The 143,072-nt window shown below is 51.2% G+C and overlaps 2 protein-coding genes, 1 long non-coding RNA gene and 1 other non-coding gene across 4 annotated transcripts; 2 read left to right on the top strand and 2 right to left on the bottom strand.

Annotated features, from left to right (window-relative positions):
* The first annotated feature begins 66,734 nt into the window (after window positions 1-66,734).
* LOC109502244 lies at window positions 66,735-70,509 on the top strand. The gene is made up of 4 exons (XR_006584178.1): window positions 66,735-67,165; window positions 68,683-68,816; window positions 69,647-69,863; window positions 70,257-70,509. It is a non-coding gene; the product is annotated as an uncharacterized LOC109502244 (long non-coding RNA).
* A 4-nt stretch (window positions 70,510-70,513) lies between these two features.
* Window positions 70,514-139,203, bottom strand: LOC109502243 (translation initiation factor IF-2-like). Its single transcript, XM_045033593.1, has 3 exons — window positions 139,111-139,203; window positions 138,320-138,989; window positions 70,514-71,039 (listed from the first exon to the last, which is right to left on the bottom strand). Exons 1-3 carry the CDS (start codon window positions 139,201-139,203, stop codon window positions 70,597-70,599), a joined length of 1,206 nt encoding a protein of 401 aa, XP_044889528.1. The 3' UTR covers window positions 70,514-70,596.
* Window positions 76,777-93,245, bottom strand: LOC111561628. Its single transcript, XR_006584179.1, has 4 exons — window positions 92,013-93,245; window positions 90,717-90,862; window positions 86,398-86,509; window positions 76,777-76,828 (listed from the first exon to the last, which is right to left on the bottom strand). It is a non-coding gene; the product is annotated as an uncharacterized LOC111561628 (transcript).
* Window positions 139,165-142,105, top strand: POU3F1 (POU class 3 homeobox 1). Its single transcript, XM_011279681.3, has one exon. The coding sequence runs from the start codon at window positions 139,202-139,204 to the stop codon at window positions 140,558-140,560; it is 1,359 nt and encodes a 452-aa protein (XP_011277983.2). The 5' UTR covers window positions 139,165-139,201; the 3' UTR covers window positions 140,561-142,105.
* The last annotated feature ends 967 nt before the right edge of the window (window positions 142,106-143,072 follow it).

Here is a 143,072-nt window from a genome sequence, read left to right as displayed (position 1 = left end):
TGTTGACACCCACCAACCCATAATGCTCTTCCTCCTTGCTCTTGCTCTACTCCCCCAGTCAGCCCCTAGACTCTGCCTGGTGCTGACAGTCCAGACAACTTTCTCTAGGCTGGTGCCTGAAAGGTAACCAGACTGTCTCCTGAGGACACCACTTCCTTTGCAGCTCCCTCAAGAGGTTGCTGTTTGTACTCTCACACCCTAAGGATGGGAGAGGGGCTAGTGTGTCCATCCTACTCTCCATTGCTGCCCGAGGCCACTTCTCCTTTTCTCTTGTTTCCAAAAACATGCCCCTTGGAGGGCCGTGTCGTGCAGCGCTACACCCTCTCCCCTTGCCTTATATTGACTGACTTATTGCTGCGGACATCCTGCCCAGCCCCCGCGGTCACCAAAGACTTCCCCACCTGGCTCGAGTCTTTCCACCCTGAGCTGTGCCTTAATCTTGGGTGAATTCATCACCCACATGGAATACCCACGCACAACACCCGGGCTTGCTCAGGTCCTTGACCTTCTCATCTCCAATGACGTTTCCTCCCACCTCCCCAAGCCACTCATTCCCACGCCTCACCACGACACGAGCCTTATCGTTTCCCCAACTGGGCCCCCGCCAGCACCACTAACTCAGGCAACCCATTCTCTCACTAGACCCTCCTCTCTTTCTTTGCCAGCTTTCATTATGGCCCTGCTCTAGCTTCATCAAGACCTCCAGTCCACCGACCTCTTTAACTTTCTCCCAATCCATCAGTCCCTCTCTTTCTTCACTTCCCCCGTTATCCAGCAGGGATGCCATCGAATCCCATCATTTTACGGCCTCTCACCAACACCCCAAACTCTCTTCCCTACTGTCTTTTCTCTACCCGCTAATCAAAATGCCAGTTTCAGACGACCCCAAACCTGTGCTCTCTCTGCGATGCACACAAACCTACAAATGCACGATCACCAGCCTTCCATGACTCTTCAGCTTCTCTCCAGCAGCTTGCTCTTCTGTTTGTGACTATTGCAAACTTTCCCCAGTCTCCTCAAACCTCCGAGAGGCTTTGCTCCTCCCCGCTCTCCTCCCCCTTTACAAAGAAAACGGAGACCCTCCCAAAGGAATTCCGCCGGCAAACCTACCTACATGGGTCCCTAATCTCTCCGATCCTGCACTAGAGGGGTCCTTCCTCCTAGCTCCCCCTGTGTTCCAGAGCCCATTCTCTCCCACCTTCTCAGGAGCCCGCCTTACCCACTATTCCTTCTCTTTCTTCTGTATCCATCACTTCCTCTTAAGAAGATGTTCCCCCATGACATTTGAAGTTTAAGTGCACCCATCTTAAGAGAAGCCCTCCATTGGCTACACGCCCCCCTCTAGTTACAGGTCTGTCTCTCCCCAGTGCTGCACAGAAACTGCTTAAAAGAATTAATTCCTCAGTATAAGTTAATGGCGAGGACTATGGGCACAGCTGTATGACCTCAAGCAAATTACCTAACCTCTCTGACCTCCGTTTCCTCATCTATAACATGGAAGTTCATGTACATACCTCAAAGAGTGGCTGTGAGGATTAAATGTGTTAACACACGTAAAGCGCTGAGAAGAGAGCCTGCCCATGTAAGTATTTACTTCCTATTCACCACCATTTGCTGTTATTATTTGCTGTTTCCTCACTTCCTACTCACTCCTCCACCTGCGAATCTGACCTCCACTCCTTTACTCCGCCCAAACAGCTCTGTCCAAGGATACTAACGATGTCCTCATCCCCCAATCCAAAGCCATCCCCTTCCTTGACCTCTCAATAAGCTAGTCTTCTTTCCTCCTGGAAACAAGCCTTTTCTTCTACCTCTCAGGGGATTCTTTTCCCGTTTCCTTTGAAGTTTCCTCCTCCTGTCCACACATGGGTTTGGGTGACATTGCCATGGGTCACTCATTACCCTCCATGAGCCGGTGCCTCCCCAGTTTGTATCTCTAATCCAAGGCTCTCCCCGACCTTCCTCACTCCACATTTCCACTTAGATTTCTCAACCACCCTCGAAATCCCACATGTAACCAAAATGAACTCTTCTCACCCCATTCCACCAAAACAAACCTGGTCCTCTTTCAAACATCGCCACCATCCATGCATCTTTGCAAGTCAGAAACCTGGGAGCCATCCTTTCTCCTTCCCTCTTCTTCATACCCACCAATGACTCTCCAAGTGCATATCACCTCCTAAATAGCCCTCATCCCTCCACTGCCTTCCCTCTATTCCAAGCAACCCTCACTTTTTTCAATACTTGCTTGCCAACTGGCCTCCATGCTGGACCCCTCTACCAATTCCGATTTCCATACACACATAGCACAGGGAGTGATCTTTTCAAAAGACAGACCTTATTTCTGTCCATCTCTTGGCCCTGATACCTTCCACGTTGACTTCCTCTTAGGCTTCAGGTGGTGACAAAATGGCCCCAAGCCTCACATCCTCTATCTGTTAGTCCAGTTGTGTCTTACCCAGACTTCCCTGCAAAGTCCCATAGCATCTCAATAGCCCCAATCTGACCATGTCCCTATCCTGTAACCCAATTATGCCAACCAGCGGGGAGTGCAACGTCCTGAGTGGCTTAGTGTGGGTTATGTGCCCACTGCTGGGGTTGATAAATAGACCCCCCAAATAAACCACATGTTCCAAAAAAAAAAAAAAAAAACAATTGGGGAAGGATGGATCTCCAAATGGCTGTTGCTGCAGGCAGAACCAAAAAACAGATGGTGTCCACTGAAGTCACCAGTACAAACATCAATCGTGGTATATCAGTATTTCCCAGAGTATGTTCCATTGAATATTAACTTCTCAAAATCCTCTGGGATGAGGGCTAGGGGAGAAAAGATATTCATGGGTAAATAAGTTTGGGAAAAATTGAATTCTACCCCTGCTGCCTTTTCAGTTGCACTGTGCATGTTAGCATACTAAGGGCACTGAAATCCCTTGCAGCCAAGAAACCACTCTGGCTTTCTTTACCCAGCATTTCCTAAATATATTTGGGGACACACCTCTTTCCCCCACATTCTACTATAAAATTAACTCTGAAAAACCTCACCACATCGAGTTCTTTTGTCTGCTTTTAGAGTTTTTCTGTCTTCCCTCGCTTTCAGCTGTGATTTCCTGCTGCTTTGAGTACTTTTGCTTCTAGAAGCCACTCTCCACCTGCTCACTCTGCTTCTAAATCCTCTGTGGGCTGAACAAACAATAATAGACAGCGTCAAAACTATTTGTAAAGCAGAGAAAGGAGCTCGAAGTGAGGTTCTGGCGCATCCTCCTGTGGGTAAAGTGTGTAGATCCTGTGGTGTTTTCTCTTTGCGTTTCTGATCACTTCAGCTTTTAATCCTTGACGATGTTCGGGGAAGGTGGACTGTCTCAGAGCTGAGTTCTAGATATGAGACTGCTGTTCTGCGCTGACCCCTCTTTGTAAAGCCGGAGACAGGAGAGTGTTGCCCGGCAGGTTGACAGCAGGGCGAGCTGGGCACCCCCAGGTACCTCCTATCCTGGAACCCCCAGGCGGCAGCCAGAATAACCCCAGGATACCCAGGCAGGCTGAACTGCACATGCTGAATATGCGTTTCAATAGGAAGACTCCGTGGGGTTCTGGAGAGATTTATCCGGAAAAGGGACAGAGCAGCCAACATGAGGAACAATTGTAAAGCTGAGTCCAAGCACGTGCACACATACAACTACACATGCATGTACGTGTGTATGTGAAAGGTGCCTTTGGGTTTTTTTTTTAATGTTTTTATTTATTTTTGAGAGAGAGAGAGAGAGAGACAGAGCATGAGCAGGGGAGGGGCAGAGAGAGAGGGAGACAGACACAGGATCCGAAGCAGGCTCTAGGCTCTGAGCTGTCAGCACAGAGCCTGACGCGGGGCTCGAACTCATAAATCATGAGATCGTGACCTGAGCTGAAGTCGGACGCTTCATTGACTGAGCCACTCAGGCACCCCGAAAGGTGCCTTTGGAGGAGCATATGGACACATATGGGGAGGTCTGTGTGTGTGTGTGTGTTAAGAGAAAGGCAGAAGGAGACTTGGTCCAATCAGAGGAAGAGCACTCAGATAAAGCCAAGGCGTGGAGCTGCGGTGATGAGACTTCCCGAATCCTAAATCAGGCATCCCGGACTTCTCTGTGGTCTGATATGTGGGCTTCTCCCCGATGTGTCTTGTGATCCTATTCACAGTCTGATATAATCTGACCCACGGACTGGCCTGTGGTCTGACTTGTGGTCTGCCAGCGCGGTCTGTCGCAGCTCCACCACGAGATCGAGTGTCCAAAACTGGGCCAGGCCAGGTGCCTGGGCTGGGATGCATAGCCCTTCCGCGGTCTGTCCAGGCCCCCTTTCCGGAGAGAGGCATCGACGGCCCCCGTGAGTTATGACTTTTATTATGCAGAAAACAGGCACATTAACTTCAGGCCTTTGAAAAATGTGGTCCTGTAATCAGAGGCTGTGTCTGTCCTGATGCACGGTGGCACCGGGCCAGAGAAGTGCAGGCATGAAATAAACATTTGGAAAGACAACTGCATTTGCAGATCTAAGAATTGAGTTATATTCATTTCTGACAGCTTCCTGAATCACAGCCCACGTCTCCGCCCGGCAAAACTGGGACCTGGCCCTTTAACTAGACTCCATTTCACATAATTAAAGACTCACAAAATTAAATGGCCTGCATGGAAAGTGGCTTTCAGTGGACTAAATGCCGGGAGCAATCTCCTCGCCAGAGTGGAAAAGTGACACTAGCTTGCAGATCAATATCATCTCTGTTATTAATATCAAAAGCACATTACTTTGTTTTTGCCTGGCTCCCCTCCAAGCCTCCGGCCCTGCCGCAGAGCAGCCATTTGCTCGGGCCATAATTTACTTTGGTGAGTTTTTAAGGTATTGTTTTGTCAGGACCAATCACCGTGACGTTATAAATGGCTGGGAGGACTTGCACTCCCCCTCGGTGGCATATGCAGCGAAATTAATTTTTAAAAGTTTCACGTCAATTACTCCTGTCCTTGAGTTATGCAAGGGGACAAAGGAGCAGAGACGTAAGGACGTGAGTGATCTCAAACAGATGAGGTAACGACACACAGAAGCTGGGGCTGTAGACCAGAGCAGACATTACACTATCTTTAATTGATGCATTGAATTAAACAATGCTAAAGCCAAATACATATTGACCACTTAGCAAAAGAACCATTGATTTTTATGATGGATGCCAATCCCATGCTCCCCTTTGCCGGTGGTGGGTCTCGAACAGCCGCTTGGCCGGACTGCGCCGCGGGATGCGACGGCGCTGTGGTGGGACTTGGGGTATAAATGTTGTCGCCGTTGCTTGTTTGGTGGGGCTTGTGTTCCCTCACTCCGCTCTAACCATGTCCTCCTTCGGTGGCTTGCTTGAAGGAGCCCCCAGGCTGCGCCCTGCCCCCTCTGCTTCAGGGACGGCGCCAGGACAGGTTTTCCCTGAGAGCGCCACACGTCTCCCGTCTTCCTCTCGTTCACTGCCCGGCAGGCTGTCCCTGAACCCAAAGAAGTGGCTCACCTACAGGGGATTTTTAGGGCAGTAAACAGGTCCTATATGATACTATAACGATGGGTGTGTGTCATTACACAATTGTCCAAACCCACAGAGCGTGCAACACCAAGAGTAAATCCTAAGGTAAAGTATGGACCTTCGGTGATAATGATGTGTCGGTGCAGGGTCATCAGTTGTAACAAATGTACCATCTGGTGGGGAATATCCACAATGGGGGCGGCTGTGCATGTATGGGGAGGGGGCTATATGGGAACTCTCTGTGCCTTCCTCTTAATTGTGCTGTGAACTTAAAACAGCTCCCCACCGCCCCACGAAATTCGGTTTTTTCAAAAAGAAGAAATGTCTCACCTTCAGCCCTGAGCACAAAAAGCCTCTCTCCTCTCTGGCTTTCTGTGAAAATCAGGGCAGGGAGGGAGACACAGGAAGGGGGACACAAGAAGATCTGTGTCTGGAGAAAGAGAGGGGATCTCCAACTTATGGGGCGCCCAGCATGCGCCTGGCACTCTACCGGCCACCATGCAGGTGCTATGTTCACGGACCCTCCCAGAGACTTGAAAGGTGGACACTGCAGGGTCAGACTTGAAGGTGGACATTCGCTTTCAGGAGTGGGCATCCCAAGCCGATGGGCCTTAGGATCGCGCTCCTGCAACCTCACCGACCTCAGCTGCCTGTGTGTCTCCACCCAAAAAGTTCCACCCTCTCCCCGCTGCGATGCAGGCTCCATGAGCGTGGGGACTTCTCTGTCCTATTCTGCTGTATCCCCAGTGCCGGCACAGTGCTTGCTCATGGGAGGATCCTCGTGACTATTTGTGGACTGAACGAACGTTACAAGAGAAGCAGTAAGAGGTAAAGTTCAATGTCATCACTGGAGAGGGACGGGTCACCATTTGGCACGCAGTCACACGGAGCCGCCTGCCAGGATGCCTTCAACTTGGAGAAGTAAAGTGAAGAACAAGTCAGGTAGCAGCGGTGACCAAGCCAGGTCTAGACTTCGGCTCTCGGCGCTGGGGTTAAGAACTACAGAGTCTGGTCTGACTGGAAACCTCCCACCGCGTTGGGCTCTGAGATGTCTGAGCGAAGCAGTCACAGGATTTAACCAGAGTTGGGACAGTTCCTTTTTCTTGTTTCTCTACATTCAGATGTCAGAGACCAAGTTGGGATGAAGGCCGGCAGCAGTCAGGTAGGGCCCCTGGGCTTTGGAGAGCACCTTACGTGTATTATGATCCCCATTTCGCCCAGGAGGAAACTGAGGCTCCAAAAAGCTACATAATTTGTCCAGGGACTTGGCGTCTTCGCCCAATAGTCAAGTGACAGTTGCACATTTCAGTTTTCAAGTTAGTTCCCCGTATCTCAAAGCTGGGCATTGTAGGATCGAGGACGCAGATCTGGGAACACAGTTTTTAGCATTCCCCCGGAGGTTGCCAAGTCTTGCACGCACAGCCTGGCCTGTGCCATGTTTACAGGGCTGCCCTCTGTGGGCGCTTCCTGGAGACTGCTTGTGCACAGGCAGCTCGGCGCCCAGAGTGGGCTGGGGGTGAGCTAGGTGCCCCTTCCAGGGAAATCCACGGACCCCAGTGCAGGCCAGTGGGGGCCATGCTCGGATACTTCAGCAGATGAGGCTCCTGTGTCCTTGTCCTCACCCAGCTCACAGTTGGTGGAGAATGAGACACTGCATTGTCTCAAAAGTCTTTAGTTTTTATTTGCATAAATCTCAAACAAGGGAGACAGCTTTTAAATACATTCCCAGCTTAATAAGAAAATGCACAGTCCCTCTATAGCGGTAGGTTAATTAGAACCACATGCAGTATTCAGTGACAAAACACAGGTTTACAACCAAGTATTTACGGGAAGTGTTCTAACAAATGCATTCTTTCAAACACAAGTGTTTACAAGAAGTATTTTAACAAATGTATTCTTTAACCAACATTCATAGTCTTGAAGTAACAAGGGAACAGTCCTTGAGAGAGAGAGAGCTATTCACATTTGACTAGCACAGACTATTGCTGCTTTTAGTAAATACTCAGAAACTTAACCTCCGGTTGCCAAAAATCCTAGTGAGTATAGACTTAATGTAAATGTTATGGTAAACAGTATACAAGCACACTTCTAATCTTATTATCTATTTAAACAAAGGGTGTTTGCTCATTTAGTGTTTTTGTCAATGACTGGGGTGTCAACCAGAAAGCATTTGTCAGGCACCCACCCTCGGCCGGGCTGTGTATGGGGCCCTGGCTCTCAGAGCTAAGACAGCCACCGTCCTGGTGCTTGAGGAGCTGCTAGTCAAGTGGAGACAGGGACATGGAAAGGGTGAGTTCTCACAGCAGGAATTGGGGAATGGCAGTGAGGGGGAGGCAGAAGGAGTCACAGGGAGGGTGTGAGGCCTGAAGAGTGAACCAGGGTGCTCTAGGAAGTACAGGGAGAGGCATTCTTGGAAGAAGGGTTTGTAGCTGCAAAGACCTAGAGGTAGACAGTATACAGTCTATCTGGAGAAGAGTTTGGTTTGGGTTAGGATTTGTGGCTGTCTTGAAAATTCACTTTGTGCTCTCAGCACAGAAGGGAGAGAACGCCCCTGCAAATGTAAATTGGATCATGTTTCTCCCCTGATCCAACCCTCCAAGAGCTTCCTATTGCCTTTAGGATAAAATCTGAAGTCTGACCATGGCCTACAAGCTTCTGCCCGATCTGACCCCTGCCCATCTCTTTCCCTGGTTGCCTACTACCACTCTGCCCCTCACTCTCTAAGCCCCAGCCCTATTTCCGTTCCTTGAGTTGGTATGGTTCATCCCTACCCCTGGGCCTTTGCTTATCTTGCTCCCTTGGTATGGGATGTTCTTTGTCCAGATCTTCCTTTATTTGGCTTCTTCTCATTCAGATCTTGGTTCAAGAGTCCCTGCATGCTACCAAAAGCAGCACACACACACACACACACACACACACACACACACACACTGACCCCATGCCTTTGGTCACTTCCTATCACATCAACTTGCCTTACTGATATCAAGGCACACGTCACTATCTAATATCGTGTTATTTATCCATTTGTTTATGGTAACCCCACCAAGGACAGTATCCTGGTCTCTGTTCACTGCTTGGTTTCCAACCCCTAGAACATATTAGGCACTCAAAACACACTTGTTGAATGAATGAATGAATGAATGAGTAGAGAGCCTGGAGAAATCTTACGCTCCAAATCTTGGAACATTTGAGAGAGAAGGAAAGCAGAAGAGGAGGCTCCTTTACCCCCATGTCCACCCTGTGGGCAAGAAGGGAAATGCCCCAAAAGATGGAGGGAGGGACAGAGGCAATTTCGAGAGCACCGGATCAAATCTCAGTGGGCCTGATTCATCCATCACAGACCCGCAGGCAGCTCCCACTTCCCTGGTGCTCGTAGGAAGTAAGTGAGCGAGAGAGAGAATGTGGGTGCAGGTGATGGAGACCTTGGAGAGGAGCCAGTTCGCAGTCCACCTGTTCCTCCTGGACCTTGAACATCTCTGCAACCCAGGGAGGTGGAGTCAGGACTGCACTTCGTCTGATGCCAAAGAGAGTGCAGAACTGCCTCTGGCCAGGATGAAACGTTCACATCCTTCATCCAGCCTTGCCTTTTCTCGCGTCTGTGCTGTTCCCTCTTCCTGGCACATGCTTCCCTGTTGTTTATCTGGCAAATCCCTGCCCATCCTCCCAATGTCAGCTTGGAAATCACCTCCTCCAAGAAGCCCTCCCTGACACTCCTCTGCCCCCTATCAGGCTGGATTCGGAGATCTTCCTCACTAGAGCACTTGTCACCCTGTATTGTAATTGCCCACCTCCAAGGTCACATGCACCCGGGCTTCAGTTTCAGTTCAGCCAATTGCTGCATGATATCTCCATGCCTCCGTATCCACGTTTATAAAATGAGAGAAATAATATGTATTTTGCAAGTCTGTTGGGAGGCTCACTTGGCGTGATAACTGTAGCTGGGGAATGCCAGGTATTTAATAAATATTAGATCTGATAATAATGAAGGAGGAAAATTTCCAAATCTATCCAAAATACCTAATGGGTTGTGTTAAACAAAACAAAACAAAACAAAAAACACAAAAGAAAAAAAAAACCCACAGGACTTGGGACCGAAAACCCAGTGTCAAACTCCCTCTCAACTTCCAGTTTCTCCTCTGCAAGACAGAATTTCTAATACCTTCCTCATGGGACTGTTGGAAGGATTAAACGTATTCGATCATTTTTCAAATATATAAAGAGCGCCCGTGATGTGCCTGACACTGGGCTCAGTAGTGGGGTTAGAAGGTGAACAGAGACTGACCCTTGAATTCATGGGGCACAGGGACCGTTAGACTGGCAAAGATGACCGTATCGCTCATGCATATGCTTGTGTTCAGCGGCGTTTATTGAACACCTACTGTGTGCACACTGGAAGCAAAACAGATAAAGCTCCCATCCTAAGAGTATTAAAAAGGATAGCTATTATTCATCGAGCATTGCAGCACATGACCTGAGGCTTACGTTCTTTAAGCTTTCTAAAGCACAGGAATAACTCACAGCTACCTCAGAGGGTGGCACAGAGGATTATATGAATTAATACGTGTGAAGCTCAGAGCAGAGGTCCCGGCACCTCATAAGCGGTCAGTAAGTGGGAGCCATGATTCCAGTTATTGGCTTGCTAGGTAGCAGCCTTAGGTTTAGAGCTTTCCATGTTTTATCTCATTTAATCATTTAATCTGGGGTGATAATCCCTAAAATACTATACATGTAATCGCCTATAAACGTAAAAGGCTTTAACGCACTTGAGTATCTGTTACTACTTCAGGCAGGGGCCAGCGGAGGACTGTGGGGTGGGACAGGGTGGCCAGCGAGGGGCGAGACCAGCTAGAAATGCTGCTGCTGGAAGGTGAGCCTGGGGTGGGTAGGGGGGAGCAGGACGAGTGAGGTCTGAGCATCAGAGAGGGGGGCCCGGATGGGGGGGGAGGGGCAGCCTCTCTCCGGCAAGCGGGCCGCCACGGCATTTCTGCCGCTGCAGAAGGCCGGATTCAAACAGGGCAATTTAAAAACATGTAAAAGGCATAAAGCGCGTGCAGCTGTGCACAGCTGCCGCCCAACGCTCCATGGCTGCCTCGCCGCGGACTCTAAATGACAATAAACCTTCCACCCCTTATAAATTAAGCAGACTTTCAAAAAAACCATATCTCCTCCTGCAACTTTTTATGGCTGTTTGGCAACTTTAATCATTTTGCAAAATGCAATTCCTGGCCATAAATTCTCTCCCAAGTACAGATTTAGGGAGATCTAGAGGCCTGCGGCGGGTTGATAGGTAAGTTTTAATCTGACAAGGCCAAAAAGTCTATTCGATTTATAGGGAGGCAGCAGATACCCTGTAATTACACCAGGCCCGACCTCCGGGGAATCTTGAATGCGAGGGGAGGGGGGGAAGAGAGAGGGGAGGAAGCTGCCCGGGCAGCAGCAAGGGCAGCTGGATCCCCCTCCGTGTGCCAGCCCCTGGCCCGGGCCTTTGGGTCACAGGCCATGACAATTTCCTGCAAAGGTGCCAAGACCTTGGGTTCCAAGTCTCTGAAACCCCTGATTGATGCATATACACCACGCACACATACAGACACATGCACTCATGTACGCACTGTGCCTGTGGCCATGGCTGGTGGTGCCTGTAGAGAGAAACTGAGCTCTTTGGAAGGGGGTCATGTATCCCTGAACAGGATAGAAAGTGAGCAAGAAGGCACTGAATTTCATTCATTTATGCATTAACAAATACCCACCTAGTCCACATTTGTGCTGTGGGGCATGCACTGTAAGAGGCTCTGGGGACAGCACCATGGACAGAGCGCTGGCTGAACCCTGCCCAGGGACCTGACCAGAGAGCCCAAGTAGGACTGTCCTATACCCCAGCACAGGCAGCTTCGGCCCAGAGGAAGGACAGCCTCTCCTGACCGGGCTGCCCAGGGACCGGGCTGCCCAGGGACATGTCTCTCACTGAGGTGCTGGCCTCCATGCAGCCCTGCTCTGATCAGGGGATGCTCATAGCCCAACAGGACCCCAAGGAGCACACTGGCCGTCTGCCAGCTGAACGTACCACAGAACATGCTCTGTGGCCAGCACAAGGTTTTCAATTGTTTGAATTTGAAATGAGTTTTCTTTGGCCACAGAGCCACGACTCCCCATTATCTTATACCCAGAAAATTCATTTACATTTGCTCTTGGACCCTTAGGTCATATGAGTTTGAGAACCCTAGAAGTGAGCCAAGGGGTGGTGATAGAAAAGTAAAGGATGCCACAGGAGCACCCGTCCCACAGCCACGACCCAGGCCACCTATAGAAGCGTGGTGGCAGGAGAACAGCCCCAAAGATATAACCACATCTGTCTTTGCCTGTTTGGGCTGCTGTGACAAAATATCCTAGACTGAGTGGCTTAAACAACAGTAATTTATTTCTCAGGTCTGGAGGCTAGGAAGTTCAAGATCAAGGTGCCAGCAGATTTGGTGACTGGTAAGAATCCATTTTCTAGTTCATAGATGGCCATCTTCTTGCTGTGTCTTCACATGGTGGATGGGATGAGGAAGCTCTCTGGCGTCCCTTTTATAAGGTCACTAATCCCATTCGTGAGAGCTCCACCCTCATGACCTCATCTAATCCTAATTACCTCCCAAAGGTCCTGCCTCCTCATACCATCACACTGGGGAGTAGGGTCTCAAAAGGTGACTCTAGGAGGTACATCAACATTCCATGCATAACAATGTCCTAATATCTGAAACTCTGAATGGGAAATTAAGGTCACAGATAGAAATAAGTTTGCTAATCAGCTGACTCTAAAGTAGGGACATTATTCTGGATTGTCTGGGTGGGTCCAGTATAACCAAGAGGCAGAAGAAGGGTCCAATCAGAGGGATGCAACGTGAGAAAGATTCTGCTGGCCATTCCTGGCTTTGACGATGGAGGAAAGGGCCACAAGCCAAGGAGGGCAGGTGGGCTGTAGAAGCTGGGACAGGCAAGACAAAACTTATTCTCTCCTAGACCCTTTAGAAGGAGCACAGCCATGCCAGCACCTTGATTTGAGCCCAGTGAGACCCAGCTGGGACTTCTAACCCCCAGGACTGTGAAATAATAAATCTGTATTTTTTAAGCCACATAGTTTATGGTCATTTGTTATAGCAGCCATAGGAAACAAGTGACTTTTAAGCTGGGGCCTAGGAGACCAACAGATTTGGGCTCAGAGTGGTTCAGGTGAAGGAAACACACCCACCATATCATCCTTTCATCTCCCTGTCTTGCTCTGGGGTTGGGCCTGCTTATCCTGGGCATGTGAGGCATTTGTGGCTGTGGCCTCCTCCACATGGGGGAAGGGGCGAGCAGAGGCTGGCAAAGGAGGACAAGCCAGAGACAAGTAAAGCCTTGTATTAGGACCTGTGCTGAGCATCTTACGTGGATTATCTTCACAAGCAGCCCCATGAGGAGGGGTCTCATAGCGGAAAAGAGGCTGGAGCCTGGAACCACTGTACATGGTTGACATGCAAACTCTACCTGCTGCTAACTGTGTAGTTGTTACTTAACCTGCCATTTCTTAATCAGTACAGCGGTGATAATGACAGTCCATCATGGGGTTGTTCTGAAAAGTAAATGTGATAGTCCAAGCAAAGGACGCAGAACAGCGTCTGGCTCAGAGTGGATTCAGGCTGCCGTTGTCGGTCATGGCAAAGACTGCAGTGACCCGCACCTCCTGATGTTCATGCCTCATGTGATCCCCTCCCATGAGTGTGGGCAGCACCTGTGCCTTGCTTCTAATCAATACAATATGGCATAGGTGGCACAATCTCACCCCCAAGATCTGCACTACATTATAGACCCAGCTGTGCTCAGACCCCCGACCCACAGAAACTATGAGAAATGCATGTCGGGGCACCTGGGTGGCTTAGTCGGTTAAGGGTCCAACTCTTGATTTTGGCTGAGATCCTGATCTCACGGTTTGTGAGTTTGAGCCCCTCACTGGGCTCTGTGCCGACACCATGGAGCCTGCTTGGGCTTCTCTCTCTCCCTCGCTGTCTGCCCCTCCCCAACTTGTGCTCACTCTCTCTCTCTTTCAAAATAAATAAATAACCTTTAAAAAAGAAATGCATGTTGTTTAAAGCCGCTAAGTTTGTGGCAATTTGTTAGGATTTGTGAAATAGACAGTTAAGTACTTTGGAAAAGGTGAAGACCTTGCTCAAGGTCACAAATCAGTTGAGGCACAGCCAGAACTCAAGTCGAGGACTGTCCATTCCCAGAGCCCTTACCCTCAATCGCCACATCAGGCTGCCTCCCTCCTTCTCGGGCAGCAGTTCACCTGACACAGGCTCCTTCATCTGTTTCCCACCTTTCCTGTTCTCCCTTCTCTCCTCCATCCTCCTCCAATCTCATCCTTCTCCCTCACCTTCTCCTCTTTCTCCTCACCCGCACCGGGGGATAGTTGTGCCTTGAAACAGTCCCTGCCTTCCCAAGCCTCTCCCTGTGGAGAGCCCTCCGGCACATCCTAACAGAAACGGGTAGGCAATCTACAGTAGCCTCAGCACGCCTGGCCAGGACCTAGGTGCCCATACCACTCTCCCCTGACCCCGGCAGAGAGCCTAAGCTCTTCTTCCAAAGAGCCAGAAGCAGAGCTCCCCCAGGTAGGGCTCTGAGGCTCAGGGACAGCCCAACATGCATGCCCCCCCCAGCCCATGCCTGCAGCTCTGGGCACAGGGCAGGTCGGAACCCCTCTCTGCTCCAGACCATCCGCAGGTCTCCAGCCCCACCTCCCTTCGCAGAAAAGAGAGACTCCTTTAAAGATGGAACAGAATAAAATATAGATAAGCATTAGTCAAATGAAATTAATGCTTTCAATATTGTTTTAGGCTTGCTCATATGCATCAAGCGTTTATGAAATTGCAGTTTATCACGTGGGGATATTGCAGTTATATATTAGCTGACTGTCTGGTGGCCACTCCAACAGCTCTCTCTGGACCCTGGGTCGCCCTTCACAGGCAAAGTCAGCCTTGCTGACATCCATCTCTTTCCTCTGCCGACACATCCCCAGATGCTGATAAAAGGCCTTGCCCCCAACAACATATGAATATTTAAATGACAGTTAATTATTCAGCATATAATGATATTATTAGCATCCACTTCACTGCTGGCTGTGGACCCAGCTAAGCCGTGTCCCACACTAACGGGTGTCAGGGACAAAGCCAAAACCTAGGTGAGCTTCACATCTGAGGTATCTGCAGGGGCCCGTTATCATTTGGGGGAGATGTCAACTCACAAAAATGATCACCAGGATCTTCTCCACCTGCTCTATGTCAAGTCATGTGCTGGGTCTAAGGAGGGGATTTAACCAACATAGTCTCTGTTTACAAGGTGCTTACAGTCTGCGGGAACTCACGTTCACCCTGCCATGCACTTCACATGAGCATCAGTGGATTCGTAGAACAACCTTATGGGGCCAGGACCACTATTATCTCCCTTTCCTTACAAATGGGAAAACCAAAGCTAAGAGAGCTGAGGCAACATGCACGAGGTCCCACAGCCAGTGATGGAACCAGGGTGCAAAGCTGGACAGCCCTCTCCAGGGCCCCCAGTCTTCCAGCCAGGAGCCAAGCTCTACCCCCAGACAACAGGAAAGACATCTGACAGAGGGGCGGGCAAAAGGCTCTGAGATCTGGAAGTGAGGATGAATTTGGGTGGAGATAAATTGGAAAAGGCTTCGAAAAAGCAACACTGGAGCTGGACCTTGAAGAATGAACAGGCTTGAGGCTGGGGGTGAAGGGGTGGTTGTGGAGAAGGCATTGCAGAGAGATCAGCACATGCAAAGGCTTGGAGCAAAAGAGGTGCTTTGAAAATACTGAGATTCTGGAATTACTGCAATGCAACATTTGCATGGTGTACATAATGGGAAGGCAATGTGGGAGCAGATGACAGAAGGCATGGAACACAAGGTAAAGAGTCTGGGTTTTATTCTGAAAGCACTGGGGGTCACATAAGTTTATGGAAATCTATGAAAACGGTGATAAATTGTCTCTTCCCATAAAGAGGTGGAATCTGTTTCTCCACCCTACCTCCCAGTTACATCTGGGCTCGGCTACATGACTTGCTTTGGTGAGGACATCAGCAAAGGTGATGCAAGCTGAGCTTTGTTAAGATGCTCATGCACTGGGGCTCACTCTCCCCCTGTTCTTGGAACCCAGAGACCACCATGGAAACAAACCTGAGAGGTCACGTGGAGAAGAAATGAGGTATCCCAGCAGGGCGCAGCCCAGATTACTGACAGCCTGCCAACAAGTTAACATGTGAGACCATCCTGAATCGTACAGCCACCAGCAGCCACCAGGCAACTGCCAGCAGACCCGTGATAGAGCCCAGGTCAGCTGAACCAGCTCAGACCAGGACAACCACCCAGCTTACCAAAAGAATCATAAGCTGAATAAAATGGTGGTTGTTTTAAGCCACTATGTTTTGGAGGAGTTTGTGAGGCAGCAACAGCTAACTGATACAAGGGTTTCAATGGGGTTAACCTGACCAGAAGTTGTTTTACAAAGAACACTGTAGCCATGATATGGAGAACAGGTTAGAAGAGGTAAAACAGGAAGCTGGAGACCTTCAAGGACGCTGATGTCAGAGTCCCAAGTGGTCTTATCAAGGCAACAGAGATGGATTGCATGAGAGTTGCCCCTGCATCTCCCGGGGAGATACGATGATGTCAAGGAAACATTCTTTGAGACTACTCCCTAAAGACACACACACACCCAACACCCTTGATTGCCTTGGGGGTCCCACACCCAGAGAGAACTCCCACACCCAATCTCCTACCTGTGTTATTTTCTCTCTGCCTACCTCCTCCTCCATCATCTCACCCCCTCACCCCTTCACTTACTGTCCTCCTCCAGATCCCTAACCACTCCAAGAAGGAATTCCATAGATAATAGAGGCAACAGAGTGGAAGCTGCAAAGAGCACTGTACAAGGATTCCAGACTCTCAGCTGCACTCCACTCTTAGCTGTCCAACTAGCTGTCTGACCTGAGGCAAGCCTTTTCTCCTCTTTGGGCCTTCATTTCCCCAAATGCCTTCTGCTTAGACTCTAGGTTTGAGATCTCGTACTTTGGATTCCCAGGATTAGGAGGCCTCCTCAGGCCTCACAGCGTCACCTTATTCTATCTGTACCTGAATTCTTAGGAGAGGCAGAAGACATGCCCACTTACCCAGCCCACTCCACTAACCAAAAGCATCTTCCTCAAAGTCCCATCCCAGCATCCAGCCTCTCAGAGTTACTGCTCAGGGCCTTCTTGGGACATGAGCTCACAGGGAAGGTACAGCCAGTACAATTGAATCTGGGCAGCAGACTAGTTCATCCATCCATTGGATGAGCAGAATCCTGAAGGTGAGGGATCCACGGAGAGGCAGCAGCATGGTTGGGCAGAAAGAGCTCAGGATGTCCTAGGGATAAGATCTAAGTGTGAAGTTAACTCTGCCATTCAATTGAATTTGTGACTGTAGACAAGCCACTTAACTGGCCAGATCTGCCTCCTGCATGACGTGGGCATCATAGCATGGACAGCAATACCCAGCTTGGTGCCCTGCACCCAATCGTTACTTAGCAAATGTATGTTTCTTTCCCCACCACAGCCACCTCTGAACCCTGGTTCTTCAACAATAAAATAGGGATGTCAGTCTCCTCTCCTCAAAATTGTTTTGTGAGTCCAGATAACATAGCTCTGCAAAGTACCTGTCATATAACATGCAGCCATTAAGTCTTATTTCATTCTTTTAAGGTGAACTTCAAGAAAAGCTCAAAGAAACTAGGATTCATTTCTTATGTGTATCAATATGAAGTGTACCTGGGACACATTCTTATGAATAATGTTTAATTTGAATCTAATTAAACATTTAGGACTAACTTCCAGTTTACAGGGATAAACTCAGAAAGGAGGAACAAGTTAAATGACACCAGGAAGAAACAATCAGATAAATTTAGCATGTAGAATCTTCTGCAAGAAAACTGGCCTCCATTCTTCAAAAAGTTAATGTGATAAGAAAAAAATAATAATAAAGCTAAGAGGACTATCGTAGATTTTAAAAGACCAAGTATAAAATATTTTTTAAAAAAATTTTAACATCTAGAAAAAGCATTTTAGGACAATGGGGAAATATGAATATGAACTAGAAATTGCCTGATGTTATGGAATTACTGTTAATTTTCTCATGTGCAATAATGGCACTGTGGATATGAAGCAGAATATCCTTATTTTTAGAAAAAGGGTGAGAAGTATTTAAGGGTAAGGTGTCATGATGTCTACAACTTCCTATGAAACACTATACCAAAAAAGAGAGAGCTGTAGCAAATATGGCAAAATGTTAACAGATGCTGAATTGAGATGGAGCGTATACGGGTAATAATTGGACTATTCTTTAAACTTGTCTGTAAGTTTGGAAACTTCCAAAATAAAATGTTGGAGGTGGGGGCAGAAAATCAGACAGTGGATCCAGAGCTGGGCAAGCAAACTCAGCCAGCTGCAGAGGTCCTCCTGTCACTGTGTAGCCAGGCCATCAGAGGACAAGGTCTGAGTCACTGTTGGAAACCGTCCTTCCGGCTCTGGCTCAAGCTGGGGAGGGCAGGAGGGCAAAGGGCTGGGGGCCCAGCTGCAGCCCTACATTCCCCTCCACCCCCCCCCCCCTGGAAAGGTCAGCTTCCCAGGCATCAAGGAGGGCCCTGTCCCTGAGGAGGCTGGAGCAAGGAGCATTCTGTGAAGTTCACTGCTCCCTGGCTGGGAGGTGACCATGGTCACCAGCCCCTTGGGACAAACATGCTTTTGTTTTCATCACTCTGAGCTTCTGGTCCCTGATGCAAGAGCTGCCATTGGTTCCCATTTCCAAATGTTCCTGTAGCAACTTCTCCCCACCTCCTTGTTTCTGCAGAATGATGAGGGAACAGCTATCTGGGCTAAGGGATATTTGTGGGATTCAAGGGGATATTTAGGGATCACAGTGTTTCCAGACTGAATGGGCTGGGCCTGGCAGAACAGAACTAACAACTTGGGGATGCTTTAGAGAGGGCCTCCAGGAGACAGGACCAAAGAGTAGTTTAGGCCCCCAGAGAGAGGGCAGGTGGGGCCTGGATCAGTTCTGAGGAGGGCAGGAATTGTCATGGGCTGTCACCCATTCAAGAGGTTGCTGGAGGCTCCTATGCACTGGGTCCCTGAGGCATTAGCCAGACCTCAGAATCCAGGAGAGGGAGCTGTGGGACCCACAGAGTCTGGGGTAGGTTCTAGCACCCTCATCAACCTGAGTGCGGACACAATGAAGAGACAAGACCAGTGCAGCTGAGAGCACATGGCAACTGAGTATTTACTGAGCCCTTCCCAAGTGCCAAGCACTGTACGAAGATGTGCTAAGTGCAGTTCATGCATTATCCCATTCAGTCCTACTAGAAGTCCTACTTAAGTTCTTTAACTATCAGAGAGTGTGGACCATCCTTCTCCTGTGGCTGGGTATGGATAAATAAACATGAAGGAAATACTAAGTAAATCAGAAATGATATCTAGCTCATGAAGTATAGTGAACCAGGACTTGACCCAAATGGATGGTCACTCTTGTTTCTCTGAAAACAACACCAGCTCCAACATGGGTAAATGAGCCATCAAAAACTCAAGTGTGGGCCATAGGGAAGGCTTTCCATGATGGGTCTGATTGGACATGTTTCCCTGAAAAGGGGATTCTGGGGTTAAATGGGCTAAGGAAACTCCATAGACTATGTCCCCCTCTTGGAGAGTCACGAAGGACCTTAGCACCTTGTAGGCTCTGCAAAGTCCTAGAGTAAACAAGCCTCCCAATCCTGTTCAAGGCAATGCTTCCCAAAACTATTTGCCCTCCAAACCCTTCTTCTTACCTAATGTTTATTAAAGCTCTAGCCATAATGTACTGGAACACCTTTGGGCAATTCAGCTAGCCTGTAGGACAAATCTAGCTTGCAAAGCACCTTACTCACTGAAAGTCCTCCCAATACGTGGGACAAACTAAAATTCAATAAGATGCAGACATGAACTCACCTCAAGCCCTGGAAAAGGAAAATACAGGGAAAAGAGCCCTTCTGAGATCAGATCCTGAGTTGGGGAGAGGGGAGAGGATGAAGGATGGTCTGGGGAATTACTCAGTCTTGCAACCATTTGTAGTCCCCTTTTAAAATCAGATCCCAACTCAACTGGAACAACAAAAATGATTGTACAAGCCAGAGTCTAACCAGGAAAACAGAAACCACCTTAAGAATTTTTAGGAATTTAATGCAGGGAATCAGTTTACATGAGTGATAGAGAAGCTGAACCCCAACCAGTTTGCAGGGAGGTGACAAGAGGTTAGCAGGCAGCCACTGTCACCTCTGGATTGGAGAGACAAAGGGAGGAAGAATGGTGTCACTGGATCCCAGGAGTCAGGGCCACCAGCAGAGCTGGAATTACAGAATGTGGAGGAGTTGGAGCTGTAGAAGACAAGGGGCTCTGCCAGAGGAGACACCAAGGCAGAAAGAGAAGGAGACAGGTATCCTGGATTTCCCACCAACCAATCTTCTGTCAGTGTCTCTTACTGGCCCAATCCAGAGGCACTTGGACATGCAGTCTGCACTCCCCAGCACAGAGTGCAATCTTGGGATCCCACGACACCCACAATCAATATGGCACATGAATTCTTGAGCTTCATTTCTTCCTCCACAAGGGAGGAAAGGGAAGGAAGTGTTGGGGATTTTTCAGCCCTAACCTGACTGCCCCAGGTACAGACAGATCACTCCTCTGAGCAGAGGCCAAGACACCAAAGTCATGGCAAGCTTTACCTATCTGCCTGTGATCCAGAGCTTTGAGCTCAACAGAAATTGTGGGTTGGATTTAAAACCCAGCAAGGTCCTGGCAGGGGGCACCTGAAATCTGACCACACTTGGCCCCTACATCTCAGCTAGCCAGCACCAGCCAAGGCCATGGCAAATCTCAACAGTATGCAATATAGTCCCAAATGTTCACCAAAATAATCTGAGCAGCAAAATGCTGAAAAGGGCCAAAGTGGCTGATGTAAGTTGATTCCCCAGGAAACAGACTCTGGGACGTGGAGTCTATGAGGAATTGCACATTTGTTGGGAGTGAGGGAAGCAGAACTGAGCGGAGGCAGAACTTGAACAAAGGCTTTGGCTGATCCTCCCACATCCCACAGAAATGGACAGGAGAGAGTGAGGGACCACACTTGAGGATCTGAGTCAAGGATTTTCCCACTCACCCATGACACTGGTAATACCCAAAAATTCATCTTATTATGTGAAAAAATGAGGTGTCCCAATACTGGCATTTACAAGCCAGTTATATATTGGAAGGATTCTGCCCCAAAAGGAGGATGTGGGTTTTATGGCTTTTTAAACCCTGCTTTTAAGCAGTAATTCGCCTTCAAAACGAGCTATCAAAGACACTCCTTGTTTGTTAAAATAGTCATGTCAGTGACATCCAGGAAACTGTTGTTCTTTTCCTTTGGAGGTGAGAGGGCAGGCACCCAGCCACCTAGAAGCTGGAGCAAGCATTTTGATGGAAATTAGCATGAGGATAGGTCAGAATTTATCATTGTTCTAGCCCTGATCCATCAAGAGATTGATCCTGCCAACCTCCCCCTGCTTGACTTATAACAAAACTGGTCAGACTTGACCCAGTGCAGTGGTTCTATATGAAGACTTCAGACTGTGGCCTTAAGAACACGCAATTTTGGGGCACCTGGGTGGCTGGCTCAGTTGGTTAAACATCTGACTTCGGCTCAGGTCATAATCTCATGGTTAGTGAGTTTAAACCTCACATAGGGCTCTGTGCTGACAGCCCCTCCCCCCCAAATAAATAAACAAAAACTTAAAAAAAAAAAAGAACATGTAATTCTTTCTACACAGGTATTGTTCAGACCAGACCATACTTGGAAATGACGTTGTCCTATGAAAATCTGAACTGGTTATGATTCTGTATGCCATGCCCTCTGCCCTGGTGGCTCAGTCAGGCCAGCCACAAACCAACCATGAGAGAGGCATTTGTATATAGACCATATTCCCAAGTAAATAGAGACGCCATTTCCCCAAGTAAATAGGCCACTGGCCACATGGAGGAGGAAAATCACCTCATTAGAAATACAGTTTATGTCAGTGCTATATTTGAAATTTGAACTTTTCAGACCAAGCGTGGGAATTCTCTGCTGTTAGCATTTAAAACAAGTGACCCTCCTGGGGCACCTGGGTAGCTCAGTCGGTTAAACGTTGACTCTCGGTTACCGCTCAGGTCATGATCCTGCAGTTTAGTGAGTTCAAGCTCCACATCGGGCTCCATGCTGACAGTGTGGAGCCTGCTTGTGATTCTCTCTCTCTCCCTCTCTCTCTGCCCCTCCCCTGTTTGTGCTGTCTCTTCCTCTTTCAAAATAAATAAACTTTTTTTTAATGTTTGTTTTTGAGAGAGAGAGAGAGAGAGAGAGAGAGAGAGAGAGAGAGAGAAACAGAGTACAAGCAGGTGAGGGGCAGAGAAAGAAGACACAGAATTCGAAGCAGGCTCCAGGCTCTGAGCTATCAGCACAGGGCCCAATGTGGGACTCGAACTCATGAATCTGAAGATCATGACCTGAGCAGAAATTGGATGCTCAACCGGCTGAGCCATCCAGGCATGCCAATAAACTTTAAAAATAATAATAAAAATAAAAGGAGTGACCCTTCTAGTGCCAAAGTATGAGGCTGGATTGTCAAGCCATCCAGAAAAGAGACACAACAGAAGGAAAGGACTGTGCCTTAATTCAACCATCTAGTTACTGAGACCCTGCTGACGTGCCAAGCACTCAGAATGCAACAGTGAGCGAAGAGACATGGCCCTTCTCTCCTGGAGCTCACAATCAGGGTAACATAGACTGGAAAACTAACATCACAAAGAGAGGTAAAACAATAATCATAGTAAGTGTTACAGAAAGGCACACCAGTGACTGTGGGAGCCAGTGACAGCAGACCTGACCCAGCCTGGGGAGTCAGAGATCAGGACAGACATACTACCATTAGATTAGATAAGGACTCCCCTATACATTTTTCTGTTTATATGCAACATATATGTTTCTATATGTGTTTATATAAATATACTATAATACATGCACTATGCATAATACTTGAGTTACCCATATAGTAACTCTCATTCCAGAACAGATTGTACTGGTCTCAGTTAATTCTACTGTTGACTATGCATTGCAACTGTCTTCAGATATTATTTCTGATCATTGGTGTCCAGAGCAAGCAGAACAAGTAAGGGCCCTCATCCAGAACAGGACGTTAGCCAGGGAGGACCCTGTCCAGACACATCATATGTTATGCCTGCTTTGGGGAGTGTGTATGAATTTGGACAAGGATGTGCCAGGCCTGTAAGGGAGGCCATGAAGGTGTGCAAGGGTCTCTGCATGCCTCACTGAGTGCGTGCGTGTCTGTGTGTGTGTGTGTGTGTGTGTGCCTGAGCATACATGTGTCATGTGGGCTCATGTGTGTGTGTGAATGCTCCGTGTTCTGCCAAGGAGGGGGTGGAGGGAGGCACCTCATTTTCCTGGGTCGGCAGTTTCATGGCTCAGTGCCTCTGGGGGTCGGGCGCTCTCTGCACGTCCTGGTGTTCCTTACAGCCGTTTTGCCTGCAGCAGTCACACAGTTGAAAAATCTGGGTCCGTGTGACTGCTCAGAGACTCTGCAAAAGGCAAACAAGTAGAATTCGTGGCCATTTTGCAATTCCTGCTCATTAGACATGTCTGGGGCCTTGCGAGTGAGCTCTGAGGATAAATAAGTATAAATATTATATTTGCCTCCAGGTTATCTTTAAAAATGTATTTCCCTCTCCCTCTACCTGCCCCCCAGCCCCCACCAACAACTGTCAGTGCCTCCTGAAAACTCGTGGGTACCACAAGTGCCATAGTGAGAGTCTAGGGTCTTCATAAGTTGTTTGCTTCCCCTTGACTGCCCCCCACCCCGTCACCCAGTCCATAGGGTGGCCAGAGGCAGCAGGATGCCCTGTGGGCTTCTTAATGCTCCCCTAGGTGGGGAGGAGGGGGATGAATGTCTCCTATGTGGTGAGAGTCTGAGCCACCAAGTGACATCACACACACAGCTTGTCAAGGGCTTCTTCCTCACCAGCCACTCCTGGCCAACATGGCCAGGGCCCCAAAGGAATTAGGATCAGAATGAAGGCCTATGTGTGCAACCCTCAGCTGGCATGAGGAGCCACCCCCGAGGAGGGACTGAGGTTCCCAAGTCAGAGCAGAGGAAGTCCAGGCACCTCCAGTTTGCAGGTCATTAGGTTTTAAGAAAGCAAAACCTATTCTTTCCTATTCAAGGAAAAGGGGATTTGAGGGAAGCATATGGGGATTCTGCGCTCACCCCCTGAGATCTCCTGAATCAGGAGTATTTTCGTGGGTGGGATTTTGGAAGTGGTATTTTTAGAAAGCTGTCATGTGATTCTGGTTCTCAGCCAGAGTTGAGAGCCACTGGTGTGAAGTGAGAAGGAAACAGAGGGCAGAGCCCCAGCTCGTCAAGCTTCAGATGGCTGTGAGCATCAGAATTGGCACTGGAGCAGAGTGCCTTCTGTGGCTCCCTCCCTCCCCTCTGGCATGACAGCAAAGTGTCCACTCTCTGCCCACGACAGCCTTTCGATGGTCTAAAGAAAAAAAAAGAGTCCCCAGCATGGGTCCTCTCCCAGCTGAGCTGCCTTAGCCCTGCCTCATGGGACAGCTTTTCCAGTTGTCTCAGTGACCCCAACTCCCAGTGTCCACCAAGTGAGTCCATGTGTCACTGTCACCTAAAATATGAGACACGGTGAGATCTGCTCAGTGTCCAGCCAGAAAAGCAGGTCATGGGCTGTTCCAGCCATCTTGGAAGACTGTCTTCCCTCCCTGCTTCCTGCCTGGACTCAGGAGATCTTCTGGGACTCTGTATCCAGGAAGGGATGTCACGACCCTAACAACAGGCAAAACCGAACCCCCTCCCCATTGCATAACAATAACAGCTACTGTTGGATTCATACTTCCTATGTACAAGGTATTCAGCTGATTGCTTTACATGCATGACCTTATTTAATCTTTACTATGATAAAGGTAGCATTATTATCACTTTGCATATGAAGAAACCGAGGCCCCAATTGGTTGGATAACCATCCTAAGGTCACACTGGCCACACAGCTGGGAAGAAGTAAAGACAAGCTTCGAATCCAGATCTTTCTCTTGACTACAATTCTATACAGCCCACAGAATCTTCTTAAAGCAACAATCAGCTGCCTATGCGGACCCCTCTCAGTGACACAATGGGGATAGGAGCTTCAAATCTCCACATGGAGATCAGGGCTTCTCCAGAATCCTGGGAAAAGATGAAGCATCTCTACTTACAGGAACAGGACGGATCTACACCTACTGCCTAAACCCATGGTCTTGTCATTTGACCATCTAAATATTTGCTGGGCTCCCTAGGGTGTGACCAGAGACCATGGGCTACACTCAGCCTAAAAACGGAATTTGGGTAGTAAGATGAGAAGAAGGCCAATGGAGGAATATGCCTGCAATTACCTGATCCAACCTCCCTCATGATACACAGGGAAACTTAGAGAAGAGAAGAGGCTTTTCAAGACCACCAAGCCACTTAGAGCAGCAGTAGTGATAGTGATGGGTTTCATCTCATATACCAGATTTCAGCTGGTGGCTGGCTTTGAGCATTGTGCTATGAAGAATTCTGAAGCCATATATGGATTCAGTGGGAAGGAACATTGTAGTTAACTGGTAGTGACTGCCATGGTTTCAAAAAGAGGTTATGGCAGTGAGCATGTCAAGTAACACCAGCCCTGTGTTAGAGTCGTGAAGTCTCAGGTCTCCTGACTGCAAATGCAGCATCAGGTGCAAGCATCCTAGTCAATTAAGAAACATTCTAGAAAATTGCTAAACAAGTATCTCAAAATGTCTCAGTGGTTGTCTTAGGCATAATACATTTGGTCGCCAAAACTAGTAACCCTCTCAAATTAGCTTTAGTGAAAGAGGATTGGTTGTCAGACAATGACAGGTAATCTCATAGACCCTCAGGGACAGGAGACAGTGCATTCAGCCCACAAGAGCCCCATAGGTTGAACTGTAACCTCAGGACAGAGGCCATTCTCTTTGCTTCTTAAAGACACATATGGCAGAGACTATTGGCTGCCCTGTATAATAGCTATACTGCCACCTTCTTCCTTGCCAGCAGAACATAGACTTTGTCCAAAAATCAGGTAGTATTGAGTCCAACCAGGAATGTATCATGACTGGTCTAAATCAGTCTTTTTTTTAATTTATTTTTATTATTGAAATATAGCTAACATACAATGTTATATTAGCTTCAGGTTTACAACATAGTGATTCAGGAATGCCTGGGTGTCTCAGTCAGTTAAGCGCTCAACTCTTGATTTTGGCTCAGGTCATGATCTCGTGGTTCGTGGGTTCAATCCCCACTTTGGGTTCTCCGCTGACAGTGCAGAACCTTCTTGTGATTCTCTGTCTCTTCCTCTCTCTCTCTGTCCCTGCCATCTCACACACACGCTCTCTCTCCCAAAAATAAATAAATAATAAACATTTTTTTTAGAAAACATAGTGATTCAGTGTTTCTATACATTACACAGTGTTCACCATGATCTATCAGCATACAAAATATTACAATATTATTAACTATATTTCCTATGCTGTATTTTCATCTCCATTACTTATTTTATTTATTTTTAATTTTTTAATTTTAATTGAATTATACTTGACATACAATATTCAATTAGTTTCAGATATACAACATAATGATTCAATAATTCTATACATTGCAAAATTCTCACCACAATAAGTATATTACATTTTTTTTTAATTTTTTTTAACGTTTATTTATTTTTGAGACAGAGAGAGACAGAGCATGAGTGGGGAGGGTCAGAGGGAGGGAGACACAGAATCCGAAACAGGCTCGAGGCTCTGAGCTGTCAGCACAGAGCCCGCACAGAGCACAGAGCCCGACGCGGGGCTCGAACTCAGGGACCGCGAGATCATGACCTGAGCTGAAGTCGGCCGCTTAACTGACTGAGCCACCCAGGCGCCTCTACATTTTTTTTTTTTTTTTTTTGAGAAAGAGAGTGGGAGTGGGAGAGGGGCAGAGTGAGACAGAGAGAGAATACTGAGCAGGCTTCACGCCCAGTGAGGAACCCAACTCGGGGTTCAGTCTCACAACGGTGAGATCATGACCTGAGCTGAAATCGAGTCAGACGCTTAACCGACTGAGCCACCCAGGCGTCCCAGTATATTACATTATTGACTAAATTCTGTATGCTGTGCTTTTCATTCCTGTGACTTATTTATTTTATAACCAGAAGTTTGTACCTCTTCATTCCCTTCACCCATCTCACCTATCCACCCACTCACCTCCCCTTCAGCAAACACCAGTATGTTCTCTGTGTTTATGAGTTTGCTTCTCTCTTTCCTGTTGTTGTTTAAGCCAGTCATGATAATCCTATTTCCCTTTGCCAATGGTTGGTTTATCCCAGTTCTGGGGAATGACACAGAAGGAAAAGTCTACAGGGAGCTCAATGAAAGAAAAAAGATACAAGGATAAGCTTATCCTTTCCTTCCCACCTTAGATGTGGCCATGTGAGGTTGTTGCCGTATGATTGGTCCAGATTGGTCAGATGCTTACCCCTGGTCCAATCATCTGTAAGCAGGTGTGAATTAGTTGTTCCAGCCACCTTGTCAACACTAGAGGAGACATCAACTACCAGCCAATGTGTGCACCATCTTGGGCATCCAGCCCAGCTGAGTTTTGAAATAATACCAGCCCTAGCAACACTTTGATTAGAACATCTGGAGAGATCCCTCCGCAGTGAAACTCACCTAGCTAAGTCCAGTCAACCCACAGAACCTGATAGATAATAATAAATTGTTTTAAGGCACTAAGTTTTGGGCTGCTCTGTTACTTAGCAATAGGTAACTAAGACATTATTAATATAATTATTATTCTCTGTTTCTATCTACTTCCCTGTAACTCCAACTTGCATGTGAAGGGAATGTGTCCCAAGAGCAAATGGGCAAGCTGGGGCATCCATCTTTGCCCCCAACTCCAGATGATTTTTTTAGTGCCCAAGTAGTACCATCTTACTGATTAGTCCCTGTGTCTGTGTCTCAGTTCCAAATGCTTAAGATAAAGAATCTGATTGGTGAGATTAAGTTAGGTGTTCACCCTTGATAAGAACCATTTCTGATCAAGAATGATCGCATGCTAATACTGTTGGGGTTGAGTGCAGAATTCCCTAAGAAATGTTACAGATATGGAAGAAATATGGGCATGTCTCACAGGGTATCTCTCAGCTCACTTCTTCTATGTTCCTTCTTTTCTTCAACCTCCACATAATACCAAGATGGCTGCAGCATCTCCAGCCACCACATCCTCTTGAGTTCAAGTACAGTAAAAGAGAACTAGACTCTTCTGATAGCTCCTCCATTAACTCCTGAGCCGGGCACCTGGGTGGTTCAGTCATTGGAGAGTGCATCCAACTCTGCACTTCAGCTCAGGTCATGATCTCAGGGTTGTGAGATTGAGCCCCACATGGAGTTCTATCCTGAGCATGGAACCTACTTAAGATTCTCTCTCTCTCCTTCTCTTTCTGCTCCTCCCCTCCCTCGAAAAAAAAAAAAAAAGTCCTAAACCAATTTGCAACCAAGGTCAAGACATGCTCTGGGTAAGCCTGGATCATAGACTCTACCTGTGGACTAAAGCTGTTTCCAAAAGAAGGGTGAATGAATGTGTGTGTGTGTGTGTGTGTGTGTGTGTGTGTGTTTGGGGGTTGGAGAGGACAAGTAATAAATCTCCACTATGCTGACCAAATACCAGATTTGGTGATTCTAAGGAGCCTAATGAGGCAGAGGGGGGTGTTCTGAGCAATAGCTGGTGTGTGCTTGTCACTGGAAGGCACAGCCTTTCTGTAAACAAGAGTTTATCACCTTCACCTTTTAGTCTTAGGCAGTTTTCACCAGTCTCCGTCTTCTCTTCTCCAGGCTATAAGTTCTGGCTACTTATACCCTTCCTCATGGATCACTGTCACACTGTTCCATGATTGCCAGGCCAACATCCTGCTCCTACAAGGGGCAGCCACCAGCTGTACTGCCTAGACATTTCTTCAACACTAATTACAGCAACAATAATACCATCTCTAGAAATCCTCACTGTCCTATCAGAGTCACTGGGATGGTCCGGGAGCGAGGATGGGAGCAAGTCACTACTTTCCCAGTACCTGCATTATCCTGTGTACTTCTGGCTATCCCTCTTCCCCTCAAGGTCCCCTTTCTGTTTGCATTTCCACTGAGAACTGGTTGTAACTGCCCCCCAATGAAGTTATTTGAAATACCTGTCTTCTTAAGACTAACAGTTATGTTACATGAAACAGATGTCCTCAGCCCTAGGATGGCTCTGGCTGGTGGGAAGTAGCCAGTCTGGAGGGAGTGAAGAGAAGTGGGCATCAGAAACCCAAAACCCTGTATTTGCCTCAGAGCCATTCATCAGAGGTTGATATTTCTTTCCTTCATTGCTGGCCCAGGGCCAGGGGAGTGAGTGGTTTGATTCTGTTGCATTATGGTGAGTCCACATGCAAACCAGAGGGCTGTGTCTATAAATAAGATATTATAGTTAAATCAATATTGATTATTAGGAGTTAGTGTTATATTTAAGGCTATAAAACTAAATAAATATTATGGTAAGAGTGTCCTAAATCTCATGGGCAAAACCATTGAGGCACAGGCCTTGGACTGATGAAGCCATGACCCCATTTCCCTACTCCCTAAAAAGGATTGTCAAGCAGATGGTTGTCTCTGATGGGGGCAAGGGAAAGTCAACATATGGGACAATGGCGATGTCCTCCAACCCATTTTTCAGCTACATTCTTGACTTTATACAGACCTTGTTACATGTCACACAGTATATGCTCAGCTGATTCTCATGACTGGTAGTAAAAGGGTGGCTTATTCACACAATGACAATGGTACTCACCAACTTTATTTTTCTAAGAAAATCTTTTTTCTGATTTATTTTTTTAATATTTATTTATTTTTGAGAGACAGAGAGACAGTGTGAGAGTGGGGGAGGGGCAGAGAGAGAGACACACACAAAATTTGAAGCAGGCTCCAGGCTCTGGGCTGTCAGCACAGAGCCTGACATGGGGCTCGAACCCACGAACTGTGAGATCATGACCTGAGCCAAAGTTGGATGCTTCACCAACTGAGCAACCCAGGCGTCCCCCTGCCTTTTTTCTGATTTAAAAAGGATTTCATGTTTATTATAGAAACCATAGAACAGGCAAGATAAGCAAAAAATAGATATTAAAATCTACCCAGAATCTTACTCCCCAGAGATAATCACTGTTAGCATTTTGGTATATATCCTTCCAGTCATTTCTCTCTCTCTCTCTCTCTCACTCTGTGTGTGTCTGTGTGTGTGTGTGTGTAAATTTTTTTTTTTTATAGGGTAGGAATAGCTAGGCTATTTTGCAGTCTGGACAGATTATATTTATTGTGTGTACTAACATTTATTTAATCAACCCCTTATTGCTATATATTTAGGTTCTTTCCAATACTAATTAAATTACATTTCAGTTTTTTCATTCATTTACAAGTAGAACTAAAAAGTCCTTAACTTGAAAAAATTAGCCTTTTATTTTTCCAGTTGACTAGGAGGGATGAAGCCTGAGATGGGACAAAGTGCTGTGTCTGGTAGAACACAGGAAGTCACCGTGCTCCTGCTTGTGGCCTGGAGTACAGGCAGAAGCACTCAGAGACTGGCTCCAGCAGACACTGGCGTCAGTAAGGCCTTCCCCAACAGTCTCGGCCACACGTCTCCTCTCCTGGCAGAACCCAGAGTCCCCAGGAGGCCCTGCACTGCCCATCACAGAACTGCTCAGTCTGAAGAAGTTGGGACGTCCTCCTCCCAGTGAGCATGGGTTAGAAATACTCGTTATCGCATTCAGCCATGACAGGAGGTAAATGCCCATGTCCACTGCTCACTGCTCTTCACCAACTATGCACATAAAGACTGTCATACCCTTCATCTGTTTGAGGGTCTGGGGGGAGACATGACCCAAAGTCTACCAGTAGTCACTGACTTCCAGGAGGCTTGATCTTGAGTGAGTGCCACAAGGATCACAGGGCCATTTGGAGGTGAATTTCCACAGTGTCAGAGAAAACCATGTCACCAGCAGCCATTTCCTGTCCCATCTGCTCTTGCTGAGGACCAGTGTCTCAGCTCCCTGCTTCCAGAACCCCAGGCTTCCAGAGCCTCCTCACCTCCTGCCTTTCCCAGGTCTGTCCTCCAGCTCCCTGTTGGTTAGTTATGCTGAGTTAATTTGGTTGCTTGCACACAAGAATCCTAATTGAAACCTACTTCATCCCCACTCATTCATCCTTCAAGGGTCAGGTCAAATGTCACTGAAACCTTCCCAGGTGCCCTAAACGTAATCAATATCATCTTTCTGCTTTACTGTTATGGCATTTATTTTATCCTGCTTGGTATGGTTGGTGATTTTTTTAAGTTTGTCTATTTGACAGAGAAACAGAGTATATGAGCAGAGGAGGGGCAGAGAGAGAGAGGGAGAGAGAGAATCCCAAGAAGACTCCATGCTTTCAACACAGAGCCTGACATGGGGTGTGAACCCATGAACCAGGAGATCATGACCTGAGCCAAAGTCAAGAGCCAGACACTTAACAAATTAGCCACCAAGGAACCCTTGGTAGGTGATTTTTAACACAACACAGAGCTAGGGTTGTGTCTCACACCACAATCATGGGAGTTTGTTGAATGAATAAACAAACATGCATATCTGTGAGACTAGGAATAACATATTTTGTGTTCAACCATTGACTGACTAACCACCATTAACAGAGACACTGGATATTGTTCAGTATTTGGTCCAAATGAAAAGTCACAAGTGTCTCCATCTTCTGCATCTGTGAACAGTGAGGTAGTCCTGGTTGGTTGGGAACACATGGACATTAAATTGTAAGTATTTCCTAGTGCTTTTTCACTTGCATTCAGCATTAGTTGGTGCACCTGGCTATTATTAGACCTGAGTATGCCTCAGGTCCCTCTGTGATTCTATATCCGGCATCATGAACTGATCACCTGCGGGCCAAATGCCTCCCAAAAGCCTTCAAAAACTGCCCAAAGCTTTGTTTGGTCCACACTGGTATTTTTTTAATTGATTAGTTGCCAACATTTAGAATTCAAGAGATTACACAGAAAAAATTCCAGATTTCTGACTTTTCTTGAAAACTCAGAGGTTCTGGCAACACCAGCTTCCATTTCCTACATGCCAAGCATCTGCTAGAGCTAAGCTTTGCTACCCACCCCAAACCCTGACTCATGCCTTTTATGGAACATAAACTCTCTGCAGTCCCCACAAAAGCCCACTTTGCTCATCACCTGCCTGGCCCCTGAAGACATTATCACTCTTAATCTCTGTTCACTGTGGTCGGTCATTACAGGTGGAAAGATGGCTGGATGGGGATATTACAGAAGGGCAATGTCCTCGTATTGAGTAGAAGTTTTGAGAGTATCATAGTCATATTCAGGAAAAAGCATATGTAAAAGATTTTCTCCTTTCCATCCCCACCTTCCCCCATGGAAGACTCACTTGCTTCTGTGAAACTAAAACCAAGCTCCTCTTTTCTCTGTTAGCATCCATAGGCACAAGTCTGTCCTTCCCAACAGACCAGGGAGGGAAATTCTGACACCCAGAGTCTCCAAAGTCCAAATAGAACCAGTTCAGGCCTGGCCTTCCTATTCTGCCACATTATGCTGTAAACCACAGTTCAGTGGGCACAGCTGGATTCCTCCACCTTCAAGGCCACGTAAGGAACACCTCCCACCATTTGCCTGGATAAGACAGGACAACAGGGGTGAGGACTTATGGGTTTCTAGCCTGGTTGCTCTCAGTACAAAGCCAGGTTGGTGGGGGGGGGGGGGGGTTGGTGATGGGAGGATGGGATAAGCCCAGCTGGGTCCAACCCCTCCACTGGCTCAGTCATGATCAGGGTTCACCCAGTTGTCTCAACTCTAGGCCAGGCTGCTTCCACACAAGACAAGTTTGACCCTCATCCCCTCTCTGAGACAGCATTGCCAGAGCAGGGGGATTAGGAGAAAAGTAGGTAGTCGGAACTCTAGCCTGATCTTGAGTGCAATAGAAGGACCTAGGATGCAACCCCAGCAACTCAGACTCTAAAGAGCAGACAAAGCAGAAGCAGTAAAGGATCCTGAGAAGGAGTGTCTAGAGAAGTAAGAGAGAGCTGGGAGAGTGTTGTTAGGAAGAAACATGTCAAGGAGAAGGGAGTGGTCAATAGTTTCAAAGACAAGAGAGATCCTCAAGATACAGATCAGGAATACTGCCCTTGCAGTTTGAGGATCAGTGGGGGCCTCAGAGTAGTGGTGGGCTCTGGATCACACCAGACTGGAAGTGGGCTGAGCAGTGAATGAGAGGGAAATATGCAGAGACGATGATGGAGTAGAAATTCCTCCAACCAACCTGGCTTCAAAAAGAAGATCAAAGATACAGTAGTAGCCAGGGAGGACAAAGGGTCAAAGAATGACTTCTAATTGGAAAAGACCAGCATATATGTGGCCCAACCTTTGACTGTTTGTGACTTTATAACATGGCTTAAGTTCTTCCCAAATTCCAGATACCAAGTTCCGCCAACCAACACAGGTGAGTAAAAGGAGCAGATGACTATGAGAAAGAAGTACTGAGTGATGTTGTAGATAATATAATCTCAACATCTTGAGGGGTGGGGAGTGGGTGCTTCAAGGCTCTGTTCTAATGGTCTTTGAATTTCCCTCCCTCTCCCTCTGGATCACACCAGACTAGAGTGGGCTGAGGAGTGAATGAGAGGGAAATATGCAGAGACAATGATGGAGTAGAAATTCCTCCAATCAATCTGGCTTCAAATAGAAGATCAAAGGTGCAGTAATAGCCAGCTTAACTTCTGATAAACAGAAGCTGAGCATAACAATGTAATAATAAAAAAGACACTGGAACTGTTATCTGGATTCTACTTCCAGCTTTATCACCAACTATGTGACCCCTCTTCAGGCCTCAGTTTCCCCATCTGTACTTTAGGGACATTGACTTAAACCTTTTCTGAGAACCTACCACATTTGAAACTCTCTCTGAAGCCAGTCTGCCTGGATTTAAACCCCAGCTCTGCTATGTTCTACCCGTGTGACTTAGGTGAGTTACTTAACTTTTCTGTGCCTTACTTCTTTGTTATTAAAACAGGGCTAATTGTCCTACCTCCTGAGTTTGTGAGGATGAAATGAAGGTTAACATATATACTGTCTTTAGGATAGTGCCCAGGACTTAGAAGAACACTATATAGGCATTGGCTAATGGTAGCCATTTGGCCCAGGAGAGACCCCCCCCCCACCCGCCCATGAGTGAGTGAAGAATTCTGGTCTCACTGAGAAGGGCAGGAGAATTTGCAATGATGTGAGTGGAGCTAGAGAGTACAACCTAAGTGAAGTAAGTCAGTCAGAGAAAGACAAATACCGTATGATTTCACTCATGTGTGGAAAACAAGAAACAAAACAAACGAGCAAAGGAAACAATGAGAGAGAGACAAACCAAGTAACAGACTCTCAGCTATAGAGAACAAATTAATGATGCCAGAGGGGAAATGGGTAGGGGGATGGGTAAAATAGGGGCTAGGGATTAAGGAGTGCACTTGTGGTGATGAGCACTGGGTGATTAAAATAAAAACTTAAAAAAAAAAAAGGAAAGGCAGGAGAAAGCAGAATTCTAGAACAAGGGTGGACAAACTTTTTCTGTAAAGGACCAGATGGTAAATGTTTCAGGTTCTGTGGGATATCTGGTCTCTGTTGCTACAACTCAACTCTACTGTTGTGGTGGAAAACAGCCACGGATAACATGTAAACAAATGGGTATGACTGCTTTCCAATAAAACTTTATTTACAAAGATAGGCGGTAGACCCAATTTGCAGATCCCTGTTCTCAAACGAGGGGCCCTGCTGGAAAGAGGGATGGTGAGTTTAACTCTCTGGTGGGTAGAACTGAGAAATTCCATGCCTCCAGACCCAGACCAGAAGAGGTCTGACCATTCCTGGCTGCAAACTCACCAAGAAAGTGGAGCTCCCAACTCACAGAACAAGCAAATAATAAACGAGTTTTGAAAATAATTAAAATTGAAAATTGATTGTCTGGGCCAGAGCAGATTTATGCAAAGGGCCCTTGCTCCATGGGGAGTAGAAGGAGGGTTTCTAAGCTCTGTGTTGAACAAGCTAAGCATTTTTTCAGATTATTCCCAGCATAATATGCCAAAGGGAATAGGCTCCATTTATTATTTCCTTAAAAAAATCAATGGGCTGAAACATTCCCTCTAGACCTATAATATTTATTTCAATGTTCTGTCAATAAATATAACAAGGTTAGCTTTCTATCAGTTTAGTTGGAAGAATCATTTGAGGGAAGTTCTATTTGTTAAGCTCGATTACAGAAAGCAATCAATAGGGGAAAATTCCCTGGTCACTATAGGCAAGAAATATAGAGCTCAGAGGAGCCATCCCAGGAAGGAGATTGATGCCTCTGCCTCATAATCCCTCCCTCCATCCCCCAGAAGTAAGAGATGTGGGTGCAACCTTGAGTTATGGAGTGTCAGGCTGAAGAAGTCTCCATTTGGTGCTAATAGGGAAACTGAGGTCCAGACAGAGAAAAGGAATTACTCAGCAAGTAATACAATCTGAACTAAAATCTAGATAGTCTGATCTCAGATTTCTCCCAGATCTTGTGTTGTTCAGTTGACTCAGGTTGAACAGTGGTATATGGATACAGAAACCCATGGAGAAAGAATGTTTTTCTCTTTCATTTGAATTCAGCTTCATTGAATAGAGCTTTCCAAAAGACAGTAAAGGTAGGAGGTCTCAGGAGGTTATTAAAAGGACAGAGCAGAAATATGCCCTCTATGAGCTGGGGATTCCTGGAGACTTGGGGATTTAAGGACGATGTTTCACCATTTTACCTTCACCCTCCAATGCACACACACCCACACATGGGCACACACACATATGCATCCCTAGCTGAGTTGGCCGGTATGTCCTCTCTCCTAGAACTGAAGTCTCACCTTTAGGCGTTGCTGCAGGAATGGGCTGGATAAACTCACTCAACCACACTTAACCCTTCTATGAAATGAGTCATAGGGGACATGGGATTTGGAATCAGAAGACTTGACAAGTTGGCTCATCTGTACCATATTCTTGGCTGAGTGAAGTCATTTCACCTCTCCAAGATTCTCTGTCAAGGTAAAAGGAGTTTAAGGAATACATGATATTACTGGACAGATTAAAATAATTATGAGTATTATTGACTAATTATTATTAATAGTATTTACTGATAGCTTTCTGTGTGCTACACATCGAGCTGATACATGTCTTATCCATTTAATTATCACAACAATGCTATAAAGATGAAGACATGAATATCCCCATGTTACAAGTATGGGAAATCATATCCAAATAAGGCTTCAGTGAGTCCATTGCTTTGTGGACATTGTCCAAAGCCATACTTTGGTAGGAGACCCTGCACTTTAACTAACCAGTCCCTCACCTAGAGGCTAAATTGTCCCAAACAGAAAGTAACAACCATCCTGATTATCACTGAGGTTGGGTATTGCTGGAGAGAATTTGGGGAGACGAATATAACTAATGTGGTTTAACAAATATTTATTGAGTTCCTGACATGTCAGGCATTATTTTAGACAATACAAGTACAAATACACCCAACAGACTGCTAATATTACTACTTTGGTGTTCCTCGGCATATCTAAAACTGAATTCAATACCTTACCAACGAGTCACTCAAGCCAGGAACCTGGGAATATCAGACTCTGCCCCACCTCTTGCCTGGTCCAGCACATATTTCCTTCCCCTCACACAAATACACTCACATTACTTTGCTAACTTGAAGCACTCAACTGACTTAGGGCAAGAAATCCGATCTTTGCTTCTACTTCCTTGTACCTCCCCTACCAGGTATTCCTGGGAATCTTAAGGGCTGCCACCATCTTCCCACAAATCCATCCTGACTCCTCATTGCAGTGATAATCAGCTACATACCACAGCCTTGGTACTCAAGAGTTAGGCAGAGCTACCCTGAGTGGCTCCAATAGAACTGGAACTCAGAGCTTTTGCCCTACAGCAGTCTCTTTGTGTCATTCTGAGCTAGAAAGATCCCACCACAGAGTTCTTAAGCATCGCATTGCTTCAGTATTCAATGATAAATGTCTTTGACTCATACATACAGCCCTTTTCTCCCAAAAGACAGCTGCCAACAAGAGATCTCAGCAGGGCTTGTCCTAGAGCCACTGACCAGCTTTAAAGAGAACAATGAGTACACCGACAAGCATGTGCATGCGCTGAGACTAACAAAATGATCTGAAACAGACAAAGAGAACACTTATTGTCCTATTGATTCTGTTCCCTAAATATCTCAAATCCATCTATTCATCTCTCCATCTCCACCACCACTGTCATGTGAGTTCAAACCACCACTATCTCTTGTTGGGACTCTTATAATTGCCTCCTAACTAGATTCCACTCTGGCCCCTCCAATCCATTCTCCATGCAGCCACCAGAGTCATCTTTCTAAAATGCAAATCTGATCATGTACTACTCTTGCTTAAAACCCTTCAGTGGATTCCATTACACTTAGGACAAAATTTAAAATCCTACCATCTTACTCTGTTCTCCCAAAAGCAAACTCTGAGACACAGGCTTGGGTGCAGGAGATAGTCCCAAGGAACACAAGTAAAGTAAGGAATGGGGATAGTTCATAGGAAGTAGAAGTTTTAGACTTATTCCCTGTTGTCCCCATTATGTAGCAGCAACCCTAGCTTCTTTTGTATGTTTGTCTACCACAGCATGAGAAATCCAAAACTAGCTGGAAATCTCTGTGCTAGGTTCAGTGGAATCTTTACCATTTTCCCTGGTGGAAGTACCTCACCCCTAGGGACTAGGACCTCTAGTCCCACAGAGCTTGAAGATTCTGGACAAGAAGCACACATTTCCCCAAGTTGGTCCCTAGAAAGGATGGTGAGTGCACCCAATCCCATTTTCACCCCTCAATTTTCAAATCCATATATTCTAGCTATTGCAACACAACACCACTTAATGGCCATTAGTATAATGTATATACTGCATCCTGGAAAACAGAATCCCAAATTTGCAAGGTGCCACTTTTCAAGCTGTCACCTTACTGAGTTTTTAAGAGGCTGTTACAGCATTCTATCAGGCTGGCAGCTTCCTGGTGATATGATATATAATAGAGCCAATGAATCCCAATGTCATGTGTCCATTGTCATACCTCCTTTGCTGTAAAGTGTGTCCCTTAATCTGAGATGGTGTGGAATCCCATGTCAGTAAATCAAACGTTCTGCAAGCCTTTGTATAGTGGTGCTGGAATAGATACTTCAGGCAGGGAAGACAAACCCATATCTAGAGTGTCATTCTCAGTAAGAACAAATTGCTGCCCCTTGTAAGGGTGCTTGCCACCAAGTGGGCAGTCATTCTCCACAAGGATCAGTATTATACCGAGGGTTCAGTGTTGGTCTCTGCTTCTGACAGGTCATACATTTAACAGCTACATTAGCTAGGTCGGCCCTGGTGAGAGGGAGCCCATGCTGTTGGGCCTACGTATAGCCTCCATCCCCACCACAACGCTACTCTTCATGTGGGCCCACAGTGTATGCATGGAATGGCTGAGGACAGAGACTGGCTGACACCCAATGAACAAGTCTTCCTGTCTTCCAGTTGTTCAATGCCATTTCTACACTGGATACTGTCTGGTGAGCATTAATGTGACATACAAAAATCTGAAAATCTTGTGTCCATTCCCACAGGGCCATCCACACCTCTTATTTCCAGACTTCTAACCTCTTTATATTCAATTTTGCTTCTTCCAGGCCCTTGACCATTAGCCAAGCAATTCACCTCTGCCCAATAGTCTATGTGTATGATCACTTTAGACCACATCTCCCTCCATAAAAAGCTAACAACCAAATATACTACTTGTAGCTCTACCTAGTTGAAGATTTTCTCTCAGCGCTGTCCTTTAAGGCCACCAACTTATTGAGCTGACTCACCTATGAACCAACCCAGGATTTTTCCTTCTCCATCAGTTGGTCGTGGGAATCTCCTCACAAGGTAATAGATATGAGATGAGAGGACAGTGTTGGTTCAACAAAGACAGGAGGCTGGCTCAAAGTTGGTTCAAAGACATAGGAGGCTAAGCCACCTGACCTGTACTGACATGTGCCCTCTTGACCTGTTCAGATCGGACAAATGAACCATTTCTATCATACAATGGATTAGTGATGCATCGACCCACCTTTATGATTCAGATCTGATAATACCTAGCTCAGGACAGGCAGCTCTGGCCAGTCACTTGATAGTCCATGATCAGGTGCTGACCCGTTGACACTCTAAGAGTTGGTTTTCAGGCACTGAGTAGTTTTGGCGACAGAAGGCATAGCTTTGCTCCATAACTTCAACCCAATGCTTCTTGTAACAGGGCTTTCCAGAATCCACCGCAGATATCTCTAACACTATTGTAGTTACCAGGTCACATGACTCAAGCAGCAGGGCAGTTTACAGTGAAGCCTATACTTGGACTTGTTGAACGCTCTTTTGATCTAGGACCCATTCAAAACTGGCAACCTTCTGAGCCCCTGAACGAATGGGTTACAACACTAGATCCAAGTGTGGCATACACTTCCTCAAAACTCCAGAGTGCCACCAAGCACTGTGCCTCTTTCTTAGTGGTAGGAGATTCAAGGAGCAATACCTCTAAAAGGTTTACCAATGTGTCCAGCTATAAATCTTTTTAGGACTTATCTCCCACTTCCTGACATGCTTGTCCCTTACTAGGGCATCCTGAGCACTTGCCACTTCCTATTCATTGTGTTCAGTGAGAATGATGCCACCAACATAGTGGATCAGCATGGTTGTTTTGGAATAGCAAGACAATCAAGGTCCCTTCAGACTATATTATGACAGAAAGCAAGAAAATGAACATAGCCTTGGGGCAAGACAGTGAATATATATTGCTGTCCTTCCCATGTGAATACAAACTGCTTCTAATCCTTCTTCCTGGTGTGAATTGAAAAGATAAAATGCTGCATATTAAATGCTGGAGGCTATGTTGATCTGTTCTAGTAAAGATACCGTATTCAGCACAGCAGCTACAACTGGGGCTTCCATTTGTTTTGGTAACCCACTGTCACCATCCATGACCAATCTGAATTTTTCAGAGGCTATACTAATGAACTGAATGGGAATCTGATGGGGAAAATCAACCCTGAACCTTTTAAGTCTTTGCTGGTAACCCTAATTTCTACTATGCCATCTAAGGTTTCACATCTTGGACAAGAAGTTGAGAGGATTTTTTAAAGCCTCCTCTTGGGCTTCTTACCATAATGGTCAGGGAACCAATGTGAAAGGTTTGGCAGCTACTAAGTATATCTATTCTAATTACACTCAGAAACCAGGAAGTGGACAGAGTCTGGGTTTAAGAGTCTAAGCTAGGGCTCTCAATATGCCTTAACTCTAACATGGGAGGCATTGCAACATTTGGGCTCCCAGCTCAGACCCTAAATCCAATGGTCCTCAAAAAAGTTTCACGTTCTTCCTTTCCCCTAATGTTATTCTAAAGAATAGCCATAGGTCCCTTTGGAGGAAGACTGGGGAAATGTTTATTGTATATACTTGAAGCAATATTGCAGTGTCCTTCCTCAAGGGGACTTGGCCTCCTCTTCAATCAATGGACTCGGTCAGATCAGTGGTTCTGATCTAAAAAATGGGTAAGGATTCATTATTTTCTATTGCAGAGGCTGCCATAAGTGCCATAAGCTTTTTACTCATCTGCTCTTAATCTTTTCTTGGCTACACAAGCCAAAAAATATCCTTGTTGGCTGACCATATAGCAAGCCCCTAGGAGCATGGTCTATTAGCTATCAGCAAGACCCCTTTGGGGCAACGCCCTTAGCTACCACTCCAGCCTTTGCTGCTTATTGTGATATTGACCCATTCCTCTGTCAGTTACCTGCTGGCACCTAACTTCTGCAATTCCGAAATTCTATCCCCCTTCTTGAAATCAGGGAGCTCAGTTCCATGGAAGCATTTCTTGCCTTCAACCCTCACCTTCAGAAGATAGCCACCATTGAGCCCCTTCAATGATACTGTATATTCTTGACTAGCACATTCTTTATTGTTTTCATGAAAGAACGATCCTCTGAATCTTTCCAGAAAACACAGTCAGTTGGTCTCATAGTCTCATACCAGCTTCTGACCATTTCCTCAATACTCTACCAGGACATTCCAGCATCTTCACCTAATTTACCTAATTTACTGCTGGCAACTATCATGTCCAAGCTTCACGAAGACATTTCATCAGTATATTAGCACTGGCTCTAATATCCTTGCCAGACAATAAATTCTGATTGCCAGGAAATCATCCCTATATTAATAATCTCAACTTCTATTCCCACCCTCCCCCTTCCTATTCCAAAACCTTCAGGATCTACCTCTATGTGTATTCTCCTGGCCCCTACTGGTACATATTGACAGTTTATGCACCTTTTTTGGTGAATAAGCTATTTCCTTCTGGAGCAGGATCTGTACTCCTTTGCTCAAGCTACGCTGAAAGCTGACCCCAATTAGTTTTTCTACTTCCATGGTGACCTTGGAACTCATATGTTGATGAGTTCATATGAAGATAGGGAGCCACAAGTTGGAAGGAGCCTAGGTCCCTAACTGCCACTTGGTAGAAAGTCACCAGTGATCATGAACATCTATTTTGGAAGCAAGAAATACTCTTTTATTGTGTTAAGATATTGAGATGTTAAGGTTTATCTGTTACAGCAGCTGGCTATAACTGATATTAGTTACCTTAACTTATTTAACCTTAAAAATATAATGCTCTAGTTACCCCCATGCCTTAAAACCCAGAACAAACTGACTCAAGGCTCCAGAAAGAGAAGGAAAATCCCCTCAAAGCTAAATTCTACTTCATACCTCGTCATTTTCTGCTCCAGGATTAACTTTCTCCCAGGATGATTGTAATTGGTAATCTTAGTCCTTAAAAAAAAAAAACTCAACCCCCCCCCCCGAGAGATATGATCAGTCCTAAAGCCCCAGCGATATAATTAAATAATAATCTAACAATACGTTTCCCGGAGTCTGAGCTTTCAGCCTTACTATGGGTCCTCACTGGTCCACAAGTTGGGCCAGGCTGTGTTCACCCAGTTCCTTTTTATCCTCCCATCATTTCAAAGAGTCTCACTCATGCTCTTTATTCCAAAAAAATAAAAAAGAGCAGGGGTGGGGGGGAGATCGTTGAATCAAAGAGAAAGGAAGGAGAAAGAAAAAGATGAAGAGGAGAAAGAGGAGGAGAGCCAAGAGGACTATTTGTAAAGGATGCTACCCCACTCTCTCTATCCCACATATTACCCACAATGGACACTTTAGAAGGTACCTCCTGTTTCGTTTTAGTAAGGCCCAAGGGGTAGTATCATGGTTGAGACAGAACTCGATATCTGGAGTCTGGAGGACGAATCCTAGATCTGACTCAGCTGCTCACTGGCCCTTTGTCTTGTCTACTTGCTGGGTTTTGGTTTTTGCATCTGGAGGTAATTCTTATTTCCCAGACCACACAAGCCAGAGGTAAAATTTAGATCAGATAATAACCCAAAAGAGACAGAAATGGATGTGCCATCATGTATGTCAATGTCACTGCCACTATTGCTGTCATTGAACCGTTATCAGCACTATTCAATCATTCATGCAGCAATATATTGCATGTACAGGGATACAAGAATAACCAGGAAGTCACAGCCCCTGCTCCAGTGGAAGAAACAAGTTCTCGTCAGATAATCAAATAAATTAGTGTATAATTACAAACTTATGTAAATATTCTGGAGGAAAGCAAACCATTCTATGAGAGCAAATAATGAATAAGTTGGTTTAAATGCTTCTCTGAGGACGTAACACTTGAACTGACATCTGAAGCATGAGTAGGAGTTAACCAGGCAAAGGAGAGAGAGTGGAGGAAGAACATACCAAGCAGATGGTATAACAGGTGCCCAGGCTCTGCAATGGGGAGACAGGGACATGAAAGGATTGGTGGAAGTAAAAGGCCAGCATGGAGGGATCATAGAGGCCAAGGGGAAGACAACCATGAAATGAGCCTGGGAGGCAGGCAACAGCCAGGCCCTTTGGGCCTTAAAACCCATTAAAGAGTTCAGTCTCTCTGGTAAAACCAACGAGAGGCCAGTGAAGGATTTAGATGTGGGAAATAACATGACCAGACTGGTGTTTGGAAAGGATCACTTTGGCTGTGGTGTAGACAATGAATTGGAAGCAAAAGGAATAGAAAGAGAGGCAAGTGATGAGCCCTTCATAGTAATCCAGGAGATGATGAAGGCTTAGACCATGGGTGTAAAATCAACAGGACCTGGGCAGTGGGTGGATAATGGGCAAAGAGCAGCTGCTGCTGACATCTTGTGCTCTCAGCATCTCATAAAATTTTCAAGGTTCTTTTGGTTTTGAACAATGGAATCTCATTTTAATAGGGGTGAGGGTTTTAAGCCTGTGCATAAGACAAGAATTGCGTATAGTCAAAAGTATCCTTGAAAAACTCTTAAACTACTCATAAAGTCCAATATCCATGGGTTCATTTACACAGCCATGAAGAAGAATTTTTAGGCACACTAAAGGTAGGGAAGCACTGAACTAGAATAAAGAAAGTCACAGAAGGAAAGCCCATATGCAAATGTCTGCACATTCATATCTCTCTGTGCTTAAGACAACTATTCAAATCCCTAGCAGTGAATGGTGGGGGCGGGGTGGGGGGAGTTGGTTGGGGGTGTGGGGAATAATGAATACATACAGGTAAAGGGTAGGAATCTTTAAAATGCTCCTACTTCCCTGAATATTTATTTCATTCTGTTTTAATAGCGAGCCTTTATAATTCTAACACATACTAACATATTAGTTTCTTACATTAGGTGGCCTGTATGTAGGACTCCCACCTCAACATCTATTCCAGCCTATACTCCCCCTTCCCTGAAGGTGAGTTCTTTCCCAAGAGCCCTGCCCCCATCCCACTCCAGACCTACATGAATGCTAAGATGAGCTCAGCTTGAGTCAAGCCAGAACCCTGGTATCCTCCAGGGTACAAGGTCATGCCACTGTGACAAACAACCCCTGAATCTTAGCAGCTTCAAACAACAAAGATTATTTATTAGTCAAGTCATTTGCATGGCTTGGGTTGGTTGGGGCTCTGCTCCATGTCTCCTCACCCAACTAATGAAGCAGACATCATTTCCAACATTCCCAGTCACCAAGGCAGAGGGAAGGAGCTCTGGAGAGGGCTTAACACAGCAACTAAATGCCCAGACATGGCACAAGTCACTTCCACTTACAACTCATTGGCCAGAATTAATCACCAGGCTTCACCCAACCACAAGAGGGCCAAGAAGTACAATCCTTCCATGTGTTCAGCAGGTGCATAGCCAGAAATATTTGACAAACAACACTAATGACTTCCACATGCTCTAAATGTACAATAACAAGAGAGAGGAAATACGAGCTTTAATTATTAAGTCTGTGTTTGGATCCCAGGCCCTGTGCAACCATGTGGCTGAATAAAATGTGCCCCACTCATGCCCCAGGGGGTGGAGTCTATGCCCAGAAATAGACTCCCAAACAGCATTTGAATCATCTATCTTGGAAATTAAAGAGATGTTCCAATAGAGGCAGCTGACAGCCTGGGGCTTGGCTCCACTACCTCTCTACCCCCTCCCCAGGCTCTATGGGGACCAACACAGCATGAGATTTATTGGGGCTGGAGCTCACCCTGTCACCAAAAATCTCTGACATTTCTTAGAAGTGCCTGAACTTAGGGGCAATGGATATACAGTTGAATACCTGCCCTCAAGGAGCTCCCAACAAAATGACTTATGTGCTGCGGTAGACAGTTTCCAAATATGGCCATCAACCACTTTCATTCATTCCCAGACACAAATGATGCTCTTCCCATCAACAGGTGGAACGTATTTCCCCTCCCCTTGAATCTGGCAGACCTTGTGACTTGCTTTGACCAATGGAACACAACCCAAGTGAAGTTCTAAACTTTATAATCCCAAGTCTTAAGAGGAATGACTACTTCTACTTCTTCCCCCTTGAAATCCAGCCACCATACTGTAAGGAGGCCAAAGCTAAACTACTGAATGATTGGAGGCCAAGAGGAGAGAGGCCATTTGGACAGTCTAGTCACAGCAGGGCTCCAAGCTGAGTGCGGCCACACAGGTGACCTAACTACACCAGACAGAGCAGCACTGCCCAGTTGAGGCTGACCAACCCATAAAATCATGAGCAAAAGTCAATCATCACTTGTAACCAGTAAAGTTTTGCAGTGGTTTGTTTCACAGCAACAGATGAAGGAAACACACACAATAGCAGATATATTTGCACAGTTCTGGGGGAGTCCAGAGAAAAAGGATCTTTAGAGGTATTTTAGATTGGGTTCTCTGGAAGCAGATGTTGAAATAGAGTTGCACAAGGTTTATTGGGTCATGTGGATCGCCCTGGAGAAATACACCTACAGAAGCGAGGAAGCTAGGATTGGACCAACAATGTGGTCGCATCTGAGGCCTCAGCCAATCCTATAAGATGTTCTAGAGGTGAGGGGCGCCTAGGTGGCTCAGTCGGTTAAGCGGTTGACTTCGGCTCAGGTCATGATCTCGCAGTCCGTGAGTTTGAGCCCCGCATCGGGCTCTGTGCTGACAGCTCAGAGCCTGGAGCCTGTTTCGGATTCTGTGTCTCCCTCTCTCTGCCCCTCCCCCGTTCATGCTCTGTCTCTCTCTGTCTCAAAAATAAATAAACGTTAAAAAAATTTTAAAAAAAGACGCTCTAGAGGTGAAAAGAAATTCAGGGTTTTCCCAAATTGAGGCAAAGGGGGCTGGGTCTTGTATCCCCTCCTCAGGCAGCAGCATCAACTGTGGGCTGGCCCCAGCAAGAGGCATAACCTTAGTCAAGACATCTCTCCGCAGCTGAGGATAGTCCCCATGGAGCGATGCAGCTGTGAGCCCTCAGAGCCAGTATTCTCAGTAGCTGAGGATAGAGGCACTAGCCCAAAAGAGGAGAGCTGTGAGAACACAGTATCTTCCACAGGAAGTGAGTCAGTGGCACTTGAATGGGGACAGGGAAGTGCCTGTTGAAGCGAGGGAAAGGAGCAGGTTTGCAGGCAAAGAAAACACCAAAAACAAAGGCTCAGATGTGGAAACATACGTGGCAAGTACAAAAAGAAGGATGAAGAGGAAAGGGAGCAAGAGGTGAAGCAACACCAAACACAAAAATGTGGACTTTGTCCAGGGGCAGGTGATGTTGGGTTGCCAGGAGGCTAGGGGAAGTAGACCCTGGAGAGGTGGTTGGAGGTGGAGGGGGCATCAAGTGATACAGGACACCTTGCTGGGTAGAAGCCTCTGCATTACCTTCAAGCATGGGGAAGGCATGGGACACTCTACTGCCTGAGAGGGCTCAGCGTGACCGGGATTTCAAGAAAGTGCATCGACCCAGAGGACCCTGTCCCAGCTGTTGGGACCCCACTCCTTCCAATCAAGGCCCTGACCAATCAAGGCATAGCCAACTTGCTACTCTGAGAATTCAATTTTCTCTGGAAATCTGCTACCCTGATAATTAATTCCTGAGCCAAACCTTAGTGTTTTTTCCTGCCCTCCAGCTACAGAAGAACATCTCTGTATCTAATGGCAAGGAGGCCCTCTGGCTTTCACACTTCACCTTAAATTGGTGATTAATCACCCTCAGTTTAGTTGTCTTTTTCCAATAGACCCATAGCCCCCAGAAACAATCGTTTAATTCCATAGACTTTATAATTACTACTTCCTTTGAGCCTTTCAGATGCTGGTGATAATACTCCAACGCCTAGGTTCCCTTCCACCAGCATCCCATCCCAATTCACCACCGGTAAAAGTTTCAACAATTGCACTGCTAGAGCATGTCGGGGGCTATTAGTACTTCCGCCCACCTCCAGGGAGAAGGTTCCCATTACCAACTGGACAGTGGGTGATACAACTCTAAAATCCCACTTGAGAGTCTGTTTCCTAGGAACCACTCCTAGCTCCAACTGTAGTAAGTCAGGTTCTCTAGAAACAGATGGAAGATGGAGATTGGCACGCAGAGGGCTTATTGGGATCTTGGTAACAACACCTGTGAAAGAGGGAGGACAGCAGGACTGGGCAGAGGGAGAAGTTGAACTCTGGTGCATTTGCAACAGAAGTCCATCAGTCCCATGGAAATCTCTAGAGCAGATATGGCCTTTTAGAGATGTCTCAAAATGGAAAGAGAATGATTCATTCAGTCACTGAATCTGAACTGTCTCCAGAGAGGGGCGTAACCTTGGGAGGGGCCATTCCCTTTGGTCAAAGACAATTCTTAAGGAGAGATGCAACTGAATACTCTTGGCCCCCAGTGCTCCCATTGGCTGGGAGAATGAGTATGTCAGTCCCGAGGGAGGAACCTGAGGGCATACCAGAGCATCCTCTCTACCCAGAGAGTGATCTTAAGCAATGCAAGATGGAGAGCCATGGTCTGTGACTGTTGTTGCTGAGGTCAAGTAGGTGTCTGCTGGATTTGACCACAAGGAGGTCCCTGGAGACTAGGAAGCCATCTCATTCAGGGGAACAGTGAGGGAGAAGCCCCTGCAGGAAGCAAAGAGTGAACAGAAGGTGGGGAAAGGGAGATGACTCTTGACCTCTTCAGACCCCGCTAATGGCTAGCTTCTTCTGTGGGCCCAATGCCTAGAACAAGTTATCACCTAGGATGTATGGCTCCGAGCATAGCCTACATTATCTCCATACAAACATGTATATAGACACATGTCCACACTCAGGTACACGTTGAGACTTCCTGAAGTGCAGATTTCAGCCATCAGCTTGCAGGCAAGTGTCTGTCTTCATTAACCAAAAACTGAGTTCTGCAGGTCACATTTGGCAGAAGCAGACACCTGGAAGGTCAAGGTACCCCAGCTAGAATCTCAGCTTTGTCTTTAAGCCTGATCAGAAGCCTGGCAGCAACCCAAAGCAAGGAGATCCCAAGACAGGAACAGCACCAACAACAGTTAATGTTTACCAATTACCAGCTTTGTTGGGGTACCTGGTAAGTATTGTAGAAGCATTAGCTCGTTGCATCCTCTCCACACCCTGTGAGATGGGTATTTCTATTATCCCGTTTTACAGATGAAGACGCAGAGGCTCCCAGAAGTTAGACAGACGTGCCCACAGTTGCGTAGCTGGTTAGCAGCAGAACAGGGGATTGGGATTCCAAAAAGGTTGATTAGCATTGAGAACTGGGCCGGCTCCTCCACTCATTCAGCAAATATTTAGGGCCAAAACTGTTGTAGCCACTTTAGGAAATATCAGGGAACTATGCCCAAGGAGAGCCCTGCCCTCCTGGGGCTCATTTTCTAGCAAGAGAGACAGACATAAACAATAATACAGTAACGTTTACTTATTTACATATGTTAAAAGGTTCCGCACAAGCTGCATGTAAGGCTCCCAATTTCCCCGCCAAGGCACTCGCACCCCAGCTCGGGAGTGCTGGGAGCCCCTGGCAGGCATTTGGGCACCTAGCTCCTCCAGAACTGTCCTCAGAGAAGATAGCTGCCCCAAGATCCTTCCCCTCCCTGCGCAGCCCACAGCCAACGTCTGGTCCATAGCAGGGTCACAAAGGCACCAGGGCCCCCTCCTCCACAGGTCTTGGTCTGAGAGCTTTCCCCAGTAAACTTGTTGCAAGCAAGGCTCTATGGGCATCTGTTCCCCCGTGCACAGAACCCTATGTTCTATAGGAGAAAAAACAAACAAACAAACCAGCACCGAGCAAGAGGCATTGGGAGGGTAGGGACTGAAGGCACATCAGATGATAGAATTCAATAAAAGTTAAGATGATGGCGTGAAGAAGTAATAATCGGGCAAAGACTTGAAGAAGGAAAGGGAGTGAGGTCCTCAACTCTTTCTCTGAAAGGAGCAGAGAGCTGACATGACCTGACTTGAAACTTCCTCGGGCTGCTGCATAGAGAAGGGCAGAAGCTGGCAGGCCTGTTGGAAGGTCCTTTCAGTAAAATAGGTAGAGGGCTTGATGCAGTCAGAGAGGGTGGTGGCCAGGGAGGCGGTGAAAAGCGGTCAGAGTAGGGACGCACCTCTAAAATCCAGCCAGCTTAATCAGCCAATGGACTGGATGTAGGAAGTGAGACACAGAGAGGAATCAAGAACGATGCCAAGAACGATGCTTGTGATATTGTGATTTATAATAAAAAATATATATATTTGGTCTTGGTACGCATTCCTGGCACAGGAGCTCCTAAAAGCCTTGGAATTTCCTAAGTGTTGACAGCGATTAAGGTGTCTTTTGTTATGTCAATGAGATGACTTTTGGAAAGCCCCTAGGTTACCCCAGGATGGGGGCTGGTTGCCAGGGGAACCAACCACGGGATTAAAAATTTGGAATTTTCAAACCCACTCCCCCACCCCCATCCCCAAGGAGGGTGGAGAGGCTAGAGATTGAATTCAGTCCTCAAAGGCCAATGGTTTAATCAATCGTGACTAACTAATGAAGACCCCATTAAAAAAAAAAAAAAGGACGAGGTTCAGAGAGCTTCTGAGTTGGTGAACACGTGGGATGCGGGGAGAGAGGGCATGGAAGCGCCCTGCCCTTCCCCCATACCTTGCTCTATGCATCTCTTCCGGTCTGGCTGTTGCTGAGTTATATCCTTTTGTAGGAAACCGGTGATCTCGTAAGTAAATTGGTTGCCTGAGTTCTGTGAGCCGTTCTCGCAAATTAATCAAACCCAAGGAGGGCTGGTGGGCACGTCTGATTTGTAGCTGATCGCTCAGAAGCACAGGTGACCACCAGGACTAGTGACAAGCATCTGAAGTGGGGGACAGGGTTGTGGGACGGAGCCCTTAACCTGTAGGATCCAACGCTATCTCCAGGGAGACGGTGTCAGAAATGGGTTGAACTATAGGACACCGGCTAGACAATGCTTGGTGATGCGAGGAAAACATCCACGGGTTGTAACTGGTATGAGAACCAGAGTTACGTCCTGAGCAATAAAAGGAAAGACTTGCCAAGAGCTGAAGCGAGAAAGACTGTGGGGAGGCAGGTTTAGGGAGACCAGGAGTTCCACTCTGAACATGGTGACTTTGAGATTTACAGAGTAACAACCCCGGACCGACTAGCCAGCTGAGCTCCATGACAGGGCCCAAACCAACTACTTATAACAGACGGGGCTCAAGGACATAGTGGGTGTGGGTGGCACAAGGGCCTGGCTGTAATCCTGTCACCTGATATTCCAAGATCCATTCCAAGCTCCTGTGGCAGCCTGATTCTGGGAATGATAGACAGAAATACTGAAAGACAAGCCTCCGTGTGACAATAAAGGAGAGTCAAACTATGTGCACGTGTGGGACAGAGTTGAGAGTGTATTTGGAGGTAAGAATAGGGGGTCTGTGCAAATAGTGTGTCCCTGTGTAAGGAGGTGATGATTTTGAGTATGTGTGAGTGCCCGTGTGCATGCTACTGCAAGTATGTATGCGTGCTTCTTTGGCATATGTGTTCGTGCGTGCATCTGAGGGTATGCGTGCATGCGTGCTTCTGAGCATACGTGCGCGTGTGTGCATCTGAGCGTATGTGCGCGTGCGTGCTTCTGAGTACGTGTGTGTGCGTGTTTCTGAGCATACGTGTGTGCGTGCATCTGAGCATACGTGCGCGTGCATGTTTCTGAGGGTATGTGTGCATGCGTGCTTCTGAGCATACGTGTGCATGTGTGCATCAGAGCATGTGTGCACACGTGTGCTTTTGAGTGTATGTGCATATGTGTATGCATGCTTCTTACAGTGTGTATGTGCACGTGCACATATGCTTCTATGAGTGTGTGTATTTGTGTGTATGTGCAAGTTTCTATGAGTGTGTGTACAAGTGGCAGTGCAGATCCAGGGGCTGGACACACCTTGGAGTGTGCAAATGTGTATGTGAATGTCACAGTGGCTCCGGCAGTCAGACGCACACTGCTATGTGTGAGCAAATGATGCCAGCTCAGGGCCTGACCCACCGTAGATGCCTATAGTTGTGGAATGTGTAGAGTATACAAACAGCTGCTACCAGCATTAGGAACAGAGCACTTGGGTCTCCCCGGGGGTGGGGGTGGGGTGGGATGCCCCCTTAGCCACCCTGTGCCACATGGGTCTCCTCAAAGTCCCTGCAGCTCCCCCATTCCGTGCCCTCCTGCTCCCCTGGGCTGCTCTCAGGCTGGGCCTGGGAAGCTACCGACACAGCTCAGGGGAGGGAGGGTGGTTAACTCTCCATTTGCCATTAAACATAATCAGGAAGAAATCTGCGTGGAGCCCGCTGCTCTGGCCGATAAGTGATTCCACAGAACAACAGATAAAAGCCTGGCACTAAAGTGCAGCCAGAAACGATGTGTAATTGGGATGAAAGAATCCTTAAATCTGCATGCCGCTTTTAACTTAGGAGGCTTAAATTACAATTAATAGTTCCCTTGAAGAAAGCAGGAGGGGAAACAGAGGGATTCCAAGGCTGTGAGCTCAGAGCCCGGGGCTCCGTCCTCACTCTTCAGTGTTTGGGGGTGCTGGGAGGGGTAAGGAGGGAAGAGAAAAGGGGGGGCTTTTCAGGGTCTCATGCCCCCCCGATGGGTTGCATCCTTTACAAGTCCCAAACCTGCCAGTTCCCAAACAAACTCGTCCAAGCTCCTAGACCTTTGCCCAACTCCCCTCACAGCATCCCTTGGATATTGCCGATGGCAACAATTATCATCCCATTCCACAGATGGGGAAACTAAGGAGACATACCTGCCCTAGGGCTCCGGGGTACAGTTAATCCACCTGCACCTCCAAAACTATAAGGGCTCTGAGTGCTAATCCCTCCGTATGATTCACTGGGGTAAGGAGGCCCAGAGATGAGAAGGTGTTTGCCCACCATTAGGCAGGGCAGCAATACAGAGCTAGCACTAGAACCCAGGCCTGCTGACTCCAGCAACCATCCTCTCCTTTGCACGCCCGGCCAATGAGCCCAGAGTTCTCTGAGGAGAACATAGTTCTCTGCACTCGTCATGTGGCCCCTCCCTTCCCCCACCTGCTCCCAAGAGGTAGAGACTGAGCCCTGACTGCACTGACCTGGGGAGGGTAGGTGGTCCCCCTCCCCAGACTTGGGTCTGCCCCCTCCATCCTTGCAAGCCTTGGTCTGGGCTATCCCCCTTTAACCCAGGACGCAAACTTGCCAAGTTTCCCTCTGCCCAAGACTTCCAACTTTCTGCTCCCATATCACACCCCGGGCTCTTGCTTTGGGATCCTGCCTGAAGGGCAAAGCCATTGGCGGTAGGGCTGTGCACATGTGTTCAGGTAGGTGGCACCTAGACACAAATCAGATTCATGAAGCTGGCCGGCGAGCCTCCAGGAATGAGGGTTTGGGTCCTTAGACAATCCCAACAGAGAGTCAGAGAAGGCCTTGAGAGCTATCTCGGCATTCATCGTACTGGCTGTGTGGCTGCCCCTGCACCCAGCCAGGAGCACAGACTCCCGTGTCGGTGGGAATCCGAAAGCTCCCTCACATGAGCTCATGAGTGGCTGGGTGCCCAACCCTGCAGTTCATGGCTTTGGAATGTGTTCTCCAGGCTGGCCTGCTTCAGTGCCCCCATCTCACCATAACAAGTGCTGCTGCCTGTTCTTGGCCCTTCAAAGCCAGGCAAATTCCAAAAGAGCTTTTTTCTAAGCCTGCCAAATTGTGTAAGCACATACATGCACGAGTGTGTGTGTGTGTGTGTGTGTGTGTGTGTGTAAGCAAGCACCGTGCACAGAAGCATCTGTGTGCATGGGCGCACCTGTCTGTGCATGAGCGGGCATACGTGTACATATACAATATGTGTATATTGTGTGTGTGTGTGTGTGTGTGTTCTGTGCATGAGTCGTTTTAAAAGAACGCAGCGGGATCCGCTTGGGGCCCTGTGTAGCTGAGCCTTATTTATAGCTCTCCTCTGTCTGGTTCGTTTCCTCTAACTTCCCTGCAGAATGATATGAATGAAAATGACACTATTGACTATCTTGGTAACCATAAAAGACCTTATAGAAATAAGATTTTTATAGTTTGTGGACTGGGAGAATCAAAAGACTAAGAGTTATGGACCCCGAGGATAGGGGAGAAGCAAGCCGAGGCGGTAGGAGAGGTCCCCACGGTGGGTCGTCTGTGGGTTTTTTAAAACAAACTCATATAAATAAAGTGATTGTCTTGAAAGAGTTATGAGAGCCCTGGAGCTGGTGGGCAATATCTCCGTGGCCTCTGCAGAGGCGGGAGGGCGGGCATGCCGTCTGCCTGAGAGGAAACCCAATCTCATCCGAGCCCCTGCTCCTGGCCTCCCAAAAGAGAGGAAGGAGGCTGGCAGGATCAGCCCTGCCCTTTTGTCTCCTGGAGAGCGTGAGTCTGTAAACCCTGTGTGGGTCGTGGGTCGGCAGCCCTTCCAAGCTTGAACAGGAAGACCACACCCCTTCCAACGAAGGCTGAGCGTCTAAACCCTGCACAACGACCCCACCCCCCCCACCGGCAGACTGTTCACGGAAAACCGCATCACCACCATCACCAACCCTGCATAGTGAGACCCTCCATCTCCCGGGCTGAGCCAGCGCTGCTCCATTGTAGCAAAATTCAAAGCCACTTCCACAAAGTTTTACCAGTGCTCAATTTTCATTTGTCCTTCAGAGATGAACGAGATGCCATCCTACCCTCAAGGAGCTTCCGGTCTGGTCAGGAGAGAGGGGGAAGCGTAGGCGGGAGACGTGCCCACACGCGCGCACACAGGTCTGCAGGTACAGACAGAGAGCAGTGTTGAAACTTGGTGATGAAACTGCTGCTTTTGTTCATCCCAACAAACGAGGTGCTGGGCCCTGGGCATACCGAGCTGCATCAGACTCAGCCCCAGCCCTAGAGGAGAAGCTTCCGCCCAGTGGGGAGAGGGACACAGACGGGGACAGTCACAGCGCAGATAGTGAGGGCTGAATTGCGCAAATTGCCCAGGAAGCACGGACTACCTCTGCCTGGGGGGTCAGAGACGGCTCCCTCCGAAGAGGAGAAGTCAGCCGCTGAGCCTGGAAGGGCAGGGAGGAGGTCACTAGGAAGAGAGGGAAGGGCGGGCCTGGCAGGGAGGAGGGGGAATGGTGAGTGCAAAGTCCTGGAGGTGAGAAAATACAGAGCAGATTTGGGAAACTGCTCCTGTGTCCAGAAGGATCCCCAGATGAGAGATTGGGGGTGGGGGTGGGGGCGTCAGTGTTTGAAAGGAATGCTGGGGGTGGATCTTGATCATGCACCTGGGTTCATTTTCTACAGGCATGGGGCCACATGGAAGCACTTGGGGGCAGGTGGGGAGAGGGGGGTGTTATGGTTAGATTCACGTTTTGGAAAGGTCACAGTGGACATAGGGAGGTCAGGGAGGAGGCGTGACCAGGCCCAGGGATTCAGGCAGTGACTGTGACTTTGGACAGAGTCATGGCAGAGGTAGAAAGTCAAGAAAAGGTAAGAAAGGCTCCTCCAGCTTTGCATCCGAGGACGGCTCCCAAGCCGACTAATGGATTTTCAGACAAAGAGCCGGATGGCGCACTTAGCGGAGCAGTCAGCAGCCCAGCCTCCCGGGTGCTTCTCCTTTGCTCTCCTCTCTCCTTTTGGCCCCCACCCCCCCCACACACACACTTGTTTCCAGCACTCTGGAGCAACACCAGGTCCCTGCCCTGTTCCACGCAAAAGGGACAGTTCTGAAGACCAGTCAGAAACCACTCCGTCTGGTCAGACGGCCCCTTGGCAATAACAGCCAGTTTGAGAGGCCACCCTGCCTCCTGATTCCTCTCCCTAGGGACCTGGGGACATGGGGTGAAGGCCGAGGAGTGCCCATGGCACCTGTCAACGCCCTGACTCCTTGTCTGCAGGCATCGATTTCTCTTCTTCCTGACCTTTCAGGAGAGGTGCCCTGAATTCCATGCCAGAACAGAGCCTGGAGCCCAGCCCCCTCGCCACCGCCCCTCGGGGACGGGGTACGTCTGGGGGAGCAGCCTGGCTGCTGTCAGCTGGCCCGAGCGTGTCTGAATCGAGGCTAGAGGCGCGGGGCTCGATTCACACCGACTTGAGCCGTAGGCGAGTTTATGGTTCTTGATTACACCCAGCAGGGAGGCCTTCTTAGTGATGAGAGAGAAAATATTCCACAACCTGTCTTTGCAATGTGCTGATCTCTTGGAGAGAGGGAGAGCAGGAGGGAGTGGGGGGAGGGGGGGAGGGAGAGAGATTTATGATATACAAGAGAGGAGAAGAGTTTTTTTAATCCAGGGCTTTCCAAAACCACCTCACCATTTCCTCTTTCTCATCATTAGTTTTTGCCTCCATGTAACTCCGAGGCAAAATGGGCCCTGTGGGCCTCCGGAGGCAGGTGGAAATCTTAGAAGGATGTGGACCGGGAACTCTCAGTGTGGCTGCAAGCTGGTTGAGAGGGAACCTGGGTGGCGCTGCCTCTCCCAGAGCCCCCTTCTCTCCGGCACAACAGCCTCCTTCACACTCTGCTCTGTACTCAAACTTCATTCATCTCCTGCACTCAGGGCCCAAACACGGTGCCTGGCTCAGAGTCCATGCTAACAAATGAACAAAAGGAAGAAGGGGTATGTATCTGTCTCCTCCCTGGGCGGAGACCTCTTGTGTCTCCACAGCCTGAGCCAGGAACTTGTATACCAAGTCAGCCCGGATTACATGTTCTGGAGACACGAGGAAGTGAATGACAGACTCCACACCCTGTCGGGCTTCCACATGCTGGCTAAGCTGCCCTTCACCCCACACGCTATTTCTGAAGTTCATTCTGGTTCTAAATGATACCTCCTATGCTCCCAGAAAACTGGGATACCAGGGGAAGAGAGGAGGGTTTTGTGCTTTTGCCGCTTAAGAATTCATGAGAGCTAGGATTTTAAATCATTGGATTTGAAGGCACCTCCCAATGGATGGCCATGCTGGGGTGACAAGGGTCCCTCCGTTTCTGCAAGAATGCTGAGGTCTTCCTTCCCACGCCATCGGAAGGGAGGCGGGGGCTGATGGTGTTGCCTTACTCCCATTCTCCCCTGTCCACAACTCCCAGCAGGTCCCCCCAGTTAAGACCCCAGCCACATCCCTTTCTGCCTCGGTCACCTTGCTTGAGGGCTGGAAGGTGCATCTCAGAAGGAAAGGGAGGCACCCTTGTTTTACATAAACAACAGGATTCTAACCTTCAGTTCCCGTCCTGGAATCCTGTCTGGGAGGACAGAGCCCCTGTTGGGAAGGGATGGGTGGATGGCAGACTGGCCACAACCAGAGGAGGGGAAACTCTCACCCAGGATCAGCCCTTCGAGGAAACCACATGACCTTCAAAGCCTGCAAGTTCAGTGTCTGTTGGGAAAGTTAGACCTCGGGCATCCGGTGGACCTGGGGTGCGCTGGGTCAGGGAGCTGGGCTCCCCGGGGCTGCCAGGAGCCCCAGCGGGGGCCCCTGCCCGCCCTCCTTTCCCAGGGCTGAATCCTGAGGCTGCTGAGGACCTGTGTCAGCCAGCCCCTTGCCTCTGGCTCTGTCAACCCCGGTACCCAACGAGGAGGCGGGGGGCGGGGCGGGGAGAGGCGTGCAGCGCCACAGGGACGATGCCCGAGCTCGGAAACTTTACACTGAAAGTTAATCCACTGAAGCGTAGCCCAAAATAAGCGCGCTGCCTAATGTGCCGGGAACTGCCGGTCGCAAGGCCAGACTGCTAGCGGATGTCTGTGCATCTCCGCCCGGAGCCTGCATTTAGCGCCAGCGAGGGAGTCTGGGCTGGGGCGCTGCTTTCACACCGACTCGAGCCGTGAGTTTATGGATCTTGATTGCACCCAGCAGGGAATCCTTTTTAGTGATGAGAGAAAAAATATTCAACAACCTGTCTTTGCATTGGGTGTGTTGGACACACTTCCCTGCTTCGGAATCAGACATATGCCCGTGGTGGGAGTAAAACTGCTGTCAGCAGGCCAGACACACTCCTCTCCTCTCCCGTCCCCGCGGTGGGGGCTGCGGCCGGCCCAGCGCCTCGCCGAGGGGGGAGGGGAGAGGGGAGAGGCGCCCCCCCCCCCGCCGCCGCGCCCCCCCCCCTCCCCCCGCCTGGGCCGCCGCCTCCCTCCCGGCCGCGGGGAGCGCGCCTGGGCGGTCCTCGGGGAGCCGGCTCCCGCGTGGGGCCCGCTGACAGCGAGCCCGGTGGAATATTGTATTAGTTGGTTGTGAGCTGTGTTCTCGTCAGGGTATCTGAGTTTCACAGAACAGACGGGGTGAGAGTTTTTGTGCTATATCCAGATTGGCTTAAAATAATGCCGTTTTTGTAGCTTATTAAACCACAGAAACTACACCAAAGTCATCTACGCTGCTGCCAGCAAACTCTCCGAGTTGGGGTTGGGGTAAGAGCTGAGCTCAGCCTGGGGCTCAGGCCCTGCCGCCCCGTTGGGGAGCAGGGGGTGCGGAGGGGCGGGGCAGGGAGGCAGCCGTCTTCTCCTGACGGCTTCTTTGGGCGCCAGGCTGGGGTGGGGTGGGGGGTCGGTGGCCACACTGGGCCCTGCCGGGGTGGCGGGGGGAGGGGGGGGGCTGGGACATCTGAGAGAGTACGGGGTTGCAGGCCAGTGGGCACAGGGGCCCCTGGAGTCTGAGGCACTGAGCTGAGGCAGAGAGAAGGTGGGCTGAGAGCTGGCAGGTCCAGACCCTCTCTGGGGAGGCTGAGTCTAGTGGGGTGATGGGCACCTGAGTCGCAGCCTGTGTCTGGTTCCAGGACTGCAGGAGAGAGGCAGGGCCTGGGGAAACCGGAAAGGGGAAGGGGCTCGCCGGAGGAAGGGTGCCAGGCAGCAAAGGCTCATCGGGAACCTTCGCTGGCCAGGAAGGCCTCCCCTTTCCTGTCTGGCAGGCGTCCGCCCTCCCCGGCCCAGAAGAAGGCTGCATCCCTACCTGTCGGGGGGTGGAAATAGAGGGAAGGGGCCCTGCAAGAAATGCTGTATCATCCTGCCAGATCTGGGCGGTCATAACCAGCGCTGAACCGATGGCAGTCTTCACAACAAGCCTACGAGATAGGCACTGGGGATGATCCCTAACTCTCAGAAGACCAAACCAAGGCTCAGAGAGGTGCAGTGATTTGCCCAAGAACACACAGCTACAGAGTGGTGACACTGGAACTTGAACCCCACCCCCCCCCCCGCCACAATGGCCACAGAATGAGAGCTCTAACCACTGTACCCCAGGGCTTCTCTAGTACTTGCGACTTAAGAACGAATCGTGTACCATCCCAGGTGACTTTTTTTAGAAATGGGGACACCTAAAGAAAATGAAAAGTACTTGAGGGGAAATCCATACTCCGCATCTCCTGATGAGCCCACTGGCCATGGCTCTGACCTCCTGCCTCCCCAGCCTGTAGTGTCCCTCAGGAGAGACTATGGGCCCAATGCATATCTCTCCAGAGCCAAGCAATGCCCTGGCACCTTGTCTCAGCCACCGGGGCCACAGGCTTCCCGCCCTGTGGAGGGACCCACATGTGGGTGTGGCTGGAGCTGCTCTGCCCCCATGCTCTCCGTCCTCCCAGATGCCTGCAAACCCAGGAGTCATTCTCAGCAACTCCCTCACACACCCCCATATCCAGGCTATCGCCAGATATGCAGGTTTCAACCTCCCAAAGTGTATCCCCTCATCTCCTCCCTCCCAACCCTACCCCAGCCTAAGCCTCACCACCCTTTTACCTGGATGGTTGTCCCACTCAGCTCACGGGCCTCCCTGGCTCCCGTGTCTCTCTGCTCTGTGCTGTAGCCAGAGTGCCCTTCCGTGGTAACCATGCCACCCTCCTGCCTGAAAGCCTTCTGGAGGGCTCCCACCACCATGTGCTAGAGGATGAACGCCTTACACCGTAGCCTAGCCTGCAAAGACCCTTCACGAGCCACCCTACTCACCCCCGTGCACCCCATACATCAACCACACAGAATAACCGGCCCTCCCGAACCCGAGTCCCTTTGACACCTCCCTGCTGTGGCTCAGTTAGGACCACCTGTCTGATACACAGGCTTTATAGGGTCAACTTCGTATTCCAACCCCCCCCTCCCCCCACAGACACAAAAAGTCCTGCTGGGAACAAAGAACGTGACACAGGGATACAGAATCGAAGTAGCTTCCCAGAGGCTCCACACGTGAATCAGAAACCGGGGGTCACACCCTCCATGTCCGGCAGGCTGTACCTCTCCGGGGTTAAGATTTGGGCCCAATTCCTAGCTCTGGTATTGGTGCCAATCATGAAAAAACAAAACGAAACAAAACCTCTGTGCCTCAGTTTCCCCATCTGTAAAAAATGGGGTGATAATAATACCTAATACCTAAATTGGTTGTAAGGATATATAGAGGTGATATACGTAAAGGGCTTGGAACAGGCTTGGCATATAGTAAGCGTTACATGTTACCTGCCACCATTATTATTGTACCTATCATTCTCCCCCTCCCCCCCTCCTCCTCCTCCGCTCACATGGCCCATCTAAACCCCACCTTCTTTGACTTTGATCCTTGATGACCCTAACAAATTCTCTCTCCCTCCTTTCCTCCTCTCTCTCCCCCTCTTTCTCTACCTCTCTCACGCGCACATCCTCTCACACGGATGCACCCAGATTCACATATTCAGATGCACATGGGCACACACACACACACACACACACACATGTGCAAAGCTTTCCCACCCCCAGAACTTTTCTTGCACATTGAGGTCCCCTGCAGCCACAGCGTCGGGGGCCCCGGGCTCTATCGACCTCCCTACCCCTTTGCCACATCCGAATCCTGAGTCAGGAACTCCCCGAGAGCCCTGCCCAGGCTCCTACTGTCTCCCAGAGAATCAGGCACAGCATGCCCGCAGCCAGAACCTGGCCAGCTACACTGCTCAGTGGCTGGGGTGCCGGTGCCTGCTGGAAAGGGAAGTGGGGCTGGTGCAGTGCGATCAGCAGGCACGTGGGCAAATGGGGATAGCCCCGGCCAACGGGGAGTTCCTTCCAAAGTGATCCCAACTCTGCAGTGTTGCCTCCTCCTTCAGCTCCTGCTCCAACCAGGCTGTCCCAGCCAGCCCTGCACACCAGACCCAGGGGTAGGAGGTCCCACCAGAATTGGAAATGTCCACTCCCTGAGCAGCTTGTCATGGTCTGCTCTACAGTTGAGGGCACTGGAGAGCTTCATTCATGAGTGGTAGGCAAGACTTCCTCTCACGACGTCACAGAAGCTTCTAGACAGGGCCCTTTCACGCCAGGAAGCGTTCATAACATCCAGCTAAGTCGCCCTTTTATGCACCCAAGCCTCGATTCCAGGGGAAAGAGAGGAAACCTAGAGTGGGACAGAAGCAAGTTGAAATCCATACCCTTCCTACTGGGTGATTTCCAGGACATCACTTGATCTCTCTGAGCCTGTTTCCTCCTGGAGACAAGAATCTGAACTTAGGTCCCTTGTGTGGGGAGCGACCAGGAAAATGAATAAAAATATGCTAGAGAATTCTGAAGCACCAGACAATGAACGATTGTTTACCGTCACCTCGGGGGCTGTGCTAATCATCCTCCATTTGCTCCCCCTCCCCCAGATCCACCTGCTGCCCCCCTCTGTGTCCCAGGAGCCTCCCTAACCTGAAAGGTGTCACCCTGGATACCCACCCACTGGCTTCCAGTCCAGTCCAGCTAATGTTCAGCACCAGCAGGAGACGGGAGGGCAGGAAGAGAGAGAGAGGCTGGGAATGTATCCCCGTCTCTTCCCAGACTCACCGCATCCTGGCACTGGCTGTGATGGTCCAGGGCCACAGCTCTGTCAGGCGGCCCCTCTCTCTGTCCCTCCTTCTCTTGCTCAGGCCTAAGAGTAGCCGCGGCTTCCTCTCCCTAATGTGCAGACGTTTCACCAGCCTTTGTTGTGTCTCTTACACCTGCCTCTCCCTCTCAAATCCAACTATCCTCACTCAAGCCTTTCGGGTATGCCAACTTTCCCATGCTGATCCCAGTGCCGATCGTGACTGGACCTACAGCATCTTCCGATGCTCAGCCGGGTGTTCTGTGTCTTAAAGACACCCTGGGCGTGCGGCCCTGCCAGCCCTGCTTTGCTGAGTCCCTGTGGCTTTGGGTCACTGAGTCCTCGCAAGATAAAGTCAGAGAAGACAGGAAGGGACTGGAATGGTTCGAGGATGGCCACCCCAATTTCCCTGCAGGGGAGGGAGCCTCGTCCCATGCTCTGGCTGCCCATACCTCCTCCGGGCAGAGTAGGCAGTCTCTGTGGGCGAAGACCTGTGCAGACCCTGCAGCTCAAGGACGGCCCCTGGCAGACCCATCCTGGAACCCCCACTGTCCCCACACCTGGAACTCAGCTCCCGCTTTGCCTGTGTAGCGAAAGCTCTGGTTTAATTAAGGATCTTAGAGAATTCTCTCTTGTTATTTTCTGAATAAATTAAGGAAGTAACTTTGATGCAATATCATTTTCATCTAATCAGGAACATTCTGAAATTACCATATTGTTTTCCATTAGAAGCCCCATCAGCCCCCAAATCAGATAACCAGGCTGGAGGTTGCCAAGGCCCCTCTGTCCTGGGGCGGTTGCCTGCTGCGGGGACGAAACGGGACTCGCAGCTCCTGACACATCCCTTGTTGGGTTCCTGAGACGGCTCATGGCTCTTGACAGGGCTCCTCTGCGCTGGCCAGGGCTGGGGAGGGGTCCCCCAGGCCAAGGGCAAAGGGGAGGGGCCCCAGGAGCGCTGCAGAGCAGGTTGGGTCAGATCAGAACCCACCTAGGAGCTGCTTGGCAGGTGGGCTGGGAAGGAGAAGAGGTTAGGCTCTTAAGCTCGGGCCCCCACTCCCACCCCAGGCAGCCTCACAGGAACAAGAGAAAGGGGACTCATAGGGTCCCGGGGGGCACCAAGAGCCAAAAGAAGGGGGCCCTGAGGATTCAGCTTCTGAGATCATGCCCACGTGAGGTGGGGCCAGAGGCTGCTGGGAATTTGCGAAATTTCCCATCTCTGACATAACTCCCTGAAGGCTTGAGCTGAAGGTGTCGAGACCACAGCAAGCCAGGGGCCCGATGGGAGGGTCCCCCGGCTAGACTGCCCTCCAAGGACCTCACTGCTGCTGTCCACAGAACCTTTGCCCTTCACAGCAGGCAGGGGGCTGAGTCCAGCAGGGGTGCAGGGCTGACCCCAGCCCCCCTTTCTGAGGCCCGTTCCAGGGCTGTGTGGTGTGTGTAATGTCCCGGCATGCACCGAGAGAGACCCAAGTTCACCCTTAAGAGAAGAGGGTGATTGCTTTTGCCAGAAGTGCCTGGTGACCAGGTCAGAACCTCTTTGTATTGGGTCTGTTTGTCCCTGTGGTTTTTCTCAGTCTCCGTGACTTTCTTTAACTCTGTTTGTATCTCCCTCCTGGCTCCCTTCCTCCTCCTCTGCCCTCCTTCCCCTCTTCTCTCCGCTCTCCCCCTCCTCCCTGTCATTCTTTCCTGTGTCCACTTCCCACCATGCTTCAGGCCTCCAAAAAGCTAAGCGCTTCACCCAGAACCCAGTGAGGACACCCCCCCATCACCCCTCTCCCATCCCTGTGAACCCCTGCCCCTCGGGGTCTGCCCGGCTCTGTGTCGCCCAGAGCCAAAGCCGGGAAGCGAGGGGAGAGAGATGGCTGGGGAGCAATGTGAACCTCTCCACAACCCTCCTCACGCTGCCCCAGAACCAAGAGGGCATGACCAGGTGACATCATCCATGCAAAGCCAGTGTGGAGGAAGAAAACAAGGGGGATGAAGAAAGCAAGAGAATGACAAGGAGGAGGAGGGTGGCTGTCATGTGGCAGAGAAAAGTGTGTGTGAGGGCAGATGGGGGAGTGAGCAGGTGGGGGAGGGTCTAGGGAGGATGTAATCCCAGAACAGACCGGGGGGAGCCCATCTGAGGGTCTTGCTAAGCCCCAGATGCTCTTTGAAAATGATGAGTTATTCTCCTTGTCTCCGGACCCCAGAGCTCAGCAGAGGGCCAGGCACATGGAAATCCCAAGAAACATTTGCTGAGCTGAATAAATAACTCAGAGAACAAGACGCACTGCGATACGGCCAGGTGCCTTATAAGCGCACGGAAGAAAGGGTCTCTGCACTCTGGACGGCAGCTGGGATCCACGAGGCTGGGGGAAGGCGGCCACCAGGAGGCACTGTGCGGAGCAGGGCTGTGGCCTCGGGCACTGGGACGAATGTGGTCGGCCCTGCTAGGTTTGGGACTCTGAGCCCACAGACACCCAGCATGCCCAGAAGAGGCCAGCAGCTCACAGGTGGATCCATTCATTCCTTATGCAAAGGTGTCTCAGAGTGGCTGTGCAGTGCTCTTCGGTGAGGTCTGCTTGCCTCCCTGCGAGTGTGGGTGTGGGTGTGGGGTGTACAGGGAGGTAGTGGGCACGAGTGTCGGTAGATCAGGAGGGGGTGCGGCTATAGACCGAGTGGGACGATGAGCGTGTGTGGGAAGGACCTGGGGGTGCTTGCGGGCTTAGGTGGGAACAGCTGAGGGTGGTGGGAGGGGTCCAAGGGCAGCCCCCAACTCCAAGGCTCGGGGCCAGCTCCCGCTGCTGCTACTTGCTCACTTTCTGCTCTAGCCCATCAGAGGTGGGGGTATTTTCTCCTAGAGACCTCAGGGATTTGCAGGGCAAAATCCTCCTGGCAGAGGAGGGGGCCTTCGCATCAGAGCCCACGGTCAACCACCTGACATTAACAGCCTGCTTCACCAGACTCAGTGGAGTTGCTGACAAGTGTTACAATACATCTGGTTCAGTGAATACTTCCCCCGGTCTCTTCTGGGCATTTTTGGCTTTGATTTCCAGCCCGCCCCCCCCCCCCCACCCACACACACACACACACACACACACACACACACAGCAGGACCCCCTGCTGTTTGTGAGGCAGGATCTGCCCCTTCCTGGCCCTCACCTCCGGCCCCAAGCTGAGACAGGTCTCTAAGCTCCCTTGGTGACTGGGCAGTAACAACTCCAGACCACGTTTCAGTCCTGGATAGCTCTCCCCAGCCTCAGCCCTCCCACTCAGCCTCTCCAGATGCCCCAGCCCAGGGAGCCGGAGAAGTACCCGGATGCCCTTAGAGACCACAGCGTTGGCCCCCAGACAGCCTACAGGCTCCTCCCAGAGAGCTACCTGGCCTGAGCCCTGGCTGGGACCCAGCCCAGCGCGTAGGGACGCCCCTGCTGTGGCTGGCTGAAGCTTGTTGTCTAAGCCGGCCTGGGGGTGCCTGGGAGTGGGGTGGGGAGGGTGGCCTGACGAGGCTCCGAGAGCAGGCACACCCTGGGTGAGGTCATGCCTGCCTCACACCTCTGGTATTCCGGCTGATCGCTATCTCCTGCCCCAGCCCTCAGGTTACTCCGCTGTGGCTGCCGCCACTGCCGAGATGCAAGATGCGGCCCAAAGAGGTGCTGATAGTGCAGAGCCTGCAGGAGGCAGGAGGAGCCGTGGCTGAGCCCGGCCTGTGGCTCCCACGGCCACCCACGCCCTTCCTCCTGCCGCCCCAGCAGATAGTCAGGGCCAGCTGCCCCCGCCCCCAGCACACCACCTCCACCAGAGTAAACCCTGTCCTGTGGCCGGTGGCTGGCTGTCCTCCCTCCCACTGCTCACCCAGGAAGCCAGGCCAGGAGGACGGAGCCTGGGGTCAGGTTCCAGAGGGCTTTCCCCTTGGGAACACCCCTAGTCACCTCCCACCCCACCTCTAGGCCTGCTCGCCTCTACCGCCACCAAACTGTAGTCATTCCAGCAGCCGTTAGCAGTTAAGGGAATCTGGTTTACCATGTAAACTTTTGAGAATCACACACTGACATCACACGCTGAGATGGTCCTGGGCGAATTGGAGACGATCGCCCTAACAACTGGAGCCCCCGCTCTGCACTGGGGCCCCCAAGAAGGCACGTGGGCATCTTGATGAGCTTAGGCTCTGAGAAAACCTGACTCTTTGGCCCGGGGTTCTCGGGAATGAAGAAGTGTCCAGCCCTGGATCAAAAAAATTCTTTTAAGTAATGTCTACACCCAACCTGGGCTCGCACTCACGACCCCAAGATCAAAAGTCTCACGCATGCTCGACTGACTGAGCCAGTGAGGCGCCCCTATTTAAGGTCGTTTTCGGCCCCGGATTCTTTTTCTTAACACAATGGTGGGGTGGGGAAGGGACCAGAAAGGGTGCGGGGCGGGGAATGAATGCCAGCAGCTCTCAGGAGACCCATTCTCTCTCCCGGCTTCATCCCTAGACTAGTCCCTGAGTCAGGAACATGGAAGACCTAAGATGATGGCAGGGCCACCCATGATCTGGCTGGGTGACCAGTGACTTCCCCTTCCTTCTCATCCCCACACCCGCAACACACACGCCTCCACCCCTTCTCCTGCTGTCTGCCTCCCTCTGCACAAGAGCTAAGCCGGGGGGGGGGGGGGTGGTCTCCAAGTGTGGTCCCCAGATGAGCTGCATTAGCATCACCTGGGAGCTCCTGTGAAAAGCAAATTCTTAGGCCCCACCCCAGACCTACTAAATCAGAAACTCTTAGATGTGAATTAGTTGAGAAGCACCGCTCTACTCTTCTCAAACGTCAATGGATGTACAGATCACGTGGGGATCCCATTAAAATACAGATTACAGGGGGGAGGGTGTGCAGAGTATGACTCAGAGGTCTGGGAGGGGCCTGATACTCTGCATTTCTTAGAAGCTCCCAGGTGAGGCTAGTCCTCAGACCACCCTCCCCCCGCCCCCACCTTGGAATGGCAAGTCTCTGGACACACTTCAACCCTGGCTACACTTCAGAACCACCTGGGGGACTCTCAAAAATACCAATACCTGGGGGTCCTGGGTGGCTCAGTTGGTTAAGCTCAGGTCATGATCTCATGGTCCATGGGTCCGAGCCCTGCGTCGGGCTCTGTGCTCAGAGCTCAGAGCTTAGAGCCTGCTTTGAATTCTGTCTCCCTCTCTCTCTGCCCCTCCCCCTCTCATGCTCTGTCTCTCTGTCTCTCTCTCTCTCTCTCAAAAATAATAAACATTAGAAAATATTTTCAAAAAATAAATCAAAATACCAATACCTAAGCCCTGCCTCCAGAGGTTGTGATTTAATTGATCTGAAGTGAGACTGGGGCATGGGTAGGTCTTTAAATCTCACAAGGTGATCCTAGTGCAATCCAAAGTTCTCAGCCAAGGGTGGTAAGAAGTGTGGGACACACACACACACGCCCCACAGCCCCCCTCACCCTCTGGGGTCCTTCTTTCTTCGGTCTTCCGGATCCCCTTCTATGTCCCCTTGCCCGCAGCTGCAGACATTTGACACAATCAGAGCACCAGCGCGTGGACATGCAGAGAGGCACAGGGACAGACACTGACGCAGAGGCGGGAGGCAGGAGTGGGCAGCAGATGTGAGTGTGCACAGCCAAACGCAGACACGGATAATCCACGTACAGTGTATGTGTTGCAAACACCCCCAGGTATAGATAGATAGATAGATAGATAGATGGACACACACAGGCAAACACACAACCTGCAGGTCAAGGACCGCCGCCCTGTCCCCATTGGTCCCGTTGCTCCCGACAAGGGGGCCTAGGTCTGTGCCGGACAATATCGGCAAACAGGAAGCCTGGGCTTAGACCCCCTCCTCTCCCTCAGCACCACTGAAGTGCTGTGACCTGGACAGAGGCCTCCCAGGGAGCCATTAGCGGCCTCAGGATCTCGGAGGGGCTCAGGGGACGTGCCTGCTCTCAGGGGGCTGACACTTCCGAGGGGCGGTGGGTGCCTTCAGCCCCTCAGCTCAGCCCCGGTGCTGCTGTGTTGGGGTCCCCTTTAAGTTTCAAATCCTGCATCCCCCCCCTCCTACCCCTCACCCCCCAGTGCCGGGGCCCTCCACAGACAGGTCTGATTGATGACTCAGGGGGACTGTGGCTGCCGCAGGCCTATTTTATGATGTCATTAGGCAGCTTCGGCCGCGGGAAGGAATCCCTCCTGACATCATAAAGGACTTGATATTTCGCTAATGTTATCTTGGCGGCGTGTCGCCCTGACATTTTCTCTTTGCAGCACTCCCCCCAGGACCGGGAGTTGTCTAACTACAGCCTGGAAAAAATGCAAAACAGACAAATGCACCCTCGGGGGACAGCGGGAGAAAGCTAATAGACCAGTCCCCGAATCCCCACCCACGGAGGTGGTTTAGGTGGGAAGCATGATGTGTTTGTCAAGGGGGACCCAAGGCTGCCTTCCTACTGATTCTCTCCCGCCTTGGGCCGCCTCTGCTCAGCCGGCGGGGAGGAAGTCAGGTGCTGATGTTCCAGAACAAGCTCTGCCACCCAGAGGCTATGTGACTTGGGCTAAGCCCTTACCCTCCCGCACCTCATTTGCCCCATCCACGCCGCAGGGGTGTGGCCCAGATAATTTCAGACTGCGTGAGGCTCTGCTGAGGGCCCTGAAGCTGTTGGGGACGGCCAAAGTGCCACAGAGGTAAGGAGGGACCCCATCCTAGGCTCCGAACTGAAACTCTAGACAGCTGCGGGGAGGCTGGGTGAGATGGTTTTCACGTCCCCACGCCCAGGAATGGTTCTGGGGGGACAGACTCAGAATAGCAAGACATCTCCCCAGCCCTGATCCCAGGATCTTCAAAAGACCAAGAGCAGGGGGCGCCTGGGTGGGTCAGTCAGTTAAGTGTCCGACTTCAACTCAGGTCATGATCTCGTGGTTCGTGAGTTCGAGCCCCGCATGGGGCTCCACCACACTGTCAGGGGGATTCTCTGCTCCTCCCCCACTTGGTGTGGCACGCGTGTCCTCTCTCTCTCTCTCTCTCTCTCTCTCTCAAGATAAATAAATTAAAAAAATAAAGACTAAGAGCAGCTGCTGGTTCCGAGGAAAAATTAGTGACACTGATGCAGATCCCTAGTGCGGGCCTGGCGAACAGAAGTCAGCAGAGAGTGCCCACCATCCCATTCCCAGGTAGCAGGTGGCTCGGAGCTTGGTAAAGGAGAAAGACCCGGCAGCCATGGGCCCCTCCTAGATCCACCTCCAAAAGGACCTCGGGCTAAATCTGCCAAAATCTTCTCCCACCCGAGAAGCGATCACCCACCACAGCCTGATCCCAGAACCCCTGGCAGATGAGCCTCCAGCTTGCCATCCCCGGGAGGTAGGGGAGCTCCCTCCTTTCCCCCCAGGCAGCCCAGCATGTCCCCCTCCCTGTGGCTTCCTCCCGAAGGGTCCACACTCTGCCTTCTGAGTACGGTGGGAGAGGGCTGCTCCCCTCCCTCCTCCCAGGACAGTCAGCCAAGAGGCGCACCAACAGCTTTCCCCAGCCCCGCCCTCCCAGCGTGCAGGAGGAGAAGCCAGGGTTTGTACCCTTTTTAAAGCACGGAGTCTTTGTCTTCAAAGAGCACAACTGGGGGCGCCTGGGTGGCGCAGTCGGTTAAATGTCCGACTTCAGCCAGGTCACGATCTCGCGGTCCGTGAGTTCAAGCCCCGCGTCGGGCTCTGGGCTGATGGCTCAGAGCCTGGAGCCTGTTTCCGATTCTGTGTCTCCCTCTCTCTCTGCCCCTCGCCCGTTCATGCTCTGTCTCTCTCTGTCCCAAAAATAAATAAACGTTGAAAAAAAATTTTTTTTTAAAAAACAAAGAGCACAACTGGCCATTTCAACCTGGGGTCCATGGTGACAAGTGCAGCTCAATAGAATGAGTTTCTGCTGTTTGAGAAGGTTCCATGGGCTTCACCAGACTGCTAAAGAAGTCCATGGCATTTGAAAAAAACAAACAAACAAACAAAAAGTTAGGAAGTCTGTTCCAGAATCCAGACAAGGCCACTTTTAGCCATGAAGGTGCTGTGTGGAGAGATCATTCTGGCCTGGGTGCGTCTCCCACCCCTGGAGAAGCCCTCCCCCCCCATCCCAACCTTTGAAGAAACTACTTAAGGAAAGATGGGTAAGATCGAGACCCACTCCCAAGTCTGACCTTCCCATCGTGTTTTTTCTGTGCTCTGAGGTGACTCTACCACCAGACTCCCAGACTCCTGGATCTGAGCAGACACTGATGGCACTACTGAGGGCTAAGCACGTTCGAGAGGGGCCGGCAAAGAGGGACTGAACCCAATCCCGGCTTCCAGAAGTTCCCACCAGGTAAGGTAGGCGCGCTGCAGCCACGCCCTGCTGCCTGCCCTTCCCTAGCACAGCAAAGGCTTCCTACTTGCTCAGCTCTGCCAATGCTGCTCCCTGAGCCTGAGTGCCTGTCCCATGCCCTTCTAGTAGCTAACACTCCCTCAGCCTTCCAGTGCCTGGTGGGACTACCCACCTTAGGCGGAGTGCCCTCTTCCCATGGAGAGACCCAGCTGAGTGTGAGTCTCCAAGAAGGACCACCTTGGCCTTGGATGCTCTTGTAGCTGTGGTGCATGGATATAAAAGAGAATGCCAGGGAGGGCAGCCCTGACCTCTGGCTGGCCCACAAGGACCATGCTGACTCTCAGGCTGGTTCAAGAATCAGCATTTGGGCACGTCCTCCTGAGCTGGCTGCCCCCAAGCAGGAGGCCCATGGGACAGGTTTCCTCCCAAGGGCCCCCACTGCCTTGCTAAGGCAGTCATTCTGAAGCAACGCCCCTCCAGAGCTGGCAGACAATGACAACCCCTGATTGCCCAAGCCGGTAGATGGCTACGTGACACTCTCCATTATGATGAGCTGTTCATTCATTCAGCAGAAATGTATTGAGTGCCCATTACTTGCCAGGTATTATTTGGATGGTGGAAACAAAGGCAAAAATCCCTGTGCTCAAAGAGCTTACATTCTCTTGGGAAGACAAGCAACATAGAAAATAAATAAGTAAAAAGTATAATACGATATTGCTGAGTGTGTTAAGAGCCATAGATAAAACTAAGTCAGAAAGAACAGGGTGTTCCTCCCAGAGAAGGTAGCTTTTTGTTCTGTTTCGTTTACTTAAGTAATCTCTACACCCGAGGTGGAGCTCGAACTCACAACCCTAGGACCAAGAGTCATATGATCTTCCGGCTGAGCCAGCCAGGCGCCCCAGAGAAGGTAACGTTTGAATACAGACCTGAAGGGGATGACAGAGGGAGCCATGAGGAGATCTGGGGGAAGAGCATTCCGGCAAAGGACACAGCGCACGCAAAGGCATTCCTGAGGCAGGAATGTGGCCGGTACATTTGGGGAACCAGGTGGGTAGTGTGGTTGGAGGGAAGTGAAAGGGGGGAGATAGCGACAATGGCAGGTGGGGAGATTGAGCACGTGGGACCCTGAGGCTGCTGTGATGACCTCGGCTTAACACCACGTTGAGACGGGCCACAGTGAAGTTTCTGAGCAGACGAGTGACGTGCTGTGACTTGAATGTTAACAGGATCGCTGTGTCGCAGCATAGGGAATAGACAGCTCGGGAGAGGGGACGGATGGCGGTGCTCAGCCATGACAGTGCAGGTGGAGGGAGGTGGTTGAGTTTGGGGTGTGTTCTTGAAGGGGAACGACTACGTGCCAGGCGTTGCTTCTGGTCCTGGCGTTATCTTCTGTCATCCTCGCGACCACCCTGTGAAGCAGGTCCTTGATCCCCATTGTAGAAAAGGACAGAAAAGGAAACTGAGGTTCAGAAAGGTCACACAGCCAGTGAGTCAACCCAGGCTTCTCCAAGCCTGAAGCCCGAGTTCTTCACACTCCGCTCCGGCGCCTGCCTGGGCAGGATTCCAACAAGGAGGATATCTAGCCACAGACTCCCAGAAATGGGGAACTAAGTCAGGACACTTACCCGCTGAGAAATGTCCCTAAAATGCCATCTTAACCATGCTTTCTCTTTCCATTAAAGCTCAAATGATACTTATTGGTCTTAAGTGCTTTTATTTTCACTTACACAGTTTCCAACTTTTAATCAATCTTTTTTATTTTAAATTCCATCCAAAACCATCAGTGAAGGGAGAAGACTGTAAGGGGAGGGGAGCCATCGGATGATTGCAAGATAGGAGCTGAGGCACTGGAATCATCCATCACGCTCGTGTTCCAGCACGGCTGTGGGCCAGGCCGTGGGCCAGGGAGCCTGGGGCAGACGGGGATGGCGGCCCCAGTCCCTGGGGGAGCAGCCCGCACAGGAGGGGAACCGTATCCAGGCGAGGCTGCCTGGGAATGACCCAAGGAACTGAGCAGGGAGGTCCAACCGGGGAAGGCTGGAATCCAAACACAGCCAGGAGGAGAGGAGTCCCAAGTCCAATCCCCGAAAAGGTCCAGCGATGCCAGAGGGACCGTCGACAGGCAAACAGTTGAGCTGGAGCACTCATGCTCCAAAGCCCAAGCCGGCAGATCTTCCGGCAGGTGGTGGGGCCGCCCTTTTGCAGGTGGGAAGTCCGGGAGGGCTGCCGCAAAGGGAAGGAGAAAAAGTCATGAGTTGTTGCTCTCACTGCTGCTGGGGCCGATGATTAATATGCAGCGGGGGGGTGGGGGGGGCAGGCAACAACTTCCATTTTAAAAAGCCCGACGCCTGTGTGGCTCTGGGGCTGAGCCCACATGGGAGATGGACATAGGGAGCCCCTCTCTAGAGGCCGAAGTGGGCTTCTAAGACTCATCTGTCACCTCCACAGCAGCCTGGGCCAGCCAGGTCCCTTCGAGTGAATTGCAAGGAAAGGAAGGAGGAGAGGAGAGAAAAATGGAGAGGACAAAAGGGAGCTATGGCAGTCACAGAGAAGAGTCCATCCTGCTCACCTTGATACAGCCATGCCTGCATTCGGAGGTAGATACCAACACCCTCCCAGGGAGACATGCACACCCAGAAATGGACCAGCACATGGGCACAGCCACAGAGGCACTCGCGAGTGCAGGTACAGGGCGGGTTTACAGACACTGACACAGAGAGGCACAGGGCACTAGACAGGACACACACGCTGAACAGCGATGCCCATGGATACTGACGGAGGTGGGCACGCGTGCACCAATACGGATGCACCAGTGTGCACACGCCTGTACGGATACTGAAAGATACATACAAATGGACACCCACACATTCGGGTAGAAACGTACAGACAGACACACACGGATGCTGACGTGTACATGCAAGAAGCTCACCTGGACACAGAGGTGCAGGCCAGGCACGCACACACAGGTACACGCGGACACACGGACACACCTTGACGCACAGATGTGCACAACTACATAGATCACGCCTATTCTTACACTGCTAGGTGATGCATCTATGCCCATTTATAAGAACACACGCGGGGCGCCTGGGTGGCTCAGTCGGTGGAGCAGCTGACTTCAGCTCAGGTCACGATCTCGCGGTTCATGAGTTCGAGCCCCGCGTCGGGCTCTGTGCTGACGGCTCAGAGCCTGGAGCCTGCTTCGGATTCTGTGTCTCCCTCTCTCTCTCTGCCCCTTCCCACTCACGCTCTGTCTCTGTCTCTCTCTCCCTCTTTCTCTCTCAAAAATAAATACACATTAAGAGATTTATAAGAACACACGTTCGCAGATGTATCCTGAGACGCATGCACACGCACAAAGGCACGTTCAAGGCCGTGCTCGGGAGCTGCCAACAGCCAGGACACGCACACAGCTGGGCTCTGTGCTGCACTCAGGCCCCGGCTCTCAGCACCCCCAAGCCGGCCCCCTTCAAGCCAGGTGCTCTCCTGACCTTCTCCTGCCAGCCGCCCGGCTCTGGCTGGCTCCCTGGTCCTCGGGCCCTCCCACCATCTCTCGTCCGCCCACTGGCCCTGGGCCAGGCCCTGGGCTCCAGGATGGCAATTGCCCCATTCTCCCAGGTGCCGACTCAGCCAAACTTCACACCCAGAAGTGGAGCCAGGCCAGCGGGGCTTGTTGCAGCCTGCTTGGGGCATCAGCGCGGGGGAGGCAGGAGGGAGCCAAGATCCTGTGGTGGCAGAGAGAAGAGCAGCCCCAGCCGCCCGTGCGGGCCTGCCTGGTAAGGCTGCTGGCTTCCTCTTCTCCGAGTCATCCACCCTCCGCTGGCCTTGGGCTCCCCGCCTCTGTAATGGGACAGCACGCCCGTCCCACTGAAGTGTCAATTAAGGGTCCACATCACCTCCCGGATGAAAGAAAGCTTTTGCCTCCTCACAATAGCTCTGAGACCCAGGCTGTATTGTGCCTGGGTTAGACCAGGTAGCGGAGCTCCGGAAGGGGACGTCACTTACTCAAGGGAGCAGACAGGACCGGAACCCGGGTGCCTGCTCCGAACTCCACGGCTTTCCTGGGCGGTAAATATGTAGCACGTGACTGCCAGAGCCCAATGACTTGCCCGTGGCAGACATCATTAATCGATCACAGTCTCTCTCCTGGGGAATCCAGACTTGGCCTCGACATCCTTCTCAACGCACCGCTCCAGGCAGACGATCGTAATTGGCCAGAGTTGGCACCCAGGATGAAACTCACTGCCACACTGTCGCTACATCTCATTCATCTAATTCAGAGGGTGGATGTGACGATTACATGAAATCAAGGGCAGAATACTTTGGAAGAACACAAGTGATGCGCCTATCAGAGGCATTTTAGTACAGTTTCCAGAGGCTATTGCCATCCAAGTCCCCCCAAAGTCTCACGACACTGGGGTGGAGGTTTAGGGGCAAGACAGCCACTGCCGTTGCTGTTTCACAGAGGGAGACACTGAGGTCCCGGTGAGTGTGTCCAGGGTCACACAGCTAACACCCAGAGTGGGACTGTGATTCAAGCAACAACCCGTGTTTCAGTGCTCTTTGACCGTCCATGGCCCCAGCCAGACGGGACAGGCCAGAGTGTGTGGGCCTGGGGGAGCCAGGGATGGAGGGGGGCAGGAGAGGCCAGTCTCCTCCCAGCAGAAAGGAATCGACCCTACAACTAATTGGTTCAGAGTGCTTCTTTTGACCCTAATTAGCTATTTGTCATGTCTCCATTTGCATACCAGAAAAGATGCAAATTTGCATATTTGTAAATGAGGCTGAGCCTGGATGTGGGTTCTGGAAGAGCTTGGCGGTTGCTGGCAGGCAGGGAGGCAGCTGGCTCTTGCCACTGAAGCATGGGCCGTGGAACGAGGAGATTTGGAAGACAGCTCCTTGGCTTGGGGCTGCAAGGTGCTCTCAGAGGAGGTCAGACAAGATGGCCCGCTTCGCTCCCTCCCTCGGGGCTAAGTGGATGGGCAGGGAGAATGGGTGAGCCTAACGCTATTTTGATTAGATGAAACAAGGAGGGGGGAATATAAAGTAATTTCAGGACGCTCTGTGCTGGGAAGCCTTCTGTTCCCGTCCTTGGATAGAATCTGTAACACTTGCAAAGTGGGGGGGTGGGGGGGGGGACATCTCCCTCCACCTCGCTAGAGGATGAGGTTTGGGAGAGAATGGAGGTCAGGGGGAATCATTCTCTCCCTCTCTCTCTCTTTCTCTCTCTCTCTCCTCCAGACTCTCATGCACACATACACTTGTACACACATCTTACAGTTCACTAGCACATGCACACATACACACTACACAGACAAGCCTCTGCACCCCCCCTCCCCAGGAGCACCTTGACACACAACACCCCAGACCCACAACGATACATACGCAACTCTAACTGGAGAGGCGCATTCGCACATGCAGACATTCCCAGACTTCCCGCCACATACACATTCACGCCCTTACACATACAGACACACACTCAAACACTCGAACATAGATGTAGGCATACAGACTCACTTAAGCTGTGCGTAAATATTTACATACACACACACACGCGCGCACACACACACACACACAAGACATACACGAGAACATCCTTGCTAAGACCAAATTCCCTGGCAAATTCTGGAAATTCTGAGCCCTTTGCCAGAGTTTCTGGTGCCTCTATGGGAAGAGACAAAAGAAAGTAGGTAGCCACCCTTCCCAGGGAAGGAGCAGGTGTAACCCCAGAGAACGGGGACCCCAAGTAGGGACTGGTTCTTCCTCTAGGAAAGAAATGACTAGCAAATGCCCCAGTGCCTTCTGGGGTTTTGTCTAGGGCTTGGAGCAGGGTCTGAGTGGGCCTTGACAAGCGGGAGAGCACAGTAGGGAGGCCGAGGGAGCGTTCATCTATCGCTGGGGTCTGCCATGCACTGGGCAGGAAGGCACCAGTGTCTCCGACGTCCACGTTGACCTCGGCAGCCAGCGCGGAACGAGGTGGCACAGAGCTGCCGCACCTTCGGGCATGCAGGCACCAAGATGCCAAGTTCAAAGGGAGCCCCAGATCCGTAAGGCTTCCCAGGCTGTGGGGCCTGGGGGCTGGACACTGGGACCAGGAAGCCCAGGGTCAGGGACCAAATGCTTCCACTGTTCCCATCCCCGGCATCTCCTCCCCAGTGCCTGCACCCCAAAAGGCAAGCTAAATAGCTCCGTATTTGTAAATTAAATATAGCTGTACTCCAGCTTTCCAAAGAGCTGGGAAGGAGAGAAGGAGAAAGAAAAAGAGAGAGAGGAAGAGCAGAAAAGCTGCCGCCCTCAGGAAAGTCTGGCTGGTACAGATTGCCTGAGTCATGAATATTCATCTGGCGAATGAGGAGAGCGAGAGTCTGCATAACAGCTCCACCCACCCAACTGAAAGAAATGTCACCGCCTTTGCCAATAAAGTGCCAAAGGAAGCCGGTGGAGGCTGCCAGCCAGACGGTGCCAAACTGCTGACTTCCACTCCCAGGCGTGGAGAAAGCACATTGTTTCCGGCCCAAGGAGCCGCCACTCGGGGCTGGGGGGAACAGAGCTGGCGGCTCAGAGAGAACCAGGAAGAAAAGTTACACCCGCCACCCACGGGAAGCCTGGCGGGCAGCGCGCCTGGGCCACAGCCTTCCCCAGGGTCCCTCCAAAGAGGGGATCGATCCGACCGTTCGAGGGTGTCCTCTCTGGCCGACCACCGAGGGCCCAGCTCCCAGCTGAGAGAGCTCCCTGCTTCGCACATCCTTGAAGGTGTCTCCCAGACGGTCTTCACGAATCCTGGATGGTTACTAGAGACCAGAGGCTGGGGGGAGGGGGGCAAAACAGGTGTTACTTTGGGACCCAGAAGTCTACGGTCGCCGTGGCCCCGTTTTGCCGAAGGGTACCCCCCAGATGCGGGCGACTTCCCTCTCTGGGTCAATCCTATTGCCTCTTCTTCCAGGAGATTTTCTCTGACCCCTTTCTCTAAGACAGAGTCTGGTTCTCGGTCCCAGGCACCCACCTTCCCGGGCCTGAAAGCTTGCCTTGATCCGGTTTTGTTCCCGCCTGTGGCTGTTTCCTACCCCCGGGCTGTGGGCTCCGGGGGCAGGGACTGTGGCCTCAGCGTGCCAGCCCAGCACAAGATTCCGAGAAGGCATCTTGAGTAGTTGGTGACACAGGGGCGTCTACGCCCGTCCATTCCTGTCCCCATGCCTGTACCTGGCCCTGGGTCCTTCCTGTTGCCCTGCACGTGCTGGTCAGGTCCCCAGGAGGTCAGGCATCCTGTCCCAGAAGCTCAGTGGGATCGGGACAGGCACTGAGTGGCCGGCCTCCCGTCCCCAGGCCCCTGCTCCCCGTGAAGAGGGCTGAGAGCGGCCAGCGCCCCTCAGCACCCCATCCTCGTGGTGGCGCCCGTCCCGTGGTGTCACAAACCCGCCCGCCTGCCCGCCGGTCTACCACAGCTGGCTCCCTCCAGTAATTACCTAAATGAATGGAATAAGCAGAACTGGAGAGAGGATGTTCTCTTAGTGCAGAGAAGCAATTAGGGCTGTGGGCGTCTCCAGCTGCTGCTCCTGTTATGTAAAGTTTGGGATGTGTATTTGGGACTTAATGAGGATATTTATGTGTTCACATCTTACCTTCACAGACTGCTCATTTCAAGTATCCCAAAGTACTCTTGGGCCGAGTACGAAGCAGTACAAGCCAAGCGACAGGCTCTAAGGGAGGAGTACCACCTCTCGGTAGCCAAAGAGACCCTCTCTCAGGGTTCACGGACTCCCAGAAATCAAGGGTGACACCCACCTGGAGCCTGGCTCTGCTCAAGGCCTCCGGGGACGGAAAGTCCTTTACTGCCTGGGTGGCTCAGTCAGTTAAACATCTGACGTCGGCTCAGGTCGTGATCTCGCGATTTGTGAGTTCAAGCCCCCACGTCGGGCTCCGTGCTGACAGCTCGGAGCCTGGAGCCCGCTTCGGATTCTGTGTCTCCCTCTCCCTGTGCTCCTCCCCTGCTCGCGCTCTGTCTCTCTCTCTTTCTAAAAAATAAGTAAGCAGTAAAAAATGTTTTTAATTAAAAAAAATAAAACAAAATATCAGCAATTGTTGCAAAGTTCTTCCTTGAACTGAGCCAAAGTCTGCCTCTTTGCAACATCCCTGAATTGGCCCAAACATTGCCCGTGGCACCACGCAAGACATGTCACTGCATCTGTCCGAGGTCAGCCACTAACCTTGCAGAAGGTAAATTTCAATTTTGCAATTGAAAAAGTTTCTGTGGTCAAATAAGTTTGGAAAACTTCTGCATCCGTTTCTTGGCTGCAGGACTTCTCTGAGCCTTTACTGTGCTCACAGGCACCCAGCTGAGGGTGCTGCATTTCATGAAATGTATTTGCTCACAGAAGCCTTTTTTTTTTTTTTTTTTTTTTTTTTTTTTTTTTTTTTTGTGGAACAACCTCCAGAAACCAGGGCTCTAAAAGCACATTTTAGGAAACACCGCTTCAGAATGTTAAAAGCAAACACTTAATTCCTTGGCCTGAGCTCCTTCAACATTTCTCCTCCACTGGGCGTGATGCCTGGGCCTCTCCCCATTCTGGACCTTTGCTGTCAGTGAGCTCTGCCATATGCCTGTGTTCCTCCACTGCTCCAGACAAGCTCTGGTCAGGGATGGTCCAGAAGAGCCTTTCCCTCCAGTATCCAGGACCCCATGTTCTCACTGATGCAATCAAAATACCATCGGGAGGATGGCAGCTGAATCCCACTGAGTGTCTTTCCTGAAAGTTCCTCCAGCAAGCCACAACTGAATCTCAGTTCCTTATTCGGCTCTCAGACCCTGCAGTGGGAGCCCACAGGCAGACTCCCCTTAGGCCAGGTGTCCAGACAATGAGTCCCTGCTTTGCCTTCCCTGGATGGCAAAATGGTGAGCCATGGTGAGCCCCCAATATCTGTGTACCAGCTAGTAATTTACACGCAGCCGGGCTTTTTCACAGCATCACACAAAGCATGCATCTAGTCACCGCACACTCACAGACAGAGCACTCTAATCACCCTGGGCTCCAGACCCAGAAGTCTTCTGGGGCTGAAGCCACAGCCCACACCTGCACTGGGGGCCTCTGGCTCCACCAGGCCTCTCCCCTGCACCTTCAATCACGGCCTCCATGCCTGCCTTCCCATCATCCTTCAAGTATGTGTTCAAGCCCAGGCATGGAAAAGAGGCTCCTCTCACCGGCCAAGTCCAATAGATTCTGGTGGCTCCCTGGTCTGGCTGTTGGGAAAAAGGTGTTGAAGCTTCCCCAGGTTGCGCAGAATGTCTAGAGACGCCTGCCAGTGTTGGGGAGTGGGCAGGGTGGTGCCCATGCCAGTTAATGCCACCCCCCAAGCAAGGCTCAGTCCCTTTCCCTCAAAACTACTCCCCCAAGCTACAACCCTCCTTTCTCCCTTAACAAACACCCAATTCCCACACACACCCACACATGGCCCCATTCCCCCACCCAAACCGCTCCCTCCAAGGTCACCAACAGACTCCTATTTGTCAAGTCCCGTACCCTCTCCCTGGTGTCCGTGCCTTTGCTGCATTAGATATGGTTGACCTTTCTCTGGAAATTCACCCCCGCCCTATGGAATTCCAAGACAAGCTATGCACCCCCCCCCGCCCCCCGTGGTTCCTTGCCTTTCTGATCATTAATGCAGTTTCTTCCATCATGTAAATGTGGCCATGTTCCAGGGCCCGATTTCCAGCCTTCTCTTGCTCCTACACCCCCTCCCTCCGAGATCTCATCCACAGCTTGGTCCTTGGGAAAAGCCCTCTGTGCCCCTCAAGTGTGCCCCTAGGATCAGCCTCCTAAGAGCCGTCCTGCTGCCTACAGGCCACAGCAACAAGCCAAAGCTCCGAAATCCCAGCACTTCCTCTCTCCTCCAGAATCAGCTCCCACTCCAGGTTCTCCACAATGCATAATCCTCCCAGGCTCAAGGATCAAATTCTTGGCAGCATCTTGACTCTTTATCTGCATCCATTAAATCACGATGTGCCGAGTACTCTTATTTAATATTTATCTAATTTCCAAAATAAAAATAGCTTTATTATTTATTCTGATTGAAGAACATGATATATCCTCAGTATAAAAAAAAATTTAAAAAAATCAAACCAATACTTAAAAGTAGGAAGAAGAAAGTAAAAATCACTCAAAATCCTACCACCCAGATATAACCACTCCAGCATTTTGGTGAACAGCCTTCCAGACATATCTCTATGCATATATACACATAGAGATCTATGTATATAATTTATAGACGAGGGATTGTATTATACATACTGTTCTCACTGACACCTGCTTTTCTCTCTCAACAATATGTCATAGACATCTTTCTATGTCAATAAATAGAGCTCTACAAAATTATTTTAATTACTTCATAGTATTCCATTGTATGTATGTATCATACTTTATTTAGCTGGGTCTCTATTGATCCTTTAGAACGTTGTCAAGATTTTACTCTCATAAATAATATTGTGGTAAATATCCATGTACATATCTCTTTGCTTATTCTTTGTAATTATCTCCTTAGGATAAAATCGTACAAAGGAAATTGCTGCAAGAGTGCACTATTTCCAATTTTGCCACTCTGTCCTTCTGAAAACGTACAATGTACTTCCCATCAACAGTGTCCTAGCATATCTTTCCACCCCCTCACTAGCCCCAGGTTTTAACGTTTGGTCAAATCAACAGATGGCAAAAGACATTCATTTTTACTGGCATTGTTTAAATTATTAATGAAAGTAAATGAGTATCTTTTCTTCTTTTTTTGTCATTTGTAATTATTTTCTTTGTGAATTGCCTGTTCGTGTCTTTTGCCCATTTTTCTAATGAGATATTTATCTTTTTCTTAATGGATGGTTTAAGAGTTCTTTGCACATTTGAGAATCAGATTAAACAATTATCTATCATATACACTTTCCCTTTTCTCCTTTACTATTTTTTTAATGTTTTTATTTATTTTTGAGACAGAGAGGGACAGAGCATGAGCAGGGGAGGGGCAGAGAGAGAGGGAGACACAGAATCTGAAGCAGGCTCCAGGCTCCAAGCTGTCAGCACAGAGCCTGACATGGGGCTCAAACTCACAGACTGTGAGATCATTACCTGAGCGGAAGTCGGACGCTCAACCCACTGAGCCACCCAGGCTCCCCTCTCCTTTACTATTAATGGTCTTAAACTTTTCATCTTCATATATTCAAATGTATCAATCTTTTCTTTTATGATTCCTGGATATCCCATCATGCTTAGAAGGAACATCACCACGATAAGATGACCAAAATAGTCATTCATATTTATTCATTCGTATTCATGAAGACTCTGTAGTCTTCATGCCTTGGTCTTATTGGAGAAAGACAGAAAACCAGCTTGTGTTGTAATGGCTGGCCCATGCCAACACCATTTATAAACCAGCCCATATTTTCCCAACTCAACAGAAATGCCATTTTATCGTATACAAAATTCCCTTAAATACTTGGATCCATTTCCAGACCCTCTATTCTATCCTGGTGATCTGCTATTCTTACATAAGAATTTTAATTATTGTCCCTTTATAAAACATTTTAATATCTGAGAGGGTAAGTATTCATCATTTTTCTTTTTCAGAATTTCCCTTAGCTACTCTATTTTTTTTTTTTACTCCTCCAGATTAGCTTTATAATTTTTTTTTTTTGTCAAATTTTTTAAAAATCCTGTTGCAGTATTAATTGGAGTATCTTCATTTTTGTACACTCCCTTAAGGAGCACGAACAAACTTAAAGCATTAAATCTTTTCACCCAAGACCTGGGGACATGCCATATTTATCCGAGTCTCTTTTCTATCAGGCAAGTTTTCTGGTTTTCTTCCTGTAAATCCCACATGTTTCTAATAAAGTTTATTTCCAGGCATTTTGTGTTACTATTTTCTTCTTGACAGTGTAAATGAGGCCTTTTACTTTACCTTCTAGGTAGTCATTTTATAAATAGAAAAGCTATTTGTTTTTATATGTTGTTTTGTTACTGGCCATTTTACCAAACTTTACTTTTTCCAGTTGTTTTCATGAAACTGTCTTGAATTTTTATAGATAAATAATAATCATATCTGCTAGATATGATTATTGGCTCTCCTTTTCTAATATGTATCTCTTTTTATTTCTTGTCTAATTACAATGCCTAGCACCTTAGGAAAAGTGTTTTTGTTTTTTTTTTTAATTTTATTTAGTTTGAGAGAGAGCACAAGCAGGGGAAGAGGAGAGAGAGTGGGGGAGAAAGAATTCCAAGCAGGCTCTGTGCTGTCAGTGTAGAGCCTGATGAGGGGCTCAAACTCATGAATCGCAAGATCATGACTTGAGCTGAAATCAGACGCTTAACCAACTGGCCACCCAGGCACCCCTAGGAAAAGTGGGTTTTTAAAATTTTTTTATTAAGAAAAAAATGTTTTAATGTTTATTTATTTTTGAGAGAGAGAGAGTGCGAGCAAGAGAGGGGTGAGAGAGAGGAAGACACAGAATCTGAAGCAGGCTCCAGGCTCTGAGCTGTCAGCACAGAGCCTGACTTGGGGCTCCAACCCACAAGTGGGGAGATCATGACCTGAGCCAAAGTCAGATGCCCACCCGACTCAGCCACTCAGGTGCCGCAAAAGTGATTTTTAAAATACTGATAACAACAGCTGCCCTGGTCTAGTTTCTGACTTTAATGAGAACATATCTAGGGGGTCACCAGCCTAATGTCTCCCATGCATCCCTTTCTGTGACCACTATCCTGGTTTGGCTTGTATTAATTTGTCACCTGTGTCATCACAAATGTGAATAAGGTACAGACTTTGAAGTCAGATGACCTGTATTCGGGTCCTGATTGTCATTTAGTAACTATACGGTCTTGTCAAGTTATTGAAGATTATTGAAACAAAAAAAAAAAAGAAAGAAAAGAGAGAGAGAGAGAGAAAGAAAAAAAAAAGAAGAGAAAAGAAAAAAAGGAAAGGAAGGGAAAGGAAAAGAAAGGGAAAGAAAAGAAAAGAAATGAAAAGAAAAAAGAAAGGAAAGGAAAGGAAAAGAAAAGAAAAGAAAAGAAAAGAAAAAAGAAAGGAAAGGAAAGGAAAGGAAAGGAAAAGAAAAGAAAAGAAAAGAAAAAAGAAAAGAAGAGAAAAGAAAAAAGAAAGGAAAGGAAAAGAAAAGAAAAGAAAAGAAAAGAAAAGAAAAAAGAAAAGAAAGGAAGGGAAAGGAAAAGAAAAGAAAGAAAAGAAGAGAAAAGAAAAAAAGGAAAGGAAAGGAAAGGAAAGGAAAGGAAGGGAAAGGAAAAGAAAAGAAAGGGAAAGAAATGAAAAGAAAAAAGAAAGGAAAGGAAAGGAAAGGAAAGGAAAGGAAAGGAAAGGAAAGGAAAGGAAAGGAAAAGAAAAAAGAAAAAAAAGAAAAGAAGAGAAAAGAAAAGAGGAGTTATTATAAGGACTAAGTGAGATAATCCACACACTGGGTGCAGTATCAGTAAATGATCATGTTCTTAGGTCTTAGCCCCCAACTTCTCCTTCCAGTCCCATCTACATCCTACTCTTAGGTTGACCTTCTCAAATCCCACTCGGCTCACAGCACCCTACCATGCCCTCACTAGCTCACAGGTCTTGAAATATCCCCCACTGCCTACAGAATGAAGGCCCAGATTCTTATACTTGTGTCTGAGATCTTCCATTATTCAACTCCAAACTTTCTTCCAGCCTTATTACCTGTGGCCTCCTGCCACCCCTGCTCATCACACACCCCTCCCAACCCTTTCCTCCAGCCTAGATGTTCTCCTCACTAATGGCTGCCTGATACCAAGTAGGTCCTCACTCTCCACTCAGATCCCTGTATCAGATTTTAGCTCTAAATAATGCAAAATTAAAATCTAAGTGGGCTTTTAAAAGTAAATTCATCAGCTCACTTAATAGAAAGTCCAGATGCAACAGGCTTCAGGCACAGTTTGATCAGGGCTGGGACAGAATTCTCCTGTGATGTTCCGGGCTCTTCCCACATCCATATGTTTACAGTAATCTCCGGTTGTGTTCCCAGTCACCAGATGCCTGCCAGGAATTAGATCCACAAGCTACCTCATTCAAATCCAGATAGAGAGACTGGATGTCTTTCTCCAGTCATCTAACAAAAAAATTCTGGCCTTCTGTCTCACTGGGCCAATCTAAACCAATTCCTGTGACTGGGGAAATGTGTGTATTGATTGGTTTAGAACCAATCCATGTGTCAAAAATGGGTCTTGGGGAGAAGGACTATGTTGACTGGCGAAGTCAATCAGGACTCCACTCCAAAGCCACATACGCCATGGGAGATGGATGGGGGGTTGACAATTTTAATTGCACTATAACCTCTTCCACATCACTCTCCTGGGACTTAGCCTTCCTTTAAGGCCCAAGTCAAGCTCCAGAGTTCTGATAATGGACCCACTCTCTTTTAACTCCCAGAGTCCCTACTCTCTGCTCAACATATGGTAAGCACGGCCGTATATAATTTGTTTATATAGTCATTTGTCTATTCTTCCCAGCTGATTAATAAAGTCTACAAAACGCTAGCAAGCTAGCCCTTTTGACCTTCACAACAATCCACTGAGACTCAGAGAGGTTAAGTGACTTGCCCTGTGTCACACAGCCAGAGATGACATTGCCCCCAAAGGCCACTGCAATGAGCTCGCACTCTCTCATTCTCTCTCTCTCTCTCTCTCTCGCTCGCTTGCTCGCTTGCTCTCTCACGGGTACACACCCCACAGTTTCTCCTCCAACCACCAACTCAGGCCTGACCCGAAGATGCAGAAACCTACCCCTCCCCCTCCCAGCACCACCTTCTTTTTCCCACTCCGCCTCAATTTCTAGAGCTCTCAGACTTCCTCCAAAGAGTACAGAGAAAGTTTTCCTGCCAGACAGCAGTTTCTAAGATTTGTGTGACAAGGCCAGGTACAATTCAAATGACTCTGGGTGATTTAATCTGCTTGGGGCTGGGGTGGTAAATCAGCGCAGCCCAGGCTGCCACAGCCGCCCCAGAAACCCACGAGCCGAGCTGCTGGTAGGCGGTTATATCTGCAGATCTGCAGGTGACGGTCTGGAAGCGTGAACCTCGGCCTGGGGAGTTCCCCTCCGCTGCACTCGGAATGCATTTGGAGGGTCCTACGGCCCGCAGCCACTGCGGGCCTACGCGTTCCACCAGGAAATAGCTTTCCCAAGGATGCAGCCCTGATTCCGCCTCCCCGCTGCCCCCCGTGCCCCCCTGCCGGCTGTCAGAGCGCCCCCACCCCCCACCCCGAGTCCACACTGGACTTTTCAGGGAAGGAGACCAGCGTCGGTCAAGCTCCCACTGAAACTGCCGCCTCGCTGCCAGGGCCTCGTGCACCCACACACACCCATTACCTCATTCCATCTGCACAACAACTTAATGAGGGAGGCATGTCTGTCCTCAGTTTACAGGTGACTTAATTGAGGTTCAGAGCGATTAAATAACTCGCCCAGGGTTATTACACAGCTAGCAGGGGGCAGAGCCAAGATTCAAATCCAGATTCATAAGACTCCAAACTCCTCATCCTGTTGGATCCACCCCTCTGCCGAGGCCAGAGGGAGCAAGTAGAGGGCAGCTGTCGCTGGAACCACGTCGTTTGAGGAGAGAGAAGGAGTCGTCCCTGGCTGAAAGGGAGGTGATGCTCTGAGTGAATGGAACAATCGCTTTGCCCCTACAAGAGAGATGTCTGAGGAGAAGGCAGTCACGTTTGTGAGGCTCCTACTGTGTGCCAAGCAGGTGTGCCTACACGGGGGCCGTGCACCAGGTGCTCAACATCCTGCATCCTGCCCGTGAGTCCTTAAGCAGTGGGATGCTGACAGATATTTACCAACTAGCAGTCTGGAAGAAAGAAAGAGACCCGGCTTGTCGCAGCAGCCAATTTCCATGGTCTAAATATTCCCACCGTGGCTGACTTCGAGCTACCAATGGGACGTCACTGACCACAGAGTTGAGAAGAGATGCCTTCGGTCGGTTCTGGAAGCCAGTAGGAACCCACTCCAGCACACCACCGCCTGTAAGGGAGGCTTGATTAAACCCACTCGACAGGTGAGGCCATGCAAAAAGGCACTCAGGGCCGAAATCCATTTCTATGCAACTTTCTACATTCACATGGCCTGCATAGCCCCATATTCCCTGAACCAGAAGCAACGCAGGGAGCCACGACCACTGGTCTCTACTCTCTGAAGGTGGAAAAGTCCCGCGAGGTCCCGAAGGGCAGAAGAAGACCAAAAATCCGGCAGGCTGAAATTCAGCATGAGGAAGAACTTTCTGAGTGCCCCTCTAGACTGACAGCTTCGGGAAGGCAGCAGCCAGCCGTGCCTGGCACACAGTGAATGCTCAATGGCGAATGAATGAAGAAAGGAGTGATCAATTGAATGAAAAAGTCATGACATACGTGTTCCATTGATTCTTCACACTCACCAAACCCAAAACTGAATTCATCTTCTTCCCCCCCCAAATCTATCCCTCCCCCAGTGTTTCCATCTCAGTAAGGACCACGGAGCCAGAAACCTGGGGTCCTTCTGCCTCACTCCTCACGTGCAGTCAATCAACAAATCCTATCCCCCCCACTTCCCGGTTCCTCCTGAACGGATGTTGTCCTCAACATGCCCACTCTGCTCCCACGGCTCAGACCATCACCGTCTCTCCCTAAGTGGACACGCGGCGCCCTAACTGCCCTCCCGGCACTCACCCTGGCCTGTATCGACTCCCAGCCCCCGTCAAACGCATCATCAAACCTGCCCACGTGATCTGTCAAAGTTGCCCCTCTGCGCAGGTCCTTCCCACTCCTTCGATGGCTCCCCACTACCCAGAGGATAGAACAGAAGCCCCTTGGTCCTCCACGGTCTGGCCTCACCTCCCTCTCCTGTTTGACCCCTTACCTCTTGGCCCACCGCATGTTGGTGCAGAATGCATGTAAAACACCGCCAGACCCCTCGGTGTCCTCTGCATGTCATCCAGGCCTCTGGAGGTCCCTCCCTCTCCCACCTCCCTTCCCTTCACCTCGAAAACTCGCTGCAGACTGAAGTAAGATGATCTAGAAGGTGATTTCTGGGGGCCTCTTAGACTAATATTTCATGATGATTCTAATGCCAAGTCCTTAATTCAAGGCCTTCTGGATTTTACAGTCACCTTCTGTCTTCATGGGACGCTGCAAGGGTCTGTAGGGGCTCTCAAGTTCAATTCCACCATTTTAACGGACAAAAAATCTGAGGCCGAGAGAGGAAAAGGGATTTTCCCAAGACCACACAGCAAGTGAGCAGTGGCAGTTCCAGGACAAGAACCAGGCACCCGCCTCGCAGTCCAAGACTCTTTCTTGGCATCACACTCTCCACCCTGATCCCGATTCCAACACAACCATCCTGACGACCCCACCCTGATTCACCTCTTCACACCCAAGCCAGATTAGCACCTTTCCTGCCTTTGCTCAAGGCCATTCTCTCACCTCCATTCAACTTCCAGAGGGCCACCTCCAGGAAACCTATCCTGGTTATCAAGCCAACCCCATCCACACCCCACACCTTTCCCCCAACCCCCTGTATCTGTCAGAACCCAGCAACTAAGGTTTGGCTCACTCACAGCAATCAGTGTCTTGTGCCCTCTCGCCAGGTAGGACACCCACTCTTCAGGGCTGGCCAACATCTCATCTTTCTCCTCTTCCTCCTTCTGCATCCGCCAGCTGGATATACAACTGCTCAGGGTGACAAAGGATAGCGCAAAAGAGCATGGCATCTGAGGTCAGGCACATGCAAGGTCAGATCCCAGTTCTGTATATCCCCGACTGGTTAACCTTAACCCATGTGAGCCTCCGAGCCCTGCTTCGGGTGAGCTTGAGCCCTGATTCAGGTAAAACACAAACCCCGGGTGAGCCCTGCTTCTCTCTCTCTCTCTCTCTCTCTCTCTCTCTCTCTCTCTCTCTCTCTGCCCCGCACTCACTTGTGCCCTCTCTCTCTCTCACACTCCCTCTCTCAAAAAAAAAAAAAAAAATACATCTGAGCCTCAACCTTCCTTATCCATAAAATGGGCCCTATCCCCCAGGGTTCCTCGGAGGACTGAATGACATCACCCAGGTTACAGGTCTAGCATTTATTTAGTGGGCTCTTGACAAATGAGAGCTCCCCTCCCCATTTCTTTCTCAGTAAATCCCCAAGACACTTGAGGGGGGAAAAAAAAGCTCTTCTGGGCTGGGAGGTGGGCAGACTCCTGGACATTTTCTCTCGCTCGCATTTTCAACGGGCTACGAGCAGCCTGTGCGCAGAAACGTGGGGCGTCTCCAACCCCCTTCCCCACCCCCAACAATCTGCTTTAACCTTCCTGTCTCCAGTGCCTTGTTTATTTTAATATCACTCGTTTCGCTTTTCTGTTCGTGCAAAAAAAAAAAAAAAAAAAAAAAAAAATTTTTTTTTTTTTTTTGTAAAAACAGATTTAAAAGGAAAAGAAGCATTTAATGAGTAAAACTGTCTGCAGCCCTGTTTCTTTCTCAGGAAAAAGTGGCTGTGATCCTGGCATGAGAGAGGAAAACTGAACAGCTTCCCTTCACTGCAGCTGGCAGGAGCAGTGCGTTTCAGAGTGGAACAGAACCTCCAAATTAAACAGTACGTCTCCCAGCCAGGCGCTTCCTGTGCCGAATTCAGCTTGGCAGGTGACACCCCAGCTCAAGCAGGGATCCAGCCCCGACATGAGCAACTTACAAGGCCCTCTGTTCCTGCCCGCCTCCAGCACAGAAGGACCCAACGCTGCCAGGCCCTGGAGAAGCACTGACCTCCGGGATAAGGCTCTGAGAGGAGAAGGACATAGCTGGAAAGGGAGTGGACCCACCTGGCCAGTGGCCACGGGGACCAGGACCCCTCCCAGTTCCTCAGCATTCAGGGACCAGCACATTCCTCTGCCCAGAGAGCATAAAGACCAGATCCAGAACTTTCTGTTCAAGCAGAAGTTCAGAAAATCTGCTACTTCCCCACCTCCAAAGGTGGCATTTTGGAAGGCTGCTCTGGATGGAATCCAAGGGCCAAACTCCAGAAGGGCTCTGCCTACCTCAACCGCACCCCCCCCCCCTGCAAAAAAAAGATGAAGGACAGAAAATCACACATGACCTTCAAATATGCACAGTAGAGACTGCCCCAGGGCAGAAAGCAGGCTGGGCCAGGACAGTGGTCCCCCTCCCTTGTTCCAAACTCCATACCTTTCTTGATGTAGCCTAGTGACACATACTGAACTCACTGGCCCTTGAACTCCTAAATCCCTTTCTCATTTTTTCCAGTAGTCAAGACAGGCCCCAGCCTTTACTGTCCCTGGGATATTTCATCATGCCAAACCCACCTGACCACTCCAGCCTGTTGAAATCTTTCAGGATCCTGACTTTGCTATCTGAGCTCTGCTCTGTCCTTTTTCTCTGTTCTATCACCTCTTGCTGTTACAGGCCCGTACCCTTTATACCTCGTTTTGGGTCTGTGGCATATATTGGTCAGAACAGGGTAGAAGGCAGAGCCCCACGGCTACCTCTAAAGACCCACGCAGACTGACCTGGTTCCGACTCTATGAACATTCTGTGGCGGTCTTTCAGCCAGACGGGAGCCCCCTCGATGCCCTCCCAGCCAGCCATCATGTCCTAGAGAGCATGACAGACCCTATCCAGTGTTTTAGGAGGTGGCGCGATATGACCCGAAGGGCCAGACAGATTCAGGCTTGAATCCCAGCGCCCTCAGTCTTGGGAATGCCATTCAACTTCCCGGAGCCTCAATCTCCCATCTGTAAAATGGATACTGTCACATCCAGAGCACAACTTGTGAAGATTAAGATCATATATGTGAAGTATCCAACTCACGACAGGCACGCAATAAATAACAGATTCCCCCAATCGCTAAGCTGTCCGGAATCTGAAAGATTCACCTGATCTTGCTGAGCCCATGTTGGCTCCGGGGATGACTACCTTCTTTTCTTTTCTTTTTTGAAATGCTTGTTTTTATTTATTTTGAGAGAGGGAGAGAGCGCAAGCAGGGGAGGGGCAGAGAGAAAGGGAGAGAGAGAGAATCCCAAGCAGGCTCCAAACTGAGTTCGCGGGGCTCGAACTCACGGACCGTGAGATCATGACCTGAGCCAAAATTAAGAGCCGGGCGCTTAACCGACTGAGCCACCAGCTGCCCCTTCTTTTCTAATCACAGACGTCACCATCCATACGAGGCCCTCGTATTAATCTGAGATCAGCCAAAGCCCTGGGTCTTTTTGAGGTGAACTCCTGTCAAAGCAGTCTTCCCTTCCTGGATCTGTGCAGTCGTTTAAATAAAATAGCAACGGTCATAATGACAGCTTAATCCTTCCAGTCCCACTATGAAAAAAAAAGTAGCGGGGCGCCTGCACAGCTCAGTCAGTTGAGGGTCCAACTCTTGATTTCAGCTCAGGTCATGATCCCACGGTCGTGAGATTGAGCCCCACACTGGCCTCCATGCTGAGTGTGGACCCTGCTTGTGATTCTCTCTTTCTCTCTCTCTCTCTCTCTGCCCCTCTGCCCCACTCCCACTCTCACACTAAAAAAAGAAAGAAAGAAAGAAAGAAAGAAAGAAAGAAAGAAAGAAAGAAAGAAAGAAAGAAAGAAAGAAAGAAAGAAAAGTATCTCCATTTACCTATGAGGAAACTGAGGCTCAGAGAGGTTAAGTGACCTTTCCAAAGTCACACAGCTGGAAAGCGTGAAAGCTACACACAGTTCTGTCTGACCCCAAACACCATGCTCTCAATATTAGACAATTTTTCCTAAATGTAGGCCTTAAGGGGATACTTTGTCTCCAGCCCTAGTGCACTTGTCTTTTTGGGTCTTGGCATGGAGGTCACTTGGTTGAGCGCCTTTGGGTCCCGATGCTGTCATCCGCAGGGGTGGCCATGCCTCACCCCCACCTCCCAGCAGCTCTGTAGTCACCACCTTCACATAAAAGGGAATGAACTGGGGCACCAAAGCCCATTGCTTTGGGTTCCTTGTCTTGGCCCTAGAGGCTGACCTCCACATGGGCATCCTAAGCTCTTGACTCCTGGGCCCTTGACCACCACCCCCCATAGCCTAAGCACAAGGCCAGCCCGGCCCCTCTTCCTCAGCCCTTCACCCGGGCCCAGCCACCTGCTGCCCAGCCCTGACACCTCTGAACTGACCACTGCCCAAGGGGTACCGCCAGGCCCCTCCTCCCAACCACACGTCCAGATTATCCAGATGCTGAGTCCAGCCACCCAGCACGGCTGTCCTCCAGTACTGACTACCGGCCTTCACCCCCCTGACTCCTCCCAGCCCAGGGGGCAGACTGGCTACAGGGTGCGGGGATTCCCTAAGTTTGGGGCATGGTCTGCCCATGGGGAAAGGAGAGAGTGGGCCGAGGGAGCTCCCAGAGCTAGGGCTCAGGCCCATGGCCACCAATGGGGCAGCGTGTCAAGGAAAGGACTCCTGGAGATTCCAGGGGAAGCCATCCTGGGCCTGTTGGCAGACCCTTGACGATGTCCAGTTAGGACGCCCAGATCCTAGAGCCTCTATCAGAGAACTGCTCCCCAGGCCCCAGAGGACAGAGCTCTGGAGCAAACCCACCCACCTCCCAAACACAGTCAGTCACCCCCACAAGCAAAAACACTGCCCCTTGGGGCGCCCGGGTGGCTCAATCAGTTAAGCATCCAACTCTCGATTCCGGCTCAGGTCACCATCTCGCAGTTCGTGAGTTCAAGCCCCACGATGGGCTCCATGCTGCCAATAGAGAGCCTGCTTGGGATTCTCTCTCTCTCTCTCTCTCTCTCTCTCTCTCTCTCTCTGCCCCTCCTCCCCCAAAATAAATAAATAAACAACAACAACAACAAAAAACCCCACAGCCCCTTGACACTCACATCCTGCAAGCACTTACTTTACAAGCCCACTCACAACACATACTCACAAATCCACTCGGGCAGAAGTGCAGCCAATCACTCAGCAAACACTGACGAAACACCTGCCACACGCCAGGCGCTCTCCTGGGCGCGTGGGATACACCCGTGGCCAAACCAGACAAAGGTCCCGCCCTTGCAAGGTCTCTCGTTCTCACTGGAACACCAACAGTAAAAAACAAGCTTAAATGAATAAATCATTTAGTGTATTGGAAGGCGATAAGGGCGAAAGAGAAATTAAAATCAGACAAGGGGAATCTGGGTGCCTCGGAGGAGGCAGGCAGCAATTTTAAGTAGGGTGGTCAGGGCCTCATTAAAAAAGTGACACTTGAGGGGGGCACCTGGCTGGCTCAGTCAGAGAAGCGTGTGACACTTGATCTCAGGGTCAGGAGTTCAAGCCCCACGTGGGATGTGGAGATTACTTAAATAAATAAAACTTTTTTGCAAAAAGTGACACTTAGGGCGCCCGGGTGGCTCCGTCAGTTAAGCGTCTGACTCCAGCTCAGCTCATGATCTCACAGTTTGTGGGTTCGGGCCCCACGTCGGGCTCTGTGCTGACCGCTCAGAGCCTGGAGCCTGCCTCGGATTCTGTGTCTCCCTCTCTCTCTCTGCCCCTCTTCTGCTCACGCTCTGTCTCTCTCTCAAAAATAAATAAACATTAAAAAAATTTTTTTTAAACAGTGACACTTGAGTGCTCCATAGCCACATCTGTGTGGCCAGTGCCTCCTGCATCGGACAACATAGTTCTAGACGTTTCCATCAACATGAATTCCCACAGTCGGGTAGATATTCTCTGTCTCAAATCCCAGAAGACCTACTTAAGCTACCAGGAACCTGGGCCACTCCCGACAAGAAGGTTGATAAATGTCACCAAGCTAGTGGGAATGACCACAGGACCCCACTGCCTCCTCCAGCTAATGCCTTCTCCCGTTTCCTCCACATACTACCTAAACCACTGTCTTTACCTTACCCTCACCTCCCTCCTCCCTCTTCCCTCCTCCCTCCCATACCCTGAAATCTGCCCCTCCGTCCTCAGAGCTCCGTCAGAAAAGCTGCTCCTGGGAAGGTACACAGCACTCTCTTTCTTAAAAAGTATCTTTCCCGGGGCGCCTGGGGGGCTCAGTCAGTTGAGCATCTGACTCTTGATTTTGGCTCAGGTCATGATCTCACAGTTCATGAGTTCGAGCCCTGCATCGGGCTCTGTGCTGACAGTGCGGAGCCTGCTTGGGATTGTGTGTGGGTCTCCCTCTCTCTCTCTCTCTGCCTCCCCCCTCAAATTAAATAAATAAACATTTAAAAAAAAGTACCTTTCCCTCTTGCCTGGCTTTCCACACTTGATCTGCCCCTCGCCGATGTCAACTTCTACTGGCCCACATACAGGACTTCATGATTAACAGCATTTTCGAGAAAGGAAGGCAAGTGACCCGTAAGAGAACACCTGAGGGAGCTGATAAGGTTGTTCATTCATTCATTTGTTCACTCAATGAATATGCACTGAAGTTTCACGAGGCCACCTGCGCCAGAGATGGTTCTAACGGGGGATACACGCGTGAGCACAGCAGCTAAAAGTCCGATCCTCGTGGGGTTTACGTTCCGCCAGGGAGACGGAAACCATACACAACATAAATAAGCAAAAGTACAGTGGCGTTCAGGGGCGACCAGTGTTATGGAGAAGATTAAGGCAGAAAAGGAGTAGGAGGGGTGCAATTTAAACCAAGGATGTCCTCGCTCTCACAGATACTTTCACTAAGTGAAACATACACACAGATCGTTTCTCAAACTCACCACACACACACACACACACACACACACCCAAGTCCAGCTTACTCAGAGAAACACGCCCTCACGTTCTCACAGACAGACTAGAAAGTCAGAACTGGCTGGACCCTTGGAGGCCAGAAGGAAGACCAGAGAGGGGCGCCAGCTTGCCCGAGGCCAACAGCGGGCCAGCGGCAGCGTGGGTGTGATTTTCCAACGCACCGCACCCTCCCCTGCCCGTAGGCCGCCAACCTCAGCGTGCAACAAAGGTTCCCACGCTTGTCAACACCCACAGATGGGCACGCGGACTCGTGCACAGGGACACACGTGCAGACAAGCACACTCACACAAAAACAACGAACCTCCTTCCCCTCTTCCAGGCAGCACGGTGGGGCGAGATTTGGACAGCGTCTTCCGGTCTCGGCCTTGCCTGTCCTCCTCACCCTCTCCCACCCACCCCGTGCACGCTAGCCGTTCCGGCCTCCTGCCCTAACCGGGGGCCGCGGGTCCCCCCCGGATGGCATGCGTGTCATACAAATGCATCACATGTGAATGTGTACACGTGTGGTTTGCAACGGGGTGGACACATCTGTAAGCGCTCATGCACGGGGGCTCCGCAATGTGGGAGCACCTCTACGTGTGCGTGGAGGCACAGGTCTGCGCACACGTGTGTGCACGCTCCCGGGAAGACGGAGAAATTTATCATCTAAATCTCGCTTCTCCAGGGGATGAAAGCAAAGCAAAGTTCAGGTTTAAATCACAGCACCACGGGCAGGAGGGGTTCCCTTGCCTTACATGATTATCTGCGTGCGGTGTGCAGCCGAACGGGCTCGCAGGCAGGAGGCAGCGAGCAACCCGTCAGCGGGGAGTCATTTGTTGTCTCCAGGCCCTTGGGGACCTGCCGTGGCTGCTCCTGGAGCGGGAGACCCGAGTGTAGCAGCAATGAGCACCAGCCGGTCCCGGGCGCTGGGGGATGGGGGAGGACGGGGCTGGCAGCCAGCTCAGGCTTCCCTGTGCGACAGAAAAGCAGAGGGTGACCAGGCGGGAACCTCCAGGCCAGAGAGAAGCCCGGGGAACTTCTTGGCCTGGACGGAGAGAGAGTCCAGGCTAAAGGGCAGCCCCCAGCCTGCCAAGCTGTCCGCTGGCCAGGAAAACACCATCGGGGCTCCAGGAAGTCACAGCCTGACGCAGTTTGCCTGACTCTTTTCTCCTGGGTCTACACCTCCTGCCCATCTCCATCTCTGTCCCTCTCTCTTTGTTTCTGTGTGATCGCTCTTTGTCTCTCCCTCTCTCTCTGTCTCTGGGATTCTTTGATCTCTCCAGGCTTCTCTCTCCATCTGTCTATCCCTCTATCAGCTCGAACCTCAAGGCTTTCCTCTGCTGACCCCTGTCACCTGTGGCCGTGCTTGTGACACACTGCACACCTCCCAGAGCATGCCATCCCATTCGAGCCTCCCCTCATTTGGGGAACAGGCTGAGGGAGCCGGGACTGGGAATCCCCTTGTACAGATGAGGAAACTGAGTCCCCCCGGATACTAGGGGGCTTGCCCAACGCCACGCAGCAGGCATGGGCTGAAAAATCCAGGTGTGTTTCCACTGTGTGCCGAGGCTCTCCCACCTCCGCCTCACCGGGAGACACGAGCAGCTCTCCCCAGCAGCCCAAACCCTAAAAAGCAAAGAGAATTTAAGAACTCTGTGCCAAGAGCACAGCTCATCCCCAGCCCAAGCACTGAAACTGCCTTCCACTCACTCAAAGGTCTAGAAAACATAAGCACTGAGGTGGGAGGCCTGGGGCCTGTGCCTGTCCCCCGATGGACGCCCCATCACCATCCCACTCTGCCTGACGTGTCCGTATGTCCCCACCTTCCCTGGGCCCACCTGGAATGAATGGGCTTCCCGCTGCTTGAGGAGGTGCCTTCCGAGGTCTCAGTCTTCCCATCTGTACAATGGGAACCATGGGTCTCACTCACACTGCCGAACCAGGCCCCTGCTCCTAAAACACAGGCGCTCCTCTTCCCCTCCTGGACCCTGATCCCCTAAAAGACCTCTGACTTCAGCCTCCAAGAGCTCCCCCCCCCCACCCGCCCCGGATACCTCGGAAGGATCCCTGCGTTCCCGCGGGCCCAAACTGGCTTTGACCAGCTGGGCAGCTGGGCAGCAACCGTGAAGCCGTGGGCCCAGAAACAGAGCCCCGTCTGCGGCAAGGTCCAACAGCCTCCGGAAGCCTCCACCGCCGCCTCCAGCCCCCACCCGAGAGGCGTCAGCACCAACGACCCGCCAGGGCCTGCCCATTTTCCTTTCTTTTCATTGCTGGCTCCGCGCGCAGTTATAGAACCAGGTCTCCACAGAGTAATTTACTGGCAGAATCTCTCCCAGAATCCAGCTTGAAACCAAGCTGTAAAAACAGCTTCGAGTGTAAATAATTCATGCAGACAATATGACTTTTTTATGTAAATTCGGTGCATTAACCCTCTATTATAATGATGGACGACAGATAGGGGCGACGTTGCCTTGGTAAGAGCTAATGGATGGCCGCCATAAATTCACTGCACATTTTATTGTGTTGCTGGAAATTGTGCCTTCAGGCAATGCTGTTTACTTTTATGTAAAACTCTAGGTTCCCTAAATATTACAAATATTTTACATCTAGCTCCTCAGCATTTGGGCTCTGCCCACAAATCAAGCTTTCTCCATGTGAGTTGTAATTAAAGGTTTGTTGTTTTTTTTTTTCCTGGGACAATTATCTCCAACTATAAAGAGAAATATTTTTCCCCTTTAGATGTTCCGTCATTGACTTATTAACAAATCCTTTGGAGAAGGAGGTTGTAAGCGACGCGCTGTGTACTCGGCACGAGTGGGTCGGCAAGAGAAGGGGACGCCCTGGGTACAAGAGCTTGGTGGCTGGCTTTTATGTCTGACCGCCACTCTGGTTTATTTACACATATGATATTCTGGGCCTTCCCCCCACCTCTTCCTTTCTATAATTCATGACCACTTTAGCAGGGTAATTCCTCCAGCCACCTGGAGATGGGCGCCCCTTGCAAGCCCCCTGCCCACACTCCTCTGGGGTGGTAGACGGCGGGGCCTTATGCCCGAGCGGGTCAGAAGCACAGTCCTCACAGCTGGCGGCCCATATACAAGCAGATATATCCCTTGGCCGCCCCCCCGACCCGCTCACACGGCCCACGGCGCGCCTGGGACGGAAACTCGGGTTTCCTGCATTGATTCTCGTCCAATCCGAAGTGTCGGAAATGCCTTTTTGGCTCAGTCCCTGCCCGGGCAGACGTCACGAGGATGCCATTGAGTCTTGCGTGAGGTCTGGGAAGAGGAAGGCCGAGAACCTCAGAAGCGTCTCAATGAAGGGAGGCAACAGCTGAAGCAACAGCCCTCTTTAAGAATAATACTCACACTTGCTTATTATCGTCATCAATATTAATGGCCACTCTGTTAATATTCATACAGCTGCGTTAACATCATCCAGAAGCTCCGGGGATCTCTAAGCACTTCTAATAGCATGTGGATTCTGCCTCTGGGGCCCCCACCTCTCCGCCTGTCCCTCCCCACGGGCACAACACCCAGCCAGCCGACACAGGTCCCAAGCCACCCTCCTCTCCGAGCGGCACCTGCTTTGGGACACCCTGAGCCACACGGGCTTTGGAGTCATCTCAAAGTCCCCGGCGCTCTGCTGTGAGGATGGGACAGAGAGAGCTTTCCCGCCCCGCCAAGGGGCACAGGAAGGTTCTGACAAAGGTGGCTTAAGAAAGAAAGATAGTTCATTTCCCCCCAAGGGCTCATTTCCTGCAGAGTCAAAAAAAAAAAAAAAAAAAAAGACACGTTGGTTAAAAACAAAGATGAGATATCATTTTTCACCGATTATATTAGCAGAGATAATTATAATAATAATGGCAACAGCAGTGACCGGCTCGCTTCCTGCACATGAGCGCTGGGCTTAACCCTCTGTGCCCGCTCTTACTGAATCTCAGAACACCTTTGCGGGCAGCGAGATATAACGTGAGATGGAAACACAGACTCTGCTTTTATTCTCTGACCCAGCAATTCCATCTTTAGGAATCTTCTGCATGTTAATAATTGAAACTACCGCTCCCCCCAAGTGAAATCCTCACGCTGTTCCCCTCCGCATCCACCTACCCTTCCCTCGTCCATCCGCTGACCCTGCCTCTTGCCCGTTCATCTTTCAACCTCAGTGCCAACCCCTCAGAGAAGCCCTCCCTGACTCCCCAGTCTAGGTTATCTTCTCTGGTCTTACTCGCTCACAGCTGGAACTTTTCATTCATGCTTTGAGCACTTTTTCTGTGCACTCCGCATCACATGCTTATTGGATCGTTATTTTGTGGAAGCACTTAAGACACAAGCTCAATGCAAAGAAAACTGCTGTCTCCCCTGCTGGCAGGGGCTGAATGGCCTGTCTCCTCACTACGTCATAAATTCTGTAAAAGCAAGCACTGACCACGTTGTTTCACTCGCCCTTTCTACCCCCAGCCTGGTCCCGGGGTTGGTACGCAGAATGCACTTGGTAACATTTGTGGCATGAACGAAAGAACAAACAAACGGACGAATGAACGAATGAATGAATGAAATTCACAAAGATGTATGCACATAGAAGTTCGTTGCGGGGATATCTGTAAAAGCAAACCAATTGGAAAAACACATATCACCATCAGCTGGGGACTGGGTAAGTAACGTGAGGTCTATCCACACACATAATGCAGGCATTAAAACTAAGAGGTTGATCTACATGTATTGATATGAAGGATGCCCATGACATATTGCTGAGTGGGGGAAAAAAAACAGGTGACAGAACAGCATGTGGCGTCTGATCTCACTCAGGGTAGAATTGCATACGTGGAATCTATTTGTGTATATTTATGCACAGAGAGAAGTCTGGAAGGACGTTCACCAAAATGTTATGTGGTTATCTCTGGATGGTGAAATCTGAGGTGATTTTTACATTTTTCTTTGAACTTTTCCATATTGTCTGAATTTTTTGCAACGAGCATATGTATCCTTTTTTACAAAATGATAAAGCTGCTTTCAAAAGAGAAAGAAAGTATAGGTACGTTGGGCAAGGATGGGGGGGGGGGGTTGCCTTGGGAAGGACTCGATCCGAGGCCAGGTGAACCAGGCAGAAGCCCGGGCCAAGGGGCTGTCTCTCCTCTGGCGTCGGCTGGGCACACTCCCGAGGCTCCAGCGGAAGGACGTTTAGGGCCCGAGCCCCTGCCCCATCCCTTCTCCGGGCACATCATGCCTGTCCGGAGTGGAGTTTCTAAATAGGGATTTCCACATTTGATTCTTCTGACATGCTTTACCGCCTCAGAGCTGTTTTGCAAAATTCATGGTGGTTTTCACAGGCTCCAAGCTTCCTGGGACCAATTCCATTTTGAACAATAGCGGAGTGTCTGCTGGTGGGCGGGGTCGGCCCACCCCAGAGCAGCCTCCCAGCCTCTGTGAGCTGGGACTGTGGGGCTGAGTGTCGAGGCCACGGCATGAAAATACATGAGCTTGCCCTTGTCCTCGTCCTCACCCTCCTCCTTAGGAGGAGAGGGAAGGAGGGAAGCAGCAGGCCCCCTCCCTGCCCCCTGGTGCCCAGGAGGTAAGGGAAACAAAGCCCTTCCCAGCAACCCTCCCTTTCTACCTGGATCACCTCCTGCCGGTCTCCTGACCTACGAACCACCTAAAGCTCTCAGAAGCTAATTGACTTGGCCAAGTCAAGGTCACAGGGCAAGATAATGGCAGGGTGCAGGATTGAAACCAGGGTTCCTGCTGCTCGCCCAGTGCATGCCATAATTTTTAAAAGCCTTGGTGCCCCATCCCTTAAGATAAATCCAAGAGGTATAGCAGCACGGTCATTACTTCCAAACGAAGCCACAAAAGACTGGGCTCCCTGTCCTTAGTCCTGCCCTCCCTCAGTCAGTACGCAGTACCCAGCATGATTTCTACAAAATTTACTCACCAGCCATTCCTCTGCTTAAAAGGTACCTAAGGCTCCACACTGCCCATGGGGGGAGGGTAGCCGGGGGATCCAAGCCCCTTAGGCTGACGCTCAAGGTCTTTTGTGACAAGACCTTGGTCGTGCTCCGACCGCACCCATCTACACTCTTCACCCTGCACAATCGTGTGCTCCAGCCCCACTGAATGACTTACAATTCCCCCAGCCCGCCGTGCTGTCCTACCTCCACACCTTGGCCCATGCTGCTCCCCCCACCCCACCCCACTTCCCCTGGGTAATTCCTACTCATTCTCTAGGACCCAACTTGGGAGTCACCTCGTCTGGGAAGTCTTCCCTAATAACTCCCCTGCTCCCAGATGGATCCCACCCGTCGATGCCTCCTTTATTCAGCTCCCCAGACCCCTGTGCTACTATCCATTCAATGGGCACTTTATTCAACAAGCGGGTATTGGCTACTTATTACGCACTGGCCCCTCTCAGGGCACCTACCACACGTAGTGTCTGTTTCTGGAAGTTCCTTGACGGCAGGGACATATTACCAGGGCCCAGCATCGCTCTATTTTACAACGCTGTACAGCGCATCAGCCCCATTTCACCAATCAGAAACCCAGGGATCCTTCAGCGGGCTACAAACATGGGCAAGAAGAGAAAAGAAAGGGTTTCCTAAAATGCAACCCCCAACCGCCAGTGCCTGCCCCACACTGCCATCCCCAAACATTTCACGTGCTCACTCCCCTCTCCTACATTCTCCCGCCTTCCTGAGCCGTTCATTATTACTCTTCCCAGACCCCACGGTATCTTCCTACTGGGCCTCGGCACCTGCTTTTACCTCTGCCTATGACAATCTTCTGTCTTGTTCATCCTGGTCTCTCAGATGCCTGATACACGGGGAATGTATGAGTAAATGAAATGAATGAACGATATCTCACGGGTGTTGCAGCCTCAAGAGGTCTAAAACTCGCCACCCTCCCTCCAGAGAGACCCCCTTCCTTCCTCCTTCTGCGTCCACTGTCTCGGTGGACAGCCTCATCCACCACCCAATCACTGGGGCCACAGATGGGGTGGGCCCCCTCCCAGCTCTCCCCCTCCCTCCCGGCACTTCATTATCGAATCAATCTCTGCCTACTGTGGATGCTGACTCAGCCATTCCCTCTGACCCATTCGCCTTCTCTTCTCCCCCACCGCCTGGGCTCAGGTTACCCCTCAGCAGACAGGCACCCACCGTAGTCCTTCCTCCCTGCAGAAGCTAGAGTGAGGCTCTCCTCTGACCCTGACCCTCTCCTTTAAGGAGGCCCTCACTGGCCCCCCATTGCCCCAGTATGGGCGGCCCTGGATGACCCACCAGGCAGGTCCCCGACTGCTGCCAGCTCGCTGCTGGTTGGTCTCCAGCCAGTCGGAATGGGCCAGACCACTCCACATCTGCACTCCTTCAGGCTGGCTCACCCTCTGGGCTTCTTCATCTGCTAACCCCTCCTCATCCTCCAAGATTCGCTCAACAATTGCCCGCTCAGAGACGCTTTCCCTAAGCCCATCTCCCATCTCCTTGTCGGGGCTAAGTGACGTTCCTTGCAGCCCCCTGCGCTATCACCTGCTTATGGGTTCATCTCCCCCATTTGACTGCAGGGCATCCAGTACCCAGTGAATATTATTGTTGTTTGGGGGCAGGGTAGATTTCATTAGTCCCAGTTTACAGATGAGGACACTGAGGTGTGACTTTCCCAAGACCTCAGAGCCAGCAAGTGCCCCAGAGAGGCTCTGCCCCTCAGAGCCCCAGCCTGACCCCAGGTGTCACTGTTCGCCTTTCTGAGCCATTCTAGCAAGCATCACACACACACACACACACACACACACACACACACACACACTTCTGCATGTATAGGGGCACACACGGGTATATCCAAACACATACAGAGGCACACAGTGCCCTACTAACACCCAGATGCACAGACACAAATGGCAGACCCCCATAGGCATGCCTAGTGACCCACACCTAGGCTCTGACACACTAGCGCCCAGCGATGCACACATATGAATATGAACAGGCATACGCGTGCCCACAGGGACGTGCGTGCATAACCCGCATGGATGCACACGGACACACACTGACACTGCCCAGGAACACACACAGACAGACCCGCACAGGTACCTAGTTGCAAATACAAAACCACCTGCGGACACGGCACACAGAGATGTCCACACATGTACGTTCGGAGATGCTCACACAGAACCACGCGTCTGAGACCGGCACACAGGCACACGCAGACACAGAGATGCCCTCGTGTACCGCACACGCGCGTTCATCCGAACACAGGCAGTGTGTGTACGTGCACAGGCGAGGACAGGTCTGCCCACCCGCAGGCCCTCGTAAGAGGAACCATATACATTGGCCAGCGTGCGCAGACACACGCCGGTGGGTGTTAGTGAACGGCGCAGGTCAGACGGAGCCGTCTGCTGGGGGCGGGTGGGCAGGGGGGCTGGGGGGGGCCCGTCTGAGGTACCTCGGGGCGCTCACATTTTTACAGCTCAGGAAGGCAGCTGACATACCAGCCCGGCTGCGATGGTATTTTGCATAAATGCTAATGTATTAATTACCATGTACAGTACACAGAGCTGCCATTTAAAAGAAAAAGTTAAGACTTTTTAATTCAAAAGCCCCATGCGGGGTGGGGGTGGGGGGCCTGCCCCGCATGGTGGGTGGAAGCTGGCAGGGCAGCCCGGCGTGCGCCCACTGCCCTTGCACTTGGGTCCCCGCCTGTGGGCTTCCAGCCCAGCCTGCCCGGGGCAGTCAGCCAGCCCTCCGCCTCAGCCCTCTGCCTCTTGGTGCTCTTGGGGGGCCACGGCACCTCTGGAGCCCGCTGAAAGAGGGGTGGGGGCGTGGAGGGCAGGTAAGGCCTACACCGACAGAGGTGTGGTCCTTTGGGGGAAGGGAGCAGGAGTTGGAGCGCATCAGGATCCTTCCCCCAATTAAGCTGGTTCTCTGCAAGACAACTGGAGTAACCAGTGCATCCGATTCTGCCCTGGCCTGGCATTAATCCTTTCAAAGGCTTCCCATCGCTCCTGGAGTCAAGTTCACACTCCCTAGAAGGGCCTGCGGAGCCGAAAGGCAGCTGGCTTCCCTCCTATCTCTCGAGGCCTCTGCCACCAACACCCCTCCTTTCTCACCAGACACCCAAGGGGGCCAGACATTCCCCTTGGCGCCTCTAGGCTGCCTTCTTCTGTCAGCTAGGCCTCAGCTGGAGGAGCCCCTCTCCCCGGTCACTCTCCTTACCTCACTGGGGGCTTTCACGACCCTCTTGGTTAATTATTCTTGCTCAGCGCTACCGGCTGCCCCCACTGGAAAGGGAGCTCTGGAAAGCCAGGACTGGGCAGACCTCGCTTCATCTCAATACCGCAGCCCCTTGGACGGGGCTCGGCACTTAGTAGATGTTCAGTTAAACGTTTGTTAAATGCGAGGATGAGCTGAAATGAATGAGGGATGCCCTTCCCAGCTGGCCCCACTCCAGGTACTAACTCAGGCAGGACTGTTCTCTCTGCCTGCCAGGCAGGTCCCCTGCGCCCTCCCTGCCCACCCCCCGTCACACAGAAGGGGGCCTCAAGTGAAGCTTTAAGCAGCTGCAACAGTCTCAGCCTCTCCCTTTGCGGCTCCTTTCATATCCAATGTCTCACACGAGTCCTGCCAGGGAGGCACCATTTCTTCGACTGCAGAAGAAATGAAGGTTCTGCGACGCAGGCGATTCACCCAGAGTCACCAAGTTCACAGCTTGCCAGAGAAGGCAGGATTTAAATCCATGTTTGATGCCCAATGTGGAGCTTCCTCCACTGCACCGCTGACTTCTCCCCCTGCTCCCTCAGCTCCTGGAGCTGGAGCACTACAGACATGCCCCACAGACCACTCCTCCTGCCTCTGGGCAGGTGGGAGAGCCAAAGGGGTCCTGCCAGGCATGTGAAGAAGGCACCTGGGACCCAGCTGGCTCACCTCCAAATGCAGGGTGGAGTCCTCACTCCCACACCCAGTCAGCTGCCAGGTACCACCATTCCAGAGGCTATCTCCCCCAGACCCGTCTTCTTCTCCTCAGGCCTAATCCAGGCCACACCTCCACCGCCTCTCATTTATACTCTTGTGACAGCCTACGATCCGGACCCTCAGAGCTGCTCCCAGCAACCAAAGCGATCTTCCCTAAACTCAAATCCTATTTCCCTCTCCAGTGACATCCCCCTTCCCCGTCACTGCCTTTACAGGGATCCATAAATGTGCGTCATTGTTAAGAATGTACACGGAGTCCAAATCCTGGCCCTGCCACTTACTAGCTGTGTGGCCCTGAGTGAGTCACCGAACCTCTCTGTGCCTCAACCACCTAATCTATACGTACGGATGGGCATAATAATCATATCGCCCTCAGGGGGTTGTTATCAGGATGAAATGAGTTGAAATGTGTAAAGCACCAAACGCAACGCCTAGAACCTGAAAAACACAGATGTAAGAGTTCGCCGTCATTTATCATTGTTTTTTTGCGTGTGCGATTATTTGATTCGGGTCTTTCTCCTCCGTGAAATAACAAACTCCGTGCGGATGGGGTGGCTGTTCAGAGGCGTCTTTGAAGCCACTCAAGCCCCTCGCTGCCTGAAGCCTTTGTGCTATTTTCTTCATTCTGGCTGGGTGTGGGCCCGGTTGGGGGTGGGGGGGTGGGGTGGGGGGGCGGGGGAGAGCGTGCCCTCAGCAGGAAACACTGTCAGTGTCGAGTTCCAGCCCTGATGAAAGTGACAGGCAGCAGCCAGAGAGGACAGTTCCCCGTGGAGGGCCGCGTAGGGGCTGTACCCTCCAGAGCCCCAAGTTCCCTGGGAGCCCCCACGGGGCCACAGCTCCCTTTGTCCAGAGGTCAGGAGCAGCTGGCCAGCTGCGGGGGAGTTCCGCTGCCCTGCTCCGGCCAGCAGCCCAGATGTGCGTGTTTGCACAGCCGAGTCCCGGCTCTGAGGGAGCCTTGTTGGGCATCATGAAAGGGGGCTTGTGTGAGGCCGACGGCCTCCGCACCCCAGCCTGCCTGCCTCCAAGACAGCGGGCAGGAATGCAGCCCGCAGGAAGCCCTTCCTACCAGGCCTGCCAAGTGCCCTTCCCATGCCTGAGAGGTCAGGGCCGCTGCCAGGAGCGGGTTTAACTTGCCAAGTGCAGACTAGATGTCCGGGTTCGGGTCCTTCCTCAGTTTCCTCTTCTGTAAGCTGGGGGAGGCCCCAACCCTCTCCCTCTGCTTGGGGGTTGGGGGGGGGCGCCACATGGAGTGCGGGAAGCCACAGTCTTATAGGCAGAATAGCAGCGTGCCTAAGAACTCTGGAGTCGAAAGGCCAGCAAAGAATTTTCACATCTGTGAGCCTCAGTTTCTTTACCCGTAAATGAGGATGATACCTACTACCTTCTGGGGTTGTCCCTGGGATGAAATGACATCATGGCAAGGAAGGACCGAGCATGCTGATACAGAATAGGTGCTCAATAGTTCTGTGTTCTCTCTCTTTCTCTATTCACTGGGCTCCGAAATGGGGGAGGTGGGGGTGGGTTGAGGTTGCCTGCACTGAGGGCACAGGCTTCCTCCCACTGTCCCAGAAGAAAAGCTGCTGCCAGAGGCCCCCACACCAGGCATGGTGCCATGCATCCGGGCAGCCCGTATGCCAGGCGCATGACTATCTCCAGGTAGAAAAGCTTCTGCTCCCCACCAGACTCCCTAGGGACAGCTGGTCCCTGGGCACGGTGGGTCTTAGATGTCCAGATACAGTTCATCCTTGTGCCCAGTCCAGTCCTGGGCAGGGCCAGTCCCTGGGCTCAGCTGGTTTGCCAGGTATAGCTCTTCTTTTTTTTTTTTTTTTAATGTTTATTTATTTTTGAGAGAGACAGAGACAGAGCGCGAGCAGAGGAGGGGCAGAGAGAGGGAGACACAGAATCCCAAGCAGGTTCCAGGCTCCGAGCCGTCAGCCCAGAGCCTGGCGCGGGGCTCGAACTCACAAACTGTGAGGTCACGACCTGAGCTGAAGTCGGACTCTTAAACAACTGAGCCACCCAGGTGCCCCTGCCAGGTATAGCTGTTCTTGAACACAATTGGTCAGCGGGCAACGTGAGTCTCTGGCCATAGATGGTCCCTGGAAACCGTCTATGAGCACAGTCAGGCTACACACAGCTGGTCCCTAGGCACAGACATCTTCTGGCATAATCAGTCCCTGGGCATGGGTAGCCCCTGGGTCCAGTCAGCCCTCAGGCAGTCATGGTGGACGAAGTCAGTCCCAGGGCAAAGATGAGCTCCACACACTCCTCCGAGGGTCTCTGAGATCAGTTGTTCTCCTGAGAACAGTTGTTTCTAGGCTCAGTTGGTCCTGGGGAACTGTGGGTCCCTGGCATAGCCATTCCATAGGCATGGTCAGTCCCTAGATATGGCTGCTCCCTGGGCACAGTCACCAGCCCCTGGGCAGGGCAATCCCTAGGCACAGCCAGCCGTCATTCTCTGGACACAGTTGTTTCTGGGCTCAGTTGGTCCCTTGGAGTCTGTCTTTGACCTTAGGACAAACTGGATAGGCACAGTCCATTGAGATCCGCCCTACCCCTCCCGCCGATTAACATGCATAGACCCATCACCCCTTTCCTTTGTGGCCCCCATCCCTCCTCTTAGGGCCTGAAGAACTGGGACCCACCGAGGAAATAGGAAGGATCCTCTAGGGTCCCAAGAGCCCTGGCATGGCCTGCTTCATGGCAGGGGGAGGTGACAGGATAGGGGAATCGGGGGCAGGGGGGAAGCAGAGAACTAGCTCTGTCCAGTGATTTGGCCTCAGTGCAGGGGAGGGTGCACAAAACATGGTACAAAAGGCTCTGACCTTGAGCGGGACACCCTCCTTCTCTCTATTCTGCTCTCTATTCTCTAGATATATGGAATGGATCCCACAGGCCTGTGGAAGGAGCATGGGCTGGCCTGCTACTGAAAGTCTGCGTGGCCATGGGTACCTGTGCCGGACAAGTTTCTTCTAGTTCTAAGGATATACATTCCCAACCAGGTTGCCATCCCTGGTCACTAACCAAAATACTCATAGCCTTGGGCATGGCACCGACAGGGAAGGAGGAGATGGCCAGTCTTGGGGATGGTGAGCTCTAGGCAATGGCTGGTGCTGGTTTTCTGACTCTTCCTGGCTCTGTTCAGTCCCACAGCTCCATCGCTGTCCGGTCCAGCTGGGAACAGAGCAGCAAGCCCACGTGGAGGCCCTGTCCCTAAGCCTGCTCGGTCCTCATTGCCTTCAGCCGCCATGATTCTCTGAAGGGGGCATGGTTTCTGTGGGATGATGATGTGATGTGGCATCCCATTAGCCAGCACCTGCCCTTTCTGCCCACCCTCCTCCCCCAGTCCCCATGCACATCAATGTTTAATTGAATCGCCAGGGTAGTGGTGCAAGTCACATCTGCTTTAGGGTCTGGCAATAAAGTGAGCGACACTAGCAAGTCACACATTACAGGGGGCACCACCCCCACATGGGCATAAGCCTGTGCTCAGGGACCATCCTAGATCAGCATGCCGGGATCCCCTGGGTTTGTACCCCCAAAAAGAAATTGAAGGAAGGGCTGACTTCTAGGGTAGGAAAGGGTGAGGTCAGAGCACATGGTCAGGGGACTCTATGGGGACAGAGAAGGGAAATGAAGGACAGGTGGTCTGGCAGAGTTGGCCAAGCCAGGGCTCACCACTGAGGTGTTCAAGCTGCAGGCCCCCGTGGGTACAAAGGCTGGCCCCTGTAAGGTTAATAACTAATACTCTCTCTCTCACTAGCGTCCCAACCAAAGCCATCTGACCAGGGAGTCCAAGAGAAGTACATCCACAGGGAGTCAAGACGCTAAGGCTGAAGAGACAAACATGCTTAAACTAGGTCAATCCAGTTCAGGCTGGTCCCAACTGGCTGCAACTAGATCTAACTGATTCAAGCTGGCTCGAATCAAACCAGACCTGTCGGGGCCAGCTCAAAATGCATAGAGCTGGCCAAGACTCAATGAAGTTGAATCAAACCGGTTGTGACCTGCTCATACCACCTGGAGCCATGGGAAGGCCAGCAATTCAACACCCAGTTCTTTTGTGTTGGCCTCTGCCCAGTGGAGCTTTGTGTCCCTTCCTCTTAAAATTTCTTGAATTCTTTTGCTTTCGGTATGATTTGTTTTTATTTTAATTCCAGTACAGTTAACATACAGTGTTGTAATGCATTTTTTGTAATGTTTATTTTTTTTTTATTTTTGAGACAGAGAGAGACAGAGCATGACAGGGGAGGGTCAGAGAGAGAGGGAGACACAGAATCCGAAACAGGCTCCGGGATCTGAGCTGTCAGCACAGAGCCCGAGGCAGGGTTCGAACCCACGGACCGCGAGATCATGACCTGAGCCGAAGTCGGACGCTCAACCGACTGAGCCACCCAGGCGCCCCTGACAATGCATTTTTTTTTCAACGTTTATTTATTTTTGGGACAGAGAAAGACAGAGCATGAACGGGGGAGGGTCAGAGAGAGAGGGAGACACAGAATCGGAAACAGGCTCCAGGCTCTGAGCCATCAGCCCAGAGCCTGACGCGGGGCTCGAACTCACGGACCGCGAGATCATGACCTGAGCCGAAGTCGGACGCTCAACCGACTGAGCCACCCAGGCGCCCCTGACAATGCATTTTTTAATCCAAGCATCCCATCACAGTCGGAGGAGGTAACATGCACACGTTCCCTGCTATCAAGGTGATTACTTGGGTGAGTGCAAGAGCTGTCGACAACATGGGTCCAGATCCCCACCGCAATGTCCCGGTCGGGAGATCTTGAGTAAGTTACCTCCTCTCGCTTACTCTGTCTCTCGTGTCAAAAGACTCGGCTCATTACAGGACTTGCCTCAGAGAGGACCGTTTTGAAAATTAAGATTATATACAGGAGCACTGTTCCTGGCATGTAATAACCACTCAGTACATAGAAGTTATTCCCATCTTATTATTCTTCTTCTGCTCTGACCTCACACAGCACAGCCTTAACCTCAGATGACCAAAATTCAGAGTGCTACACTGCCACTGCCTCAGCATGTGAACTTGGATAATTCACTCAAGTTCTCTAAAGCCTCAATTTCCCCAGCTGAAAATGAGGGCGCTAACACCTGCCTCAAGGGTCATTTTGAGGATTAAATAAAATGAAGCAAGCACTTGGCAATGTATCTGGCACGTAGTACACACAGTACCCCATATATATTGGCTACTACTATATGACTAACTAACACTTAAATAATGTTAATTCTGTGCTAACGGTTCTATGCATGTCAACTCAATTAATCCTTAGGACAACCCTAAGAAGTAGGTACTAGTGTTATCCCCAAATTCAGGAGGGTTAACTGAGGCTCGAAACATACCACAGTGCCTCACGATTCTGAAATATTTTAGGAAAGAAAGGAAATGGTGCATTTGTCAAGGTGAAGGACAATGAGAGATTGAGCCGAGGGCACGTCTTGGGAGTCTGGTGGTGATTAAAAGCAGGCAGTGTTTAAAGTCAAGTTCCCAGCTCACACACTTTCTAGGCCTCAGTCTCCTCATCTCTCAAATATGAATAATCTTTATCCCACAGAATTGTGAGAAACAAACTAGATATCATTTATAGCTTGCACATAGTAGGTGCTCAAATATGTAAGCTCCCTCTCTTCTTTTCTTCCACAAGGACATTAGGCATTCAAAATCGATGTGCATCGGCACAATGACATTTGCCTGGAGTGACCCCTGTCGAGCACATTATCTCCGCATGACATCTGCCCATGTGTGCTGCCCATCTCTAATGTGGCATCTGATCTAAGTTGCTTGTGTCTTACAGCAACACCATCTGGAACACAAGGCTTCCAGGTCACCATGGCGAGGAAAAAGAGCTGGAATGTCATTCACCAACTCTTAAATGTTTCATTCCAGAATGTCACATTTCACTTCAGCTCATAGACCATTGGCCAGATTGGTCACATGGTTCTTCTGCCTGGCCATAAGGAAGCTGGGAAATATGAGTAGCACGTGAATTCGATGAGAAGTACATGCCTCTGCCCTAGGATGAAGCCATCCATCTCAGTTGGGCTGCATCATTAAAGGTCTGGCATCCAACCTGAAGAAGCTGATGGTTCTGAGAGCTCGACCACTCTCCAGCCACATCTAGAGTGCTGTATCAGTTCTAGGTGTTGTGTTTTCAGAGCCTCCAAGACACACGGATTCCCAACAAAAGAGGAGACCAAATCAAAGATGGGGCTGGAAATCTAGTCTTGTGAGGAAGAGTTGAAAACATGTTTGGCCTGGAAGAGGAGCGGCTTCAGATGTCTAATTTCAGATTCTTAAAAAGCTGTCATGGGACAGAAAAGAATGAAACTACTCTGTGGGGCTCCATGGAGCAGAGTCCTCCCAGACAAGTGGAACTTACACAGACAAGGGAGACAGTCGAGAGCTGAGCACGTTTGAAAAGATTGACTCAGGAGAGAGTGGATTCCCTGCCTCGAGGATATGCAGAATATGCAGGCAGAGTCCAGAAAGCCATTTGGTTTGGGTGCTATGAAAGAATTCAGGTATCTGAAGGAGCTGAAATAGACATCCAGTAAGAGTCTTTACAGACAGAGTTCAGATGGCAGGGATAGGGACACAGCTCATTCAGATTCTAAGCTTGGTATCATAAGGAATCGGGAAGGAAGCCAGCCCTCAGGGTCCCTGTTAGATTAGGCTAGGCCTTGCTACAGTAACTGCACCAAAAACAAAAAACAAAAGTTCCATGGTTTGACCAGAACAGGTTCATTTCTCTGGGGCAGAAGGGACTCTCCAGACCTCTGTCCCTAGACTCTCCCCTGTTCCTCAGGTAAAAAGCCCTGCTGTCTGGGTGCCTCCCACTCTCAGGGACACTTATGAAGGACACCCAACGTGAAAACAAATAAAAGTAAATCACCCCATCAGAGCTATAAGTAATAATCAATAATTCAAAGCCTTGATAAAGTCTTGCTGGAGAGCGCTTCAGAGAGAAGGCACGGGCTGAGTTTCATGGTTAATTCAATGTCAATTAGCTGATTGCTAACTTCCCTCCAGCGAAATCGCATGCAGTGCAGGGGAGAGAAATCAAACGTGCTCTCGCTTTAACAAGCCTGGTGTTTCAATCATTCATCTCTGGCCGCGGGCTCAGAACCAATGCCAACAGACGTTCCTTCACAGTTTTATCAACCATTTCTGCGTGTCACTGTTTTCTCAGCTGCCCTTAATTGTCCCAGGACCATCTCTGGGAACCAAGGCTACTCGAAATCCAAAGTCAGGAGAGTAGTTTTCTGCTTTCTAGAAGGTTGTGGGACCCACACTCCTGAAACTCAGTTTCCCCATGATAATCTCTTCCTCCAAGGGACACTGTGACCAGCCAGTGTGACAACAAAGGTAAAGTGAAGAGCAGAGAGGCTGGTACACAGCAGGCACTCAGTTAAGGTAGTTTTCCTCTGCCCTCACAAATCCTGGGATGGGTACATTGCTCACCTCCATACCTCCAAGCCCGTGTAGAGGCCATGGCCGCCTTCAGCACCATGGCCAGAGTCTCTGCCCAGAGGCTGGAGAAGGGTGGGGAGGAGCAAGTCGAGGAGATGCTGCAGGGCTCAGGGCTGAAGGACCAGCGGGGGAAATCAGTGTGTAGCGATCCCGGGAATCACTGAAGCACGCTGCTTCCCTTTGCATGTGAGAAAACGGGCCAGAGAGGGTGAGGAACTTGCCCATAAGCATAAATATGCCAGGTCTCCAAGCTCAGCCTCTCCACATCTCACACTGCCCTACAGATAGAAGGGTGGAAATTCTGAGTCCCCTTCTCCTTCCTGGGACTCTCTAGGGGGTAGGACACAGGAGGGGAGTTATTGATGCACAAGGAGACCCCGGAAAGGGCTGCCTGAGGGACTAGATGGCTGCAAGAGACCTGAGCTCTCCCTGGAGTTCAGCCCTGGTCCAGCATTTCTGGACAGTGTCCTCTGCTTATCTCTTCTCCTCGCAGTTCTGAGCTGAGGCTTTAATTGGCCATTCCCAGGCCTAGCACTGTGCACGGCACTGCAAAGGTGGGTAGAAAGGCTCCTGACACACATCAGTGCCTTCTCTTGGAAGGCAGACATATATCTCTCACAAGTGTGTAGCATCCTATGATGGTTAGTTTCATGTGTCAACTTGACTGGGCTAAGGGATGCCCAGATAGCTGGTAAAACATTATTTCTAGAAATGTCTTCAAGGGCATTCTCAGAAGAGATTAGCATTTGAACCAGCAGACAGAATAGAGAAGATCACCGTCACCTGGTGGGAGGGGGGGGAGCTGACATCACCCCTCATCCAACCCATCATCGAGGGCCTGAATTGAACAAAAAGGCAGAAGGGCGAATTTGCTCTCTGATGAGCTGAGACATCCGTCTTCTCCTGCCTTCAGACATCAGTGCTTCAGACTTGGACTTGGCTCTCCTGCTTCTCAGGCCTCTGGATTTGGACTAGAACTACTCCACTGGACTTCCTGGGCCTCCAGGCTGCAGGTAGCAGGTCATAGGACTTCTTAGCCTCCATAATCATGTGAGCCAAGCTTCATAATGAATCTCTTTCTGTGTATCTCAATATATCCTATTGTTCTGTTTCTCTGGAGGACCCTGACTAGTACACATGTCCATGCATTGTGGACTGTGCCCAACAGTGTAAGGACTACATATACTTTGTCCAGGGAAGGACTGAGAATGTTCTTTCCATGACCCACAGGTCCTCTGGACCTCCTCTCCTTCCCCTGGGGGTGCAGGAAGGCAACCCTCTCCAGTCTCCTCTATCACAGGCCACCCCCAGATTTGAATCCTAGCTCCACCAGGAACTAGCTGAGGGATGCTGTAAAGCTTGTTAACCTCTCAGAGTCCCAGTTCCTTCATGTGAAAAGTGAGGATAATAATAGTACCAAAATGATCAATTGTTGAGGAGATTAGATGAGATAACTCAAGCATAGTGCTTAGCGTGGTGCCCAGTACAGAATATGTTTCAAAAATAATAGTGATCTTTTTTTAGTAAAAGTTTCTCTTGGAAAAATTCCAAGCCTCGAGGGTATTCCAGGAGTCTGTCCACAGCAGAATTAGTATGAAAACACTCGAGGGTACCCTGGGCCACCAAGACCTCTTGGCCCAGATAATGTGAGGTTCAGTGTGAGGCCATGTTCAGGGGTTAGTGCTGGGCCAGGTTCAGGGCCAGTCCGGGCCTGGGCTAGGGCTCAGTGTGAGGTCCTAATCAATAGCCCACCACTAACTCATAACAGCCTTGGGAAAGTCCCTTCCCTATTAGCCTTAGTTTCCTTGCCTATAAAATGGAACAACAATCCTGGCCCAGCGTGCCTCACGGAGGTGTTAGGAGGGTGCCATCAAATCGTGCATGTGAAGGCTTGCATAACTTCAGAGATAAGCTTCACTGCTCAGTGTTACTTGTATTTCTCTGGACCCCAGATCTGCTAAGTGCGAGGTTTCTCTCCTTATTTCCATGCACCCGTGGTGGGGGCCATTCCCAGGATCAGAGCAGTAAGGCAGGGGACTGGGATGCCGGGTGGGGGCAGGGGGGAGGGACACCCAAGACTCTGCTGCTCTTCCCAGGAGCTGGGAACAGAAGGCTTAGAATTCACTGCACACATATTTGCTGACTTCTCTGCACTCTGCCAGCTTCAGGCATTCACTTCCCAGAAGTTTATTTGAGGAGACGCAGATGAGCCGGATTTGGGTTCAGCAGACCTGCCCAGACAAACAGGCTGAGCCCTTTCTCACTGCCTCTCTCACACACATTCCACCTCGCTCAGTTTCTCTTTGTCTGTCTGTCTCTCCTTGACGACCTGCTCCTCGGTCTCTCTTGCTCCTCGTGCTGTTTATTCGCCATTTGATCCCCTGCTCCACATTCAATCCCTGCCCTCCTCAGCCCCGCTTTGTGCCCTGGGAGGCTGACCCCAGCACACTGCATGGCCTGGGTGCCCCTAGGTGGGGTTCAGCTGGTGGGAGACACCGGCAGAGATTACAGGGAGGGGGGAGAGGAGGTCAGGGATTCCTTCCCCACCCCCTCTTTCCTGGGCAACATTTTTGGCAGTGGCTATGTTTCTCCGTGACTACAGTTTGCACCAGGCATCCGTCCTCCACAGCACCAGCCCTTCCTGGGCTGTGACAGCCCATCTCCCCCACCTTGCTGCATCAGCCCTAAAGGTTGCAAAGGCTTCAGACTATTGCCAGCCTCTGGGACCTCACCATCCCCTGTTGCTTCCTAAACTCCACCCATGCCAGGGCGCCTGGGTGGCTCAGTCGGTTAAGCGTCCAACTTCGGCTCAGGTCACAATCTCATGGCTCGTGGGTTCAAGCCCCATGTCAGGCTCTGTGCTGACAGCTCACAGCCTGGAGCCTGCTTCGGATTCTGTGTCTCCTTCTCTCTGACCCTCCCCTGCCCACGCTCTGTCTCTGTCTCTCTCTCTCAAGAATAAACACTTAAGAAAAAATAAAATAAAATAAACTCCACCCATGCCTTGTAAGTAGCCCATCCATTATAGTCTGTACATGTAAACCCATTTGAAGGGAATTCTGCTTCCTGCCAGGACCCTAACCAAACACTCCTCAACCCCATCCACACTCTCTTTGAGATCCTCCATAGTCCTCAGCCTTCTCTCCTTTCTAGTTCTCCTAAACTCAGGGTGGGAAATACTAAGATTGCTTCTGTCACATCCCTTAGTGAAGGCCACCCCAGGGTGGTCCCTGCTTCCTTTAGAGACACACACACACACACACACACACACACACACCACAGAACCAAGAGTCCCTCTCATCTTCCCAGCAGGTCAGGGAGAACTAGGGACAGCTTGGAACTCAGAGTAAGAAGAGCTGGTTTATAGCACCCCCTTTGCCACAAACCAGCTAGAGCATTTAATAATCTCCCATTTCCTCCCATGTAACATAAAGAAACGCACACTTCTCAAGCTGTTCGAAGATCTGGTAGGCTGACAAATGTGTACGTGGTTTGCAAACTGTAACAACACAGCAATGAGAAACTATTACTGAGACCCCACAAGGAGCCAACAGGTCTGCGACCTCTCTAAGGCAGTGGGCGAAATACGGCAGACCGCCGGGACAACCACCGTCCGGTGGCCGTGGCTGCTCCCGACCCATGGGCCAGAAGGAACCACCGCTGTCCCAAGGCTAGTGATCTTGAGGTTAAGGTTGGAGCTGGACTCAGCTGAAACTGGGGGCAAGGTTATGGTTGAAATTCAGGCTGGGATCAGATTTAGGATGGGGCTGAGGTCTGGTAGTGAGGCTGAGGTTGGGGTTGGATGTGTGTTCCAGTTGGGGCTGAGACCAGAGTCAGAGCTGAGTTAGGGGCTGTGGCTGGGGTTGGACGTTGAGCTGGGTCTGGGGCTAAAGATTGAAGTTGGCGTGAGAACTGAGACCGGCACTGAGTCAGGGGCTGGGCATGGGGCGGCAGAATCCTCCCTGCCCACACAGACCTCCACTGGGCTTTGGGACCCTAACTGACCTGCACAATGGAGACACTGGTATATTGACACCTTCTTCCCCATCCTGGAGTGACTGCTTCATTCATTTATTATTTCATCTGTCTATTCAATGAACAATTTATTGATTACCTATTACGTGCTATATATTGTACCAGATACTGGCAATGCACTGGTAAGCCAAGCAGATGTGGTCACTACCCTCACAGAGCTTACGTTTTAAAAGGGAAGAAAGACAATAACCTGACAATCACAGAACTGGATGTATAATTACAGGTGTGCAAAGGGATATGAATCAAAAGCCCGGGGAGCCATGTGTTAGAGAACACAGCACATGAAAGGTCATGGAAGGCCGCTGGATGTGATGAAAGTTCCCAACATCTTTCAAAGTTCATACGGGGCAACAGACGACAGAGGGGTTGACTCGCGCTGGTAACCAAGGAGCACTTCATGGAAGAGGCTGCATTGTGCTAGGTTCTCCACGGCTTCCTCCATCCATGAAGCTGGGAGGCAGTGGATGCAATGGATCTGAAGTCAGGTAAACCTGGGCTCAAAGGCAGACCATCCAGGCAGACCAGCCTTGGACAAGTCACTTCCCCTCTCTGAGCCTCAGTCTGATTCTGTAAGACAGAAACAGTAGTTCCCACACTGTGGGGCTTGTGGTGAGGGTTCAAGATGACATGTGTAAAGTTCCCAGCGCACGTAAGGTGCTCACTTAATGTTATCTCCTTCCCCTTTTCCCAAGGCGCGGAGGACAGCGGGAGCTTGCTGAGAGCAGCTGACACCCCACGGGCGACTGCTCAGGGTCCCGATCTCCAGGCTCAAGCTGTCACCCCGACAGGCAAGGCGTGATCTCTCCCCAGAGTTCACGCTCCCCAGAGTGCAGGCATGATTTACACAGCCATCGGGGCAACTCCAAATTGGACTAAAACCTAATGACTGGAAACGAGACAAGTAATGAAATTCTACGCAGAAAATTTACAGGGGAGATTTATTAGGTAGGTTTTATTTACGAGGCTGAGCACTTAGGGCTCTGGGGTGGGGTGTGGGATCGGAAGAATAAATCCAGTCCACATACACCCCCCCCCCCGCCCCCGCCGCCCAGGCATCACCTCCACTCAGCCGGCCTAGACTCTTGATAATTAGGATTAGGAGACCTTGCCGCATCCCTACCCCCACTGAACTCACAACCTCCCCTCGCCTGCAAGGCTCTTTCACACTTTACAACCTCGTCTCGGTACTGCCAGCCTCTCCAAACGCTGGATCTCCCTATCTTTGGGAAGACAGTTGTATCATTCTGGGGCAGGCTGTGCCTGGAGGCTGGACCTCAGAAGCACAGAGGGGAGTGGCTGGAAGGCAGAAGCTTGCGTGGTTAGCCCCTAATGAACCTGATCTTGGAATAAGTCTTCCCCAAGATATGAGGTGGCAGGCAGAGTGGGCAGCAGAAACCCGAGGAGAAGGAGGTGCCACTCCAGAGGAGCAGTGGGCAGGATTTTCTTGTGGTCAGGACAGGGGAACAGCTAGTAGGAGTCTAGAGGGGAAACTGAGGCAATTCAGTGCTGCATCTGGGCCTACAAGGTGCAAAAAAAAAACCCAGTCAAGATTACAAGACTGTTTTTAGCTACAGAAAGTAGAGCGCTCTCCTATGCCTTTCCCTCACATCTGTCCCTTTCCTGGGCAGAGGACAAAGCCACTGCCCACCATGACCCTCTCTGTGCCTCCCCTCCATGTAACTCCCACCAGCCTTTCCTTTCCTCCACCTGCTTCTCTTAGCTCCAATACTCTGACCTGTTCTCTTTTCCATTCACCTTACTCCAAGCACAATGGCCTCCTTGTTGCTCAAACACGCCCAGTAAGTTCTTGTCTCAGGATCTTTGCACTGCCTAGAATGCTCTCTCCCACCCCATAAGCAGCACAGCTAGCTCCCTCCCTTCCTTTTTTTAAATTTTTTTTGACGTTTATTTATTTTCGAGAGACAGAGAGACAGACAGAATGCGGGGGTGGGGGGGAGGGATGCAGAGAGAGAGACAGACACACACACACACACACACACACACACACACACACACACACACAGAATCCAAAGCAGGCTCCAGCCCCAAACTGCGGACACAGAGCTACCCGGACAGGGCCTGACACAGGGCTCAAACCCATGGACTGTGAAATCGTGACCTGAGCCAAAGTCGGAGCTTAACGGACTGAGCCACCCAGGCGCCCCGCTCCCTCCCTTCCTTAAATATCACCCTCTCAGAGAAGTCTGACTCATCAAAATTTCAACCTCCTCCTAGACACTCCCCATCCCCCTTCCCCACTTTATTTTTTTCTCCTTAGCATGTATCACTAAATGCTTTATATTATATGTATCTTGTTCATTGCATGCCTCCCCCATGAGAACAAAAGCTCCCGGAGGACAAAGACGTTTGTCTGTCATGCTTGTCACTGTAATCCGCAGTTCCTAACGCGGAGCTTGGCATACGGAAGGCACTAGTACAAACTTAGCTGGGTGGCTGAGCCTCACCCCCAACCACCATAAATGCCCTTCCGGAGTGTACAAACAAGTATGTACAGGATGCCGAGCACTGTGCCCAAGGGTCCCTGTGATTACCTCCATGAGTGGCTCATTTACCAGGTGCCCTGGGCGCCTGCTCCTGGGTCAGGTACTGGGGGTACCAGGTGAATCAGATCCAGGCGCTGTGCTCAAGGAGCTCCCAGTCTGGGGAGGGGCAGGAGAAACCCAGACTCGGGAAGAGCGGCTCCAAGTGTTGGAAGCACAGCCCCTGGGAGACAACGGAGGAAGTCAGCCAGGGAGGTCTGGGAGCCGGGATAGCAGGCGCCCACAAGTGGCTCTCGCAGCCACACGGAAACCACACGAGAGCTGGCAGCAGAGGCCACGGAGCCAGCTGTGGGTCTCAGCGCCGCCATCCACCAGCTGTGTGACTTCAGCTGTTCCTCCACCTCTGTGCCTCAGTTACCTCATCTGTGAAATGGACATAATATAGTGCCTGCTCACTGGATGGCTGTGAAGATGAATCGAATTTGTAAGGTCCTTTGAACAGACCCAGAACATAATTAAGAAGCACACAGTAAATGCTAGTCATCGTTATCGCTGCTTGTACTGTCGTTCATGAAAACTGACAGACAAGGGAAAAAGAATTCTAGGGAGCAACCTGGGCAGAGGTTAAAGACGGAAGTATAGGCATGTTTGAGGTTAGAGAAGAGGCTTCCATACCAGCGTCGGGACTGTGCTAGTAAAAGTCTACCAATAGGTTCGAGGGGCGGGGGGGGGGGGGGGGGGGGGGGGGGGGGGGCAGGGAGGGGGGAGGGAGGGGGGAGGGCTGATGTACAACATTTGTCAATTTCTGTAGGGTAAATACTCCCACCAAGGCCAGTTTCAAACCACCAAAGTGACATCGCTGAACAAAAACTTGGGAAGAGATGTGTAATTGGGACCTGCGGGCCCACACAGCGACCTCAGCCTGCAGGTGGGCTCAGAAGGATGGCCTCCATCCACCTCACCCCACCCCAGTCCCTGACAGGGCCAGCTCCCTCTACACCCAGCCCTTGGCCCTCAAGTTAGGCTCTAGAAGGGAAACCGATTAGGCTATGGGGTGCGGGGCAGGGAGACACCAGCTCAGATGTGGCCTGAGGTCCATGTTTAGCCCTTGCCCCAGGGAATCTTGGGAACTAGTTTCTCTCTCTCTCTCTCTCTCTCTCTCTCTCTCTCTCTCTCTCACACACACACACACACACACACACACACACACACACACACCTGAATCCTCAACCCTGAGCCCAGTGGCCACCTGGATTATGAGCACATCTGCCTCTGGAGAGGCCAAGGTGATTGGTGCCCCTGGAATCCTAGAGGAGTAAGGGAGGGAGGCCCACCTTCCACACGAATTCCCTGCACACAGCCCCAGTCTCCCCCTGTGGGCTCAGATGGGGATGCTCTGGAAACCAACTTCAGAGGCTTGGGGCTGGGCCAGCCCCCGCAGAGCAGCTCCGCTGAGCGCTGAGTGGGGAGGGGCCCTCGAGCTCCGGGTTTGCCACCTTGCTCTCTCCCTCCCACCCACCCTCCCCAGCAGGTTTATCAGCGTGAAAACAGGAAGGCTGGCAGTGCTATTAATAATACATGAAGCCAGCTCTGCCCCCGATCAGGCGGGCAGGCAGAGGCGGAGAGGCAGCCCCAGCCCCCAGGGAGGGAGGGAGCCAGGCTGCTGGGGGCCTGCCTGGCTGGGCCACGGGGCAGGGGTAGGGGCAGGGGGAGCTGCTCTCTTCCTTCTCCCATTTGCTTTGTGCACGTCCAGCACTCAAGGCCAGACACTGGCGCTCCCTCCATTTTGCTGACTGCTATTTCCCTCCTCAGAAACACTGCCTGAGTCCTGCAGAAGCTGCAAGCCAGTAGAGAAAACTTTCTGGTCTGGGATACAGGAGACCAGGTTCTGGGACTTGGGAGGCCACAGAGGGTCAGGTGTAACACAAGCTTTGATGTTAAACTGATCTGGATCGGAATCTTGGCCCAAGCCCCACCTACTGTGTGACTTTAGACAAATCGCTTTACCTCTCTGAACCTCCGATTCTTCATCTACAAAATCAGAGACCACTAAGGAAATGGTGAGAATAAACCAAAGAATAGGTGTGACACCGCTGGCACATAGTAGTTGTTCAAAAAATGGCAGCTGGGCATTATTATTTTTGTGACTATGAACTTGGGCAAGTTTCTTCTCCCCTGAGCCTTGATCTTCACATCTATAAAATGAGGAGGTTGATCTCCAAGAGCCCCCCCAGGTGCCGGTGGGATCTCCATGACCACAGAATGAGAATCCCCAGGCCACAGATGAGGTCTCAGAAGCCCCTGAGATGCCCCACCCCTCTGGTAGCCCCCCTCTCTGGAAATGCTACCCCTGCCCCAGAATACACCTGTGCTAAGACCCGGGGTGCCTGGTGTCTGGTCCACTCTGGCCTCAGTTTCCCTAGTTATGATGTAGGGACAGCAATCCTCTCTTAGCTCCCTGAGGAAGGGGTGAGCGGAGGGCAGGGCCAGGAGGGGAGAAGAAAGAGCGAGAGTGTCCTGGGGAGAGAGAAGAAGCCTTGATTCTGAGTCATCAACAGATAATCACAAGGAGCTCAGGGCTGAGGGGGTGGGGGGCCGGTGGGGGGATTACCAATCTTTTCCATCTGCACTCACTCATTCATTCATTCCTTTACTCATTCATTCATTCACTCATTAGTCCATTCATTCACTCATTCATTCATTCATTCGTTCTACAAATACTTCCAGAGCCCTCTCACATTTTGGAGGAAGCCCTCTGCCCTGATCCTCCCTCTACTGTTAGTCCTTCTGAGGCTCCTACGTGAGATCCTTTCCCTCAATGAACCCTTTAAATGAAGGGGTCCCCAGAATTCTTGACCTTTTCCTCTTCCCACACCACATTCTCCCTGGATCTCCCCCTTCCCCCACAGACTCATCTCTCCTGATGCCAATAACCCCAAACCTCCTTCCCCAGAGTAGACAGCCCCCCAGCTCCAGACCCACGGATGCAACAGCCCACAGGGCATCTCTATGTTGATAGTTTACAGGCACCTGAAACTCAGCAAGGCCTGAGTCCAACTCACCGTGTGCCCCAGGCCTTCCCTCTGACCATCCCTCCCTGCACCTCCTCTGAGCCCTACACACACCCTGTGCTTCAGCCTCAGGAACCACCGCACTCCCTCTGTCACCCAGCTCCCCACAGCCGCCTGCAGCCTCACCTGAATGACTGACCATAGAGAAGAGAGGGTCATTTCACCCCTTGGTCCCCTAAAGCAGAGCGAACACTGGCCTTGGGGTCAGAAGATCAGGGCTCAAGTCCTGGCTCTGCACTTACTGACAATGCCACCGTGAGAGCCTCACAGAGCCTCCACTTCCTCAAATGGGGATGATAAAATCCCCGCCTCGTTGTATGGGGTCACAGTGAGGATTACATGGTCTTCTGTAGAGGAAGTAGTTAGCATGTGCCAAGAGCACGTCAACAGGCTTCAGGTCTGAGGACGATGACGAAGGTGGTGGTGGTGGTGGTAAAAGTTTATTCACCACCAAGCTTCAGGCTGGAAACACAGAAATAAACAAAGACAGACCTGGCCCTCAAGGAGCTTGCTGTCAGGCAGGAGAGGCTGTCATAAAAGCAAACAACTACAAGGCAAGCAAGGAATGCTTACACACTTGTAGGAACAAGGAGCTATTTGGGTGCTCAGAAGAGGGCGGAACTAAGTCTGCCTGAGAGTCAGGGGCTCTGGACAAGGGAGAGGGCATTTGAGCTGGGACTGGAGGGATGTGTAGGAGTTCCCCAAGCAAAGACAGACCAGCATCCCGGACTCCAAAGTCCTACTCATTCTGAACAAGGTGCCCTTTCTTTTTTTTTTTTTTTTTTTTTTTGTTGTTGTTGTTGTTGTTAATGTTTATTTACTTTTGAGAGAGAGTGTGTGTGCATGAGCGGGCAAGGCGCAGAGACAGGAAGACACAGAATGCAAAGCAGGCTCCAGGCTCTGAGCTGTCAGCACAGAGCCCAACGCGGGGCTCGAACTCACGGACCGTGAGATCATGACCTGAGCCGAAGGCAGACGCTTAACCAACTGAGCCACCCAAGTGCCCCTTCTAAGGAATACGGCTGATAGGAAAACTAGTCGGAGCGCAGAGAGCACTCTCACCCCCCTTGTGGGTGGGCCAGTGGGTCAAGGGCAACCTCAACACACCTGAGCCACCCCAGGTGCCAAAGCAGCAGAGATCCTTACAGGGTGGCTCACTGGGCAGAGGGCCCTGCAATTTGCTCCAGCCCCCATGCTGGGCTTCTAGGCTTTCTCTCTTCCCTTCTCCTTTCTGCCCAAACCCAAGGTCTGTGAGGTTTGGTCTCCTCACTCATGGTCACAACCTGCTTCCTGTACCCCACACTCAGCACTAGGCACAATACTAAGCAGTGTCATAGCCTAGAAGCACAGTGCTCTTGCCTGAGCCCTGGGACGTCCACACGCCCATCCCCTATAGTCCTGTTTCCCTCCCCCCCACCCCAGGGTCTTCTTTGGGCCTGTGAGTCTGGATGCATGGGGAAGGGAATGAACAATGGACGGCGGAGTCCCTGTATATGGAAGTCTCCAGCACTCAGAAAATCAGAGATGCCAGAAAAACACAGTCAGGTCCCCTCTCCTCAACGTGACAACTGTATTTCCTGAGTGGGACCAAGGGGGAAAGAGAGATGCTTGCAGACCGGACCTGTAGTGGACAGAGTTATAGAATCTGGCTTCAGACAGTCCTCAGCTAGTCCCAGCTCTGTCCCTGCCTGGCTGTGTGACCTTGGGCACAATTTCATCTTTCTGGATCTGTTTTGCCATTGGTGACTTTCAGTCACTCGGCCAAGATTCATTGACCATCTCTTCTATTCTGGGTCTAGCTCTAGGATGAATTTTGATGAGTAAGACAGACCAAATCCCTGCTTCATGAAGCTTACATTCTAACTGGGCAAACAATCAAAATGTAACCAACTGAATCAATCATGTAACTTACATGAAGGTAAATGCTCTGCCCAAGGGATGAGAGAGGAACTAGAAGGCATGTGTTTTAGCCAGGTTGGACAAAAATCTGAATCAAATGAGGGAATGAGCATGTGAAGAGGTGGGGAAGCCACTCCCGGCAGAGGAAATAGCAAGTGCAAAGGCCCTGAGGTAGGAATGAGCTTAGCAAATTTAAGGACTTCCAGGCGGCCAGTGTGACTGGAACAAGGAAACAAGGGAGAAGATAATAGGAAAAAAGATCTGCAAGGCAGCTAGAGAGGGTCATTCATCCAGGGCCCTGAAAGCCATGGTGAGCACTTCCTTTTCATCCTGTGTGAAATGGGAGCATTTAAAGGTTGTAAGCAGAAAAGGGACATGATCCATCCAAGATTTTAAAGGATCTTTCTGGTTGTTATGTCAACAACAGACTCTGGGGCAGCACTGTCCAACGGAAATACGATGCAAGCACACGTAATTTATAATTTTCTAACCACCACTTGAAAAAAAAAAAAAAAAGCAAAGAAACAGTGAAATTCATCTTAGTAATATATTTTACTGCATCAAAATATTATCATCTTAATATATCTATACGAAAAATGATTAGAGATATTTTATGTAATTTTTTTTTCATACCAAGTCTCTGACATCCAGTGTGTACTTTGTACTTGCAGCCTATCCGCAAGCAGGGACTGGTCCCATTCCAAGTGCCCACTAGCGACATGGGGACACTGTGAGGGACAGCGGAGCTCTGGAGGGTCAGGAGTGAAAACAGGAAGACCAGGTAAGAGGCAACTGCCAGACATGGAGAGGTGGGGCTTGGAACTGAGTGGTCACCGTCGAAGGAGCAAATCTTCCTTTGCTGGATCACCGTGGGGAGGAAAGAAGGTAGGACATAGCAGGAGTACAGGGTGAGGGTTGGCTGTTATTGTTTGGTATTATTACTTAAAATTGACTGACCCCTGAAGACACTAACTGGGCAGCAGGCACAGTGCCAGGGGCTAATCCTTAGAACCTCAGTGACCTCTCATCTGATCACTTAGAGACCCAAAGAGGTCAGTCCCTGGCCCCCAGTGACAGACAGAACCGGGGTCAAGGGTATGATCTTGAAGCAGTTGTTACCTCTGAGATAATCCCACTCCTGAGCAGGCATAGCTCCACTGCCTGCAGATGCTACTAAGACTGCTGGGGCATTGCCCAGTCCCCTGAGCCAGGACCCCAAGGATGCAGGAGAAAAGACGCTCGAGCCTAGCCTAGAACTGGACACCAGAGCCTAGGTCTCCCTAAGCCTGGAAGCACCATGTGGCTTTGGGCCGCCTGCTCGGCCTCGTCTGCAAAGTGAGGGCTTTGCACAGCACGGGTTACAGGCATGCTGGATAACACACGAGACCCCTCGCTGACGTAAGGAAGTAACTGCTTGCCTCATGTGTATGCAGACGTGGGCTGTGCAGCCTCACCAACCTACAGGTTCAGATGTTGTTCTACGAGTAACAAAAATAACACGATAGTGAACATTCACGGGCCACCTGTGTGCTAAGTACTTTTATACATCTGTTAGGTCACTTCCCCCTTATCACCCAAGGTCACACAGCTTCTGACTGGCAGGCTGCCGTGGAACTAGGCAGTCCAGCTCCAGACCCTTAACCACTATGCTCTCCTGCCTCTCTGATGAGAGCAGACGGGCACCAAAATCATCCTCTTCAAAACTGCTGAGTACCTCCCATGAGCCAGGTGGCAAGTTCCCTGTGATTTTTCTCCTGGGGCTGGGGAGGGGGTTTCTGCCCAGGATGGAGGTGGCTGCCTGGACATCCCCTCCTGCCCCGACTTTTCCCAGATATACACAGACACCTGCATGCAGAATCCAGCCCTATCTGATGGGGGAGAGGATTAAAACAAAGGCAAGGTTACTGGAGAGTGGAGCTGAGCTGAGCCCAGGTTGGAGCCCAGAGCTTAGAATTAGTGCTGCAGGTGAAATTCCCTGGAAATTCTCTGAGACCATGAAATTTGCATGAAGACTTATCGGAATGCACTCTTGAGAACAACAGTAAGACAGGGGAACAGCACTCGGCAAAGGGAGAAGCTGACGTGTGATATAGTCGCACCAAAGGGGCCAGGCTCAGGAGGAGCTCTGGGGCTGGGATGGCCCTTCACAAGCGTCCCAAGGTGAAGCAAGGGGACCTGACCTTTACACACACACACACCCCCACCAACTGACCAGCCCCTGGGAGGCAGGCCACCCCCAGGGAGGAGTCAGAACTTTGGGCGACGTGCCCCTTTTCCACCAAATCACCAACGTCAATCCCCAGAGATAGATTCAGCTAGCAGTCATCAACAGCCCACATGACTACAGTCAGGCCGTCTGGGGACAGGAGAAAGGGGACAAGAGAGAGGCCTCCTGGATAGCTTCTTCCTCCCAGGAGCAATACTGTCACAGCGGCAGGAGCATCAAGTCCTAGCCAGCCAAGTCCATAAATAGCCACTGAGCACAGCCAGGGAAGGCTCAGTCACTGGAGGGACACGGGCCCAGCCGGGGGCTCTGTCTCTAAATCACTCGCCACCCCGCCTCCATCCCGCGGGTGCCCTCACGGCCAGTCCCCAGGTCCCAGTTTGGCTCTGCAGCTCCCCTCCCCCACTGCTCCCCACAGCAGAGCCCATCCCCGCCCCCATCCAAGTCCTCAGCAGGCCATTGTGAGGCTTGAATGAGCTTAAGCAAGTGGAAAAGTTTTGTTCACTGCTGGTGCCATCCACAAGGAAGGGGGCCCTTCATGAGCTCCAAACTTCCTGCCTTTGGAAGAGCTGTTGTTCCCCTGGGCCCACCGCTTTCTCCCCTTGCCCTGGACTTCCCTCCCCTGGCCATTCTCTTCCCAGCCCTTCACACTTTCCTTCTCCCACCTGAGTCTGTCTCTGTCTTTCTGAGTCTCTCTGTCTCTCTGAACCTCAATCTCTCTATCCCTCTGCCCCTCCAAGTCACTCTGTGCTCCTTTGGGTCTTTGTCTCCAGCCCCTCCTCTGCAGTTTCACCTCCAGCCGGGCCAACTCAACCCCACAGACGTTGGCTGCCCACGTCTGCTGTCCTGGCCAGGCCTGGCAGGGAGGGCAGGTGGGGGGTGGGGGGCGATTGGCCTGAACTCTTGGCTCCACAGCAGCTCCTGAGCTCCGAGCTCACCCGGCCACCCCTCTGAGTCCACACTCCGCTCCTCCTCGGCTCCTGCTCTTCCCAGCATGGCAGCCAGCCCCTGACCCTGCTTCCCAGCCTGTTTGTTTAACTACAGTAGTGTGGAGAGGCTCCACAGCCACACAACTCTACCATTCCTCAAGCTGGGTGCTGGCAAAAGGGGCCAGCAGCTCCTGCAGCAGCCGCAGGCAGGCCGCCAAGCAGCGAGGCCCCGCCCCTGGAGCAGCACAGCATCCTCTAGGCTGGACCCCGATGAGGGTCACAAGCCCGGCCCAGGAGGGGTAGGAGCGGCGTGCAAGATGCCCATTTCCCCGGGGCCCCAGGGTGCCCAAGCCTGGCAGCTGCTGACAACCCTACAGCCAGGACAGAGCATTTCTGACGGGTTCAATAGAGATGGGAGCCCCACCTCTCAAGGAGCTTCTCTAAGAAGCAGGTGGAGAGAGGAAATACACAAACAGAAGGGTCACGAATGTATAAACACTGAAAAGCTCTCTAACACATGCCCTCGATAAGCATAACTGAACCGGTGACTATGATAGGCATTCAGTCAGCAGTGTGTTGGATAGATGGGTGGGTGGGTGAGTGGGTGGATGGATGGATGGATGGATGGATGGATGGATGGATGGATGAACCGATGGAGAGACAGGTGAATGGGGGAAGAGGTGGATGGATGGGTGGGTAGAGGAACAGGTGGGTGGATGGACAGACAGATAGATGGATGGATAGGTAAGTGGATGGGTGGATAGGTGGACGGGTGGAGTCATGATTTGCAGATTAGCAAGCCCATCATTATAAGACCTCCCTTTCCCTTCATCCCACCCAGAAAACCCCTTTTGCCAGATTTCTTTATTCACCAAAGACTGACTAAGGCACCAGACTCCTCCCTTGGCCTCTGAATTTCCAGTAACTTTTCTATTTCCTCTTCTCTGTCCCTTTTCCTGCAGGAGAGAGTGAGGCAAAAATGGAGCCTAGACCACAGACACAGGTAGGTGGTCAGGAACTAAGAGGCCCACTCTGGCTGAGGCCTATACACTGACTATATTAAGGGAAGGACAGAGGGAACCAGGCAGGGTAACCACCAGCCATGCTGCCTCCAGCACAGTTAGCAAAGCACAGGGAGTGTTTTGGGACAGTGCCATCAGACAGCAGGAATGGAACCTTGTTTTCTCCCTGCCAGGAACCTCAGCCCCAAGCTGAGACTAGGCTCCCTGAGCAGAGCCCAGAGGACAGGGCTTGAGCTAGTCAGGGGGCTGGAGAGAGCCAGGTGCTAAGCCGTAGAGGGGAGACGGGAAGATGTGGCTGAGAGCCCCGGGGAGAGGAAGTTCTCAGGCAGGCCAGGCTGGATGGGATTAAGTTAGGCACCTCACCCTCTCTAGCTTCAGTCTGCTGGGTAGCTTTGATGTTCTCAGGACCGCCCTGCTTCATCCACTGTGAGGATCCTGGTCTTTCCAGGTGGCAGACGTTAGGTGCCCCAATGTGGCTGGGAGATGGAAAGAGGCTGGAGGAATGGAAGGGAGCCCAACAGTCTCCCCAGGCTTCCCCAACGCCTTGTATTGTTGTGAAGATTTAACAAATGTAAAATGCTTAGAAAACAGAGCATGTGCTCAATAAGCATTAGCCATCAGCACCTAAGATAGTACCTGGCACAAAGCGGGCACTAAATAGTTGTTGAATTAATGTATGAATGAATGTGGACCTGGAAGGCATTATGCTAAGTAAAATAAGTCACACAGAGAAAAACAAAAACCATATGGTCTCACTGTGGAATCTGAAAAACAAAGCAAACGAACAAACAAAACAAAACTCATAAATACAGAGAACAGAAGAGCGGCTGCCAGGGGTGGAGGTGCTGGGGGGTGAACGAAATGGGTGAAGGGGGTAAAGAGGTGTAAGCTTCCAGCTATAAAATAAATAAGTCTTGCAGGCGTAAGGTACAGCACGGTGACTACAGTCAGTAATATTGTAGTATATTGAAAGTTGCCAGGGAGAGTAAATTTTAAAAGTTCTCATCATAAGAAAAAAAAAAATTGTAACTTTATATGGTAATGAACGGTAACTAGATATTATGGTGGTCATTTCCCAGTGTATGCAAATATCAAATCACTATGCTATACCATTATACTTAATAATATATATACATACACACACATGTGTGTATGTATATGTGTGTATATATATATAAAGGAAATTTTCTGTATTCCCTCCCTCAAAAAAAAGCATGAATGAATGAGTGAATCTTGCTCCCACTTTGCTCCTCTACATCAAACATTGGAAGATACAAATCAATATTGTCTCTATAACTACCAAGGGAGATATACATATGAAGTTCATTCCAACCCCAGGGCCCGTGCCCTTGTCCCTTCTGCCATGAGTGATTTCCATCGCATCTTCACGTGGTTCACGTCTTCATTTGATTCCAATCTCTGCCACTGGAAATGAGAAAGGGCCCTTACCAGTGTCTGCTGATAGAGCTCCCCCACTCCCCGAAGTTGTCTCTCCTTCCTCAGTCGACTCTCACCAAGTACACACACACACACACACACACACACACACACACACACACACATCCAGGCAATCCTAACTAGACAAAGTCAGTGTCCCTGCCCAACCCAGAGCTAGAACATGAGCCAATAGGGGCTCTGTTGGGCCTGACAGAAGATCCTCCCATGCACTGGTGACTGTGTGTGTCCATGCATGACAAGGGCTCACCCAACCCACAAAGGAGATCATGCTCTGTCCCCAACCATGCCCACACCCTCCCAATCAGCCTTGGCAAGTACCATGGTAGCATGCAAACAGTAGAGTCCACTGGGCCAGGATTTAAGAATCCTTGCTCTACCACTTAAGGGGAAAAAAGACACTCTTACTGAGCACTTACTGTGTGCCAGCCTCTGTGCTAACCTCTCTACACCCTTGAGCTCATTTTAACAATTAAGCAAGGTAGGTGTTATCTTTACTTCATACCTGGTTGAGGCATAATAAACTGGCTGAGTGGCTAAGTAAACTGGGGCTCTGGAATGAGACAGAGCTGGGTTCAAGTTTGTACTCTTCCACTCACTTGCTGTGTGGCCTTAGGCAAGTCACTACAGCTCTCTGAGTCTCTGCTTCCTCCTCTGTTATGAGGAGATAAGACAGCCACTGCCTTTGATCCTGCTGAGGATCAAAGGAGGTGATGGATGAAAGTGCCGCCCGGTGTCAGGCATGCAGCCTTCAATCAAGGCCGGGGCCTGCCCTTGCCTCCTTATCTCACCAGCTCCCCTGCCAAGGTTTGCAGGCTGAGACTGGTCTTCCCCGTGGTGCCAGGCACAGGGCTGGGCACAACCGGCACACACAGAATATTCTTGCTGATTGGCAGATTTTCCCCAGGCCTGGATTGCAGACAGCACTCCCTTCCCTCTCCCGGGAGGCACCCAAGCAGGGGACTCCCGCCCTGGGCAGCACCAGGGGGAGGGACTCTAGAGGGAGGCCCCTTCCTACCTCTGATCCTCTGCTTTGTTTGGAAGCCTTCCACCACCATGTGTCCTACCCTGAACCCAAGCTCCTGCTCTAGCTCCTTGGGTCTGAGTTCCTACCTAGAAAGCTTGGCTGGCACCCTGGCTTTTCCAAGACGGTGGCGACCTACAGGCTCATCAGTCACCCACCCCAGTGTCTGAAGCTCTGACTCTGCCCCAGCCCTTTATCTGGACCCTGCCATACACTGACACGCACCACCCCCCCCCCCCCCCACTCATACCAGCTGCCCAAAGCACCCACTCCAGAACCCTGGGCTCCAGACTGCCCACAACTCAACCCTCCGGCCACCGCCCACCTACCCACGGCTGTTACTTTCACCCCGTCCAATAGCCCACACGTGCACACTCAGAGCCTACAGCCCGTGCCCACCAGCCATGCCCTCTGCAGGACCCTGAAGGTTGGCAGAAAAATCACGGAGGCACTTTGACATCAATTGAAGACACTCATAAATAAGTATGCGTAAATCACATGCAAACCAAGGTGGGAATTTACATCTTCCGTTGCAGAATCAGCATCTCCCAGTTCCAGGGAAGGCTGCCTGCCTCGGTGCTCAGGAGTTTCGGGACAAGAGCCCCTCTCATTCTCGAGGTCCACCGAACAATCCCAGATTCATCACCTGAGACTCTCAAACTTCCAAGTTGGGAGTATCCACCATCATTTACTGATCGCCTACCACATGCAGTCGCCCAGACAACTAGCTCCTACAGACGTTAAATGAGATGGCACATAAAGTGCCTAGACTGGCAGCTGGCACCCCGGAAATGCCCACTATATTTGGACTACAACGATTACTACCAACTCTGAGCCTCAGTTTCTTCTGAGTGTTTTGGTGAGGCTGTAATGTATAAACCCAGGTAGAAGCACTTAGCATAATTCCTGCACATAGTAAGCACTCAATAAATCTTAGCTATTATTATTAAATAGAGTGTGTCTATCCAAACAAATTCTGGAAAGATATAGCCAGTAGGAGTAGTTGTGAGGGGGTGAGGCAGAGAGATTAATGGAGGACTTCCACCTTCTGTTTCGTATGTTTCTGAGGGAAAGAATTTTTACAAATAAGCTTTTATCATCAGCAAAAACTATAAAGACATTCCTATTCAGTGGAATAAAAGCTATCAAGGCAAAGAGCCTGTCTTGGGACCATTCACTTCTCAGCTGCCTCCCCATCGTCCTGCCTGTCTCTCTACTCTCCTGGGGACCCCCCTCCCTCGAAACCTGGCAAGTGCCAGGTAGGTTCGACCAGGGGAAACAGTTCGCTTTGGACACGACATTTACATTCATAACCCCTCCCATGACCTCCCCCTGTCCGGCAGGACAAGTGAAACCAGGAACCCTGGAACTTTTCCACACAAGCTAAGCCAGGCCTTGATTCTCCCATCTGCCCTCAAGGATTGAACCCGGGCAGAGGCCTCCTTGCTTAGATCCCATGACCCCCAGAGAGGCCATTATGTCTGGATTCACTGTGGCCCCCTGAACTTTGCTGCTCTTCCCTGCTCCTATCTGCGGCCAATGTGCGGGATCTTCAGATCCTGCGCATCTTCACCCATGTCGTGGATAAAGAACATTGGGCAGGACCAGGCCCTTGTCTGGGGTGCCCTGGGCCTATCACCCAGCACCCTGTAGCTTTAGTCGGCTCACCAGGTACAAATAAGAAGACACGCCCTCAGGGCCTCTGAGTGGCTCAGTCCGTTGAGTGTCCGACTCCTGATTTTGGCTCAGGTCATAATCCCAGGGCCACGTGATCAGGCCCCGCATCAGACTTTGCGCTGACAAAGTGAGGCCTGCTTGGGATTCTCTCTCTCCTTCTCTCTCTGCCCCTCCCCCGCTCATGCTTGCTCTCTCTCAAAATAAATAAATACATACTTACAAAAACTTTTTTTAAGGTTCTCTCTTTCCCTCTGCCCCTCTCCCCTGCTTGCACTCCCTCTCTCTAAAAAAGTAATAATAATAAAAATGTTTTTTAAAGATACACCCTCTTCTCTGAAGCCCCCTTCTTCTAAGACTGAAAGCCAGTGTCTACTTCCTTCTGATACTAAAAGCCGGTATCTCCCCTCCAACTCCCCCCACCCCAATTTTAAAAATGAAGGAAATGAGGTCGAAGTGGCACAACCATGTGCTCATCGTTCAGCAGCCATTCTTTATTGGTACCACTACAGACCAGGAATTGGGCAGGGTGTTGGAGAGACAGAGCCAACTACCCCCGGGAGCTCACAGCTCCATAGGAGAGACAGACTCACAAAGGGTAATGCATGACCATGCAGGGCTGAAAATGCTAGCACGGAGTGGAAGCAAGGCAGAAGTCATGGTTTAGTCTCGAGTGGGAGCACGAAGCCTTCCCAGAGCATGAGACCCTTGAACTAGGACTTGAAGAATGCGAGGAGGGAGCATTCCAAGGAGAAGGAACTGCGTGTGCAAAGGTAGGGAGCCATTAGGGCCTGGGGTGGAGGGGAGGGGGGGCAGAAGCTCCGAGCTGCTGGATTCAGAGGATACGCAGAGGCGGGACAGGACTTTGGATGTAACAATGTGCACAGTAAAGAGAAATGGAAGGCTTCTCGGGAGGCAAGTGACAGGTCCAAGTTGTGTCTTGGGGAAGCATTCTGACTTGACACAACACAGGGGCCAGAGGAAGGGAGACTCATCCTAGACCAGTCATTAGATTTGAGGATTTATCTACTCCCCTTACACATTCTTTTAACATTACTTTCCTGGAGCCACTGAGGTGTAGGCTTTGGCTGTCCCTTGAGGTGCTCAGGGCCAGGAGGCCAATGGGCTTACAAATGGAGGTAAACTAAGGCACTGTACCTGAGGGTCCTTTAGAAAGGACAGCAGGGATAGGAGTCTGACGTATACTCTGTTCCCAGCCACAAAGCAAAGTTGAGATTCGAGGGTGATTTTATCTACAATGACAAGTCCACCCCCAGGCTCAGACAGGTATTGTTCCAGACTCGGCAGACATCCCCAAGTCAGACAGATGTCCAGGGCTCAAACAGACATTGCCCCCAGGCCAGGAAGATGTTGCACCAGGCCCGGACAGATGCTGTACCAAGTTCAGACACATGTCCCGGGCCCCGACAGAAGCTATCCCGGGGCCAGATAATGTGCTGGGCTCAGCCAGGTGTCCCAGCCTCAAACAGATGTTGTCTCTAGCCCAGGCAGATGCTACCCTAAGCTCAGACAGATGTCTGCCACCAGAGATACATAAAGATGCTAAGAGGTCCCTGGGAAAATATAATTCCTAAATCCTCCTTTGCCACTCCCCCCCCCTCCACCTGCTACCCTCAAGAAAGCTGAGGAAGGCCAGCACTGAGCCCAGCCAACTCTCTCCAGAGCCCCCAACTTGTAACGGCCAAGGAGCCCTATCATCCTGTCCCTCCCTCTGGCTCCAGGCTAGTCTGCTATACAGAAGGGAGAAAGGCACGTAGAGTGGGGTGATGAATGAGGCACAGGCACAGGAGTACAGGGCACCTGTCCCATCTGTGGTGTGGCAGACAGTAATGCCTGGGCTACCCGAGCTGACCTCAGAGAGAGGGGGCTGGGGGGGTTAAAGGAAGGAGTGGGTTGATGTAAGGACCAGGCCCACTAAGTCTTACTTCTAACCAACGCTCTGGGACCGGCTGGAGGAAAGAGGCCCTGTGACCTCATCCGCAAATTCCCATCTCTGCCCAATACCCTAAAAACGTCGTTACTCAGTCATTTGAGGGTAATTACTTCTCCAAAGCTGGACAGCATTAGGCTAGGGAGAGAGGAATAAGGAGGCCGGCCCCAGTGTGGACACAAAGTGGAAGATAGTTCCATTCATCAGCTTGGCTGGAAGAATGACCCCCCACTCCCAACCCCCCACTTCTCTAGGAGCCTTCACAGGGGCAGCCGGGATCCAGAAGGAAAAAGACCTTTCCCCTCACAACCACACAGCTATTGTCAGGAGCTAGAATTGCATGGACGGCTGTTGTGCAGAAGTTGGGGTTCAGAAACCGTGGAGTGCTGAATGTTCCCGGTCTGTGGGTGGAGGAGGGAGCTGCTAGCGGTGGGATGGGGAGGAGGGGTTTTAGTGAGAGCCTAACAGCCCCATCTGCCCTGAGGGGCCGCCCTACCGGTCTGTCTCTTACAGAGAAGAGCTAGGGAGGCAGCAGTTCATGAATATGTAAATTAACCTTGAGCCACACCCCCAGCAGGTGAAGGGTGGGACCTTCCTTCCAGCTCTACCTACTGCCCCTGAAAAGCTACCTGGAAGCTGAGAAAGGTGAATTGGGTCTTTAAAACCCCTGTCAAACAGAAACACGTTCTGACACAATGACCAACACTGATGCACACACATCAACACAAACCAAGCACCAGCACCCTAACCCAAGCACACAAACACTTTAGGGAAATGTATAAGGTACAAACACGGATTCATGCGAGCACACCGATATACAGTCACCATATACACAAGCCCAGCAAGCCCAACACACTATTGCAAATGCTGTACCACACACAAACGCAAGGGAATCCCCCCTTCTTTCCCTGCACCCTACCCAAGCTGCCCACTCCCCACCTTCAGTCAGGGCACCAAGTCAACACCAGGCCCGGGAAACCACCTCACTCTCCTACTGAAGGCGATAAGGACTTAAATTATCATTCACTGCTCCCACCCCACCCTGCGGTGGTGAATTTTGCAGCCATCCAGATAAAAAGTGTGTTTAAGGAAGGAAGGAAGGAAGGAAGGAAGGAAGGAAGGAAGGAAGGAAGGAAGGAAGGAAGGAAGGAAAAGAAAGAGAGAAAGAAAGAGAAAGAAAGAAAGAAAGAGAGAGAGAGAGAGAGAGAGAGAGAGAAAGAAAGAAAGAAAGAAAGGAAGAAAGAAAGAAAGAAAGAAAGAAAGAAAGAAAGAAAGAAAGAAAGAAAGAAAGAAAGAAAGAAAGAAAGAAAAAAGAAACTCAAACCCAGCCCCAGCCTTTCAGAGTGATTAATCCCTGCTAATGATTTACCGATTTGCAGAGAGCATGTTCTGCATAACCGGATGGTGGGCATTAACACCAGCTCAGAGGCTGCCATTCTGCTAAAAATGAAAGTCAATTTTAAGAGCAATTGGCCACCCCTAATTTGAATATTCTACAGATGCACTGGGAGGACCCCCCACCCCCATCCATAGACTTAGGGGCTGAGGCAGGGGAAAGAATGCAAAGACAGATTCATCCCTAAGAGATATTTCACCTTCCATCCCTCCTGCCTTTCACCAAGACTGAGAAATAGGGAGCCTTAGATTCAATAGGTGAGGCTGCTTCCTCCTCCTCTGCCACAGGCAGCAATGCCCTTCCCACCCCTCTACTCCCCAACACCAGGCTTTTGCCAGCACAGGCAGGACAGAAGGGATAGGACACCTGGAGGGGCTGAGTTTAGAGAGGAAGATGTGGGGGCTTGACAGCTCAGAACAGTGATCACATCCCATATGGGACAGCTTTTTGGATGGTGGTGAACACCATGAATCTGTCCAGCTGGCACCAGTCAGCACGGAGGCAACGGATGGACACGATGACCCTGGCACTGCCCCAGGTCAGAATCTGTGACAGCAGGACCCTGCCAGACTCTTTCAATCAAAAACACATTGCAGCCCAGAAAAGAGCAGGGTGTGGGTGTGGTCACTCCTGACACGGCTTAGCAGGAACTGGTTGGGGAGCAGGCAGCTTCCACTCCTGTCCATAGAGCTTCTTGCTCACCCCAGGCAGCCCAGGAGAAAAAGCAAACCACACTTTCCAAACTTCCATCGGGGCAGTGGTCTCATCTCGCCTCCATAAGCCACCCAACAGGGACCACCCTGCCCAGTTTACAGATGAGGATGCTGAGGCTGAGTCTCGTCCAATGTCATCCAGCAGACCTGAGTCTGAGCTAAGATGGAACCCTGGACCTCCGACACTCTGAAAATGCGGGATCCAGGGTGAGAGGGGAAAACTGGCAGAAGGGAAAGGGAGCAGCTGTGAGTGCTGGCCGAGTCCTGTCCCCCTACCCCCAGCCCGGCCACCTCAGCAACACCTCAAAGCTCATGCACTGCACACAGAAGGGTGTCCTCAGACACTAGCTCCCCCAGTAGCCCAGATCTGCCTTTCCTTAGCTCTTTTCAGCACTCACGACTTCCAGTGAGGAACCCAGGGGGAGCGTCCTGGAGCCTGTGTTCCCCCAGCAGTGAGAGGCCTTGGGTCTGCAGACACACCTGCTCTCAGGGCTTCTGGGACTCCCCCCCGAGCACCCACCGACCAGACTGAGAAGACACAGCGCAGGGGCTCAGAGTCCAAGGGGGAAAGCAGCCAGACCCAGCTGCCCCCTCTTCCTCCCTCCCAGATCTTGCTCCGCGTGCCGGCTCAGCAGCCTGGGATGTGTGTCTGGGATATCACAGTGCATATGTGGCCGCACAGGTGCTGATGGTGAGTGTGGCTGTCTTCTAGAGGCCGTGTCTGACTCTCTTGGGCGGAAGCATGAATGTAGATTACAGAGTTTGCGTCTGCGACTCAGGGCTTTGCAGAAAGACCGTGTGGGGTTGGAGTTCATCCCTTCGGAGCTTCCCCCCCCCCGCCGCCCCCCCCTGCCGCCCCCTCCGGCTGTGAGACCCCCCACAGTGAGGGCCCCATCTGCTGGAGGCTCGGTGACCTGTGTCAAATGAGCAGGCGCTCAGTCACACTCCAGAGCCTGGAGGAGACTGCACCACTCTGGGAAAGCCCAGCAGCTCCTAGCCCGGGGGCGGGCTGAGCAGGGGCCCTGCTGGGGAGGGAGGCCCCAGAGCCTCTGAGACTGGCGGCGGCCTGGCTGGGAGCTGCCCTCCACAGACAAGGAAATTGGGGGGGGGCGGGAATAGGAAAAGAAAGGGCTTCCCTGCTTCCTTGGGACTAGCACTGCTGCTGACGGGCATGAGCCAAACTCTGAGCAGGGCATGGGCCCTCCTCCAGCTTCTGATCCCTTGTGCGGGATTTATTAGTTCCATAGGGTGTGGGTGTATGCATTAGCCTGTCTGCGTGATAGGCGGGGTTCGCCTCTTTGTATCTGTGCATTGGTGGGGAGCGTGTGCATGTGTCTGTGCGTTCATGTTTGCGAACACCAGGGTGTGCCTGTTTGTGTGAACTGGCATGCCAGAGGAGAGTGTCCATGCTTGTGACCCCAGGGCCCTGCAGGTCTCCTGTATTTCGCGTCACCGAAGGGACGCCGACCTGAGCCTCCCTGAGCCTATGTGCAGGTTTTATGCATGTTTCCTTTTAGACACACGCCTGTATTTATCACTGTGTGTCTGTTTGTGCGACTGTGAATTCTGACCCAACAGGATGACTCCCTGTGTCCCTATTGTGAATCTGTTATGTTCGTCCCTAAGCTAAATTGCACGTGTGTACCTGTGTGTTATGTGTATGAACGCATGTCTGTTCACACGCCTCAACCATTCAGCGCCTACATGGGTTCAGGTAGGTGTCTGACTTCTGTCTCCCAATTTTTCCGCAGGCCCTGGGAGGGCAGGGCTCCTGGAGGAGAGGGGCTGTTTAACTGCAGGCATCTCTGCCAACGGGCATGTCAGAGTCCCTGGAGTTCTACACAGAATCTCCAGGAGCAAACACAAGGAGGATGTCGAGACCTCTGGCAGAAGCCTAACTCTCAAATACAAGAAAATTTTGACTCCAGACCAAACCCATACATTGTAGAGGCTCTAAAACTTTCAAACAGAGACGGGACTGTTACCCTGCCCTAGTCCACATGGCTCGCCCCAGGGCAGTATCTAACACTAGACTTCAGGGCAGGCCTAAGAAGCAGACAGTCCTGTCCCCATTTTAAGATGAATAAACCGAGGCTGTGACAGGCGAAGCAGCTAGCACAAAGTCACCGGACTGCTAGTGGGAGAGTAGGAGACAGAATCAGGACTGAGACTTGCTGGCTGACAAGCTGGTAACCTCGGAGCCCGGCTTTGCTGCAGACACCCCTCAACTCAGCACACACATGGGAACTGGGCTTCAGAAGCCCCAGATGGTCCAGGCCTGCCCTCCCCAACCTCCGCTCCCCAGAGAGCTACCAGAGATGGGGCCGGGGGGCTCTCTCTGCTGCGACAGCCAAAGCCACTGTCCCCACAGGTGTCCCCCCCCATCAAACAGCAATGGGAGCACAATGAGAAGCAGGACCTCTGTAGATTCTGCACCCCTCGGACAAGTTCAGTTTCTTCATCTCTGCCCTAGGGATAACAATCTCAGGGCCCCTCCACAGGGCTGGGAGGTGCAGGTGAACGTGAATGGATGTAAAAGCACTTGATAGGGGCACCTAGGTGGCTCAGTCGGTTAAGCGTCTGACCATGATCTCAGGTCATGATTTCGCAGTTTGTGGTGTCGAGCCCCACGTCGGGCTCTGTGCTGACAGCTCAGAGACTGGAGCCTACTTCGGATTCTGTCTCCCTCTCTCCCTGCCCCTCCCCACTCGTGCTCTCTCTTACTCAAAAATAAGTAAACATTAAAAAAAAATTTTTTTAAGCACTTGATAAAGCACTGTGCCCATGGGTCACTGTTCTTCAAGTCTCAGTGGCGATTCAAAGGCCAGACATTGTAACACCTGACCACTGTCCAGACACTTCCCTTCCTCCAACAGGAACAGAGAGATTCACAGAATCTGATCATCACAGCTGGAAGGCACTGAGAGGTTAGCCGGTCCAAACCTCCACAATGCCACTTGATGGATAAGGAAACTGAGATCTGATTAGGGAAGGAGAGTAACATGCCTGCTCGTTGGGCACTCACAATAGAAACAACCAGAGTAAAAGCCCTTCCTGAGAGTTGTTCACCCCCACTGTCTCAGACTACCATCTGACTTCCCTCAGTGAGACAGGTGGGCTGCCTATGGTACCGTTACTCCCAATTTACAGGGAAGAAAACCAAGAACTACAGGGATTGGACCAGAGTTATTCTCGCCCAGGAAGATGGTGGCAGGTCCAGGTAGGAAGCCCAGGCTTCAATGTCATGCTGGCCTTGGTTAGGGCTGGCCTAAGAGTAGCCTTCACTACAGAACTCCCACCTTGGCCCTAACTCCTAGGCTTGGAGGAGGGGCCAGGAAGGCAAGTGTTTTATGATCTTATGAAGGAAAGGTGGCTCAAGGTGACCACTTCTTGGGCCAGAGTCTAGGAAAGCCAAGCATCCCCAGCTGGATTCAGACAGAGCTCCATCACAGCTCTTGAAGCAAGGGTGGTACCCAAGATGACTGCTCAGGACAGTGGCCAATGGCCAGACAAGGGCCCTGCCTTGTCCCACTCCATCCCCTGAGGGCTAGCCAGAGGCTGGTCTAGGGCATTCAAGGCCTGGATGAGCATAGTCTGTGCCCAGGACCACCCTTATCACTGTGGCCTCTGCCCCAGCTACCCCAAGGACCATTCCCAATGCAGCTGCTATCTGAGCCCCCATCACCCTTATTTACTCACTGAGGCTCTATTCTGCAGTTCTAAATTCCCCAGTAGGGTCTAGCTGGGCCCCTAGCTCAGTTCTGTGATCTGGGACCCCAGGGCCCTGGAATCTGTGGATCCACTGGAGGCAAGGGGGCGGGGGGGGGGCGGCAGTGAGCTGTCAGCTGGGAGACTCCCTGGGACCCAAACCTCAGTGCAGAAAAGAGATGGAGACTGCAGCTCACTCCACTTGGCCTCCAGCCCAGTGTTGGTCTTAGAGGCACAGAGTAGCTGCACTGAGGTCCACGTCCACTCAGGATCTTTCAAGGAGCCCTCAAAGAGCTGGGGAGATGAGGAGATCCCCACACTGTACACCTCACCCCTCTAACAAGACTTCTTCCATCTCAATTCCCTTTTCGGCAGCCCGGGCAAGTCCGTTAAATTCCAGCCCGGGCTCCATGCGAGGCTGGACAGCTCCCGGCCTGCACGCAGCATTTCTGAAGTGCCAGCCGCCCTTCCCCAAGTCCATGCCACTCCTCACCTGGAGCAAGTTTCGCGTCCGCGAGTGACCCCGTCATGACCCCGACCAATGAGCCGGTCACGCAGAGAGACGAAGCGAGGAGGCGGCAGCGGCATGGGACAGATACCCGTGGGCGCAGTACGTCCACCACCCCCGTCGGCGGCGTTTTCGCCGGAGCTTCGGTCTCTACCTCAAGGTCCTCTCACTCCGGAAGCCCGGAACGCGGCCTGGATACGGGAGCTCCCGCCTTCCCGAAGCATCGCTGCCGCCGGCCATGCGGGCCCCGAGCCGCCCGCGCGGTACTCACCTGGTCCGCGGAGTCCGGAAGAAGGGGAACCCGCACAAGGCGGGAAGCCAGGGCCAGTCCGACTCCACCCGCACCCAACGCGCTCTCGGGGCCGCGTAGGTCGGCGGAGTTGCGATGCTGGGTCTAGAAGGAGAAGAGGGAAAACGAGACGGGCCGGGGAGGCGCGCAGAGGAGAGCTCTGTGCCGGCTGAAGTCGCGGGAGGCAAGGCGGCCGAGGTGAGCAGCCGCGCCGGAACCGAGCCGGGACCCGCGCCGCCTCCGGCTCGCAGCCGCCGAGACCCGCGGGAATCCCGGCCCGCCGGCAGCGGCACTGCGGAGGGAGGAGCGCGGGGCTGAGCTGCTTCTCGGAGCCTGAGCGCCTCCCGGAGCCCGCAATCCCCGCCGCCGCCTCTTGGCCGCCCGGGCAGGAGACGGGCGGGAATTCAGTTCGCGTGGAGTGTGGGACCTGCCGGGCTCCGAGTCTCCTGCACCAGGGGTAAGCGGGGCCCACGCAGCCAGGACGAGAGGGGGTGCGGTCCCAGTGCCACCCCCGCGCCACTCCCCACGTGGCGGCCGCGCCCCCGGGGCGTGAGTATGTAAGCGGACGGTAGGGGGGCCGTGAATGAAGCCCCAGCGGCCAATCAGCACGGCCGGCGCGCGGGACCCCGGGAGCGAGGCCCAATGGCGAGCTCTGGGCGGCCGGGCCGGGCGGCAGGCGGACGCGGGGGGCGGGGGCCGTGGCCGGGGGGCGGGAGGCGGCTCCGCGGGCAGCCAATGGGCGGCGGGTGGGGTGGGGCTCCGGAGCGCCGAGCGGGTCGGGGCTTTAAGCCGGCGGAGCGCGGCGGCGGGGCCCGCAGACGGAGCGGAGCGGCGGCGGCGGCGCGGCGCTGGGCGCGGGGCGGCATGGCCACCACCGCGCAGTACCTGCCGCGGGGCCCCGGCGGCGGAGCCGGGGGCACAGGACCGCTTATGCACCCGGACGCCGCGGCGGCAGCTGCGGCGGCGGCGGCCGCCGAGCGGCTGCACGCGGGGGCCGCGTACCGCGAAGTGCAGAAGCTGATGCACCACGAGTGGCTGGGCGCGGGCGCGGGCCACCCTGTGGGCCTAGCGCACCCCCAGTGGCTACCCACGGGAGGAGGCGGCGGCGGCGACTGGGCCGGGGGCCCGCACCTGGAACACGGCAAGGCGGGCGGCGGCAGTACCGGCCGAGCCGACGACGGCGGCGGCGGCGGAGGAGGTTTCCACGCGCGCCTGGTGCATCAGGGGGCGGCCCACGCGGGCGCGGCATGGGCACAGGGCGGCACGGCGCACCACTTGGGCCCGGCCATGTCGCCGTCCCCAGGAGCTGGCGGGGGCCACCAGCCCCAGCCGCTCGGGCTGTACGCGCAGGCGGCCTACCCGGGGGGCGGCGGCGGCGGCCTGGCCGGGATGCTGGCGGCGGGCGGCGGCGGCGCGGGGCCCGGCCTGCACCACGCGCTGCACGAGGACGGCCACGAGGCGCAGCTGGAGCCGTCGCCTCCGCCGCACCTGGGCGCCCACGGACACGCACACGGACATGCACACGCGGGCGGCCTGCACGCGGCGGCGGCGCACCTGCACCCAGGCGCGGGCGGCGGTGGCTCGTCGGTGGGCGAGCACTCGGACGAGGACGCGCCCAGTTCGGACGACCTGGAGCAGTTCGCCAAGCAGTTCAAGCAGCGGCGCATCAAGCTGGGCTTCACGCAGGCCGATGTGGGGCTGGCGCTGGGCACGCTGTACGGTAACGTGTTCTCGCAGACCACCATCTGCCGCTTCGAGGCCCTGCAGCTGAGCTTCAAGAACATGTGCAAGCTCAAGCCGCTGCTCAACAAGTGGCTGGAGGAGACCGACTCGTCCAGCGGCAGCCCCACCAACCTGGACAAGATCGCGGCGCAGGGCCGCAAGCGCAAGAAGCGCACGTCCATCGAGGTGGGGGTCAAAGGCGCACTCGAGAGCCACTTTCTCAAGTGCCCCAAGCCCTCGGCGCACGAGATCACCGGCCTGGCTGACAGCCTGCAGCTGGAGAAGGAGGTGGTGCGCGTCTGGTTCTGCAACCGGCGGCAGAAGGAGAAGCGCATGACCCCGGCGGCCGGGGCCGGCCACCCGCCCATGGACGACGTTTACGCACCGGGCGAGCTGGGGCCGGGCGGGGGCGGTGCGTCGCCGCCCTCGGCGCCCCCGCCGCCCCCGCCGGCCGCACTGCACCACCACCACCACCACACACTGCCCGGCTCGGTGCAGTGACCCCGCGGGCCGGGCCCCCGCCGGCGCGCGGCGAGGCGCCGCGCGGCCTGAACTCTTTTTGTTCGGTTGCTTTGGATTTTACAAAAAGCCCAGAAACTTTCGAACAAAACCAAACACCCGGATGACCCTCTCTGGCGAGCGGCGAAGACGGCCGATAGGCTGCGTCGCCCGAGCCCCGGGAGAGAGGAGCCGGAGATCCGAAACGCGCCAACTCACCGGGCATCCTGCCCGCCGCCTGCTCCCCGCCCCCATCCCCTCGACGACCCCCGCCCCTGCCCCCCCGGGCTGTTCGGGGCCGGATCCCGGCAGCGGCCTCCCCACAGCGACAGGTAACGCGGTACGGGGTTAGGGATTCCCCGGGAGAGAGGACGAAGAGAGGAGGGTGCCCTGTCCCTCTCCCCGGCGCGGACTCCCGAGCCTGCGGGTTGAGGGTGGGGGACTGTCACTTTATTCGCTCCACGCCTCTTCTCTCTCATAAGGATGCGCCCCACCCCACCCCCCCTTACCCTTCCTCCGGGCTTGGTTTTTTACGGTTTTTATTTATTCACGGAGCCTCTCGGCTCCTGGGGTCCTTCTAACTCCGCCCGCGCCCTTAATTTAAATCGCTGTATACTGTATTTATCGGGGCCCCGGAGGGGAGGCCGCGAGAGCCGCGTCTGTGTATAAAAGCAGGAAATAGCCAAAGCTTTAATCTAGCCTAATTTATTTTTTCCCCTTACCTTCCCCTGCCCTACCCCCAAAAAGCAAAACAAAAACAAACAAAAAAAAACTAACAAAAAAGATTCGAGTGTTCATTTTTTCGTTTCGTTTTATCCGAGCTGCGATTCGGTTCCCGGCCACGCGGGAGGGGTCTGCGCTCCCACAACATAGTCCATGGGAAGAGGCTTCTGCCCCGCTGCAGACTGACCGCTGCACAGCAGGGCCCCCGCTCCCCGCGGGGCCCTGCCCTCCTGGCCACAAACAAACGAAACTTGACAAAGTTGGAGATATTTTTGGACCAGCTGTAGAAATAAGCCGTTCCCTGAGAACCTTCTGCCTGATTCCCTGCAGCTTCCGCCTGCTCCCTTTCCAGCCCCACCTGGGATGCGGGATGCTGGGCGGCCAGGAGAGAAATCCCCAAGTTTGGGGTGAGGTGGGAACCATGTAAATATGTGAGATATGTACACACTGGCGGGGAGAAGAAACATTTTGTGCTTGGTTTTTATTTTTGGTTTTCCGGGTTGCCCTCCATCCCCATCCTAAAGGATTTTGTACACCGAATAATCCGAAAAAAAAAAATATTTTAATATGATTTCCAAATTTCTGACCCATCTCTATTTATTTTCTGGATGTGTTTGGAGCTTCCCCCCTTCTCCATTTCTTGTTCTGTTTGTTACAGTTTGGATTTAAATTTTGTTATTTTATTTTTATTATTTTTTGGAACAATGTTTTGGTGCATTCTTTGTATCTTTATTGCAAAAAAAAAATAATGTAGACTGGGAAGTTCCCTTTATATTTATGTTATAGTAAATATTTTATTACTCACATAAACATGTACCCCAGGGCTGTGTCCTGTCCTTTTTACTACGAGGGTTGGGTTGGTTTGCGGGTAAAGCGTTGGGATACCCTAGCTAACCTCTCCTAAAGTTCTGGCCACACTATCTTGGAGCAAGGTGACCATGCAGACCTTCTCTCAGGCCAGTATGAGGACTGCCTGTTACTTGGGCAACAGTTGGGCCCCTGCCTTTAGGCGAGTGAGTTTTAGGGAAGATGAAGCTGCCTCGTGTCCCCTCCCGTAAACAAGACTATCCTGAGACCAGACCAGGACCTACGACACTGCAGACACCACACTGATTTCGGGACAGCCGTTCCCCAGGCACAACTGCTTCTCAGCCAAGGAAGAATTGCCTGTCTCACGTGGACCACCAGCCTGGCATCTTTGTGTTCCCCACCCAAGACCCCAGACCCTGACTTTGGTCTGTCTCCCTTTGCGTTCCGTGTGTGGCATCCAGGCCAGCTTTACTCTCCCAGGTCATGGGGCAGTCGGAAGCAGGGTCAGGCCCCACCAGCCCACCCCAGCTGGCTCTCCACCCACAGAACAAATGGTGCCTGCACCTACCTGGATCCACTGGGAGTTCTAACAGCTTCCACAGTGGTCCTGCGGGAATTAAGTGGGCCTGGGGAGGGAGTCCTGCCTGTTTGCTTAGGCAAAGCCAGTCCTACTTCTCTGCAAACAAACCACCTGCCCCAGCTTCTCTGGTGGAGGAATGAGGGCAAAAACAATTGTGCCACCAGAAGGCCCTTCCATCTCTCCAGGGATGGGTCCCCAAGGAAACCCCCCCTTCCCCCACTCAGGGAGTGATGCCTATGCCCGTGGGAAGACTTAACAGTGGTACAGCCATGTACCTGGGGGGAAAGATGCAGTCTCAGACATCTCCCCGTTCAAGCTCTCAGCAGCAAATGTCTCCCCACCACCTCCTCAAAGTCATGATGGTGGGGGAAGATCTGGATTCCAGGGCCAGGGCTCAAGGTT

This window comes from Felis catus, chromosome C1, assembly GCF_018350175.1.
Source record: "Felis catus isolate Fca126 chromosome C1, F.catus_Fca126_mat1.0, whole genome shotgun sequence".
In the NCBI taxonomy this organism is placed as follows: domain Eukaryota; kingdom Metazoa; phylum Chordata; class Mammalia; order Carnivora; family Felidae; genus Felis; species Felis catus.
This window is presented reverse-complemented; position numbering and strand designations above follow the sequence as displayed.

Bases quoted from the DNA above. Each gene is read 5' to 3' on its own strand.
- LOC109502243 (XM_045033593.1), bottom strand. From the start codon at position 139,203: ATGCCGCCCCGCGCCCAGCGCCGCGCCGCCGCCGCCGCTCCGCTCCGT. The intron at 138,990-139,110 runs GCTCGGCGCTCC...CCGGCCGCCCAG, and splicing joins CCGGCTTAAAGCCCCGACCC to AGCTCGCCATTGGGCCTCGC. The intron at 71,040-138,319 runs GTGAGTACCGCG...CCTTTGCGGCAG, and splicing joins TTCCGGACTCCGCGGACCAG to CCCTCCCGGACTTCCCACCT.
- POU3F1 (XM_011279681.3), top strand. From the start codon at position 139,202: ATGGCCACCACCGCGCAGTACCTGCCGCGGGGCCCCGGCGGCGGAGCC.